A 144,179-nucleotide genomic window follows, 5' to 3' on the forward strand; every position below is an offset into this window, starting at 1 on the left:
TGCCATTTAAGTATTTGCATTGTGTATTTTATATAAATTATTGAAAGACTAAGCGCAGCACGCACAATTACTGCCTGAGACTTGGCCTTATCAGAGTGAGCCAAGAACACAGTCGCGGAAAGGCAGTGTTTAAGATAAGAACCTATGCAATACTCTGCATGCCCGCAAACAGCCAAATAAGATCAATTTATGCCCGTGTCCAAATTTCTGTGAGGACCACTGCTCTATTACAATATAAAGCCTGAAGCAGAGCCTTGAGAATTAATCTATGGTTGTTTTGGGTTCCTCGCTTTCCCTTCCTCCTACTGTATTTATTTGTGTTTCATCAATCACAACACCAATGTTGTGCACAAGGTCTTTAGGGCACTCCTAGAATCCAAATGCGCTTCAAGTTTTGCATATGAATAAGACTCCTGAATAATGCATGCAGCATCCCCCTGAATTCTGGGAATGGCATGTGTGGCCACTGGAGTGGGAAAGAAAGCCTTCTCTAAACTAGCGCCATCACTGTTGTGTTTTCCACTCTGGTAAAGAAATGCTGTTTAAAATGTTTATACTAGTGCGTGTGTTTGGTCTCAAGCTGTTGGGAGTAAGCTTTGCAGGTTGCTTTTATACAGCTAGTCACTGCAAGTAGTAACTGTTAAACATTATGGTTGATCTGTGTACCCAAGATGATAGTAGTAAGAAAAAGTCTGTGTTCAAATTGAGTCGGTGGGCTTATTTGGTAAAGTAAATATGCTGTGTTTTTTTTTGTTTTTTCTTAACTGCAGCAAATGGCGTGAATGGAGCAGTCGCTTCCAATGGAGCAGACTCCCCACGAGCAAGGAAAGAGAAATCATCATAACTTGACGCAACAAATAAACAGATCTCCATCCCTACTATTCCCATTCAGACTTTATCCATTCTATAGAGGAAAAAGTCTTTGACAACCTGTTCTGAATTTACACAAATCATCAAAATGCGTGTTAAACTGTAAAAGCACAGAACTAAAATTAAATTGGTGATAATCTGTACTGTATGTTAAAGTCCAGACTAGTACAAAAAAGGCACCACATTATACAGGAACTGTATTAAAACATTAAACTTTTTGGACCGTGCAAAAGCTGTTACCTTTTTTTTTTTTTAAATTTTATTTCCATTTAATTTCTTGCATGCCTAATCATAAGTGGTTGCTTGGGGAACATGGGTATTGTTGAGGAAGGAGTAAAAAGCCAAGTAGGCAATACAATTGAAATCCTTGTAGTGACATTAGAATGCCCAGTAATTTGTCATCTTTTAGGACCGGAAATGTAATATGTTTCAGAATTTTTCAATGATCAATCTTGCAAGATGTGTTTTATCCTAGCTTTAACATACAGTACATTGTATCAATCTGTCACTAACAACATATATTTTTGGATAAGAGATCTTTTATATTTATACGATTTTGAAGACAACTATCTTTTTAAAGCTATATGCTTGATGATGCTGGGTAAAGAAAAACTAAACCATTAAATGTTAGTCATGAGGGCTTTGCCATTCTTTGTTTTTCTGTTGCCAAATTCTGTGCATTAGCCTAATTTAACATTGTAAAATCTGTAACTTAAAATGCTCCATGTTGTATTTTGTATCCTATTCTGTATGTCTTGTGTGTTAATGATAAGGAGAAGCTTGAATAATGGTGTTCTGCCTGTGAGCGTACCAAGTATTGTGAGAAACATGAGCTACAGAAACATCTGGATATAGTTGTCATTCTGCTCTGTTCTAAAAGGAGGAGTGGGAGGGGGGGATAAAATACATGTTAATGTAGAAGGGTGGGAAGCAAACTAAAGAATCAGACCCTTCAGAGCTGTTCATTTAAACTCTTCACTTGTGCATGTGCCTTTTGTCTATTTTGTTATACTTTTAGTTTGTGCCTTACCTGTTACAATGTTCAAACCATAATCTCAACAATAAAATACAATTTAAAAAAACCTTTTTTCTTGCATTGGGGACTAAATAGTGTTTTGCATATATCTAAAGAACTAGCTGTGCAATTGAGATTAAACTTGCCAAGGACATTCATTAGCAAAGCTTATTCATAGTATTAGAATATGGGGATAAACAGGCTGTGTGTTAGACCAACATTTCTACATAAATCGAAGAAAAACACTTCTCCAGTAATGAAACTTGCTATGGGTCTTTAGCACAGGTTATGGAGTGTATTTGTGTCCATATGTTCTATTACTTTCTTGCATACCGGGATATATAGAGATACACTTCCTGCTCAACTGCAAAAAAAACTTGGTTTGGTCTTATTTATTGAAACTCAGGATGTTGGGATATAATGAGGCACATGTGTTACTTATATTTTTACATGTGTACAGTGGGAGTAGGTCATTGTGATGTACATTTTCATGTTGGCTCTAATTTTTCTGTTGCATTTAACTGGTTTTCACTAAACCTGATTCTGCAAGTTCCATTGTTAAATGGTAAACTGAATTCCCAATTGTGTGAAGTTCTGCAATCTTAACTATCGTAGGACATAACTAGAAAACCTTCTTCAATGTAATTATTCTTAATTGTTTTTTTGGTTTTTCCCCCCAACCCAGTAACTTGTTTGTTAATACATGTTATAGTAATCCCTTTAAAATCGGAGTCCAAGTTCATTGAATCCTCAATGTTTGCATATGTGAGATTCAAAATGTCCCACTCTTTAAATGGGAAATAAAGAAAGCCTTCCCAGACTTCTGATAGGACCTTTATTTAAATAGGTGATCTGCCATTCCACTTGTATTTTTTTTTTTTTTGGGGGGGGGGGGGGGGGGAGGGGAGAGTCAATTCTATTGTGTTGCGGAGTAAGCCTCCCAGACCTTTGAAAAGGCCCTTTCTGTGAACCCACGTGACACAAGTTGTAATGCAGAGAAGAAAGACTGACTGTTCTGGAGGAAGAAATAAGCAACAAATAAACAAAACTACAGACTGTTTTAAGGATGTTATAGGAAAAAAAACAAAACAACACTGAATCAACATGAAAACCGTGGTGGTGGGCTTCAGGGAAGGTAAAATAACAGAGGCCTTGTTCTGAGTATATCAGTTAAATATAAGAGTAAAATTGATGCAGGAGGGAAGAACCTAAACAACTAGTAGAAATATAGTTTATAACTAAAACCTGCAAAGAACTTCCAGAGTAATACAAGTTCTATGACGTGCCGTTACAACCTAACATGTTGGGCATCCAAGCAGGTACTGGTCAACTGGTGATTGGTAAAGAGTCCCGACCGTCCCCCGCGAACTGTGGTGAGGAATATAGGTCATTTTATTAGAAGGATTGTATGTTAAATTGCTATATGAGGAAGACATTGGGAAGGGTCTGATATAAGTATGTTAAAATACATATATAATTTCATGAATGTCAAATATATGAACAGAAATATACAAAATATAATTAAATATATGCAGCACTTTTTGAATCAAGTTTTTTAAGTCAATACACTACCAAGTCAAATCAGTGGCTGACTATTTTATTATGGGTAGTGTAGAAACTTATTTTTAAATCTTTACTTCCAACAAAATAAAATACATGTTTTAAAAGTTTCATGAATGGCATCTTATATATACTGAGAATCAAAATAACCTTATCACTATTATAACACATTTATCTTCGAAAAAAAAATAAGGTATATAAATGATGGACATTGATGAAATGTTTTTAGTTTCTTTTTAATCACTCGATCATTCATCCTTGACCATGACACGCTTGAGTGACTATGACTGAAGCAGATGCACTTAATCACCTAATTAGTGAGACAGTTGATTGGACACTGGATATGGAGTGATTTCAACTGTTGAATTGCAAGCTTAAATAAAAGCAATAAAGAAAATCAAAAACAATATGCCACGTCTGTCAAGAGAGCAGAGCCTTTGTGCAATCGGCATGTTGGAGGCTGGACTAGGGCAGCGTACTGTGGCTCGCCGTCTTGGGTGCTCAGAGCCAGCAATGTCAAACCTGGCGAGATGGTATAACCAGACGCACTCTGTCAATGACAGGCCATGAACTGGGAGACCAAGAGTCACAACACCTGCCCAAGATCGACAGATCATTTTGCAGCATCTTCGTGATGTCAGTTGTTAATCAGCACAATAAAAAGTCACTGCACCTGCATTTTTCGATCACATCTAGTGAAAATATACATTTTTTTTATGCTTAAATATAAGTGATCATTTTCTTTTGATGCTCAGTGTGTGTGTGTGTGTTAAAGAAATGGGCTTGTGACCAGGAGGTCCTTGGTTCAAATCCCACCTCAGCCACTGACTCATTGTGTGACCCTGAACAAGTCACTTAACCTCCTTGTGCTCCGTCTTTTGGGTGAGACGTAATTGTAAGTGACTCTGCAGCTGATGCATAGTTCACACACCCTAGTCTCTGTAAGTCGCCTTGGGTAAAGGTGTCTTCTTAATAAACAAATAATAATAATAATAACAAGACCATGGATGTCCAAGTACTTAAATTACTCTACACTACAATTTATTGATGTCATATACCGTTTTACCTTATGGTATTTGCACTCTAATGCTATCAAAATATTACAAACCCTTATAATTATGGATGTGTTTTAGTACCATAACATTTTTGGCAGCATTTCAGAGTTCTGTTATAAATAGCTTCCATAGGTTTGACATAGTTGTGAAATACTTGTTTTACCCATTTGGTGGTGCTGTAGTGTCAATTAACTTTTCTGTTTTGCATATGAATACTCTCGAACCTATCTGGAAATGTATTTCTGTTAGTTTTAATTATTTCTGATATTTTAAGTGGAGAAAAGAGTAATTTGCAATTATACTGAAGATATATAATCAAGTCACACAACTGGAATGCACTTTTTAATGGCCTAGCAATTAACCAAGGGAAATAACTTTATAAATATTAACTCTTGTGGTCATTTTAAATCTTAGTAATAGATACAAATTGTTGCATGTAAATAAATGGAACTCTTGTTTGATATATGCGACATCCGATATGTAGCGTACATTTAAAAGTTAGATTGTTAACCATGTAAAACCAACAGTTTACACCAGGGATATATATCTGCACATATGGGAAACCAAACACGCGAAACAGATTTGTGGGATATTTTGTATTTAGAGTATGTTATAGTCATAAATTGGACTGCCAATGTTTCATAGGATTTTAGGATTCCGGTTGAGGAGGTAATTGTTGGGACCCAGTCTCTGAAATATGGGGTATCTACTGTTACAAAACATGTTTTTGCTCAAAGGAGCCAACTTCCCAACATTTCAGTATGTTTACATACCTTTGTCAAGGGAAAATGTGTTTGAAAACAAACAGTAGAGGTACTTATAGGCTTTTTCATCATTTTATAATATATATATATATATATATATATTATATATTATATATTGAGGCTCCCTTGAGAAAGATATGTACAACATATCGAAACGTTGGGCAGCTGGCTCTTTGAGCTAATATATATATATATATATATATATATATATATATATATATATATATAGTTTTAAAAAGGAAAACTGCGGTGTACCAAAAGGTGCAAAATCAAAAAGAAAAAGGTAATGCAGGTACACAAAAATGTGAACCTCTTGGAACAAACATTCTATTCTGATGCCATCATGTCATCATAGGTAATACCTCCACTACCCTTAATACCGTAGTCAAGGGTGAAAGGAGTGTCTGATAATGATATAAAGAGGAAGAACTTCACTGAGTCTTAAGCTGACAAGAAGTATGTATCCCACTGAGAGTGAGTCATGATCTAAACCATTGCTTATTAACATCAGTTGAGATGAAAACAAATGTTGATGTCTGTGATATGCAGTACTGTCTATTGATGTTAATAAATCTGTTTACTGCATTGCTACACTCACAGTACTGTTTTTCTGCTTTTGAAATTAACAATTTAGTGTCATTGCCACTCATGATTTCCCACCTGTACTGTGTGTTACTATTTGAGTTTCCCTTTTCCTGTCTGCTATTTCCCTACAGTACTTTGCCCTTATGGACTTCAGTTCCAGCTTGTCACACAGTGTTTGGAGGTAAAAGTAAAATGTAAGCATTTTGGAGTACAGTACCAATAGGTAATCTGTTGCCACATGTTTAGAATAAATTGTATGGAAAAAAAAATCTGTAGTTAATTAAGACTTGTTGAAAACGGCTGTTTTGTCTTCCTGCCAGTCAAGGTTAAGATTATGCCTTGTTGCGTATATACAAAAAAATGTGGTTTAGATAAAGCCTATTTCAGTTTTTCTTTTATTTTTCAGTAGTGTCCAAAACCAAGACCAGTTTGTTGAAAGTATAGACTAACATCAACTAAATGACTGCATGCTTTTTCATCAGTATTCATTTTACACCAGATTTAACAGGTACAGGATATTTAAATCTCTCCCTGAACATGTTTGGAAAATAATAAAGACATTTTTATTGTAAGAATTTACTTGTCAGGAATGCAAAATATACATTTAAAGATATTGAGATCAACAGGTCTCCTGAATTTCATGACACTTTGTACGTATATTTATTACAGTATGTTATTTACCATAAAGTGAATGTAAATCATGGCATGTTCATACATACATTTAGCCATGTCGTGTGAACTGCTCATCAAATAGTGAAGGAATTTGGTGTTGACTTGGCTGTATAGCTTCTGGCTTGTGATTGGTTAAACTAAGTAAGAATATTTTTTTTAACAAATTTTAACAAAATTCATGTTGCCCATTTTTTAATTTTCTTGAATGGAACAAAACAATAATAATAATAATAATAATAATAATAATAATAATAATAATAATAATAATAATAATAATAATAATAATAATAATAATAATAATAATGTGTTTACAGCAATATCTCCAAACCCATTACGACTCAGAGCGACAGACAAACTTCAAAGTCACTCTAAACATGACCCTTTTTATCTGCTCAGTCTCTGCTTCTGTCTGCTTCAGCATTGATTTTTTTCACAACTTGTTTGATGTTTATGGTTAGCTTTGTCTTCAGGGTACTTTTGAACAGTATTACAATGCTGTGTACACTTACCTTTGTTTAATAGATTATAGGCTAGCTCAACATCAATCCTCAATACCCCTACCAGTCCAGGTTTATGTTTCAACTACAAAATAAATATTTGTTTAATTTCCCAGTGAACATAAAAGACTGCACTCTGTGAGACTGTAAATACTGCAGTCTGCATCAGGGATGCTTCTCTCTGTCCATTAGACTATAATACAATTAAAAAAAACAAGAACAGGTTGAAATAAAAACCTGGACTGGTTAACAGTACTAGTTTAGAATTGCTGAGCTAGATTATTCTATACTGCATAATGAATGGAACTTCTTGGGGAAGGATTTCCGGTGTAATAAAATATGTAGATTAATGTTACACAACAACATTTACATTAACCATCAAAACACTTCAACAATGTTCTTTCCCTTTTTTTTGCTGCTAACTCGTTTCATGCATTGCTATCCAACTGACTGTAATTAGTAAGTGGTCTGTGGGTGGATCTTTCATAAAGGAACATTTTATTGGCTTAGATAAATGTAGGTGAACTAAAAATAAATACATGTTTTTTTTTTAATCAACTATACTCATATCATTGTCAATGTAATACAATGCACAAGCGCAGAATTAAATGTACTTAGTTCAGGTTTGTTTTTAAACCCTGTCTTAAAACCTTGTATACATATAGTTTCATAGATGAAACAACATTACTGAATCACATTTCATCCAAGCTAAAGTAAAACCACTACTCAAATCTATAACAGTGAGGCTTAAAGATAAGTAACCTAGTGTGCAACCCCTTTTACTCACTAAAACCAACAAAACAGCAATACAGAAACACTATGTCCATGGAAGTAAAGCACACTTTGCTAATGTTTTGAATTATTTATTTTCATATTACACCCATTCTGACAGTTCGAAGTATAGAATCATGACAATTGTTTGACTAGAAGGCACCACAGTGACTCATTGTTTAAAACCTAACTGAGGATTTATAACTAACATAAATACACCCTCTATATAACCTGCTGGTAATGTAGAGGCATGAGTAATTAAGGTGATTTACATACGCCAATTAAAGTATCTTCATGTGACCCCATTTCACTCATTTCAGAAAACAAAAACATCAATGGTTTCATGAAACTAAGATGACCAATCGTTCCTATTTACAGCAGATAAAACTATTTTATTCAGTCTTCGTGTATCTCTTCAGTAAGTAATTGTGTTGCTTTATTCCATTTCTCAGTTTGTAAACAATAAAAGTTATATGTTATGACCTTTATAACAAAACGGCAGCAATCTTTTCAAATTCAAGGACTAACCGTCTGGGTATTGGTTAACTGTGGGCTCAGACATTAACAAAAAGGTGGAATCATTCATTTTATTTAATTTAAGCAGAATGTGAATAATTCATAAAAAAATAAAAATAAAATCAATTATATCAGGAGGTTTCAGACTACAAGTCACACAGCAGTTTCCCTTATATATATATATATATCTCCCAACAAATTAATGAATGCAGTTAATGATAAAATAAAATGTATCACACAAGGTATTTTGGGGTAAATCATATGATTTCTCAGATCCTGCATGCATGTGGAATAATGTGTTAGTATGTTCTTGGTGTAATGAAAGGCACAGGATATAAAACCATAGAAAACAACTGGATAAGATTTTTTTTTTTCCTGTACAAACTACTATATCTTTTTATGGCACATACTTTCACAATGAGCCATCTATTTTTATGGTCTTGAGTTTTCTGCTGGGAAAATATTAAAGTACACTATAAATATGGGGATTTATGGGTTGTTTTAACCCATAGAGGTGACAAATCCTTTTAAAAAAGTCATCTCTTACTGTTGATCTAAAAAAAAAAAAAAAACGTTTCTTAAAGGTAACTTCCAAGTACACCGCGGTAGCACATTAGAATTGATGGTAAAGGGGTGCATTATCAGGTTAATTATGCATTTCAACGACTACTCTAGACATTTAGAAAGCACACGAATATTTTAAACACACGGTGTCAATATGTACGGCCACCACTGAATGTGACTCTCCTGGTCTCAGTTCATTAAAGCCAGGATACTGAACTGTAACTCATAGGAATATATCTGAACATCTACTATGGCTCTAGAAACAGACTTTTTTTTTATATAGTTTTAATCATAAGAACGACATGTTGTGTTAAATACAAATCTGCTTTTCGGTGCGTTTGCGAAAGAATCTTCTGTTTTAGAAATACGCTCACGTGTTTCCATGTTTTCCAGCATCCCTTTCCCTACTGACGCTTGTGTATCAACACTTTCCTGTTTGCTCGCTGCAAGCTTGCTGTAGTAATGAGTAGATAGTGCCCGTAGTGTGTGGGGGAGGATCTCTTGTGAGATAAACAAGCAGCCAGTCATCATGCATAGAAACATGGCGGCGGCAGACCGAGCTACAGAGCCGTTTTCCAAATGCGAAGGTCAGCGTCGGACATAACATAGAGCGTTTCAACTACGGTAAGTTTGCAAAATAAAGTCCTATTGTGTATCCGATCAACGCTGCGGAGTTTTCTTTTAATTTCCGCTGTGCATGTGTTGTACTGAAATCTTCCAGTGATCCAATCTGGTGTGTGGCCGCGGCGTCTCACGGTGTTTTTCTGTGTCACTTGTCTTTTGGCTGTTCAGTACAGTACTGCTCTGTCAGAATAGTAAAGACGAATTCCGAAATCATACTTGTTCTATAGTGTTTTGGATAGGTTTATTCTGCTAAGATTAGCTGTTGCTATTCTTAATAAAATCGGCGCTGTGGAAAAAATCAGTTTAATTTGGTTATGATTTGAGCGTGATGGTGGTAGTAAATGCTGGGACTGCAGCATTTTTTTTTCTTTTCTTCACATTATCAAAGCTGAGTTTTGAAATGTATGTTAATGATTTAAATTAAGGCAAACACCACTATATATATATATATATATATATATATATATAAAATCTATGCTATCTAATTAAGAGTACGTAACTACGTGAAACCACTTTTTCTTACACTTTTTTATGGTTTTATTAAAAATGCAACTTGCAAAAAGGCATCAACACTTTAGAATTGGTAAACAGTAACGCAATTATAAATGCACCGCGATATAAAGTTATCTTGTTGTCTTAAACTTTAGACAATTTAAATCACATAAAGTTGTCTGCATTTATATGTGACGTGAACCTGTTTTTTAAACGAAACCTGAAATGACAGGAGGAGCTCGTCTGGTGATAGACAGATTTACTGTCCACTCACTGCTGGAGTTGCTGTGCGGTGATGTGTGTGGCGATTCTCATTTCCCTTAGGGCTTGATTCAATTTACCTTTTAATACGAGCGCCAATTGCATTGCTTTGTTAAACGCTTCTTCGATTTATTGAGATATAATCGCATTTGTCTATAAAACACGTGTGGCCTGTGGGAATAAAACAACACGTGAAAGTGTTTTTTTTTTTAAAGGGGGCTTATGTTTTCAGCAGCATGGTGATCAACTTTGGGACCTTTCTGCGTCTTCTAGCTGGCGTAGTTAAAATAATAAGTTGATATTTTTGTTTTGATTAGCACTGCAGTAAAACACAGTATCATCGGGTGTTATGATGTAACAGTTTAGTCCAGGATAAACTGGACCGTTTTTAATTCAAGTCTGCAAGCTGGTAATGGAACGTTAGCACAATTGAAAACTAACCAAGTTAAATTAAATAAATAATAATAATAATAATAATGATAATAATAATAATAATAATAATAATAATAATAATAATAATAATAATAATAATAATAATAAAAATAATAATAAATACATACATACATTAATAAAAATGGTTGTCTATTGTGCACTTATTATCCGTGGTAAGCCAATTAATATATATTAATTACGGTGGCTGACAAAAGTTGTCCTAGCCAACTTTTACTGTACCCATTGACTCGTAACAATGTAAGCATTCACGAACACATTTTTTCGCTGCACACGCTTCTGAATATACATGTTTTTAATTTATGTAGTGCAAATCTATCACTGGTCGGGGACGGCCAAACTCTGACTGTGTACACGTGACTCGTGGCAATGCATTGTAAAGTGTAAACAATAAGCAGCCACCTCTGGATTGTCAATACTGGTATTTGATGATAAATGCATTGGGTTTCCGTTTAGGAAGCTCGAGGTCCTGGAACAACCTAAGTTATTTAGACTGATACAAAATTATTAAGAAACACCATTCTCCCTATAATAACGACAACCATTCTTAAATTGTAACAGCAATCCAAAATTTAACAGATTAAGGACAATCATTTAGTGAACTGTAAGCACTTTCTAATTAAAAAATAAAAAATACACAAATTCTAGTAATTTAACAAACAATCTTTAGAACAGAAACAACAAACTTATTTATGAATGAATATTTAAAGTATTCATTCATAACAAAAGTATTGGCACCCCTGCTTTAGTATTTCGGGTGGCCTCCTTTTGCTTTTATTACGGCTTTGAGATGTTTATGATAATTCTTAACCAGTATGTTACATCTTGTTGGTGAAATCTGGACCGATTCTGTCTTGCATATTTCCTTCAGCTCCCCCAGATTGCATACGCAAAGCCTGGCTACAGCTTTTTTTTTTTTTTAAATTCCAGAGTCGACTTAGCTGTATGCTTTGGGTCGTTGTCATGTTGGAAGATAAATTGTCTGCCAATTAGCCTACAAGCAGATGGTATCATTGTTCTTTGTAAAATATTTTGATGCATGGTTGCATTCATGCAATCTTCAATCACATGAATGTCTCCAGTACCTAAACTGTTAAAACACCACCTTATCATGATTGAACCACCATTTTTTTTTTTTTTTGGGGGGGGGGGGGGGGAATTATGTGTTAGCATCATTGGACCAGAGAATGTTGTTGAAGAATGCTTCAAGTTCCTGTTCCTGTTTCTTGGCAAGTTTGGTCAGTTTCTTTTATGACTTCTTTAAAAGTGGTTTGCAGTGAGATCTATGTGCATACAACTCTGTGTTCATGTGCCTTTGTACAGTTATTTTGTGCTTCGAAATCTTTCTTTAAGTCCTTGCCTGTCCATCTTTGGATTTTTCTTTGCTTCCCGGACGATTCTCCTACATGCTGTACCCGTAATTTTATTTGGATGTCCACTTCTTTCAAGCGGTTCAGTTGAATTTTTTCTGTGGTTCTTGGTTATTGCTCTGATTTTGGTATTCCATATGTCTTTGATACTGTTTTGTAGCCCTTTCCTTTGTTGTCTGCGAGTGCTTTTCTCAAACATGAATCCAACTCCATTGTCTTGACCATCATGTGCCTTCTGCAATGCCAAAACGTTCATCTTCTACCTCTTTTTCTAGCTATTGACTCTATAATGCAGTCAATTACTGTGTAATGGTTTTCAATCAATATATTTAATTAGTTCCAGTACATTTTTACAGACTTTTTTAATGTAAAGGTGCCAATACTTTTGTCATGAACAAATATTTGAAATTGCATAAGTGCCTTTGCTTTTTTTTTTTTGGAAAGATTGTTTGTTAAACTACCAGAAATTGGGTATTTTGAGCTTTGCCGTATTAATTAGTGACTAATGTTCACAAAATGCTTGTATGTAACATGGTTTCTTGAATTCTGATATTAAGAGTTGGATGCCAATATTTTGGGACCTACTAATTTATATACACCTATCCCTCTTTATGTCGCCCCTCGCTACACTGCGGATTCAGATATATCACGCTCCTGGAGTTGGCTCCCCATTTTTACAGTCTTAACTGCACATGCCTTAGCTGCAATATACATAGGCAATTTCACTTTTACTTTTACTGTTTTATTTCATACTGCACACCACAAACAAATATACAAAACAATTTAAAACAAAGCATGAATATCATACTTTTATCATATATGCACGCATTGCACAATAACAAATTAAATATCTACTTGCTGAAGTGGTTTTTATTTTAGCCAACGAGGTGTTGTGGCAGCAATGCACTAGCAAAAGTCACAGGGCAGTGACGTCAGCTCCCTAGCAACAAGCCTCCTATGTTGGGAATGGATTATTTCAATGCAGCGGGTTTGTGCATTTGAGAAAGGAGAGGAAAACCCATTAAATAAATTGGAGACTTTAAGCTGATGAGAAGCAGTTACCCCCTGCACTACGAATTAAAACGGTGTGCTGCTTTTTATATGAAAAATGAGAAAAAGCAGGTTGCGTAGAGGATTTATATTGGATCCTGACGCCCCCGATAAAACGAGGGAGTGGTTGTACAGTATTTGTTAGCCTATTTGTTTTTCTGTGGGTCTCTCGCTATATCACAGCCCTCGATATATAGTGGATTTATATTGGTCCCCGACTCCTGCGATATATCGAGTGGGTGGTGTACAAATATTGGGCCTTGTCGAACTGTGCTTTTGTTGTCTTTTGACTGATTGCAGTGTAGTTACTGTATGTATGTTAATCCATATCAGGGATGAATTGTTTTTTATATTTCCTGCGTTCTTTTTTTGTTACATTTGTAGGTAATGCAAGATCAAAAACTGTTAACCAGATTTAGAATTGTATGACTGTTTCTCACTGTGGGAGTAAAATCTGCAGTTTCACAAGCCGAAATGGTAAGACTACATAATGTTGAGGTTGACGTTTCCTGTTTTTTGGTTATGCTTAACTTTGATCATTTTAGTCATTATTTGTAATGAATGCAAGCTGGCCTTGGAAGGTGAAATTGCTGATGCGTTCTTGAATAAGGACAGAAGGATGCAAATGAGTAAGTTGTTTATAGGTAAGGCCCTGTGAAAATCGCGGAAATTTTCTTTAAAATTCACGGCAGTGTCACAGGTAAAGTATCATATTTCGAGGAATGAGCACGGAACTATCTTAAGTTGTGTACAGATTATTATTATTTTTTAAAACATGAAATATAGAGAAATGCACTGACATCAAAATCAACGTCAAGGTTATTCAAGCACTTTATAATAGCTTGTGAAACGGTGTTGTCATTAACAGCCTGTAGGTAAAGTGTATCTGCAAGGACAGCTTTCAGTTCTAGTACGTCAGGTGCATGTTCACCATTTAGGTCTTGCAAAACAAATACAATGTGTAACCCATACTGACCTTGTGCATCTGTCGACTCTTCCGTGACCACTGACAAGCAACCAGACTGTTTTACCAATTCCATAATCTGCTTGTGATACTCGGCAACTTTAGATACGTATTCATGTCACAACTGGGCTGATAAAGGAATCACTCCACCATTTACTACGCTCAGTCAGAAAATGTGCATGACTTTTGGTTGTCCAATTTTTCAAGAGGGATATTTGTGATTTACATGATCTGCTGCAGACACATTTGTAGCCTTTTTAGAGACATCCATTTTCTTGTTTACAGTGTGTAGTATTATAATGTCCCGTCTAGATTGCATATAGTCACATGACAATCACTGCACAGCACTATGTTCATTGCGAGTACTGTTGTACAGTTTTGTGAATGTGTTTGTTTTTTTTTGTATGAAATACAAATAATTATGAGAATTTATTTTTATTTCTTAAGAATATTGTAAAAAATCGTGGTATTGGGCTAATTTCACGATTTCCGCACAGCCCATGAAATCGCGATTTACACAGGGCCTTATTTATGGCTTTGGGATCTTGTGGTGAAAGACTGCCGTTTTGAACATTGCTAGGATTAGGCTCATAGCTTAAGCTGATTTAGACATACAAGCTTCTTAAACTGATCATTTACTCAGTGTAAAATGGCATGCTTTGAGTCTGCATTGGCTGTGGTGGACTTCAGACTTTAGACTCGGAACACAACTTTAGATGTGGCACTGTGAGAATGCCCTTTCTTTTTTCTTCTTTGTTTAAAACTACTTCATGTTTTACTCAAAATAGAAATATTGATCAACAATAAAGAAGTTCAGATTTCTGTCTTGGCTCTTGTGCAACTGACAGGGTAGAAACTGTCTTGAAATGAAGAAATACTAGAAAGAACAATTAAAACTCTACAAATGTGTTCTTCTAATGTCTCCTGTCTATCTATCAGTCTAATTGGGTTCATCTGAAACAGATCAACAGTGGCCTTCAGTATTGCTACCACAAGAATCTGTGATTGACGTGGCTGTCTAAATTTGTTTTCACTCAAGTGCACAGAGCTCAGCGTTTCTGCAGGATTAGTGATACTGAGATAGCCACTGTGATGTGTTACCTGCTGGTCTCTCGGCAGGAGTGTGACAGGGATGTTAGATAAACTGCCTGTTATTAATGCAAACATTGTATGTATTTTTTTCACAATGCATGGGGCCATATTCACAAAGCCTTTATTACAGTGCTCAACTTGCACCATTTTGAGGGAAAAATAAAAAGCAAACTTGTGTTTCGTGCTGTCAAGAAAAAAAAAGGTCCATGTGGGCTCTTCAGTTATTTATTTGAAGATTTTTTTAACATCATTTTAAGAAGAAACTGCTGTTAAGTTAGTTCAGTTGTAATTGCTTTGTGAATATGGACCATGGTCTGGTGTTAGTCTTTTTTATAGGTTAGCACGGTAAATAGTAAATTATTATTATTGTTATTATTATGATGATGATTATTACTATTATTACTATTATCTTAAATGTAAATTACTAGAAATATAGTAATTTAGCTGCTAGCCAAGAGTGCCTACTTGATTATTAGCTATAGTGTTGGAGATGGGCTTGGACCCTTGCTATATTATAGTTACCCCAGTAGTATCGTAGAGGCTGACGGTTTAAAAAAAAAAAAAAAAAAGTCTATTTAGGCTTGAATTGTCAATGGAAATATAATGTCGCCCATTCTAAAAGGAGAGGCTTAAAAATCACATCAATGTGTATGGATTTCTTCAACTGGAGGCATGCCTAGTTGAACACCGCTACTGTATGCCAGTACATAACATATGGGATTAAGAAAAATAATGCACTTTTTAAACCAAACTACAGTAATCCATCGCGTATCCGCCCGTCACATATCTGCCCTCACCCGTTTATCTGCCATGATCAATCTCTTCAGCAACGTTAGTTTATTATTGAACAGAGAAGATTAGTTCAGATATTGTAGATCCTACCAAAGTTCTCGTACACGGTGTTGTATGTGCTGGTAGTGTCACGTGAGCTGTTCAGTGTGTTGATATGTAAATAAGTCCTGTTCGCCTGCGGGGGCGTATGTGCGTCAATCTCCGTCTCGATCTCCTGCCTGTCACTCAGCAGCGAATGCATGCACCCGCATGGCAGACGGCTACTCTGTCACAAACATTAATACCCTGTATCTTTCTAAACAAGGGATTTAGGGGAGCTCCCAAATAAAAGCAGAATCTCAAAAAAATAATTGTGTGAATGTAGTAATTTTTACAGCTGTGTATAATGGTATTTAAAATAGGATTAATTCATCCGACTTTTTACATGTCTGGTCAAATGAGCCCCTACGTTATCTGGCAACATGAAGTCAATTTTTAAAAGCTGATCTTCAATTGTAAGATAAGCCAGTCTGCCATACGAAAGGGTGGGGGGGTGCAGATAAAACATGGAAAGAGGGCATATGTGTGTGTGGTTACAGCAGTTTGAATCTAGGCCATAGTCAGTTTTTAATAAATAAAAAGCCTTCCAGTTCTCCTTAGTTATTTAAGCACCTCTTGCTCAATCATAGAGTACAGTTACAGTCTAGAATGTCTACTGTATGGATGCAGTACTTTACATACTGAACTTGTGCACATTGTAAATAAAGAAGGTAACTGTATTAAATTTAGTCTTCCATTCTGAAGTTGCAAACAAAAATCACCATCGTATTCACTTCTGCTTTCCTTTCTCCATTAGCTTAGTATTTGCCCAGTCACTTCCTTTGAAAGCATGGAGGAATTTTTTTTTTTTTTAACTTTTTTATGCTTTTACCATGATGGCCTTCAGTAATAAATAAATACATTAGCCTACCTAAGATTAGCTAAGATATCCAATATTAGAGCAGATCTGTAGACCTCCAGTATGAAATAGGTCTAAATAGCTGTGCACAGCACCCTTTGTGCACTGATAAGTGTTAATAACCACAAGATTGGATCTGCTCTTGAGCTTAACTTTGAACTTGTTGACAAACAGGAAATGCAAGGTTGGGTACAGTATTTAGGAGATTCAGTTCAGCTGTGCATATTCAGAACAGATCCAAAGGCTGTGCTGTATCAAAGTTCTGTTGTTTTGAAAGAGGCCCCAATTGTAAACGTCTGTATTTAAAAATAACAATTTTGCTTTCGGTTAATGATTGTAAAACAGTTTGTACACCACAACATGTTTAATACTTTCACTGTGTATGACGGTATTGTTATGAAATGTAGTTCCGTTTATTCAGTAATGTTGGTAAGCAAGTGGTGCTGTTTTGACTTGCAGGGAGTACAGAAGTCTGTGCAGTACTGTACTTAACTTGTATGATGTAACAGGCACCTAAAAATAGCATTCTCCCACCCAAGTTAAGTTTAAACCATGAAAAACTGGGTCAGTTTTAATAGGTAATGAAACTGATGAATACATTAGTGAAACATTATTAGTATTTCAGGTTTTTACTAAAACAATTGTTTTGTTCTAAGAAATGTCATATTGTGTAGATGTGTTTTGTATTACGTTATACAATAACATGTATTTTATTTTCTGTAAAATGTTATCCGTATAAGAAAAGAAACATTTCAGGTTGTATTTACATTCACAATGTAAGGTTGGCTTTTATCTAGGCTTGCTACTTTTCAATATTAATCGGTAAAGCTCGTTAAACGTCGAATTCCCCAAAAATGAGTTCAACTGAAATCAATTTATATAGGATAAACATCTGTAAAACCATTCGCTAATTTTTATTTTCGTACCAAAAATAACAATTTAGAAATCATCTACAGTTTGTTTAGTTTTTATACTTCCTGTCTGTCCCGTCTCCACTCCACTCTGAATGGCTAGAGGTCGCTGTCAATCATCTCAGTGATCTGTTAGTGTAGTTTCATTGTCCCTGTCATTTCACCCAGTTCTGACAGATCTCGTTGACTGAAGCAGTGCCAGAATGACAGTCATTTAAGCAAATGAGAACAATCATCAAGACCAGTACCGACTGTGCACTTTCATTTGCCAGCTCAAGTGCCTGTCCTTCAAAGCGCCTACTTTTGAAATTAGCGGGTTAAGGTGTAGGTAGGCTTTTGCTAGGTATACGGTGACAGTTACTAGTTTGATTTGAAAATGGGGTGCAAGAGGAAAACACTTAATGAGTATTGTGCACAATCCCCTGACCGACGTCTCCGCGGCGGGACGAAGCGGCCCGTCTGCATTACCTTCCAGTGACTCCAGCTGTGCAAGTTAGTTCTGTTCAACTATCTAATGTTTTGTTCTGTGCATATTAAAGGTGTGTAATATGCTTTTATGTGCTGCGTTTTCTATGGTTTATTTGAGTTTGTCTAGGATCTTTATCTTTACAAGGTATAGCTCTGTTGTGACCAAACGTTATTTCAATTAGAATGTTGGTAACCATGGTTTTGTTGTATGTTGAATATGAATATGATAAAGGGGCTTCGCTAAATGAGACGTTTTTCAATGGCATAAAAAGCCTGTGTGTTGTGTTTTTTTTTAAAAAAGCATAAAGGTCGATTTCACCCATTCGCTGCTTGAATTGAAAAGTAAAGATTGAAAAAAAATGGTAAATTCTTTCTAAAATAAACATCTGTTAATCGTCGATTTGGGGGAAAAAAAAAAAGAATAGTAGCAAGCCTACTTGTATAATACAGTATTGTACAACTTCTATTGATGTAAGGTATAGTAACAAAGTATTCCAAGAATAGTGCTAATTGAGGTCTGTGAGACCATTCTGGAATGTAAACCAACTGGTTTGTGAAGTTTTCTGGCGGTGGTTATCTGCACAAGTTGTCAGTCCAGGAACATTCTTGAGACGTCCATGTACATGCTGGTCAGTGTAGCCACAGCATTAAAAGACAATCCTTTTCCTTTCTCATTGTTGTTGCCAAATAGTTGCACTCCACTCTCCCTCCGCTTCTACAGGTGTAGTGCATCACATGAAACGTCATGGGACGACATACATAGCAGACTAGATTCTTTCTTTCTTTTTTTTGTATAAACAGATACCATGGAATTATGTCCATTAACATTGCACTGCTGCTGTTAAGGTGTCTGTGTCCTTTCCTATCCCTGGAAGTCTGAAGAGCAATGACTGTAAAACACGTTTTTCTAGCTGAACCAGATTCGGAGATGATGATCTAAATACTTCCCTCGCTTGGAGGTTTCTACTCACATGACTGGGATGTTCTGTACTGTATGTCTTGTCTTGTCAGATGAGCATAGCTGTATCTTAAACTGCAAAATGACAGGAAATATCATGCTTAATATGCAGGTTTCTATGCTACATTATGTATGTCAGAATAGTGCCAGTAATAACAGCAGGCAATGTGCAATTATATCTTTTTGGGGGGTAATAGTTTGGTTTTGCTTGCATGTGTTTGGGAAGCACCGTGTTGCATAGTGTAATACTCCACTATGATATGTGAATCTACTTGTAGCTGCTGCCAATATACTACTCATCCTAAAAGCTCCACAGTTGATAGACATGAATGCTGTCTTTGGCTCTTGCAAGTTTAATTAGAATTGCATACATTTGTAAGCCAACAAAGAGATGATTTTTCTCTTTTTGCAAGATCTGTGTTATGCTAATATGATAATTATTCAGGGAGGGTTTTGAGGGTGATTCTCATAATTCTTTTTCCTGTATCTTAATATACCAGCTGACCTAAATACACAGTTTAATAGTATGAGAGACGACACCTCCACCCTTTTGTTGTTCATATGTATGTTTTCGTGTTGCCATGCCATGTGGGATTGTCTCTTCCTCTGATTTGTTTGGACTGTGTAGTAGACCTGTAGCTTAAAATTAATATGTATTTTTGTTACTGTAATTATTTTTAAAGCTCAAGGATAATAAAACTAATGAAATAATCCAGTATATCTTGTAATAAGAGTACCATTTGTGTTGCAATACAGTAGGACTCGCGCATTCCAATCAGTGTCTTGCCTGTGAGTCAAAGGGAGTGTAGTGATTGGTTATTGGGAGGAGCAGATGAGGTTCTTAGTTATTTTACTAGACTGGCTTGATGATCTTGCTCTGCGTAGATTTCCACACCATCCAATAAAAATATAACAGACTAAAAGAAAACATTTTTATAAAATTAACCGCTTACATAATAGCTGATTAGTACTGCATGTATGGCCACTTAAACACTCAAAGGAGTTTACTAGAGTCTTAAAAAGCAATCAAACCTTCAATCTGCAACACTTGGGGATAATTTAATTACACCATCTACAGTACATTTAGTAGCTTGGCATTACTCTAAGCCCCCAGATACCAGATAAGGCTAACAGACTTCAGGATTCTGTTGCTATGGCTACATTGAGGACCAGTGTAGCAGCGTTCAGCACTTGCTGTACTGTCATAAATGGTGCGTTTACACAGGACATTTTTAGAAAAACTTGAGGCATAAGCGTCCTGAATATGTATTAACTGTTTGTAATAGTGAGTATTTGTAAATATCTACATTTTATTATTAAGTTGTCCTCAAAAGTGTACATACCCCAAATATCCATACATTGGGTTATCTAAACTTTTGACGATAACTTTTTTGCTTTGTTAAACAGGACGCTGGTGAACGTCAAATAAAGAAAAGTGTAATATTTGAGTATCAGTGAGAATTATTCTTTAAAAAAAAAAATGCTATATGAAAAATAATTATACAAAAACCATGCTGGATTGTGTTTTTCCCAGTTATTTTATTGTTACCACTTAGTTATTGGTTTAGTTTCAAACATGCTTTAACACACTGTCTTTTTGTTGTTCGTTTTTATTGTTATTTAAATAAATATTTAGATTGTACCCATGATTAGCTTAAAAACACGTAATATATATATATATATATATATATATATATATATATATATATATATATATATATAATTATATAATATATATAATATTGCAGGTGTTGAGGACCGCGATATAGCGAGAGATCCATAGAAAAACAAATAGGCTAACAAATACTGTACAACTACTCCCTCGTTTTATCGGGGGTGTCAGGGTCCAATATAACTCCTCTATGCAACCCGCTTTTTCTCATTTTTCATATAAAAAGCAGCACGCCATTTTAATTTGTAGTGCAGGGGGTAATTGCTTCTCATCAACTTAAAGTCATCAAATTAATTTCATGAGTTTTCCTCTCATTTCTCAAATGCATCAACCCGCTGCATTGAAAGAGTCCCATTCCAAACATAGGAGGCTTGTTGCTAGGGAGCTGACGTCACTGCCTTGTGACTTTTGCTAGTGCATTGCTGCCACACGTGAACACCTCGTTGGCTAAAATAAAAACCGCTTCAGCAAGTAGATTTTTTTGTGTTATTGTGCAATGCTTGCATATATGATAACAGTATGATATTAATGCTTTGTTTTTATTTGTTTTGTATATTTTTGTTTGTGATGTGCAGTACAAAATAAAACAAACAGTAATTCTAAGTGCCTATGTAATTTTGCAGCTGGGCATGCGCAGTTAGACAGTAGAAACGGGGAGCCAACTCCCGGACCGTGATATATCCGAATCCGCAGTATAGCGAGGGGCAAAAGGGTCTTTATTATTACAGTAATAAACATCAAATTTACTTATCTTACTCAAGGTGAAATCCTTCACATAACAAATGTGTGTCAAACACTGTCTAAACGAAGAACTGTACAGTAGCAAAACAAGAATATATATATAGATATATTTCAGAGACTGCTCGACAAAAGTTGGTGTCTTTTCTCATAGCAGTTAGCATCGTGACCAATCAGTCAAATGTTCTTTGACTAATTCGAAAGTTTTCAAGAAATTCTTCAGAACTGAAAGTTTTGCATATTACGTCCCCAAAAAACAGATGTTCTTGTGCATGTCCACACAGATCGCTCTCCTGTTGCACCTGTTAAATTCTGCATAGCCGTCAATGTATACAGGAAATATATTGTTGCCTGTGACAGGCTAGCTGTAGGGGTGACATCAGGCCAGAAAGAATCACACAGACAGGCAGTACTCGGTTTGAAACTGAAACGCAATGTCTGCGCTCAGTAGGTTTATTGAAAAATAAAAGGTTTAAACAGAAAACAGGACACGGCACTTGAGGCTAAAATAAATAGACAAACAAAACGGATTAACACTAAACAACCGTGGACGAACAGACAAACAAACACGGTCAGTCTAAACAACTTATATTTACTTTACTTTTTATTAACTCCTTCTCCACACCTGTTCTCCACTCACCGAACACACTCTGTGCATCTATATATACTGTTGTACCGGGATTCAATTACTAATTAATTATTCACTTGAATCCCAACACGTGAACTAAATCTGTGCAACCCCGTGCTCACATATTAAATACTTTAAATGCACGTGAAGTGAAGTGCAATCCCCGTGCCTAAATACAATTATACATTTTAAACACTTGTGCTTATTAGCCACATTATATCCTGTGTACCAACTACAATACACCAACATTTACACACTACATACAACATATAACACACAAATGCACACAGGGGCGGGGCACATTGCCTCATACAGAAAGTTGTGAAAACAAAGTTTACACCACAGCGCAGACCTGCGTTTCTTTTCTATTTGTTGTTGTCGCTTTCTTGTGTTGATAATGTTGACCCAGATTTCTCGTGGACTGTAAGATAAGTATATATATTTAAGATAAGTCCTCGCAATATGAACACGACACTGTATTGTTTGTTTGTAATATCACTCTGCCTCTTCCGCTTTTGTGGTTTGGGGAGGAGTAAACTCGTCATTCTTTTAGTGGTCGTTATGACGTCACCGAGCACATATTGTAATTTAGATGGTATGCGCGCGCGTTCGGGACCTAAGCCGGCTCAGGGCACAACCACAGTGTAAACGCTACGTGAAAAATGACAAGAATCTCCGCAATCAGTCAGATCTGAGTCGGCTTAGGTCTGAGGTGGCAGTGTAAAAGTGAAAGGAGAATAGCATTTTCAGCGTTTCGTTATTAGGCACAGTTCTAACAAACAGTATCAGCCTGGACAGCTCAGAAATGCTGATCAGACCCCCGTATTTTTCGACATGTCAAGCAATACCACAGTTTACAAACTGTGAGAAAAACAGGTGTGAATAATCACGACTGGAAATAAGAAGCAGCACAACTGTAATGCAATCTGCCGCCATATGCGTAATTGAGGTTGTATCTTTGTAAATGCATTTTATTTTATTTATTTTTCCCACAAATTGAGGGTGGGAGGTTTCGGCTGTGCCTTAAATTTGAAAGAATATGGTATGTCTCAATCCTAAAATTCTAGGTGGTGCAAAACATATGGCCATAGCTGTATACACCCTTCTATACTAATCCAATATGTGGAATTCCATGTCCGTTAAATGTACAAAAAGAGACAAATAAAATAAATGTCATGTATTTTTTGTTCACATTTCATACTGGCAGATCTATTATTAAGCTGCCGACATAGGACAGAATAAATGCAGCTGTCTCTGCAAAAAATGTTATGCAGTAAATGCTTAGGACAAGCAAGCATACTAATTTAGTCTTGTCCTTCACAGTATTAAATTAATCCACTTGAACAGGATCATCACAAATCTGATTTGGAATGCTGCAATCAGGATCTTGTTTAGTCTGATTTAGCAGATGATCTACCTGTGATGATTAACTTCTGGTACAATGCATTCGGGATTAGAAGGTGTACTAACTTTAGTCCAATCTAAGTGGACTAAACCTGCTTAATCCACTAGTTAGACACATCATAAGAACATAAGAAAGTTTACAAACGAGAGGAGGCAATTCGGCCCATCTTGCTCGTTTGTTTGGTTGTTAGTAGCTTATTGCTCCAGAATCTCATCAAGCAGCTTTTTGAAGGATCCCAGGCTGTCAGCTTCAACAACATTTACAGGGGAGTTGGTTCCAGACCCTCACAATTCTCTGTGTAAAAAAGTGCCTCCTATTTTCTGTTCTGAATGCCCCTTTATCTAATCTCCATTTGTGACCCATGGTCCTTGTTTCTTTTTTCAGGTTGAAAAAGTCCCTTGGGTCGACATTGTCAATACCTTTTAGAATTTTGAATGCTTGAATCAGATCACCGCGTAGTCTTCTTTGTTCAAGACTGAACGGATTCAATTATTTTAGCCTGTCTGCATACGACATGCCTTTTAAACCCGGGACAATTCTGGTCGCTCTTCTTTGCACTCTTTCTAGAGCAGCAATATCCTTTTTGTAACAAGGTGACCAGAACTGAACACAATATTCTAGATGAGGTCTTACTAATGCATTGTAAAGTTTTAACAAGTGGACTAAATTTGGTATACGCAGTTGACCCTTAGTGACCAGTCAATGTAACGGGCAGTAATTTTTCTTTGCACAAATGCTGCATTAAATAGTATAGAAACTGGAAGAAACATAAATGTGATTTCAGACGGTGAATAATGTGTTTGTCTCTGTTATTAAATTATTCAGAGCAACACATGCATAACAGAGTATGATTTTTAAAAAAATCTACAAACACTGAACGCTGTCTCCTGATACAGCTGTTGGACTGGTACGCAACGTGTAGTTTTAATGTACAATTTTATTTGGTGTGACGTGGTAGAGACCTTTAGCAAGAAATAGGTTTGAAAATTTAAGCATGATAAAAATGGCTTGGAATTCTCCGTTTTAATAAGGAGATACAAAATCATAAAACATTTACTCAGCAAAACAAAGCCATCGCAGATTCATATTTGCTAGACCAGGAGACAAAATGTGCCTTGTTTCTAGTTTTTAAAAATACCTTGCCAAGACTCCAGGAGATGCTACTGCTTTTTATTTGCACCTACAAAAAATTCCCCAAGAAAAGCTACAAGAAGATAACTGGTTTTCAAAGGAACCTATGGGCATACATTTCCTTGGAGGAATGGTGTTGCTTCTGTCTAAGTAAGCAGGACTGCCTGGCCATTCTACAAACCACTCAATAATAAGTATGGTAGTTCACATATGTTGTAATGCCGGTCTTGAAATAATAGCTGTAACAAGGCATAGGTGTGAAAGGAGCCTGAAAAGTTACTGGACAGCTTCCCTTCAAAATCGTAAACAGTGGTGCACTATCCTGGCAGGCAAAAAAGAAAGTGAAACGGCCTGCAATGCTGCAGCTTATAACCACAGCTCATCTGCGCCACCTACAGACCTTACAAGCACAAGCCACCAGCCTTTTAACCTTCAGACCTTTACAATTGATTTAAAATGTGCAATTTAATGTAAATGAATGAATATAATAAGTATCTGATTTAATCATTTTGAATGTTGTGCCATATTATTTGGTTTGTAGGTTTTCTTTTAAAATGTAATAATTTAAATGACAAAAAATAGAATGAATAAATAAATAAGTCTTGTGGGTCTACTTCTGCAAGGAAAAGCATATTGAATAAAATGTATAGTTTTTAATCAAAACATATAATTGTGTTTTATATATATTTGCCTGTTTTTAGAAGACCAGTAATACACTTCAGACCCCCTTGGTGTGTTGATGCACTTGGCCTTAATCCTCATGCCTCTCAACGCACCCAGGGTGTCTGGATATTCACAACTGCTGTACACCCTGGTGTGTGTTCTTGCTTACTTACTAGACTCGACAGATCTAGACTAAAGAGAACACGTAAAAACGATACCAAAAATATACTGCGCTTTATGCTTTCAACGAACACATGAGGCACAGTCAATCAGAATTATGGATGTAAACAAAGTAAACAAAACCTCCCATCCAGGTGGGGGCCTGGATTGAGTCGGCCTATCAGTGATTTATTAACAGCCATGCCCTGCAAGACAGGAAATGCCGACTCACTCATTCGTTTGTCTGTGCCTTTAAAGGTCGTAGTCTAGAGGCACTCTCATTCGCTGTTGTTGGTGTCAGTCACGGTTTCAAGCTGCCCGTCGCAGACGGCCGGCTTCAGTCTCTGCCTGTCACCTAGCTTTTGAAACCGTCTCTGACGGGTATTTACCAATTAACAGAAACACTGGGATACCTGATAGAATTGAAGGCAGACATTTGTTCTTGTGGTTCTGCTGACCTTATAAACAGCTTTAAATACTGCCTTGAATCAGAGTTGCAGGTATCTATTGCTCTAGTTATGAGGAATGTAGGACATACTGTAAAATGTTTGAAACCTACAGCCCAGTCAAGGCTACTCCCAAGTAAACTGGCAAAACTGCTGCAGTCCTGTTAAGTTGAAGTGACTTGTCAACTGCATTAAGTACAACTATGTGTTTTGTTTTTTTTTGCTTCTGTTGAATTGTTGCTATACTATTGTTACAATTTGCTATTTCTCTTCACTTCAGCTGTGACTGGACAAATTAACTACATGTCTTCACTGCTGATTTCCACTCGAGTTTAAACCACAGCTGGGAAGTGCAGTGGAGTCTTCAGTGGATAGAAAAGGAAGAAGAATGTTAACTTCCAGGCAGCTACAGTAAAGAATAAAATGTAATTTCGAATTTGGCCTCTTGCAGCGCTAGCTGAGTTCGTAACCTATGTGTTGGAAGTAGGCCGAGTGTGGGATCCTTGGCAAGGAGAACTGGCTGTTTGAGAAAATAGTATGAAGGGGAAAAAAATAAACCCAAGTGCAAATGCAGACAGGGAGCTCTGGTCTTCACAAGCAGGTTACCGACAGGGTTTAACCAGAGGTTACAGAGTTGAGAAAAGGAAATTATCTATTTCACTGTATTCTATAAATAAACAAAATTAGAATGTGTCCGTTTGCCTGTGAGAGAAAAGAAAGTTGAGCAACTGTTTATTTTGCTGCAATTCTGGCACTACTGTACAATGAAAACCATTTTTTTATATATATATTTAGTCTCTTTTAGTGACCATTTTATACTGTATATTTACAAAGACAAATGTGTATTGGTTTCCACACTGGGAGATGAAGAAGTTAAATCAATAAATAAAAGCTGGGTGTTGTGTGGGAGGTGAAGTGTCAGTACTTTGGGGGTCCTGGAAGAGGAAGGCAGTACAGTAGCCACAGTTCAGTCAGGCATGGTTCCCAGATCATAGGGATCATGCACACAATAACATTCTAGAGGGGAAGGGCTTCGTAACGAACACAGTGCTCTGAAAGCAATTGCAATCAGTAGCTAGCATTTTTAAACAAACCAGAGCAGATGTCAAATTAGGAACGCTTCCAGTTTTAAGGGGCCTGGTTGGAAATTGAATATCTACCCGGGGTAAGTACATGCTGCCCCACATTGGCGATGTGGCCAAACAGAACAATAATGCAATTTCAAGAAAGTGAAAAAAAAAAAAAAAAAACTGGTAATGGCTGTTTTACAGTGGTTCACGGCAGACCAAGGTCACTTGAAAGGGTGTCTCAGCTGTTTGAGAACCCCCTGTACTCCAGCCACTACATATTTAGGCGGTTATCACTAGCCTATTTTTATTTTGAAAGACTGTTTTAGCTGGGCAGACATTTGTAACACAGGATTTTGCTTCTATCCCCCAAAAAAGTCTACTTCTAAACTAGACTTAATACATGTTGGTAATGTTTCTGTACAGTAAATCTGAAAGAATATATTGAGTTTGAGAATGTTTCTGGAACATTGTACCGCACAGGTTTTGTAAATCAAATCTAAATTCAAGGTCCAAGGATAAATTACTTGGTAATCTAAAACAATGGATTAACATTCGACTGCAAAGTTCAGTGTCATGAATATTAAGTGTTGCAGTGACAATAGTTACCTTTGAGACCCCACCCCTTGGGTATTAAAAGTAAGGACCTTCTCTAACTAAGTGGAGATCGTTGATGCCAAGCTTTAATCAATTGAAGGAATGGGTAATTGGATTAATTAACCCAGAAAAGAATGAGTTTGGAACTTATAACAAGCACAGAGAAAGAAATGGACAGTGTTTGTAACTAATGAAAATGATCAGTTTCAAGGGTTGCAAAGTTGTTAGCATCTTGTAGGTGAAAGTCTGATTATTGGATAGAAGTTCAAAGGATTTGTAAAGTTTTGTAGTGTAATGAATTTTCAGTGCAATCAGTTTTTATTGTTAAGTTATTGCAGTACTAAAATAACTCCATAAAATGAGCTGTTCTACAAATTAAAAATCTAGAAGAAAAATAATCAAGTGTGGATGTGGAGCTGACCACAACAAAACAGAAAGCAAATGCTCAGGGTGCAAAGAGGCAAAAAGACACTGCTGCCGATTATTACTGTACTGGCTGAAATATACAGTACATATGTACTAAACTGGGCTAAAGTATAGGCCTAATTTAAAGTGCATGCAATATCTGTGCACAAGGACAGTAGTGGTACTCAATGCTTTGCTTTTCTGTTCACCATGCTTTTAACCTGCTTTGCCAGTCTCATTCTTTTACATGTCTAAATGTCTTCAGTCAGTGACAAACTACTGACGAGATCAGTAAATATTGTTGATTCTTGGCTGCGTCGTTGTTTATTGACCACAGCAAGCATACGCTTTGTCTGAAATGGTTTGTATTAAAAAATTAACGCTTCTAAAATATAGTACAGAAGAGTTAACCTGGAGTCCATATCCTTCCCATTGCTTTAATTATGTAGCAGACGGTGCATTCAACAGATTTCAACAGATTTGACCATTGAATAGATTTCACAGGTTTCTATTTGTGCAAGTGAAACTGTACTGTGGTGCTCTTTATTACGCACTCTATACTGATTAATCATCTCTTGATCACTCGTTTTATCACCAAACCTCAATAATGCGATCCAAGTCATTATTTTATTACTGTAACATCTCAAAAAGCTCTGCAAATGTCGTTGATATTGTTTGAGCGCTGGATGTGGAAGCAGCTATCTTGTTTGTTTATGGCTGTGTTATCTCTGTGGTGCCGGGGCTTCGTGTATTGCTGAGATCCGCCCCTTCCGACTTACAGAGACTAGGGTGTGCAGAGTGCAGAGTCACTTACAATTACGTCTCACCTGAAAGACGGAGCACAAGGAGGTTAAGTGACTTGCTCGGAGTCACACAATGAGGCAGTGGCTGAGGTGGGATTTGAACCGGGGACCTCCTGGTTACAATTGTGTGCCCTTTTGTAAATGAAGCCCTTTATCTCTGAACGCTAGAGCGAGTGTGGCATAATGCAGATTTCATGGGACTAGGTACCAGAATAAAATATATTTCTGGAAACGCTGAGGTTTCCTCACAATGTAAATACCGGTACGTAAGATAAATACAGTTTTGCTATTAAAATGGGGGTGGGTGATCACAACCCGGTATAAACCTCTACATATTTTTTTTTAAATGACTTTACACTGACTTCAAAAGATGCAACGTGTTTCAGTAAATTCAAACAATAAACTTTGCATCCCGCGCAGAGGGAGAACATAAATGTAAAACGTCATTAAGTGGGGTTGGCATTGCAGGGGAGATGAAGGGAGGTTTCAGTTCCGAGTGACTGTTCTGTAAGCATTATGAATGCTTATTCATCACTGCTCCATCCCGTTAGAAAAATTGAAACTAAATGATTTTAGCGTTTTTTTTGCCAAGTTATCATAACTTGCAGGAGGACAGTCAATTCTCATTAAACTTTTGCATTCTACCACTAATTCATATCATGAGTAGCCTATAAACCAAATGCATACTGTCAGTTTTTAAGTTAGTCAGTGTAGTGCTAAATTATGCACAATTACAAACCACCTGCACATTAATAGAATAGGTGTGTTCCCTACCTATATGCTCAGAATGAGCTGGAGGGGTTAGCAGCACATGTGTGCAGTTTATTGCTCCTAACACATTGGGGGAAACAGAAATGTCATAGAAATTTGTTTTCAAGGCTTGTAAGTACACTCTCTGCTTTTAGGGGAAAAATAGGTATTTGGGTGTTCGCCTCAAAAATGCATTGAGCACAACTGGCAACACACGATAAAAAGCGGACTGGGAAATGCCAGCAACAGCTGCCACAGTCCCCTGAAAGGAGCCAGAGGCAGGATAATGCAGGGTGGACAACAATTTGACCACTGCAGGCATAGCATGGCTTCTCTGGGTGACAGGCCCCAGGTCATCTTTTAAATCAGACAGCAGCTCAAGAATGATGTAGCTGCCGAGCCTGTACCTGTGCTTAATTTGGTCTTTTATTTTAATCGAAGAGAGTAATGCGGGTACGAAATATCCTTTCTCTTCTCCTACAAATCACTCGTTCTTTCTGAAGACAATGTCTACTTGCTGCAATCACAGCAGCCATGGTTAGGGGATATTGCCTTTTAAAGGTTTGCTAATTGTGACTGTTTAAAATGTGCTTTCAAAAGTTATTTCAAATTAATGCAATTGTAAGCGTCGCAATTGCCAGCAGCTTAGTACATCTCATTATAATATTTGAGAACCCTCAGTGGAGCAGTGTGGAGTAGTGGTTAGGGCTCTGGACCCTTGACCGGAGGGTTGTGGGTTCAATCCCCAGTGGGGGACACTGCTGTTGTACCTGTGAGCAAGGTACTTTACCTAGATTGCTCCAGTAAACACCCAACTGTATAAATGGGTAATTGTATGTAATGCGAAATAATGTATAATGTGATATCTTGTAACAATTGTAAGTCGCCCTGGATAAGGGCGTCTGCTAAGAAATAAATAATAATAATAATAATAATTTGCACTATGTCCACCCAATTTTTGTGAATTTATGCAGGAACGACCATAATTACACATCTGAGGTTGAACCGCAAAGAAAAACTGCTGTCGCAAAAGCATTGCCTAAAAAGTCATTAACAGCATTGCGCTTGTTTAGTACATTTCTCCCTAGACTTCCTTGGTGGTCTGTCTGCAATAGACAGTACAGTATATCAGTGCCCGTGAAAGGTTTTGCGTTTGTACAGTACGAGTTGTGTGTCGTACAAGTTTTACATTCCAAACAAACTTCAAGCAGACTACACTCGTTAAATAGATTGGACTGGACACATGAAAACAAGTGGACATGAGCGCTTTGGGGGTTATTCTACAGAAAATAATTACAACATGTGTGCTGTGGAGTGCTCTGTGTGTGTGTATAATACATATGATTGTCGAGGGAGGGGACAGGGGTGGTATTAAGTTCATGTCATCTTCACTACAGACCTACTTCTGCTTTTGATGCTTTGTTTTGAAATATTTCATTTCTGTAGGCTATTTTTTCATTTGATAAAAAATGTAATTTAAAAAAATACATTGCAGAATTTGTAAAACATATTGTGGTATTTGTAAAACATATTGTGAGTGTTTACTGATGGGATTAAATCTGTGCAGGAGTCTTCAAAGTAACAGAGCAAGTTAAGAGCATTGTGCTAGAATTACAAATACTCTATCAACCGAGCTGCAAATACCATGCCTTCCGATGTTTGGCAATTATTTTCTAAAGTAAAGAAAGTATTGTTTGGGATACTCCGGTAACACAACTAATCTGCGTGACCATTTAATGAGATGGCACCCTACAAAACTACAAACAAAATCTGCATTTATTCATCTGAACTACCCCGGAGTAAAAATGAAGAAAAACAACCAAGATCATTCCAAAAGAAGTTGTATCTTTGGTCAGAAGTATTAAGCATCCTGGTAACGTCAGTCCCTAGTGAGCAGGTATTCAGTAATGCTGGGCTGATTGTAAGCAAGTGCCAGTCATTGCTTAAATTTAAAACAAAGTATTTCCATTTTAATGCATTTTCTGTGCCATAATCATATGACTGCAAAACAAAAACTGCTTTGAGAGTAGGGAGAAGGCTCATAGAGGAGCTGTTCTGTGATTGGTTATAAGTGAGTGAAAATAATGTAAACTTTTGACCCTGTACTGTAGCAGCAGCAGCAAGCAGCAGCAGCAGTGGCTAATAGAACTGTGTAAAGCACCAACAGATGGCAGGATTTTTAGCTCCCTCCTCCCTCTGGCTTTGCTGCAGTTGTGATCATGTTACAGCAGGCACACATTGGAAGGAGCAATAAGTATTCTATAGTACAGTGTGCCTCAAAGGGGATTGACTTGTACACTTTAATTTGTTGCATATTGAGCGGATTTTTGCTCTTTTAGGAAGTTGAACAACATTTTATTTTTGTTCTTTTCCCAAACAGGGAATAAAAGCAAAGAATCCTAAATTATTGACCATAGAAATTACAGAGCAGAATTGTAAATATGTTTTGCTTAAAAAATATATATATATTATATATTTTTTTTTTTAAACCACTTCAGCTTCAGAACATCAAAAGACTTGCAGTACTACCATGCCATACCTGCATACGTCAAGGTTTGCCATCCATTCTAATGGGGTTTCTTTCAGCCTGGTCTGTCAGTGTGCATGCTGAATACTGTAGGCTGCGTGGATGCTGAGAAATGCTTGATTTGTAGTTGGGGGTTTGTCTCGTGACATTTTTATCCAATCGCATTTCTCTCAAACATCCCTTTCATCTGTGAGTGCATTGAGAAGAATGGAAGATGCAGCAGCAAACCACCGGACATCTATTGGTGTGTGCATAATATAGTATTTAAATTTGGTACAGTTTATTTGCAGTATAACTTGCTTGCTATTATTGCAACCAAAATACATCAACATACAAGATTCAGACACTGGAAGTAAAGAAGAGCTTGATGCGGAATCGGGGTGTTTTGAAAACCGTAACTTTGAAAGAAGGTTTTATTTTGTGAAAAAGATGACGCTGATGAAGAGCTGGAGCCGAAACCATCCTTTTGATTCAAACTGGAGTATACAGCAATAGAGGAATGCACCCCGCTGTTCATCTCTGCATGCGATCAAGGTGTTCACATTCCTCTGTGCACTCACACCAACAACAAGCAAGTGAGTATGTGTCATATGGTAATAATGTGCATGTTATTGTTTACAGAAACTGTGTTTTTATTCAGAAGTCTTGTGCTTTGTATGTATTATACTGCTTTCAAATACATTTGTTAATTTCATTGTCCAATGCATGCATGGGTATGGTATTTACCAGAAACTTTATTTTTGTGTGTGATGTTTGTGGTGGTGTTATTTTACAAAAATAAATATTTTTTATTGTTCATAAAAAAATAAAATACTTATCAAATGTGTGTCTTTTACTGACACACAAGGGCCTGAAGGGTTATGTTTTATATTTTTTTCTTATACTATTTTATAGCAATTTCAGGGGTAAAAATAGCAATTAAAATTATTTCAAAATTTGGTACCTGGCATGTACTGTAATTTTTACAGTTACATTTTTACAGTGCATACAGTATACTGGCTGTTAATATTAAAAGCTGTTGAAAGATAACTAATGTAAGCTCATAACTGGATTTTGTTTCGCATGCTACGGTGAAAGAGACAATGAAAGCTAAATAAAACTTTGGCCACTTTCTTTGCTCTTGCAATGTTTTAAAAAAAAAGTGTATGAATGTGAGCAATAGTACAGTAGGATTTGACAAAAAAAATGGTTCATTTAAAGCAGATGTCGCCCCTACTGTATGTTTTGTAAAGTTTCTGAATACTGTAGTACTGTGGCTTTTCAAACAATTTGTGTTGCATTTTGTTGTCGTTGTTGCACCTTATTCAATTGACTGGCATTGTTCATTTTATACACGCTGCACAGTATGTATTGCTGTGTAGTTTATCTTTATTTGTACTGTAGTCCTGGTGCCTGTTCCCCAGACCTCTGTAAGCTTTCCTGTAAACAGCTCCCCCCAAACAGATGTTAGGAGGCAGAACTTGAAGCTTTTTGGGCACTTCAGTGCCAACACACAAGCTTCCTCATTAGAACACTTCTTCAAAAAATCTCTTTGAAGAAAAAAAGATTCAATGAAGGGACTCTCATCCCCCTGGCTCTTGACAGCAAGCGCTTTCATGCTGCAGATTGTGTTTCTGCTGGCTAGACTAGACTCGTTTTTTTCATTCATGTGTACAGTAAGTCACTCCTGAAAATTGATTTTATGTGTTTTTGTCACTTTTTTTTTTTCTCTGTCTGCCTGTTGCATTGAAGCATTTTAAGTACTTAAAGGTAATTTAAGAAACTGTTAAAAGGGAGTTAATTGCTAGCAAGAATATCTGAGGGTTTAACGTAACTTCAAATGTCAGGAGCACAAAGCAGTAAAGGGATCTTCTTATACCAAAACCAATTATTAGGGTTAGGCTGGTATTATTCTGTCAACATTGAATAACTCAATAACTTTGAAGTACAGTTGTTATTATTATTATTATTATTATTATTATTATTATTATTATTATTAGTAAACCTTTACTAGCAAATCACATTGAAATTGAAACCTATTTTACAAGTGAGACCGAGCCAAGAAATGTAGCAGCAGTACAATAAAACATATTACAATACCAAAATAAAAATACAAAAATAAAATGCATTTAAAACACCAGACAAGTCATACTCAATATAATAAACAATTAGTTAATGACAAACAATTAGTGACAGGTGGAACCAACTACTTCAAACATATGCACAACTCTCAATTAGATCATCGTGCAGTTTACTCTTGAATTGTACTAAAGTTATTTGGGACTGCAAGTTAAGTTTAAATTGCAAGTCATTCTAAGACCATGGAGCAAAATAAGCAAATTGTCTTTTAGCAGCCTCAGTACGCACTTTAGGAACCATAAAATACAAAAATGAGTGCGATCTAAGACTGTAGTTACTACAAGCGACTGTAAAGTATTCATGTATGTATGGAGGAAGCTTACATAGAATAGCCTTGTATAACAAAATATACCAGTGCTTCAACCTTTGCAATGCCAAAGAGGTCCAGCCAACCAAACAATATAGCACACAATGATGAGTACTGTAATTTTGAGTTTGTAATATATCTGCATGATATCTGGGTTCCAGTTTGCTTAATGTTAAGGGCGATGCAAACCTATAAACTGTATCCCCATAATCAATTTGTGGTAGAAATATACAAGCAATTAGAAAAAAAAAAGGCTTAAGTACAGAAAAACAAGTTTTGAGTCAATACAGAAAACCGATCATGAGTTGCGATTTTTTTGCAAGGTGGTCAATATGGGCCTTGAAATTTGAAATTACTATCCAGCCAAATACCCAGATACTTTATAGTTGTCACCTAACTCAATGGCTTTGTTGTCTAAAGTAACTAAAGTTGAATCAACAGTAGCATTTGTCCTTGTAGCAGAGGATATCATAGCTTTGGTCTTACTAGAGTTTAAACAAAACTTTAAATTAATTAAAGCTTGTTGAATGGAGTCAAAATCAGATTGCAAATTTGATTGCCAAAGGAGGAGAGGGATTACATGAATATAAAATGGTATGATCTGCATAGAGATGATACTAACAGTATTTAATGTTACCAATATTATTAATCTATAATATTGGTAACATTAAAACAATAACAGACCAAGAATTGATCCTTGAGGAACACCCTTATTTAACAAAACAGGAACTGACATCAGATCTGCATGTTTAACAATCTGTACTCTATAAGTAAGATAGTTTTGAAACCATCCAGACGCTTGAAATCCAATACCAGCGCTCAATAATCTTTTTTTCAGTAGTGCATGAATCAGCCGTATCAAAAGCCTTGGAGGGATCAATAAACAAAGACATACATGTTGATTACTTATCTAGAGCCATTTTGATGTCATCCATATCTTTCAGTGCTGCAGTCACAGTACTCTGACTTGACCTGCATATTGCTTAAAATTGTATTTGCATCCAAATAACATTTCAATTGATTACTGACCAAGGATTCCAAAATTTTTGCCAAAATTGACAAATTGGAAATTGGTGTGTAATCATTCAAGTCGGATGGGTTTCCATCTTTTCATAGAGCAATAACATAAGCCGACTTCCAGACATTCGGTAGTTCATTGGACTCGATTTGAAAGGTTATAAATACAGTATAAGTAATAGGTTCTGCAATAAATACAGCAGCTGTTTTTAATAAAAGGCAATCGGGACCTGCAGGCTCCCTATAGTCAATAGCTTGTACAGATTTTAAGATACCAGTAACCTGAAAAGAACAAAATTGAAAACTAAAATTAGTATATGGACTGTGTGCAGCAACATGACCACCCCTGGCCTTATAGTGACTTTTTACTCGCATACTATTGGAGTTCATTGCAAATAGACATTTAGAGAGTTACCCTTAAAGTTTTTGACTGGAGAAACCTAAAAAAATAAACATCTGACAAAAATTCTGTTGGAAAGATCGGCTTCTTATCTAAAAAGTAGTGTTCTTTATTTGCAGGAGTTTTTGTTACTGAAGCTGTTAGTTTTGCTGCAGTATAATAAAACTCAATAAAAAAAAAAAATATATATATATATATATATATATATATATATAATCTGAGGGGGTTGAATTTATTAAATAAGCTATATAGATTGCTTTATTACTGTGTATATTGCCACAGTAACTAAACACCGCGATTTCTGGGAATGCATTTTGTAAATTTGAGTCTGATTTTTAGACAAGCTATCATTTCCCTCTCCCTGGCTGTGGACTTTACAGAGATGCTAGAACCAGGTTTGTCATCTAAATGAATGCTTTGCCTCGCAGGCTCAGACATATAGCCTTTATATTCTGCTGCTGCAGATCTAAATGCCGTGATTAGAAGCACATCTGGGTCAACCACTTGACGTCATGAAGCTTCATTTAACTTTGGAAACATTTGGTACTGGATAAAGATGCACACATTTTTATCTCAACCGATAAGTATTTTTCCTTTGTGTAAGCTAAGCAAAGGTCAACTTACTGTGTGTGTGTGTGTGTGTGTTTATATATATATATATATATATATATATAGTAAGACAGCAGGGAGGGGGTTAAATCCTCCCTGCAGAAAAAAACATGTGCGTAGGCACCTTGTGGGTTTGTTTTGTTTAATTGTTTTTGTTAATTGTTTTATTGTTAATTATCACCTGCACCTGGCTATGATTGTGAATTAGAGCCAGGTGCAGGGTTTATAAGGAGAGCAGTCAGTCTGCTCCTGGCTGCTGAAGTGTGTAGAAGCCCGACTGTGCTGGTGTGTGGGTACAGCCGTAATTTAAAAGGAAAAGGTAGTGTAGAGCCTTTTTGTGTGTGCTGTGTTGTTTATTTTGTGTTACAGGTAAACAGCTTAGCTGCCCTGTCTTTTTTAGTTTAGGTTCCTGTTTTGTTTAGTTAGTGCTCAAAAAGAGCTAGGTGTTTGTTTTGTTTATTTTGTTTTTGTATTGTTAATTAAAAATAGCGCAACCGCGCTTTAAAAATCCATTTGTGTGTGTTGGGTCAGTGTTTTTACAGGGGCAACGAACCGCGGAGAGGGGCGATTCTTTTACTATATATATATATATATATATATATATATATATATATATATATATATATATATATATATATATAATGTGTGTGTGTGTGTGTGTGTGTATACATACAGTGCCTTGCGAAAGCATTCGGCCCCCTTGAACTTTGCGACCTTTTGCCACATTTCAGGCTTCAAACATAAAGATATGAAACTGTAATTTTTTGTGAAGAATCAACAAGAAGTGGGACACAATCATGAAGTGGAACGAAATTTATTGGATATTTCAAACTTTTTTTAACAAATAAAAAACTGAAAAATTGGGCGTGCAAAATTATTCAGCCCCCTTAAGTTAATAGTTTGTAGCGCCACCTTTTGCTGCGATTACAGCTGTAAGTCGCTTGGGGTATGTCTCTATCAGTTTTGCACATCGAGAGACTGAAATTTTTGCCCATTCCTCCTTGCAAAACAGCTCGAGCTCAGTGAGGTTGGATGGAGAGCATTTGTGAACAGCAGTTTTCAGTTCTTTCCACAGATTCTCGATTGGATTCAGGTCTGGACTTTGACTTGGCCATTCTAACACCTGGATATGTTTATTTGTGAACCATTCCATTGTAGATTTTGCTTTATGTTTTGGATCATTGTCTTGTTGGAAGACAAATCTCCGTCCCAGTCTCAGGTCTTTTGCAGACTCCATCAGGTTTTCTTCCAGAATGGTCCTGTAGTATTTGGCTCCATCCATCTTCCCATCAATTTTAACCATCTTCCCTGTCCCTGCTGAAGAAAAGCAGGCCCAAACCATGATGCTGCCACCACCATGTTTGACAGTGGGGATGGTGTGTTCAGGGTGATGAGCTGTGTTGCTTTTACGCCAAACATAACGTTTTGCATTGTTGCCAAAAAGTTCGATTTTGGTTTCATCTGACCAGAGCACCTTCTTCCACATGTTTGGTGTGTCTCCCAGGTGGCTTGTGGCAAACTGTAAACGACACTTTTTATGGATATCTTTAAGAAATGGCTTTCTTCTTGCCACTCTTCCATAAAGGCCAGATTTGTGCAGTATACGACTGATTGTTGTCCTATGGACAGAGTCTCCCACCTCAGCTGTAGATCTCTGCAGTTCATCCAGAGTGATCATGGGCCTCTTGGCTGCATCTCTGATCAGTCTTCTCCTTGTATGAGCTGAAAGTTTAGAGGGACGGCCAGGTCTTGGTAGATTTGCAGTGGTCTGATACTCCTTCCATTTCAATATTATCGCTTGCACAGTGCTACTTGGGATGTTTAAAGCTTGGGAAATCTTTTTGTATCCAAATCCGGCTTTAAACTTCTCCACAACAGTATCTCGGACCTGCCTGGTGTGTTCCTTGTTCTTCATGATGCTCTCTGCGCTTTAAACGGACCTCTGAGACTATCACAGTGCAGGTGCATTTATATGGAGACTTGATTACACACAGGTGGATTATATTTATCATCATTAGTCATTTAGGTCAACATTGGATCATTCAGAGATCCTCACTGAACTTCTGGAGAGAGTTTGCTGCACTGAAAGTAAAGGGGCTGAATAATTTTGCACGCCCAATTTTTCAGTTTTTTATTTGTTAAAAAAGTTTGAAATATCCAATAAATTTCGTTCCACTTCATGATTGTGTCCCACTTGTTGTTGATTCTTCACAAAAAATTACAGTTTCATATCTTTATGTTTGAAGCCTGAAATGTGGCAAAAGGTCGCAAAGTTCAAGGGGGCCGAATACTTTCGCAAGGCACTGTATATGTGTATATATATATATATATATATATATATATATATATATATATATATATATATAATTCAGCAATACAGTTAAGTGTATATGAAGTAGTATTGTGTGTTAATCTGTCTTTTTAGACTAGTAACGTTTATTAAATGCAGGCTTTCTGATTATTAGTATTGTACAGTGCTTTCTGGGAAGTTAATCTTGTATTTTGTTTGGTAATATAGGACCTGATTTTGAAGAAACACTGTAAAATGCAAATATTTGGGCAAAGTGCTTTTCACATTCCTTGAAACAATTTCTGTTGTGTGGGGGGGGGAGGGTGCTAGCAGTAAATTGTGCAAGTTTCAAACTAAAATCTTATTCAGGGATATATTTCCATTCAGTAATAAAAATTCTATTAACTAAAAGGCTCAAAACTATAGATTGTGGGTGTCCCTTGTTCGTAGCTGCCAGTCTGTTGTTTTTTATTCAACAGTTTCCTTCGGTTTTCTTAACAATTTTTGTAGGATTCTGTATTTGGTCCGGTATTCGGACGAATCGTTTGAGATGGATTCGGTATTTGGCAGAATCCCAAAAACTTGGATTCGGTTCATCCCTATTTTTTGTCCATAAATACTCTTAAACAAAAACTGGTACTAGTGTAGTACTGTATTTTTACAGTATTACCATTTCAACCAGCTCGTGCATGGTACCAAGGGTACCAGGTGTCCTGGCGTGGCTTACCCTCTGCCTCTTGCTCTTTTTCGACAGGTGTCCCCCACCCTTCCTGTTTTCAATCTACACCCGCTCCCTGGGTCCTCCTCTCCTCCCATGGCTTCTCATATCACTTCTATGCTGATGATGCCCAGATCGTGCTCTACTTCCCACCTCTGACTCCAACAATTTCTCCCGTATCTCTACCTGTCTCTCGACCATCTCCTCCTGGATGCACTTGCATCGTTTCAAACTCAATCTCTCCAAATCAGACCTCCTTTTCTTCCTCCCCCACTGCTGATCTCTCTTTATCTCTATTTTGCTTTAATCCACCACCCTCTCTCCTTCCTCATTCACCAAGAATCTTGGTGTCACCCTCGAACCCTCTCCTACTCTCAGCACATCTCTACTCTGGCACGTTCCTGTCGCTTCTTCACACAGCTCCTAGTTCAGGCTCTGGTACTGTCCTGTTTGATTACTGCAACCCCCTCCTGGCCGGCTTTCCTGCCTCTGCTACCCACCTGCTCCAGCTCATCCAAAACTCTCCTTCTCTTTTCCCTTCCTAGTTTCTCCCACGCTGCTCCGCTGTCTGCACTGGCTCCCTATCACTGTTCGCATCCAATTCAAAACTCTTGTACTCGCCTATCGCTGTCTTGACCTTTCTGCTCCCTCCTATCTCCACACTATCATTTCTCCCTACACCTCTGTCGCCCCCTCCGCTCCTCCACCTCTGGCAGACTAGCTGTACCCCCTGCACTTCCCCGTGTCCACAGCCCGCTCCTTCTCCACCCTTGCCCCTTGGTGCTGGAACGACCTACCCACGGATATCGGGACTGCTCAGTCCCCGACCACCTTTCGGCGCCTCCTCAAGACACACCTGTTTAGACAGCATCTGTAAACATCACAACTCTCGACCATACTGGACTATATGGCACCCAATTGCACTACTTGCATCAGCTTGTACTTGCACTGAACTGCTCCATACCTTGCTCCATTCAACTACTGCTCCTAACTATAACTACATACTATATCTTGTATTTGATTTTACTCTTTTATAGGTAACTGTACTCATGTTGTTTTTTGTAATTTCTCTTATTTGAAATCATTCTCCTCCATTTTTCATACATACTTACGTGTTCTTACTGGACTTTACTCATTTAAGCAAATAAATATATCTCGTTTTCTCCCCAAATAGGAAAGCCCAATTCTCTCTTTTTTTTTTTTTTTTTTTTTTTTTTCCCGGCTCACCGCTGCCACCCCCGCGCTGACTCGGAAGAAACGAAGATAGACACACGCGTCCTCCAAAACGTGCGCAGTCAGCCGTCCGCTTCTTTTCACTCTGCAGGCCCGCCATGCAGCCACTTCAGAGCTACAGCGTCGGAGGACCACGCCAAGTGCCTTTGCCAGATGCGCCACTCAGGAGCCCCTATATAAGGAAATATTTACTACAAGTTTTAACTGCTCTTAGTTGAACAATTTACTGTATTCTTTATTTTGCTCTTACTTAAATGTAATCTTATTGTACTTTCATAACTGCTCTGTAGTATGATATTCTGTAATGTGATAACTTGTAATGTGATATTTTATAATGCGATACTTTGTACTGTGATATTTTGTAACAGTTGTAAGTCGCTCTGGATAAGGGCGTCTGCTAAGAAATAAATAATAATTATAATAATATCAAGGTAACTTGACATTTGTGTGTTTTGTTTTTATTTTATCTTTAATTTATGTTTTTTCATGTAAACAATGCACATATAGTAACTCAATTTAGGTTTAATAGACATAGTTTTAAACTGGCAAAACTTAAGCTTGCCGTTCTCTCCCTTTTTTGATATGACACCTTTTTTATAAAAGGGCGTACTGTACAGTGCAGTCTAGGCCTGTCACTGAATTAATATGCTGGTACAAGCTTTTACCAGAAGCATGGGAAAAATAATTGGCAGATGCTAATTTTATTGATTCATAAATACAGATAACATCTAACAATGTGTGTCTTTCTTTTACAGTGTGAAGTTGATGATGACTATAAAGATTACCAATTATTCTACTTCTGCAGAAATGCCTTAGGGGTGTTTTTTGGAATAAAGCCAAGGTGAGCTTTTTAAAATGTATTTGACCTAAATTGTTGCGCTTAAGGAGGGTTGTCTCTAAACAAATCCAAGTGAATCTTGCTAAAAAATGCAATCATTTTCAAAAGAGAAAGCTTTGAATAGGAAATGAAGCAGACTTTACATTATAGAGATAGGAGAAAAGTCAGCACCGGAACTCTTTGGATTACCATGATGCACTGCATCGGTGGGGATGGAAAAAAGGGGGATTTGACTATCTTGTGTATATAGAAGATCTTTTTTGTGACTGAGACTGTCCATCTGTTGGGTGACTTTGTGCCATATTCCCGCTACAAATTTCACCAACATGCAGCCACTCCTTCCTTTCTATTAGCAATGCAAGGTGCTGGACGTATGCGCTGTTAAATACTCATCGATTGTTCCCCCAATCAACAGCCTGTCCTGTGACCTCTGTGACGTATTTTTGACAGTGATTTCATGCTTCATCCGGCTCGTAATTTTATGAGTTGTGCTCGTAACTTTTTGAATTGTACCTGTAATTACAAGTACAAATTATTTTTACGCATACTAATATTTTTGACAGGGATCTCCCTCCATACACGCTTTCCATCAGTTGCAGTGACTGTTGCCTGCCTGTTCAACTATGTACAATAATTGCACCCCCTCAAAATCTACTGTTAAGATCACATATTAGATAAGTTTGATATTTTCAGATTATAGTTTTACGACCAGACTTCATATTAGATGAGAACTTTTTTTTGCCTCTAGGATTAAAAATAAAAATCATGGCTGCTGCTTCAACCGATTTCATTGAAATGTGCATGTTCCCAAACCGTCTATATTTAAAAGACCAATAAGGAAAGTGTTGAAAAGATCCCTCTTCGGATTATGCTAATTTACACCTGCTGAATGTTCCACGTCTTGTAATTTTATCTTTGTTTACCTGCTAAGGAGCCAATCCTTTCTTAGGTAAGGCCTTCCCTGTCGTAACGCTGTCGTGTTATAAAACACCCTGTGGTGTTTACAAGAATCACCTTACCTTTGCTGTGTCACCCGTATTGCAGCGCAATATTTTGAAACATTGCAGACTCATTTGAACCTGTTAATCACACATCTTGCGCCATAAATCAATTGGAGAATACATTTCACAACATTTGCTCAGGAGCGTTCACCTGAAGAAATACTATTTCTCTTATGAAGATCACGATGTATCCAGATCACGCTCCCCGCTGCAACAATGCTCATTTTCTCTTCCCACACTATGCCACTCATTTCAATCCGAGCACCAGCATTGTTGCAGAGGGAGCATGCTAATCTGGATAGACTGCCGTGCTTGGAAAGAAAAAAAAAACTTTCTTCTGTTGAACGTTCCCAAGGAAAAGTTGAAAAAAAAGAATTCCCTAGTTGATTCACCTATGATATGTGAATAAAAATGATTGTTTAAAAATATATTACTGTGATATGGACAACACGTGATACAGCAAAGAGAATGTGTTTGTTGTAAATACTGCATGGGGTTCTAGAACACTAAAATTACTGACATCTCAATTTATTGAGAGAGTGTACAATCCGTGTTTATGGTATATGGCAAGTTATCAACTAGCTAATCCGTTGTATTTCAGGTTAGTCTGTTAAAACAAACAAGCAAACAAATACACAAAATACAGTTAGATATTAATAAATCTAAAACACTGGCATTCATGAAACTGTTCTAATGGTCTAGAAAGGTTTACTAAATATTTGTGACCTTTGAATCGGTCCCAATGTAACAATGTGGGAGGTGAAAGAAGATGAAAGGCTGCTATTTCTGTATTACAGCATGGGGGGGAGGGGGTATCTTAAGTATTACAGTTGACATCTCTAGGCAACCCAAGGGAATATTTATTTTCAGACCGAGTGCTGTAATTGAGAAATGTGAAACACATTGAGGGGTTACTTCTAGATTCATATTTTTAGACACATTGTTGTAACTTAACATGTGAAACTATAAGGCACATAATGTTCTGTTGATCTTACTACTGTTGTGTAAATTGTTAAAGCCCATCTATTTTTCATACCTGTATTTGTAAATCCAAAATGATATAAAGAAACTCACATGAACTGTTAGCCTACATGTTTGGTTTTTCATAACCGTGGTACGCAAGCAGTCATTTTAATTCTGTAACGTTTTTTACAATTGAGAACCCATTGCGTTTGTAATTTCAAAATCGTTAGACTCTGTAATAAATACCTACATTTACAAAAGCAACTACTCAGTACGACTCAGATGAAGTTAAATGCAGCCGTACATCGCGTGGTGCAGTTAATGGGTGAGCATTAACAAAATGAAACCTGTAAAATGAAAGTCCCCATACTGATATAAAGGACTATCTAGTCTGTTGCTAAGAAGCTTGGCCTTTGTGGCTTCGCTGTCATGTGACTGAAGAACAAGCTATTATCTCAATGAAAAGGAAAACACTTTTCTGAGCAATGCAACAGGAGCGAGAGGAATCTTCGAGTGCTCTGCTGTGCTGGATTTTCCTGGGTGGTGGCGGGGGCTAGGGTGGGGGGTGGGGGGTGGGGTACGGCTATCTGATCAGCAGCTTGAAAAGGATTTGCTTTGAGTTTGTTAGCTGTCATTAGGAGCAGATGACAGAGGAGATAAGCTGCTGTTTGCGCACTTCCTCGCTTAGCATGTGCTTCAGTTTACATCATGACTGTGCTGGCCTGGGCTGTGAGTGAGCTGCTACAGTATGTTAAGAATGATTCCATTATTACTATATGATGGAAATTGGAGTTTATTGGACCCATTGGTATTTGTCATTACTTTCACCATTAGAACACAACAAAGCAGGTAAGGTTAGAAAAAGCTGTGCTATTGGAAACCTGAAGCCAAGTACTATAATCTCATACAATTGATTTACTTTGATAAGATGTATTACTGTAAACATAAATCAGTTTGGTTATCTTAATTTTCCCTTTATTCATGTAATCAAAGAAAATACAATAAGCAAAGATGTTTGCCTTGCATGGAAATAGGCGCTGTATTTTATAATTTTTTTTTTTTTTTTTTTTTTAGCCATGTGTATTTACTATTGAATAGTGGATTGGCAATGTGATATGAAGCATTTTATTTGTACAGTGGTTTGATGTTACACATTTTGCACTGATCAGTAATTATCAAAATTGATTTTGTTTTTTTGGTGACCGCTTGGGAATTGAAAAAATTACAAAATGAACATATGTTCACATAACCACACTTTGCAGCCTGCACTAATGGCACCATTGCTGGAAGCCTCTTAGAGAGGCCTGGGATTGGATAGGCATGGAGTGTGACCTAACCTTTGACCCCCATCAGTGGTTCAATAGCTTGCATTGCAGCTGCCAGTGCTGTCACCTGCTCTGTATGGCAAGCCAAATGATCATTTATCTCAAATTAATTTATAGCAATCTCTAAATATTTCCAGATATCTCTAAATATTTGAAGATATCTTCGAATATTTAGATATCTCTAAATCATTTGAAGATACCTAAAGTACATTTAGAGATATCTCAAAATGATTTACAGATATCTTTAAATGTATTTTCAGATATTTTTAAATAACTTCCTGTTCATTTAAAGATATCTCTAAATAATTTAACGATATCTCAGAATAGCTTCCTGTTCATTTAAAGATATCTCTAAACCATTTAGATCTCTAAAATGTCAACAGAATATTCTCCATTATGTTGTAGATGCCATTCTGCATTAGGCACCCATATGCATAGCTTTTGGCATTGTGACACAATTAAAAACATTTTGGCAATCTATTCACTTGGCTATACAAGATATACTAAATTTAAAATTTGACATGTTACCAATCTTTTATGTCTTTTTTAGGTGCAGATCCAAATTTAGTACTAGACCCTAGTCGTGAAACACTTTAACATTTTTAGCAAAAAAATCCATCCTTTTTCATTGTGTAATTCAGATACAGCTTCCTATCTTAAATTATGGATTTCTCAGGTGTTAAATATTTTTGCCTTTAGAAAAACTAACATATTACGCAAAAAATCTGTTGCTTTCTGGAGTATATGGTCTCCTTTTTGGGGATTACATTGAGAGTGGGAGGGGGGGACAACCTTCAGATCCTGATAATTAAATACACCTTGACTTCTGTGTATTGTGCTTTCCTTTTATTTGTGTTTACCATGGAGAGTGTTTATGCTTCTCATGGTCTTTTTGTGTAATGCAGTGTTTTTTTAAAATTTATTTAGTTACCTATTATTATTATTATTAGTATTATTATTATTATTATTATTATTAGTATTATTAGTATCTTATTGTATTTTATGTATATGCTTTATATTTATTACTTTTATATCATTTTGTATTAATAAAATCCAATAAAAATTTAATTTGAGAAAAAAGATATCTCTAAATGAACAGGAAGTTATTTAAAGGATTTGCTATTATTATTATTTAGTTATTTAGCAGATGATTTTATCCAAAGCAATTTAGAGACTAGGGGGTGAACTATGCATCATAACTGCTGCTGCAGAGTCACTTACAATAGGTTACACCTCGGTTTTATAGCTCATTCAAAGGACGGAGCACAAGGAGGTTAAGTGGCTTGCTCAGGGTTACACACAGTGAGTCAGACTGAGCTGGGATTGAACCAGGAACCTCATGGTAACAAGCCCCTTTCTTTAACCACTGGACCACCAAGCCTACAATACTTTATTTGCCTAATTTCCCTTGTTTAAATGGTGTGGTACTGTATTATATACAGTACAATACCTGTCAAAAATCAGCACAGACACTACATTTAATTGCTATTTACAATCGGTTCCTCAGTGGTTTTGAATGCAGTCAAACTTCCACGGCAAAAAGGTGAGGTCTGTGTGTGTGTTTTGGTACGTATTTGAGTTGCTGAGGTTCAAATGATTGAAATAAAACGGGCGTACATTACGTGTGATTTAGAGCAGTGATCCTCAACCCTGGTCCTGGGGACCCACTGTCCTGGTGGTTTTTGTTCCAACCAAGCTCTCAATTACTTAATTGAACCCTTAATGGAACTAAGAGCTTTTTACTTAAAGAGTTGGAGATTTCAAGTTAAATATAAAATGATATAAGGAACTTGGAATTCTCCAACATTTTGTAAGCTAATCAATTAAAAAAGTCAAATTAAGCAAATTATTAGTTCAATTAAGGTTTCAATAAAGTAATTGAGAGCTCGGTTGGAACAAAAACCAGCAGGACAGTGGGTCCCCAGGACCAGGGTTGAGAACCACTGACTTAGAGGACAGCAAAATGGACTGAAGGACTCGACCTGTGGTCTCATCCCACAATTTCCCAATCCTCAAATCGCACCTAATGTGCACCCCATTATTAAAATATTGAAATTTCAATCATCATTTAGTTTTGTTTTATTTTTACATTTATTGCACTGTACCAGTAACTGTGTTCTGTTATAACATCACAGTTTGAGAAACTTCCATTAATAACTCACAGGGGTCTGTAATACTATTAGCTCCCTTTACATTACCGTCACACACTATCATATCTCTTACTGTGCAGGGTAACTTTACCTTTTTTTTTTTTTTTTTTTCAAAAACGCATAACAATTACGGTTTTGTGTATGTATTGTTAGTCACACTCGCCTGTTATCTTCCCTGGGCTGTTTAGTTTGGAAAGCAGTCTGCCCAGATGTATGTTAATTGACTATAGCACTATTGAATAAACAATACAGTTTACTGTATGTAACTTGTGAAAATTCTGATCCTTCTCTCTCCCTCAGTACCCCTCACCCTTCACTGCAGCTCACTGTTTCCTTAACATGTGTTAGGACCATGTGCTAATTTAATTTATTTGGACTGCTTTTAAAAGGTAAATGGTAAGGAATCTTTGGCTGTTGTCTGTGCTTACAGTATTATTATTAAGATTTATTTCTTAGCAGACGCCCTTATCCAGGGGCGACTTACAGTCGTAAACAAAAATACATTTCAAGAATCACAGTACAGGTATTAATACAATTAAGAACAAGATAAAATACAATGACTTTGGTTCTAGCAAGTACAAGTATATGACAAAATACGATTTTGTACACAGATTTCTCCATAAGACCGAAAATACGATTTTGTACACAGATTTCTCCATAAGACCAGTGCAAAAACCTGTTTGATTTGAGGGCTTTAGCAGGATCGCTTTGGTTTTAAATTGGGAAGATGCAAGCTGAGATGTACACAGCTTTTTAAAGAATTCTAGCCAGTAACATGACATACGGTTGGTGGGTACAGTAAGCAACAGATATTTAACTAGCTTCCTAATCATCTTGTCTTCCACCTGGGTCTTCAAATTAAGAGATGTGCTTTATCCGCTGTTCTGTTAAGACCTGGTTTATTAGGATTAGCTGTTTACAATTAAATAAAATCTTCTCTTTCTGCAGAGACAAGTTCTTCAGCTATTGTTCTGTTAAGTACCCTATGCCGACCATTTGCACCCTAATGTGTTTTATTACGCAGTTCTTCCCAGTGGCATCTTGAAGTGTCTGTCAGCTTAAAAGATTCATGAATGTGATCAGCTTTCGGTGAATGGAAGTTGGCTTTTTGTTTCTGTCCTGATGCTCCCATTTTAAGGCCTTTGCAAGTAATTGTAAAAGGAGCTCATGAAGAAAAAGCCTTCAGCTGGAGCATTTGTTCACCATCTGGGCAGCTCTTCAAGGACAGGCTAATGGTGAAGGGGGGAGCTGGTGGTGGAAACTGCATTTCCAGCACTGCCTTGAAGGTGGCATCGTTATGGTTCATCATCCACAAAGTATTTTAAAAGCAGTAACCATGTGTGTTTGATCATTCCCTGTTTTTCGGTTTTGTTCCAAGCCACCAAAAATTTTAATTTCCAAATTTTAAGGCTATATAAACGACTTCTTGTTTCTTAAATAGTAATAGGATGTTTATCAGCAGTCATTGCATTTATTCAGCTATGAAGTGGTTCAGTGGTCCATTGATTTTAAATGGTAAGCTGGTAAGTGAACATAATTCTAGGATTTTGTGGTATTGTTGTATGTACACATACACACAGCTGTGGCCAAAAGTTTTGAATCACCCTGTAGAATTAACTAATGTTGCTTCATAGTTGAATGAAACCTGCTGAATAATATTGAATTACATACCGCTTTGTAGTTTTCCATATACTTAACGGATAAAAAATTTGATACAGATGAACCCGCTTTATGTCATGATTGCCATGCAGGCATAATTTGTGTTATAAAGTGGGTCATGTAATAAACCGGGTTTCATGACAGCACGTTACGAGTGCGAGAACAAAAGAAAGAAAACTAACAGTGAATTAAAGAGCAGTGTTTTAACACTGTACATTTAGTCGTTCTTTACATTTAAACAAATGGATGTAGTTTACTACAGAACAAATACGTTTTGTATCATTAACTGGAACGAAAAAAAAGGCATGAATTGCCAACTGATGTCAATTAGGCGTTGCTTACTTGGTGTTTTTTTTATTGTGTGCATTTGTATAAGACTGACTGTTAAAGAACATTTTGGTGACATTGGTGTTTTGTAACTGAACTGTATCCCCTTAAGACCGCCCACGCAGCATTTGATAGGCTGCACAAAATGTCAGTTTATCAGCCGAGATGATTATTGGTTATTGGTTGTTAGTTGCATTGGAAATTAATGATATCCTGTGGTTACTTAGTAAAGCCCAGTCGACTTACAATATCATTTTGTAGTTTCGTTTGATGACATTATGTTAAATAAAAGATCTAAATTATGTTCATATAGGTTTTTTTTGTATTGTTTAAAGGCTTTTTTTTTTTTTTTAAATCAATTTACAATTTGTATTTCTAGAGTAAGCAAAAGTCAAATTTTAAAATGGCCAGTTTAGGGATCTGCAAAATAATCACCCATTATTCAGAATACTACTGCAAGTCATGGTTTTGACAGATATTCTGCCATTTTTCTGAAAAATAAGGAATTCCCTGTTGACAGAGTTCTGTGTTTGCAGGTCTGATTAGCATATGTGTGCATGTATATCATTTGTAAACATAGTTGGTTTTTTTGGTACTCCTTTAGTAAATATTTCTGCTGAACACATTTTTTAAAGACCTGTGCGTCTTGAGGCCTTGCCTTGAGTGAATGTTTGAACCCTCACATACTGAAATCCTGAATGTTTTCATGATAACACAATGGCCCTGGAGTTCGCAGTTCCAACACCAATGACCTAACTTTGACCCCAGCATATTTCCTGATACCCTTGCAATGGCAGCTTTAAAAGCAAGAGGAAAAGTCCTCTCTCTGCAAGCCTCTGAAAGTTACTGCTGGAGTCTCCCACTTGCCATTCAGTGAATATGCCTTTTTGTATTTCTGTTCACAGATGAGTTTTCTGTTGTCGCAGTGGCACTGTCCGTGCCTGTACCTGTACTGCTTCCTTGCGCTCCACATGCAGAGCTGGCACCAAAAATACATTATTGCTTTCCAATGCTACTAAACGATGTGTTCTAGTCTTCATACTGTTAACACTGTACTGTTTTACCAGTAAATTGTTCTTGGTTATAAATGCCTTAATTGTGTTCCACAGTGAAGAACTGGCTGGATTCTGCTTAGGTCATCGTTGTGGTTAGCCATTTGAATCTTATGCGAGCTGAGTTTTGCTGGTCTAGCTTGTTCAATAGCAACAATATCAAGCTCAATCTAGGAGTAACCGGTACATCCCGGTCGGGAAACCCGCAGCGTTCACGTGACGAGTGTTGGTCCCCTGTTGGGATTCAGATCTCTCGGCACTGGAGAACGTCCTGAATTCTAAAGAAACTAGACCAAGTGTCTCCTTTCATTCAAGTATATATTAATTTGGCTTGTCCTTGACATTTTGAAGGCAATTTGAGAAACTCAGACTGGATTGTAAGAGAAGCAAGATGGAGGTTCTGCAAGTGGTGGAAATAAACTTTTGCACTTGATCTCCTAAAGTAGATCATTCAGGTCATTTTTTTTTTCTTCAGATAAGAGCTTTTGAGGTACAGGTAGATTTTAACTGCACTAGGTTTGGGCTGGTAAAGGACTTGAGATTTAGCTTTTGAGGGGCCTTCATAAATATTTGATGAAGTATAATTGTCTATCCTGTCAGACTTTTATTTATGCCTGTGTCCCAAAACAGTATATGTTTTGTTTTATTTTAGTTGTTTTTGAATGTGAGGAAAAAACAAGTATATCCTTGAAGTGCAATGTCATGTAACAAGATATTTTGTACTGGACTTTCACTTTGGTACATTTTTAAAAAATGAACCATGTTTTGATAGTGCTGTTTCAACAAGAGGGTGCTTCTGTCTATGGGGAGCATTGTTGCAGTAATGTGTCAAATTGCAGAACTGTTTTACTGTTTATATCCACAGCAGTGGATTCCAATTCATTTTTGTTTTACTACTCCACTCATATTGTAGCTAATCAAAATCACATCATCTGCTGAGGGTCTTCACTGCAAAGGTGAATTGCATTGAAGTAATAATTGAAACATTTTAGAAGTAGGGACAAATTGAGAGTTTCATGCAAACTGCAGATCTTCAAAAAAGATGGCTACTGCAGAATCAATTGAAGTACTAGAATTGTCACTACATTGTGAATTTTGCATGTGACATCTAAACCAACCACACTAGTGCCAAGGACTGACTCATGTAATGGTTCACAGTGCAAACAAACTGTAACGTCACTTCTGGGTCGTGGGATGGTGTCGGGGATGCTAGTGCATGAAGTAAACGGAGGTGGTATCACTTTTAAACCAGTAGCTGTGTTCCGCAGATACAGAGACACTATTACAAAATGTGTGGACATGTGAATGTCTTCCTACCTGGAATGAGATGACTGAGTGTGTGTGTGTGTGTGTGTGTGTGTGTGTGTGTGAGATTGGGGAGGGGGAGTGGTTAAATAGTATACTATTTTTTGTGTGAGCCTAACTTAGAAGTCGGTGGGACTGGTTTTTTTTCTTGTTTGTTTTTTTCTCTCTTGAAGAGCTTTAACTCTTCTTAATGTTTGTGTCAATTTGACCACAGACTTCCATTAACTTGGCAGCAGTAGGTCAGCTTGTTTTGTTCTGTAGTTTTAACATACCATTGCAGCAATTTCATGAAAAAATATAATAAAATAAGAGGTAGTTTATCTTATTACTTCTTTGAACTTGTCTTTCTCTTGTTGGTAGATAGAGGAGGATGTAAAGGAGGATGTTCAGTCACAGTGAAAGCAGAAGACTCTGTTTTTGTTTATGATAAGAAACTGGAAAGGTTTTGGAAAGCCTTCTCTGTGCAGCCTGCGCTGGAGAAAAATCAGTAAATGCAATAGTATGTAATGGGTAAAAGCAATGACTATGGAGTTTCATGCTTTTTGGTTGTTTATTATTTTGTGTTTTGGATGTTTTGGATGATTGTGTTAAATTAGATTAAGGCACCACTGCAAGATTGAAGTTGATTTCTTTGTTTGATTTAATGTTCTGAGATGCATTTTTGTAAAAGGTAATTTAGTAGCATTGGAAAGCAATAATGTATTTTAGTTCTTGACTGTGTTGAGTGGCTTACTTGTATTAGGACATCTGCGGTTAATGTTTTGGTAGATCTAGATACAGTGGATAGATATAGTGATTTTAAATGAACTGTATTCTCATAGAAAGGAAAACCATTCTCTTTTTTGTTCATTCATTCAAGTTCTGGATAGATTACCAGTTGATTTTTTTGGCTGTAGCAATCTTGTTAATGTTTTAGTTTTAAAGACCGCAAAACAGACAGACTTAAGTCTGAATCCCAGCTTAAACACTGCATAATTATGAAAGCTATCTGAATGCAGTGCTTAAATATACCAGACTTGATGATTAGTAACTACTTGTAGTTCTGCTTGTTTGTTTTTTTTCTCTCTGTTCTGTCTTTGCCAATTAGAGAAGTAGTCTAATCCAAAGAAAATGACATGTGGCTAAGCATAGCATAGCAACAAGCTATTTAAACATTTTGCTAATCAGTTTTAAGTGAGCAACCAATTGGTAAAATGTGCCTATCAGTCCTGGAGTACTGTAATTCTCTAATTGCTAAGTTGACCTGTGAACTTCTGTTGGGAGAGGGAACACATTCTAGACAGGATTTTATTGTCTAGAATTGAATTCTGGTAATTGCACTAATCTTCAATTACAAAGCAACCGACAGTGTTTCTTTTTCCTCAGAACATTTGAAGAATTCATATATTGTAATCCAGCCTACAATACTTTATTCCAACACGCATGAGGCAGTGTAGACACCTGTCTGCTCAGATGGGCTCTTCAGTAAAAAATGAGCACCGCTTTTTATGTTTTTAACTGTTAATACTACTGTATTTAAATCTCATGTAGTTCTTGCTAGTAATGTACCAGTCAAAATGTCTGTCTGGTTGCCAGAACACCATTTGCACACTAGGCTTCTGGTAAGGTAGTGTTACTGTGTTCAATGTGTTCAAGACAAGAACCATATTGTGAAGGAAAATGTTTTTTGAAAACTGTGTACTGTTGGTGCTTTATCGAGAAGTTCTCTTGCAATATGGGTGCTATATTGATTTATGTAAACCATGCTGTAGCTTTTGACTATTGTGAACTTTAAAGAAACACTGACAATGGCTAGGAACACAGTTGTCATATGCCTTAAAGCGGTCCATTAGTTAGGCATTGTTGAATTGTGCAAATGTGGGCCTCCTGCTACTATATTAAAAACACCCTTTCAGTTATATCCCTGAAAATTAAAGTATGATTGCACTGGTAACTGTATCACATTCTGAGATGGCGAACCAGGAAAATTGTCTGGATTTGTAGATTTGGCATGGAATGACCACTTACCAAAACATGATGGTAGATCCCATCTCTCTCTTTTATTTTTGTTGGCAAGATTACAGCGACAATTTGCTGAGCACTTCATTGCTGCAGTGCTATGCATTAAATCTCAATGCTTTTTATTGTCTGACGGCAAGTTCACTTGGTCAGCACCTACTGTGCTGTAGTAGGAAACAGGTCAGTCCTGCATGGGACCATTATGGTGCTGCAGTCACACGTCAATTAATGTTAACTCACCCAGTGAATCTACCTGCGTTGACCTGCTGTAAAATATTATATGAAATCAAAGAGTGTTGCTAAACTAGACCAGAAAACAAACCAGATCCCTATAAATTGCTCTAAACATCAACTCCAATGCTTTTGGATTAGGATCCAAAGTCACAGTATCCAGTTGTGTTTTTTTTTTTTTTGGAAGTAGGAGATGTACAGTATGTAGGCTATGCGATGAATTGTGTTTAACTTTTTTTGTATTCATGTATTTATGGATTATTTTAAAAGCACTGGTATATTTTTTTAGTTCTCACACCAGTCGTTAATACCCTTGTTAAATAATGTAATAATCCTACAATTAGTGGCAAAGGTTGTTTTTTCTGCTGCTGTGACATCCTCGTTCTGTTATTGCAGTGCAAGTAGGCCAGCACAATCCAGCACAGATCCCTAATGATGATTCATTCAGTACTCTAGTCTGCTCCACTTGCAGTTGCATAACCAGGTACCTGTCAGAGGATGTCATTGCAGGCTGCCTTCTAGAGCTCTAGGAAGCAGAGTAATTGCAGGGTTGATTCACAGGCTCCTAACATTTTGTCATGGTGATTTGCTACCTGGCGACAGCAATGTCAGTAATGGGGGTTTTCTGTTCATGTGTTCCTGAAACGCACATGCCCAAAATTGTGCTTCCCATGCATCAGATACTAAATGATCAGTTGTTAACACAAAGGCTAGTAAACTCCAGGGATGTGCATTTTGGTACATTTTTATGAACGTTTAAACTCTGTGCTATATCATAGTTTAAACAATCTCTGTCTGTGTATATAGATGTATATATGGTAGGGCAGCAGTGTGGAGTAGTGGTTAGGGCTCTGGACTCTTGACTGGAGGGTCGTGGGTTCAATCCCCAGTGGGGGACACTGCTGCTGTACCCCTGAGCAAGGTACTTTACCTAGATTGCTCCAGTAAAAACCCAACTGTATAAATGGGTAATTGTATGTAAAAATAATGTGATATCTTGTAACAATTGTAAGTCGCCCTGGATAAGGGCGTCTGCTAAGAAATAAATAATAATATGCGTATGAATACAGACACACTTTTCTTTATGCTGTATATACTAACAGTAGGCCGTTCCCATGAGAAGACAGGATTCTAAGCAGTGTTTGTTGCCTTCATCTACTGGTGTGTGTGTGTGTGTGTGTTCATGTTTTTCTGCATTCCAATAACAGCAACAGCATTGCCATGTCTGTGTCTAGCGAAGATTCCTGAAAATCTGTACATCTGCGTGTATGTGCTTTTTTTTGCGCAGCAGCTTTTTCACACACACTACAGTGCATCTTGCTGTCTCGATAAACAAGCCACGGGTACTTCATCTCTCATTCAGAATTATTTGCGTTTTTCTAGTACAGCAGTCTCCGGCTAAGAGAACCTTCCTCGGGAAGCAGACGAAGTGTTCTCTAAGACGGAGTTGACCACCAGACACTATGAATCAATAAATAAATAAATAAATATGTATTACTTGTCATGATGCACGTGCTTCAACATATAAAATGAACTGAATAAGTATGTGAATGTTAATAAACTATAAAGTAAAAGACAAACTAACGTTAAAAAACGAACAAATTGACACACCACCTCTATACACGTTTAAAAAAAGAATATATATGTGTGTATGTGTGTGTGTATGTATGTGTGTATATATATATATATATATATATATATATATATATATATATATATATATATATATATATATATATATATATATATATAGTTTAATGTGCCCCCCCCAATGGCAGTCAAATTTTTATTCCTGCACACGCCTCTGGCCGCAGTAAGCGATGGAAGGTATAAACTCCCACACAATAACCTGACATTCAAAATGTCCCCCAATCACCAGTACAGTAATCAAAACAAACAAGTGTGCATGCGGTTAAAAATCTTTATTAAGACACTCATTACACTAATAAAAAAAGATTATTAAAACCTACAGTACAGTAATCTGTCGCGTATCCGACTGCAATGGGACCAGAGTAAGGGCGGATATGTAAACAGGAGGATAAGTGAGTCCTGTTTTAAATATCACTATACACAGCTGTAACAATTATTATACTATATTATTGAGGAGGCTGTGTGGTCCAGTGGTTAAAGAAACAGGCTTGTAACCAGGAGGTCCCGGTTCAAATCCCAACTCAGCCACTGACTCATTGTGTGACCCTGAGCAAGTCACTCAACCTGCTTGTGCTCCGTCTTTCGGGTGAGACGTAATTGTAAGTGACTCTGCAGCTGATGCATAGTTCATGCACCCTAGTCTCTATAAGTCGCCTTGGATAAAGGCGTCTGCTAAATAAACTAATAATAATTATTGTTTTGAGATTCAGCTTTTATTAGGGAGCTCCCCTAAATCCCTTGTTTACAAAGATACAGGGTATTAATGCTTGTGACAGACTAGCCGTCTGCCGCGTGGATGCGTGCATTCACTGCTGAGTGACAGACAGGAGGTCAAGACGGAGGATGAAGTTGGTACGCCCCACAGACAAACAGGATTTATTTACGTATTGTAGTGCTGAGCTGCAAGGTTTCCAGGATATAATGAGACAGACAACAGTTGCGGTTCAAAACCAGTAGGAAACTGCTGTCTTTTTTTATTTATTTTTTTAGCTTTTAGTGAACAATAGCTCTCATTCCTTTCCTATCACTCACAAACTCAACCTCTCTTAACTCTCTCTCTCTGTTCTCCCACCGCCAGATCCCGCTTCTCTCTTTCAAACTGTCATCTCCACACACACACCCAAGTCCCTCCCCCTTCCTCACTCATTGGTTTAACACTCCCTATCTCTGACTGCTTGTGTCAGACCTGCTCCCACCCACCTCAGTGACGCACTCACACACAGGCTGTCTTTCAGCTGTGTCACACAAGCACCGAAACACACCGATCTGAACAAGAATAACACGGTTTACAAACACATTATTTACAGAGTACTCCCATCCCTGTCCCAAGTCCATAATCGGGTCCATTCCTACGTTGTCCCCAGCTTTTTGAAGCAACGTTGCATTGTTTGCTGACTGACAGAGTTCCAAGCATGCTTTAGCAAGCACAGCATCTAACAGAGACATTTTAGTTGCACTGAATTTTCGCGCTGATCTTCATCGCTTTTCTCTTTTCAGCCATGCTTGCTTGCTGTTGCAGTCAGTGCTGTTTTTTCAAACTGTAATAAACCTGACACTGCGTACAGAGATTAAATAGCCAAGGTACAGTACGGGGTAATCGCTCAGTAACGAGGTACAAACACCTGATTTGATCGATCTGTCAAGCTTTTTTACTACAGTAAAGTGCTGCCTTTTTTATTGAAATGTATGCGAATGGCAAGGTAACAAGGTGAAAACAGCTGACTGGTGGCGAGTTTGCCTGCGCGTATGGAGGAGCGAGACTTTTTGGGGGAGAGAGAGCTCATAAAGAGAGTGGTTTTAACCACTATTAAAACCAGCCCTGGTGTCCTTCCTTTTCTGCACTGCCACTGGAAACCCAGCACACAGTCGCTACATTGTTGTCAGAAGTGGAGGCGAGGCAGCTACCCTGGCACGCACTTGGAAGCTGGCAGAGGAGTGTAGCAATGCAAAACTAGACTCGCCCAAATTAATGGCATGGGCGAACCAGATTCACCCAGCATTGATTTTGAAGCGTTGGACAAAACTAGACTCGCCCGGGCTAGCCCTGAAATTCAGTGAAAACTGTTGAAAAAATGGGTTTCGCCCAGTTGTCTTTTTCAAGTTTGGACGTTGGGGAGTGCAGAAAAAAAAGTGGTAACTTCAGGATTCTGTCAGAAACCCTTGGCAAAACTAGATTGGCCTGGGCAAAACTAGACTCTAAACTTGCACTCAAGGAAATGGCAATGTTAATTCTAATAATGCTTTACAGTAACAGATCTTTAACCATTATCCACATGCCCATAGATAGTCCTTTAATGTAGAGTGTCAATTAGTAAGTCAATTTCCGCTGCATCAATTGATGTATTGTTCATTCAATGCATTAGGTGAACCCAGCAACATAGTTAACATTGCTGTTTCCTTTTAAATGTAATCTGCTCTGTACCATTGGGAATGTCTTGTATGTATTCCCATGTTCATCTGGGAGACCGACTGTATAATTTGATAATTAGGCAAGAGCAAAATAATGAAACAAAAACAAATAGGAAATTGAAGCCATTGTCCCTGTAACACAGACTGTTGGCATGTTCTCATTTAATTTGTCGAACAAGAGACTTGTGTAGGTGTAACATTACTGTCTCACACGACTTGACAGTTGAAGTCTGTATGAAACTTGTAGCTTGACACCTGAGTTTTGATTCTTAATGAGCTTTTCATGAACCAGAGCCCTGGTAAACACACTGCTTTTAATGTCAAGTGTCAGCTGTGACGTTTCAAATTTCTGCATTTTGCGTTCTAAATCTTAAAACATGTCTTGTTTTTGTGTTTCTTGCAGTTGCTGATATGCGTTGAGGATGAGTGGTGTGGGTGAAAATACCTCTGACCCTGCAAGGGCAGAGTCCAAGAAGCGCAAAGAATGTGCCTCTGATCAGCTTGGACCCAGGTATGGGACCTCTCTGAAGCAAAGTATGCAAAATAGCCTTGGTTAGAGCCGAGGATGATCTTAGGTGAATCATTTTACATCAAAGAAGGGGCCCTGTGTGGTCCTGAAAGCGTGTGTTAAAAATGTTATAAGTTTGTAACTAACCCCTGTATCACATTCCGAATTTCTGTCATGACACTCCAGGCATGTAGAGTCATTTTTAAAAACAAACCTACACCCCCACCTCCTTTAGCACATGATATTTATTGGAGGTTTTCCAAACAAGTACCAAGTGCTGTAGACCCAGCTCTTGAGTGCATGATGAGTGCATTTTCAGTTTCTGTTTCATTTAGGTTGTTTATTTTTGCCTGGAGAAAATGTGTGTGTGTGTGTGTGTGTGTGTATATATATATATATATATATATATAATATATATATATATATATATATATATATAAAAAAATGTTAACCTTTTGAAAAGGTGATTGTATTTACAAGTAAAAATGTTCCTTTCCAGTATTGTTTTGTGGTGCAAAACATTTTATTTTCCTCCTTTTACAGCCCTAAACGAAGCACTGAAAAACGCAATCGCGAGCATGAAAATAAATACATCGAGGAACTTGCCGAGCTGATCTTTGCAAACTTCAATGATATCGATAACTTCAATGTTAAGCCTGACAAATGTGCAATCTTGAAAGAAACTGTGAAACAGATTCGGCAGATAAAAGAACAAGGTAAGAAACAAGATCCAGACAAGTGTATGTGTTGGAAGGGTTACACCTCAACCTCAAAACCAAAATGCCTACTTTTTATTTGTCCAGTACAAGGTATCCCACAGACAAGCGTGTGGGTATTGCTGTTTTCATTTTGTTGCTGTCTTTTTGCGGTCTGTTTTTATTGACTGTTACTTGTTTTTCTGTGTAATTGAGTTGTGGGTGTTGTCTTTGGCCTTAAGTGGAACAGATTGAAATGTGTTTGTGCATGTGTGTGGATGCTTGCATGTTGATCTCTGAAAGTAGTTGTTCTTTCATGCTATGCCATGGGAAATATATATAAGTTGTGACAAGCATGTATTTATTAAATTGTGTGATTTATTTTTTCTCCCTGGTACAGTATTTAAAGATCTGTTGCGTTTAGGCAGAGGCGTGCTGATGAGTCATAATGATGATGCAAGTTGTTTGTGATTCACTGGATGTGGTTTATGTAATGTAATGATGAGCACAGAGCTCTTGCTGTTGGGTAGAATGACATTGACAGAAAAACAGATTAAACTATTGAAGGAACCAATGTTAATGTTTCAAATAATGCACGTTTTGCAATAAACTGAGTGTCATAGTGGACTTGTATAGATCATGTGTAGACAGCAGTACAGTATGTACCAAACACAGGTTGTACTCTGTGAAAAACAATTTAAACCCCAACTAATTATTTTGAAGTTTCCAAGGCAACCCTAGAATGAGGTCCCAGAAGAGCATATCGTTATTTATACATACAGTAGTCTTGTAGTAAAAAAAGAAAAAACTAGTTCTCTGTTGGTCTCCTGCCCTGTAAGAAACAGATCTACCATTCAGAGACATTCTTTTATGAGACAGGTCCAGGAATATACAGTAGTGCATGAAAAGCTTCTGTTTGTGTTAGTGAGCCTGACATTCTGTAGCTGGAAAACATCACCACCATGTGGGGCAGTGTTTAATTGTGATTTTTAAAATTGCTGCTTTCTGGCATATAAAAACACTCCATACTTGGACTGTAAAAGCAGGTCATGTTTCCTGGGGAGTTCATTAAATATGTATAGGTTGCTCAGACATTCTACATGTTGTCTGCTTTCACAGACTGCCTGCTATATGGCTGTCTACTGCATGCTGTGTGGCATAATAGTGCTGTCCTAGTAGTGCTGTAGATGCAGTAAATGGACTACTCTGAATCTATTCAATATTCTTTAAGGTTGTCGATCAGCCACCACGGTACTGTTTAATTCCCAATTTTGGATAATTTTGTTTGGTTTTTGTTGGGGGGGTGGGGGGGTGGGGGGGTGGGTCAATACCTTTGTTTTATGCCTTGCCATTCAATTTACAGCTGATGGTTTACCAAAAAAACCATGTGGCAGCCTTAGTTACTATTCACCCTTTACAGACCAAACAGTATTGTAGGTCTGCAAGAGGTTTTTGAGAAACTTTGTAGTGGTGACTCCCCATATATTAAAAAAGAAAAAAAAATAGACTATAGTACCGTTTACAAAAACAACAACTTAGTTTTCTCAATAGGATAAACTAGGAATTTCTGTACATCCAGCCTTTACATTCATGTTGGTGCTGTCAAAAGCACATTACTTCGTTCTCTAATGTAGAGCTGGAGGCAAGAGTCAAAGGGGTGATGTGAGGCTTGTGGGCGCTTTTGAATAATGATTGATATGAAGACCTGCAGTACAGTCGGTAGTTCAGAGTTTTACATCTGCACTTCTCCTAGAAATGTTTTAAAAATAATGACCAGTGGGAAATTGGTCAAAGAATGTGACTCATGTTTGAAACCTGAGCCTTAATTTTAACAAATGGCTGTTTCCTTTAAACACTGAAAGAAAGGTGTGTACTTATTAACTACATGCAGACAGTATAAAAAATATCTTCCACTGCACCATGCAAATCTATTATTAGAGTCAAGACAACTTCCACACAGCGAGTGAAGAATGCTTCTGAAACATACTTGTTTTTTCACTGCTCCACATTTCTAATGCAGTACAAGAGTCTTTTGAAAGAAAACACTGGAGCAGCCCACTCCTCAATGTTACTCCACATTCTTGTTTTTTTGCTTCCTTTATTCTTTACTCCACTTAACAAATGCTGCTTCATCCCTCTTTTACAGTGACTGCGGGACTGGTGAATGACCCTGAACTTAAATATTTCAACTGAAAAGGAGGAGCGATTGTCACTGGTTCCCATTTATTGTGAAGAAAATCTTTTCGTTCTTCCTGTATACATTTGTACATCAATTTGGTATATGCAAATATTTCAAATGCATGCCATAAATTGCTACATCCTGGTACCTGTACAGCAGATCACATGGTCTGATTTGCAGTTAGACCATTGGAGTTTTTGAACTATAAAACCTGCACTGCAGGAGTACCAGGAAGCAATAGCAACCTTTCATCTATAATGTTATAATTGAAATACCTGAATATCCCAAATTAAAGAAGCAAAGGAGATTTTTAACACAAGAAAAGGGCTGGCAGTGATATTTTGCTAGATAAGGAAATGAATTGGGAAGCACTCCTTTTTAAGGGATGTGTTGATATTACTACTGGGACAGGAACTTCGAATTAAGTTAAAAGTAAAAAAGAGTACCAAGTTGGGTTTAAAATCAGTTAATACAAATTTAACATTGTTACATTTTAAAACCAAGCAAGCAAAAACAAATGGTACAGATATTATGTTTTTTGTATGCTTGTGAACTGCAGTATAGCATTAGCCCTGTAATTCATTTCTGAATAGTTACAAATAAAAATAAATAAATCTTTGTTTAAGCTTAGTCATCAGTGGCCAAGAATACTCAATCAATCAAAAACTAGCAGAGGAGCGGTGAAAGGAAAACAGCCTTTCAACATTTCCTTGAGCTGGAACCAAAGCAACCAGGCAGGGCTGAGCTGGGATTGGCTATGTGTGACTCAATCAGCACTTGAGCAAAACCTATTACCTTCACAGAAAGATAGACAAAAACTGAGTGGGAAAGCACACGCACAGTATGTTTAGCAGCCCAGCTATGCTCCTCCTGAGTACCCAGTAAATAATTACACCCTGAAAAAAAAGTGCAGCTGTGCTGTTTTACTGTGCACTGCAGGAGATTTCATCAGCCCAGTAATATATTGAACATTATTGTTAAAAAGCAAACACATTTGGAGAGCACAGGAAGGGCCCTGCTTTTTCTTTGTAGACTGTTCTCTAAGGAATTGGGAATATGCTGCAACCCTAGCTCAGCCATATGGCAGATTTAATAATTTTAGTTGCATGCAGATGTATAATTGGCTTTCTGTGGTTGACCATCTCCCAGAACCCATCCAAGACACTGTGTGCTTCACAGCGTTCTCCGGCATCTTGCGTGTTTCTTATTTTGTAACCAAGTTAAATACAAAAGTCAGTATTTAAGTAATAGTAAGTTAATACAATGAGATGCACAATTTGAATTGCATGTATTCTGCACAGGGTTTGGGGTTTAACAATTTTTTTTCAGGCTAATATTAGCTGCGTGCAAAACAAAAACAAACATCAATGTAAACAAAGTGAAGTAGTTGTAAAATCCTACTGATATTGAAGCCAAGCATATGATTGTGTCAGTCAAGGTGGGTGTCCATATGCTAAAACTGCCTGGCTAGACCCCTGTTTATCCACATGTAGGAGGCTAGGAGGCTGTGTGGTCCAGTGGTTAAAGAAAAGGGCTTGTAACCAGGAGGTCCCCGGTTTCCAATCCCGACTCATTCACTGACTCATTATGTGACCTTAAGCAAGTCACTTTACCTCCTTGTGCTCCGTCTTTTAGGTGAGATGTTGTTGTAAGTGACTTAGCAGCTGATGCATAGTTCACACACCCTATTCTCTGTAAGTCGCCTTGGATAAAGGCATCTGTGAAATAAAAAAAATTTAAAAAATTAAATTGATGCATGAAACATTAACACAAGTTATATATTAAAGATGTTAACCAGCAATTTAAGCATTTAGATGACATTTTGTAGTTGATTGGTTCGAATATAAAGCTCTTTGGTGTTTTGTAGTTTCATTGTGCAGCGCTCTGGGATGCCTTGGCATGAAGAATGTTATGTAAGAGTCATTTGTATTGTATCAGTGCAGAGGGACTGGACTGAAACCCTTTCTTTATTCCAAGTGCACTGTGGGATTCTCACATTAATAATTGGAAAGCTCTCTGCTTCACAGAAACTACACTAAGGAAGCTAATTTGGCACCCATTATATACTTTCAGAATAGAACCTTCAAGTCTTTAAAATAAATTGGGGTCAAACACTACTGTTCACCTTTTTAAGACGTTTTTCTTCTGTGAAACATCAGTAATGTATGAAGTATAATTGTGGCCCTCTCAAGAAGGTGAAAATACTAAAAGTTTATTCCAGTCCAATAGAAAGTTGTGGCGTGGCTGTTTGTTATTTCGTCAGCCATCATTAATTTCGTCTCGCTCAAGCCGAGTCAAACCTTGTCGACCCACATCCTGAGGTGGGTCTCTGGGACCTGGGTTAAACCGGGTAAGACCCAGGCACGTGGTTTCACACTAGGTGGGATTGTGACCCGGGTAGCCAGAACCCGGGTCCGGACCTGGGTAGGAGTGACAGTGTGAAAGGGCCTTAAGACTGTTGTTGGCATTCACAGCGAATGAATAAGTGAGCTGTTGTTTGTTTTTGTTTTTTTGTACAGTGGGCATTAAAATGGTTTAAAAGTGTATAACTGTATCTAACCTGCAGTAGATTTCCATATTGCTGCCAATTATATACCCAGAATTATTAATACATTTTTACCCACCCTGCTAGGTATACCCAGTTGTACCCAGTTTTTCTTCTTTCTTTTTTTTTCCTCCAAATAAAAACATATATGGTACATTTCACTCGACACACATAACTCAGTCCATTCCTATATGTGATATCCCAATTCCTGGTGTGTTGCAGAAAAAGCTGCCGCAGCCAATGAAGAGGAGGTGCAAAAGGCTGACGTGTCGTCGACAGGCCAAAGTGTTATTGACAAAGATGCCCTTGGACCAATGATGCTTGAGGTGAGAGCACGCTTTTGGGATTTACGCTTGTCGTTCCCAGTATTCTTTTTCCAGTTAGCGGCCTCTGTAGTGGTCTTTAATAACCCTTGTAATGTTTTGAGTGTAAATCAAGGGCTTCAGAGCAGCGACTCCACATGAGCAGCATCTATCCACTTCTGAGGGGAATGCATAAATAAATTAGAAGGGTGTTCTTGAAGGGATTTCTGTCTTTTACATAGATGTGACCTACATGTGACCTACATGTGACCTACATGACTTGATGTCATGCATTGACCCCAACTGTGTTAGTAGTCCAGTTTCTTTGTCAGGCATTTTCGAAAAACTTTAAAGGGTAAAGAATGAAAACTGGCAAATTTGCAAATTGGAATCATCTTTTTTCTTTTTCTATTTTTTTATTTTTTATTTTTTAGAAATTGCGTAAAATTGAAAGTATAATAATTGGTGGTTGGAGTGATGCTTAGCATTGCTTGAAACACAACATGTCCAAAGTTATCACTGTAACCCAATAAACATTAAAGCCTTCTTAATATTGTTTACAGTTTTCTCCTGTTTAGTATCTAATCTGTTCTGTGAGTGGATTTTTAGGCTGTGTGGGCAAACGTAACTATACTGACATACAACAACTTCTAAATATACTCTCTGCCGCTTCTAATACGTGAGAGACAAGGGGAGTGCAGTCCCTTCATGCAAAGGCAGTCGTCAGGATAATTTAAAAAAGTGTGAAGTGACAAAGGGCAGCCAAAGTAAACACACTGATTGTTGTTTCCTCCCAGTGGTCATAAACAGTCATGTAGATTACTCTGCATGGCTGTAGAATGAATGGATGCTAAACACTGCCGCCTTGTCAAAATGTTTTTGCTGTTTTACAACACCCTCTGCAAACCATGAAAAGCTTAGTGTTTTAGTGCCCATAGGATTGTTAACACAGCTTTGGATCTCACAGGTACTGTGTAGCAATTTTGTCTGTTAAATTGAGCTTGTTTCTTACCTCGGCTGATGAACTCCACACAGAGTATAGGTGTGTGGAGTTCATCATCCTACGAAGAAACCATATTACAGGTAATCTTTGTTGTCTTCATACTGTAGGTCCTGTCTAAATTTCAGTGGTGTGTTTTTAAGCCAGGGATCTTTGTGCTAAAAGATATTTTATATATTAACTATTATTTAAACTATGCATTGTGGAAGGCAAATCTAAATAGTGGTGAATTTAAATGCTGCCACTTTTGAACTCTGTACTAATCTTATAGTAATCTAAACCAGTGGTGCGCAAAGTATGGGGCGCCCCCTCCAGGGGAGTCAGTAAAGGGGGCGCGACTATGACTAAAGAGGCAGTTCTGTACACATTTAATTTCTTCTTTTTTTTTTTTTTAAGGATAGACATTTTTAAATAAATACATAAATGACAGCTAATTGGTTCAAGTTACTACCTTTCAAATGAGCCATTGACGATCACTCCCTAGAGTTTATAGGCTTATAGAGCTGGAGAATTGATGTTTGAAGTGGTGAGTGTCAGTGAAACTGCAGTGAACAGCCAAAATGTGGCTTCCATGTATAAAATAAAATAATTCTATTTTAAGTGTTTTTCCAGGATTTAATGTAAATCGTGTATTTTTTTTCCCTAGATTTAACCAAAAAGAAGTTATGATATAGCTTAATACATAAATGTTAACAAACACATTCTTAAAAGTTTTGAAAAGTGTACATTATTTTGGCATTGTAGTATGCAGAGGAGGCGGGGAAGCGCAGCATACAATACCAAATCAAACACTTCAGTGGGCGGGGGCTCATTTAGCTTCAGATTTAGCTGGCAAAATATTAATATTTATTTTGTGAGAACACAGATTTATTTTTTCAGATTTAATTGCTGAACAATAGTGTTTTTCAGATGTATCTGTTAGGTAAATGTTGAATTGCTAAGTGTAAAAAAAAGACTTAAGTTGCATGTATTTTTTCACAGATTTATTTGTTGGAAATGTTAGCTAAATGTTGACTCGCCAAGTTTAAAAAAAAAAATAATAATAAAATATTATAGACTTACGATACACATTTTCAACATTTATAAATTACAGACGTGCTCAAATTTGTTGGTACCCTTACAGCTCATTGAAATAATGCTTCATTCCTCCTGGAAAGTGATGAAATTAAAAGCTATTTTATCATGTATACTTGCATGCCTTTGGTATGTCATAGAATAAAGCAAAGAAGCTGTGAAAAGAGATGAATTATTGCTTATTCTACAAAGATATTCTAAAATGGCCTGGACACATTTGTTGGTACCCCTTAGAAAAGATAATAAATAATCGGATTATAGTGATATTTCAAACTAATTAGTTTCTTTAATTAGTATCACACATGTCTCCAATCTTGTAATTAGTCATTCAGCCTATTTAAATGGAGAAAAGTAGTCACTGTGCTGTTTGGTATCATTGTGTGCACCACACTGAACATGGACCAGAGAAAGCAAAGGAGAGAGTTGTCTGAGGAGATCAGAAAGAAAATAATAGACAAGCATGGTAAAGGTAAAGGCTACAAGACCATCTCCAAGCAGCTTGATGTTCCTGTGACAACAGTTGCAAATATTATGAAGAAGTTTAAGGTCCATGGAACTGTAGCCAGCCTCCCTGGGTGCGGCCGCAAGAGGAAAATCGACCCCAGATTGAACAGAAGGATAGTGCGAATGGTAGAAAAAGAACCAAGGATAACTGCCAAAGAGATACAAGCTGAACTCCAAGGTGAAGGTACGTCAGTTTCTGATCTCACCATCCGTCGCTTTTTGAGCGAAAGTGGGCTCCATGGAAGAAGACCCAGGAGGACTCTACTTTTGAAAGAAAAACATAAAAAAGCAGACTGGAATTTGCTAAAATGCATATTGACAAGCCACAATCCTTCTGGGAGAATGTCCTTTGGACAGATGAGTCAAAACTGGAGCTTTTTGGCAAGTCACATCAGCTCTATGTTCACAGACGAAAAAATGAAGCTTTCAAAGAAAAGAACACCTTACCTACAGTGAAACATGGAGGAGGCTTGGTTATGTTTTGGGGCTGCTTTGCTGCGCCTGGCACAGGGTGCCTTGAATCTGTGCATAGCACAATGAAATCTCAAGACTATCAAGGCATTCTGGAGCGAAACGTACTGCCCAGTGTCAGAAAGCTCTGTCTCAGTCGCAGGTCATGGGTCCTCCAACAGGATAATGACCCAAAACACACAGCTAAAAGCACCCAAGAATGGATAAGAACAAAACATTGGACTATTCTGAAGTGGCCTTCTATGAGTCCTGATCTGAATCCTATCGAACATCTATGGAAAGAGCTGAAACTTGCAGTCTGGAGAAGGCACCCATCAAACCTGAGACAGCTGGAGCAGTTTGCTCAGGAAGAGTGGGCCAAACTACCTGTTAACAGGTGCAGAAGTCTCATTGAGAGCTACAGAAAATGTTTGATTGCAGTGATTGCCTCTAAAGGTTGTGCAACAAAATATTAGGTTAGCGGTCCCATCATTTTTGTCCATGCCATTTTCATTTGTTTTCTTATTTACAATATTATGTTGAATAAAAAATCAAAAGCAAAGTCTGATTTCTATTAAATATGGAATAAACAATGGTGGATGCCAATTGCTTTTGTCAGTTTCAAGTTACTTCAGAGAAAATTGTGCATTCTTCGTTTTTTGTGGAGGGGTACCAACAAATTTGAGCACGTCTGTATATCTGAAAGTACAGTTTTCAAAACTTGTAAATGTGTTTAACATTTATGTATTTAGCTAAATCTGCACTTTTTGTGATTTTAAATCTAGGAAAAAAATACGCAATTTTACATTAAATCTGTAAAACAAACACTTGCTAAAATGTAAAGTTAAGTTCTAGTGTTTTAATATGTGTGTCAGCGGAACGGGGCAGGGGGGATGGGGGGATGCAACAAAATGTATGCTGAGTAAGGGGGTGGGGGGAGGTGGCCTATAAAACATTTGCGAGCCACTGCTGTAGACTATACAATAAAAAGACAGTAAAAATATATTTGCAAATAGTTTTTTACACTTGGAGGCATTTATGAAAGGTTAAGACTGCCTGTAAATGGGATTCCTGCTAGAATGGAGTAGTACATGTCAGTTGTGAAAGGATCACAACATGTGTTTTAGCTGTCTTTAGACACTAGCGCTTTAACAACTTATACAATCATTTCATTGTGGGAGGATGTTTTTTGAATTGGTTTGGCCACAACTGCATGTCATGAAACATATGAGGTCATTTATTTTGATTGGAATTTCCACAGGGAATTATGTAATTTGATGAGGTAACTGACACCAACTTCTATGTAATGGCCATATTCATTCAATTATATTGCCCTAGTTTGTACAACCATCTGGTGCTTGTGGCCATGACCTGTCACACAGAGCAGTGCTACTTAAACTATCTGGAATTTACAGATGCAGCTCTCTGATCTGCCATTGGACTAAGAGAGAGAGCAGCTGTTTCAGTTTGCTGTGCTGTCACACAAAAATGTCATTTTGTTTTGGTGTTGCAGTATTTTAATGTTTTTATTTTTTGTAATGGTTTTATTTATTTTTTTATATATATATTTTTTTTTGCAAATGAAGTCCGGGATACACCAGGTTAAACAGAGAGGCTAAATGAAATAAAGGTTAACATGGTTAATAACAGCTCAGTTTTTGTGTGTGTTTCATGTCTTTCTCAAAGCCCCTACTGTGTGTTGAATTGTGAAATCCCCATTTAAAATAATTCCTTACACACACACACACACACACACACACACACACACACACACACACACACACACACACACACACACACCTTTGTAGTCAAAAGTTTACAAACCCCCATGGAAATTTATAATTTATAGAGATTTTTTGAAAACAGACAATTTTAGGAAACATCTTTTGTAGCAAAGGTTTTGCTTTTGTTTGTGGATGAGGAAAAAGTTACAAGAAATAGATGTCTACAATTTCTTTATTTCAGCAATTTTTTGCAAAACTCCAAAAATGCTCATTCAGAAGTATTCATACCCTTTGATGCTATGATAGTATTGTCTATAAGGTGCTAGAAATTTCAATATGATAATGCAGAACCTAATTTTAGAAAACGCTGGATTGTAGGTGAACATTCTTAGAGAGTATAAAAGGGTTAGGCATAGGATGATTGCTGTCATTACCAATAAGTCAATATGGAAAAAAGTAAAGAGCTATCTGAAGACCTTAGGCAGAAAATGATTTATTGTCATAAAGCTTGAGAAGGATACAAGAAGATTTCCAAGCATTTGAGTATCCCAATTTCAACTATTGTTTCTATTAACAAGAAGTACAAGACTCATGGTACTGTCACAATGCTCCCTCGGTCTGGAAGAAAGAAGGTTCTTTCACCAAGAACAAGTAGAAGAATTGTGAGGAAGGTTAATATCAATCCAAGATTGACTGCCAAAGGTATTCAAAGTGAATTGGCTGCAAGTGGAACTGGGGTTTCCATTTCAACCATAGGTCGAGTATTGCATGGTGAAGGTCTTAATGGTCTCAGGTCAAGGAAAAAGCCACTCTTAGGAAAATGTGCTTTAAAAATTGCTTAAAGTTTGCAACATGGCATTTGAATGATGGATATGAGTTCTGATCAAAGGAGTGATGAAACAAAAATCGAGCTATTTGGTCACACTTTTAGTTACGTTTAGAGAAAGTCTGGTGAGGCGTACAAAGAAAAGAACACCATACCTACTGTCAAGCATGGAGGTGGTAATATCCTTCTGTGGCAAAGGTGCGCAACCAAACTATTTTCACGGACTGCATAACCAGAAAACTAGTTTAACCTAATGCGTATAGTGGGCCTAATGCGTATATATAGGCAATTTCTCATAGGATTACTGTTAATTTTATTTCGTACTACACGATACACATCACAAACAAAATATATACAAAACAATTTAAAAAAGCACTAATATCGTACTGTTATACCATATACACACGCATTGCACAATAATACAAAGCAAATTAAATATCTATTTGCTGAAGCGGTTATTATTTTAGCAGAAGGGTTTTTCAGTTGTATCAGGCAGCAATGTAGCAAAAGTCACAGGGCAGTGATGTCACTTCCCTAGCAACAAGCCTCCTATGTTGGGAATGGGTTCTTTCAATGCAGCGGGTTTGTGCATTTAAGAAAGGAGAGGAAGACTCATGAAATTACTTGGAGACAAGGTGATGAGAACCAGTTACCCACTGCAGTACGAATTAAAATGGTGTGCCGTTTTTTTATGAGAAAAATTAGAAAAAGCAAGTCAACAAAGTGTTAAAAATAAATAATAATAATCTTTCCGATATATTCATAAGTGAAATGGAATTAATACACTGGGCCGCAGTCAGACGATAAAAAGGCTGCGGGTTGCGTGTCCCAGTTCTATGGGGCTGTTTCTCCTCTAATGGCACAGGAAATTTAATTCCAATACATGGTAAAATAGATTCCATAGCATACCAAAAGATATTGGCCAATCGTCTGAAACCCTCTGCTAAAAACTTGGTTTAAAGCGCAACTGGACGTTTCAACACAACAACGATTGAAAGCACACCTCAAAATCTACTTCTGAATGGTTAAAGAAGAATAAAATCAAGGTTCTGGAATGGCCTAGTCAAAGTCCCGATCTAAACCCGATTGAGAATCTTTGGTATGAGTTGAAGAAGGCTATGCACAAGAGAAGTCCTCGGAATTTGAATGAACTGGAACAATTTTGCATTGAAGAATGGTCAAAAATCACTAAAGAATCATGCCAAAAGCTCATTGACAAATATCCTAATCGTTTAAAAGAGGTTATTATTGCTATAGGTGCCTCAACTGCTGTCCTTACAAAGGTAACACGAAATTCTCCTGTCAGGACACTGCCCTCTGATTGGCTATCATATTATTGTTACTAAAACAATGAATAATGCTCTCACTACACCGAAACCCGAACCGTAAGGTCAGTATCCTATACTACAGTCATTGCACATCTAAAGTAGTTCATGTTTGACAGTGAATAAGTGTTTTTGTTACTTAAAAAAAAAAAAAAGTGACCGGAATTTGCTGACTTCCTCAGTTGTCCTGACAGGAACATTTCGTGGTAAGCACTGCGCCTCAACTAGCTTTTTTTTCTTTCTTTCTTTCTTTCTTTCTTTCTTTCTCCTCATCCACAAAAGAAACTTTTGCTTCAAAAGATTTTTCCTATAATTTGTTTGAGAAATTTGTTAGAAATTATAAATTTCCATTGGAGTATGTAAACTTTTGACTACAACTGTGTGTGTGTGTGTGTGTGTGTGTGTGTGTGTGTGTGTATATATTATATATAATTATACAGATAGATGGGCTTCAGTGAGTTACTGGAAAAAGAATATTTTTGTAATACATGGATATTAGTATCTGTAATAAAAAAGTCAATAAAAGGGTGTTAAGGTTCAAATTGCAAGTGAATTTAATGAATACAAATAACGTAAATTAAGTTAATCTTAAGTATAATTTTCTTTTTGATAATTCAGGAATGGTGAATCAAACTGGGTAGATAATGAACTGCAAGAAATGTATTTTTAAGGAAAAGGTGTTTCAATGGGGTATGCTTTTTTAAAAAAAGTTCTTAGTCGCTGTCAGTGTTGAAGATTATTTGTGTCGCTTGCTTGTTTGGTGCTTCTGTTGGTGGAGGATGATTGTAAATCTTCACAGAGATAGATTTGTTAAAAGTGCCTAAAAACCACGAATTGTGGGTGTTGTCGAGTGATTTGAAAACGAGACATTTTGTGTTTGAAAGTGGTCTCAGGGTGCACAAGAGTCAAATATGGGTCAAAGGTTAAGTATAATCTTCTAGAGTCTAGAATCTAGACGACTATGTCGTTTTGATGTCACTACTGTGGTATTATGCCTTTTCCAGATGCAAATACAGCCTTCATCCGTGTCTGTTTTTTTTTTTTTTTTTTTTTTTTAATTTAGTTGTCGCCAATTGTTTTATCCCGGTTTTCACCCCAATTTAGCATGCCCAATTATTATCTGTATCCTCGGCTCGCAACCCCCCCGCCGACTCGGGAAACGGAGGCTGGAGCACGCGTCCTCCAAAACGTGCTCCTGCCAAGCCGTCATTTTTCGCACTGGAGATCCACAGCAATGCCACCAGACCTATAGTGCCGGAGGACAACACAGATCTGGCGTCTCCACTGCAGAGCCACAGGGGTCGCTGATGCGCGGTGAGCCGTGGATTCCCCTGCCGACCTAAGCTCTCCCTACCCGGGCAGCGCTCAGCCAATTGTGCGCCGCCCCCTAGGAACTCCCGGTCACGGTCGGCTGTGACACTGCAATCTCCAGGCTATAGGGCACATCCTGCACTCCGCGCGGAGCGCCTTTACTGGATGCGCCACTCAGGAGCCCCATCCATGTCTTTTTAATATAAATTATATATATATATATATATATATAAAAAATGTAGTAGTAGATGAGTTGTATCATAAAGGATGATGGATTCATTCATTTATTTATGTATTTTTATTTCCATCTCGCAGGCCTTAGATGGGTTCTTCTTTGTAGTGAACCTAGAGGGAAACATTGTGTTTGTGTCTGAGAATGTGACCCAGTACCTGAGGTACAACCAGGAGGAGCTCATGAACACCAGTGTGTACAGTGTCCTGCACGTGGGGGATCATGCAGAGTTCATCAAAAACCTGCTGCCTAAATCTCTAGGTAAGGGCTCCAGCACAGCTTTGCAAGACTATATTATACACTATAATTACCTACTTGTTTATTGTTATTGTGTGTGTGTGTGTGTGTCTATATAATATATCCTAAGTGTTTTTGTGGTAGGGTGAAACCTACAGTCATTGCTCTGCAGAACGAATGCAATGCATTCCCTTTCATGCTGTTCTGTGCATAGCTGCTGTCATCTTCTGAATAAAATGAATAGCTCACGGAATGTTACTGCAGTGCCACATTTCAGAAAGTAAATTATTACAGCCAACATTTCATCAGGTGGGGATTGTTTCCTGAGGGTATGAAAAGTGTTGTTTTAGACACCTGTAGGTTGCAAGAAAAAAATTGACACTGTATAGCATGATTTATTAATGCATTTGTTCATGGTTTCTGATTTGCATGCAGCTAGTCTGTGATAAATAGTTGTAAAATGGGTTATTTATTATCTAACTAGCAGGAGAGCACATCCAACTGTATCTTCAAAGGAGAACATTTCTCTAATTTTATTGTGTTAATTTGAAAAACCTAAAATTCATCAGTATATGTGAAAAATACATTTTGCACAGGTTTAAATGCATAAATTTGAGTGAGGTGATGTTATGTTGTCTTGTCTCTATATAATTGTGCCTTGCCATCCTTGTTACTCTCTACTTGGAGGAGTGAGTCTGTCTCTAACTCTCTCTGAATTTGCATCCCCTTTTTTTTCAGTGAATGGGATGCCCTGGCCAAACGAGAACCCGCGGAGGAACAGCCACACGTTTAACTGTCGGATGCTGGTCAAGCCTCCCAGTGACTCAGACGAGGAGGGCCATGACAGCCAGGAAGCGCATCAGAACTACGAAACTATGCAGTGTTTTGCGGTCTCCGAACCAAAGTCCATTAAAGAAGAAGGAGAAGGTAAAACTGCAGACCAAATTAAATGCAATATCAGGATGAAGGCATTAGGCTAAATATTTGTCTACTTTCCTATAAGTTTAAGGCAATTTTGCAAAGCCAGGTTTCAAGCATGGTGCTACAAACAAGCATAGAATTATTATTTCCCTGTAAAGGGCAAATAGTCAACTATTCTACTTTTTCCAGATATTTCATTGTGCACGTAACCCATAGGTATAATTGGACATACTGAAAGTGTCACAGAGTCAAGCACCTTTTTAAGTAATCACATGGTCCAGGGCTCGAGATAAGCACTGTGAGACCGAAGAGCAAAGTGAGCCAAAATGACTTGCCACAGGGTTGCACTTTACATCAGTTGTTTGACGGGTCTAAATGCAGGAACTCTTACTGTAACTGCTGCGCCTCCTTTAAATAAATGCACAATCCTTCACCATGCATTGAAAAGCGGAACTGTTTAACTGCACGGTGTGTTCTTTTTTTTTTTCTCCTCTGTAAATGAGTTTTACAGTTTTTATTTGGCCCGTTTGCAGATCATTTCCTGCTAGATACTCTCCCAGCTTTTCTTTTCAGCTTTGATGCCATTCGTGGCCGTGTGCCAGAAATCCATATAAAGAAAACTCAAGGTGTTATCAGGAAGGGAGCCAGCTGATATCAAAACACTAACGAGAGATTTATCACTGTACAGCGAAGCAGCTGCTAAAATGTAGTTGAGTCAGTAAGAGAAAATAAAGAAATGAATGTTTTTATCAGCAAAATGACAAGATGTGTAGGGTGGGTTACAGGGTGAGTTTATAGGGTGGATTGATTTAAGCAATGATGGCAGAAAGATGACATTGAAGTCACTTAACCCCCTTGAGCTAGTTGTGCTGGTTTTCTGTCAAAAACAAAACAAACAAAAAAAAAAAAACGGATTAATCGACCACTCCAAAATAATGACCTGACCAGTGCAACAAAACAAGAAGTCCTGCTTATAACAGTGTAGTACAATGAGATCAAATGTAAAAGGTATCTTTCCATCATTTTGCCAGTGTACATGTTTTTTCTGTGCTTGAATAAAGTCCTAGATAAAGATTAGATTAGTACCAGCAAAAATAAATACCTGTATTGCTATAGTACAAATTAACCACTGAAAAATGATTATCATGATAAACAGTATAAGCTAGGCTCTTCCAGTGCTGGTCAGTGACTCGTCCATATAGTCCCTGTAATACGATTTGGTTTTCACCATCCTGATTGTGAGCTCTTCTCATCAGCATCTCCGTAACAAGGCCAGTGCTTTCGGAGGATTGTAAGACTTTCCCATGGCAACTGGCAACTGCACATGTTGAACTGTATTAGTAAATGGAGACAGCAATTGGAAATTAATGTAAATGACCTGGTACAATAAAAATGTTCTGTTCCGTTGCAGATTTGCAGTCTTGTTTGATATGTGTTGCGAGACGAGTTCCTATGAAGGAAAGGCCAGTCCTTCCAACTCCTGAGAGCTTTACCACGAGGCAGGATCTACAAGGTAGTCGATATAGATATAGGTTATAAAAACATAAAGGGTAAATTTCATGTATAAAATGTCAATTTTAAATGTATTTATTGGGTTTCAGAGCTAAATTTAATACATAATTCTTTAAATAAAACAAAATCCTTATGTAACTAAGCTTTAATGAATAAGCCGGGTTAATTTTAAGCGCTTTCACATTTACCTTAGTTTCCTTAAAAAGTAAATAAAAGTGCAAACTAAGCAGTGGGATCCATCTTTGTGAATATGGCTCATAATGTCACTATACTATACCTTTATAATTAAGGCATTAGTGACTGACACTGTTATAGGAAGGTATAAGAATCACTGATATACTGTACTCATCCTGGGGGGGTTGGCACTGCAAACAAGAGGGTACGTCAGAATCGGGAAACTTCTATGGAATCTCTTTATTTTTTGGTTCCACTGGGCAGTAACAGTGTCCTTACCAGTCCTGGCAGTGGTCAGTTATTTGTATGTCATTGATAGGAATCTCATGTTTTAAAATGGCTTTGCAAGCATGTATAGTTTATTTGTACTTTGCTTTCGAATCTCTTCCTGACGTTGATGAGAAGTTCCCATCAGGACGTCAGCCCGCTTCCAGACAAAGAACTGATCAAAACAAACGTTTCATGCTACGAAACATGCGTCTCCTCCAGCGAAGTCCCGTGCCCCAGAGATCCTCCGCTGCTTATGGAGTCCTTGTTGTTGTAGTCTCCGGTTGTACCTGATAGAGTATAATCTGCTCATAGGGGATAGTATTTCCTAACTTGCTTCCTCTCTGACACTAGGCAAGATTACATCACTGGATACAAGTTTGTTACGAGCCTCAATGAAACCAGGCTGGGAGGACCTGGTGAGACGATGCATTCAGAGGTTTCACTTGCAGAACGACGGGGAAATGTCATTTGCAAAGAGGCATCATCAAGAAGGTAACAATGCAAAAATCCTGCTTGTTTAGTGATTTCTACATATTTATTTTTAAATATTTCATGAAAAAGGTTGGTTTGTTTTTCTTTGTCAGCAATATACACAATGTACTGTGTCTTCTTTTTTTTATCAAATGTTAAGTAGTTAAACCAAAACAAGGTTTAAAACCCTTAATCAGTGTTACACACATAGAGCCATGCTATCAAAGTGTTTTCTCCAGCCTTTATTAACTCCTATGTTTTCAGAGGTAAAACACCTGTTTATTTTACAAAACTGAAGCCAAACTAAATTATATATCTCAAGTCCTCTTAAGCAATTGAAATGAGATTTGAATCTCATTGTGTAACATTAACATGATTTTTTTAAATTAAAGAATGGAGAAAACGTTTTGAAAGAAAGACACATAATGTAGTAATGCAGGGTTTGTTTCTGAATTTTAATGCAGTGTTAAATGTATTTTTACAGGTGTGTTTTTTTGTTTTGTTTTTTTTTACCAATTTAATGAACTGTTAAATAATAATATTTTATCTTTTATTTTTATTTTTTCAAAATGATACCAAGTTCTGAGGCAAGGACAAGCTTTCAGTCCCACATATCGGTTCTCTCTGTCCGACGGCACCATTGTCACTGCCCACACGAAGAGCAAACTGGTGCGATCTCCAGCTACAAATGAGCCTCAGCTTTATATGTCACTACATGTTCTACAAAGGTAAACTGCACTTTCATGGTGTCTCTGATATCACATTTTGAAATCCAGAAGTTTGAAATAGCATGTTTTTTTTTTGTTTGTTTTTATAAAAGCCACACAGGGCATATCTACTGCATAGCCACACAAAATTTATTTTAAATGTATTTGCAATTTTTTATTTTCTCATTTTGATGTTGCAGAGAGCAGAATGTTTGCGGGATGAACAAGGATATGCCTGGACAAGCCATGGGAAAGCAAATTAATTCTGTCAATTCAATGACCCCACCAACCCAGGGGGGCATGCCTGCTGGAATGCCAGGTCAGGATATGACTGTAAGCAGCAATACAAGCTTCAACGCTGTTGGCGGGCCAAAGGATCAGACTGTTATGGGGCAGATACCGGGCAGTAGGTTTGGGTGCCAGGGAGTAATGAACCATTCCCCTGGCATGCAGGTGGCCACTCCTCAGGGTAGTAACTATGCACTCAAAATGAATAGCCCATCGCAAAACAGCCCTGGCATGAACCATGGGCAGCAAAACTCAATGCTGTCTCCCAGGCACCGCGTCAGCCCTGGCGTGGCGGGCAGCCCACGCATCCCCCCCACTCAGTTCTCCCCTGCAGGAAGCTTGCACTCGCCAGCAGCAATGTGCAGCAGCACAGGAAACAGCCATAGCTACACCAGCAGTTCCCTTAATGCACTTCAGGCCCTCAGTGAAGGCCATGGGGTCACCATCGGGCAGTCTTTAGCATCACCCGACAGGAAATTGGGTAATGCACAGAGTTCTCCCATAAACATCAACCCTCATCCGCTGACCAAGATGAGCAGCTCAGATTTTAAAGAATCCTTTGGGTTGTTTGGGGATCAGATCCCCTCAGAGACGAGTCAACAGGAGGGGCACTGCAATGCCGGAGAGCAGAAGGACAATGGCGAAAATAGTCAATTCAGCGGTGGGGAGAGGACGGAGGCACAAAACCGACTGCATGACGGCAAGGGGCCCACAAAACTCTTGGAGCTGCTAACAACCAAGTCCGATCAAATGGAACCTTCTTCACCATTACCAGGTACTAGCAGAGACTATAATAACAAGGACTCCATGGGCAGTGCCACAGTAGGGGTCAACCAATCGGTTGGAGGATCTCTGGGGCACGGGACTTCACTGAAGGAGAAGCATAAGATTTTGCACAGACTCTTACAGAACAGTAGTTGTTCTGACTTGGTCAAACTTACAGCAGAAGCCACTGGAAAAGACATCAACCAGGAGGGCAACAATGGAAGTCCTGGCTCTGAAATGACAATTAAACAGGAGCCAATGAGCCCCAAGAAGAAAGAGAATGCACTTCTTCGCTATTTACTGGATAAGGATGATACTGGTTTGCAGGAGAAAAACATTAATTTAGAACTAGGGGAGAGCAAGATAGACCCTTGTAGTAGCATTAAAAAGTCAAACATAAAGACCGAGCAACAGGATCCAGGCTATGAGAGATCAGAACAGGTAAGGCCGTCATATCTATATCTCTGAACTTGTTATTGTGCAATTCTGCATGCTTCAGTTTAAAAAGAGTTGTAATGTGACTGCGTGTTGAGTTGCATTGTGTCCTGTTGAATGTGATGTCATTATCAAGGTCACCAGCTTGAAACAGGCATACTGGTTTTACCCGTTTTCTTTTAAGGATGTTTAGGTTTAGTTTGTTTGTTTGTTTCTGTCAAAGCTTGTGGCTGTTAATTTGTGAAGAGCTTGTTTTATTTGAAAACTTGCAGGACTTGAATTTCAGCATGGGATTGCGGGAATCGCACATTTTCCAAGTTGCTCCTGCCTATCTGCAACTTTCAGTGCGGGAAAATCCCACAGATATATTTTAAGACACCAAGCTACTGTATTTTTCACCCACTTTAGAATGCCTGAAACGCTACAACAATCTCTAAGGAAGTGGGTGTCAGTGACGTAAGCACTATGAGCCGCATTCGGAGTAGTTCTGGTTAAAATAAATAAATAAATAAAAGTAGTGCTGGATATTAAGGGCAGCAGTGTGGAGTAGTGGTTAGGGCTCTGGACTCTTGACCGGAGGGTCGTGAGTTCAATCCCCGGTGGGGACACTGCTGCTGTACCCTTGAGCAAGGTACTTTACCTGGAGTGCTCCAGTAAAAACCCAACTGTATAAATGGGTAATTGTATGTAAAGATAATGTGTAAAAAATAATGTAATTGTATGTAAAAATAATGTGATATATTGTAAGTCGCCCTGGATAAGGGCGTCTGCTAAGAAATAAATATTATTATTATTATTATTTTAAGTGCCACGAGACTTTATTCTCTCGTACGTGATTCTCGGCCGCTATCTTTAGGATTATAGAAGCTCAGTATACTGCAGTAAGTAAACAGTTTTGAAATAAACAAAATACAATATTAAGCCGATCTATCTTTGCAAGCGGTGACTTTCACTTTAACTCTTAAAACTCAGCCCCATTCACTTTGGGGGGCCAGCGCACTGAAGGTTACATATTACTTGGGCACCATAAAAGCCACATGGCTTGTTTAAAAGTACAAGCTCAGGGCTTTCCAAAGACGTATTCAGTGTGTGTATGCGGTACTCCTAGCGGAAACTACGATCGCCTGAAGTTAAGCCTCTCATCATGTGATAGAGTTCGCAGCTTTCGTTTTGAGCCTATTGCTAGACAGAAAGGGGTGGTATCGTTGGAAAGCTTAGAAGCTCAGCTTCCCCCCCATGTTAATTTCATATTGAGGTTCAATGGTACAATGTTTTTTTTGTTTGTTTGTTTGTTTGTTTGTTTTTTGAGCCGAGCCATCTATGATTACACTATATATATAGCAATGACCAAACATGATTATTTTGGAAAAACGTTTTTTTTTTATATAGTATGCCTGTTGCAACTTACATAATATGAAAGGAAATTCTGTGGCATTTCATTGGATATGTTACATGCATGCAGTACAAACTATCCAGTAGTTAAACATACATAAATGAAAACAGCGAAAAACAGGCCCAAATATAGGGCTTAGTGTAAAGAGTTAAAAAAAAGAAATGGAGCGCTGGTTAAAAAGAAAGGCACATCCGGTAAAGGCGCTCCGCATGGAGTGCAGGATGCGCTCTATAGCCTGGACGTCGCCGGTTCGAGTCCAGGCTATTCCACAGCCAACCATGGACGGGAGCTCCCAGGGGGCGACGCACAGTTGGCCAAGCGTTGCCCAGGGGGTGGTGGGGGAGGGTTTAGGTCGGCCAGGGAGTCCTCGGCTCACCACGCACCAGTGACCCCTGTAGTCTGGCCGGGCACCTGCGGGCTTGCCTGCATGCTGCCCGAGAACTGCGTTGTCCTCTGACGCTGTAGCTCTTGGGTGGCTGCATGGTGAGTCCGCAGTGTGAAAAAAAGCGGTCGGCTGACGGCACACGCTTCGGAGGACAGCGTGTGCTCGTCTTCACCCTCCCGAGTCAGCGTAGGGGTGGTAGCGGTTAGCTGAGCTTCAAAATAATAATTGGCCAATCCAAATTGGGAGAAAATAATAAAAATAATTGGCAACGACTAAATTAAAAAAGAAAAAAAAAAAGCACCTTTTTTCTTCTGCTGCATGCAAAAACTTCACTTCAGGCAATGGCAAAAGCAATGGAGAGTGCTCTGTCTCACAGTGATGAACAGCTGTAGGTCTCCTGAAAGCAGCTTATTTTAAAGCAACACCAGTGTGAAAGATGATGCAGTAAAATATATATCGTTTTTTTATATGCAAAAGTGCCTTTTGCCATTCCACCCTAAGTTATTGGAATCCCCCCATTGGCTGCAGCATAGGGGGGAAATCCCCCTAGCACACAAAAACGAAATTCAAGCCCTGACTTGTTTACACATTCAAGGTGGGTAAACGAAACATGTACAGTGTATACTGAATCCTGTACATGACCCCTGACTGTTAATACTGAACTACAGAATGAGCACAACCCTTTGCAAGAGAACATTTTGTTGTATTAGGCGAACATCCAGGGTTCTTGTTTTACTCGCTATAATGCCAATTTGCTTTGTAAGAAATCCAATAGATTTGCATTTGTATGTTGCTGTTCCTTTTTTATTAAAAGTATGTCCTCCAAGACACATCTACAGTAAACTTTTGACTGTCTATAATTATTAGATTTAACTAGTAAAGTTAACCCAAACTAGCTGGTCTGTTTCAACTGGCCTTCCTGACACTACCTTTTTAACTGGACACTTACCGTATTACCTCTGTCAGTATTTTGGTAATATTTTACTGTGAATTGATTTACCGGTTTATATTTTTCTCATGTCACCGGGGCAGAGAAAACAATTTGGGTAATTGAATTTGGAACACGACATGTTTTCGAACCATTTTGTAATGAAGAGAGAAAGTAGTGATGAAAGGGTTGCTAAATTATATCTTTGTCATAGTCCCTTGGATTGTAATGTGCTTTTCTTCATGCATTCATGAAAGTACAGTAACCCGTTGCCCATCACATATCCGCCCCAACCATTTATCCGCCATGATCAACCTCTTCAGCAACGTCGGTTTATTATTGAACAGAGAAGATTAGTTCAGAGATTGTAGATCCTACCAAAGTTTTTGTACACTGTGTTGTATGTGCTCCGTGCACTACCATTGCTGGTAGTGTCATGTGAGCTATTCAGTGTGTTGATATGTAAATAAATCATGTTCTCCTGCAGGGCATATTAACTTCAGCCTCCTGCCTGTCACTCAGCAGCGAATGCACGCACCCACACGGCAGACGGCTACCCTGTCACAAGCATTAATACCCTGTTTCTTTCTAAACAAGGGTTTTAGGGGAGCTCCCTAGTAAAAGCTGAATCTCAAAACTAAAATTGTGTGAATATTGGGGCTCCCGAGTGGTGCATCTGGTAAAAGCGCTCCGCGTGGAGTGCAGGAAGTGTCCTATAGCCTGGACGTTGCTGGTTCGAGTCCAGGCTATTCCACTGCCGACCGTGGACGGGAGCTCACAGGGGGTGGTGCACAATTGGCTGAGCGCCACCCGGGCCAGGGTGTCCTCGACTCACCACACACCAGTAACCCCTGTAGTCTGGCTGGGCGCCTGCGGGCTTGCCTGTAAGCTGCCCAGAGCTGCGTTGTCCTCAGACGCTGTAGCTCTGAAGTGGCTGCATGGTGGGTCTGCAGTGTGAGAAGAAGCGGTCGGCTGACGGCACACGCTTCGGAGGACAGCGTGTGTTCGTCTTCGCCGCTCCCGAGTCAGCGCGGGGGTGGTAGCAGTGAGCTGAGCCTAAAAATAATTGGCTGTTCCAAATTGGCAGAAAATGATGAAAAAACAATTGGCGACTACTAAATTTAAAAAATAAATTGTGTGAACAATTAATTGTAACAGCTGTGTATAATGGTTTTTGAAACAGGATTTAATTTATCCACCTTTTTACATATCAGTCTTTACTCTGATCCCACCACAGTCGGATTACTGTATTGCTGTAGATCTAGGGTGCCGTGTGCTAACATTTTGATTTCCACATTTTGGAAGACAGGAGATGCAAGTGGTTTGTGTACTGTAGTTTTACCGAGGGAACAACATTGCATATATGTTTCTTATTCTTTGTAGAATTATTAAGGAACAAGGTGGGTCCTTGGCAAGAATAGTACTGCAGTAAGGATCTGAAATGCAGGAAATGTGTTTACCAGCTTTGGCCTCTTTTAGGTAACATGAGTGACTCTGCAATATTTGGATGAAAAAGCAGGTATCTGGCAATTTTTAAAACAAACCAAAACCGCTTGTACAGTAACTGCAGTTTTTTAACATTCATATATATTTTAAGCAATGTGGGGTGACTGGCAGATATTTGGAAGTACTACAGAATGTTACTCTATTTAGAGTTTTACACACTGTGACCATAATGCCACTACAGTCATATAAAAATCATTAACCATATGGCGACAAAATTCAATTTAACAGGGATTGCAGTTAATGGCAGTCTTGTTGCCCGTGGCTGCCAAAAAGTCCCCTGAGTGCCAAGGCTCCTGGTTGGCTGTCAGGCTTTATTTTCCCTACTTTGGGCCCAATAATACCCTTTTAAAGGCACAGGAATGCATTTACTGGTCTCAACAAAAACACAAATCTACTTGATTGAATTGATTTGAGATGTGAGCTTTGTATGGCTGTAAATGGGTGAAAGAAAGTACTGCTGTGATTAGTGACATTGGTTGCACTATTTGATTTTGAAATTTATTTTTGCATCTTTTTTAAATGCTTCCATGGTACAAATAAATTACTTTAATTAACTAATCAAGTGATTAATGAATAATTTGTTGAAGTTGAAGCAACTTGAGTTACCATAACTTACCTGGAAATTGAACTGATCAGAAAGGAGTCAACTCTCAGTTCAATAGTATGCATTTTATTTTCACTGGTTTGCTTAGATAAGCATTCTTCTTTTTTTTTTGGGCAGCTGTTGTGTTTTCTGGATCCTGCTTTGTCCACACGCTATGCAAGGAAGATGGGTAAAACATTCAAATGGAAAATATCAGCAGTGGCTTCCGTAGTGTTAAGAAGTTTCTTTGTAAAAAGATTGCCCCTAAACTGCACCCACTAATGACCAATTCTTTATTTAAGAAAATGCTTTGCACTGTCTTTCGCAGTATGCTTGCAAACCTAGTTAAAGGCTAAGTTGTAACATTTCCTTGTTTATCTTCAAAAGCAAAACATTTTCTGAAAAGGAAACAGCATGACGTACAGCTACCCTAAAAATAGCATTCATGTAGTAAATCATGAACCACAGGCTGCACTGCTGAATCAGAATGGGTGGAAAGTCTAATGGTGTTGCTGTAATGTAAAACGTAGTGCTCAGCAATGCTCTGCCCCCTTTTTGAAGGTTTTATAATACCATTTTGGCATGAGATCAGCAAGGATGTTCTGTTTATTCATCTTCATAGGTACACACATTACCAACACATTTTTGTATTTTACAATTATTTATTTTAAATTAATTAAGAAAACTAAACTTACACAGGCACATTTGCAGGTAACATAGATATGTGCTGTACATCTGTTTAGTGTCATACTGTAAGTACAAACATTTCTTTGAAAGGTTGTTTTGAAATCCTTTTTGCTGTTCTCGCATGCTCAGTCTCTATTGTATCCGTGCAGTATTACAGAACCAGTCCTTTCTTTACTGTAGCAGACAGCTGTCATTTTAGAGGTCTCATTTGTTAGCCTCATTTCATGTGGCTGTACAATAACTGTGTACAGGGCTGACCTAGTCACTTGGGGTATACAGTATCTACACATGGTGCAGATTAACTAGCCGTCCTTGAGTAATCTGACATGTTTAATTGGTTTCCCCCTCCCTCACCAAATAAGGGACCGTACCACAATGCTGTCATAAATGTTGTTTTAGAAATAGACATTATAAATGTCTGGTTTAATTTGATACAGTGTGCGTTGTTAGAGAATTGTCAGTGTCCTGTTGATCCCATTATTCACAAAAACAAAAAGCTCTGATCTGTAACCCATGTTCCATGAGCAGAGACTGTGGTTCTCTATCGGCAGCCGACAGTTTCTCACTTATCTTATCACTCGCCCGTCTCACTCCTGTAAGGGACGTTTCTCACTGCCTGAAAGGCTAAGTAACAGTTGAGAGAATGCTGATTACTGTCCCTGTCTCCAGTACGAGCAACAGCGTGGCAGTTTTGCATACCCCAAGGGCACGAGAGACAAGTCATTTCTATGCCAGTACTTTGCAGACACACTTGTCGGCCTGCTTTTGATGTAAAAGGCCTTTTGTCAATTGTGTACCTTTTGTTAAGGCAAACTGTCTGCATACTGTACTAAAAGCCTTTATTGTGCCACGCTGGGAATGCATACCAGGCATATAGTGAAGCTACTCTAATGTAGAAAAGTGCATATAAAACAGAGATCTTTGAAAACTGCTTATCCAGTTGTCATGAAACTTATTGTTTTGCATAGGTTTCTGTTGGTGTCAGAATGTAGGGATATAATGAGGTGCCTGTTAATAGTGTTTTCATTGATGTCTGTGTTACATTTCTGTATACTGTATCAGAACTGCTTACCCAATTGTGAAGAACTTTGGTAAGGACATTCTTTTGCACAGTATCAGAATATGGGGATTCAGTATACAATGACACCTGTCAAGTTTTTCCATCAGTCTGTACGCACATATTTGTATCCCAATTACATACAGTGCAAGTCATTGTTTCAACTTTTTCATGAAAGTGAGTGTTTTTTTTTTTTTTGCATATATATTTATATATAAATATGCATTCAAATTTGACTTGGTAACAATCTGAAATTGCATCCATGCCAATATTCAATATATGTACATTTCAACAGTTTATAGCAACTTGGCAACAAAAAACAAAATATTGCACGGCCAATTTTAGAAAACCAGGCTTCAAAGGTTACTAGCAGAGGGGAAAGGGAAGTTCAGTACTGGCATACATAAAACTGCAGTTTATTAAAGCTACCACAGAATCTTAGTATAGTGCCCTCTTCTTGTGTTTATAAGCAAGACTGCATGATATTAGTGTCAAGTACAAAATAGCTACAGTAGCTACATATTTAAAATGAAGAAGGCTTGATTTTTCTGTAGTCTTGTTCAGACCCTTGCAAAATTGGTTGAAAAGTATAGCAAATGGAGGCTTAATGGGTTTTTAATCGTGTACTGTGTTTAATTGCTTAATTTATGTATTATTTGATTTGGGCTAGAGAGTTTTGAAAATGTTGGTAAAGTTACAGACATTAGTGTAATTGTAATTAAATGTTTGTTGTTTTTTGCAGTTAAGTGAATTGGATGACATTCTAGATGACCTGCAGAATAGCCAGCCCCAGCTTTTCTCTGACACCCGGCCTGTTTCTGTATCTGCGCCGGTGGACAAACAAGCCATCATCAATGACATCCTTCAGATCACCGGGGAAAACAGCCCTGCTACATCCCTGGGTCCACAGAAACAATTTCCTGGCATGCCTCAAAGCAGTAAGTGACATTTAATGTATTTCCGTATTAAAAAGATTGTATGGTTGCATGATTTAAAACATTTTTATACAGTACTTTCAAAGACTGCAATCCATGAGGTATTTATTTTAAAATCTTCTATTTATTTTTGTCAGTGTACCTGTGCTTTTAAATGCTGATGCATTTAGTTTCAGTAATCGTAATGTTCTTTCCTATCATCAATTAAATGCACTGATTTACTTTGACCTATTTTCTTTTCTTATATGGAGTAAAAACAACTATAATGACATCGCAGTGTTTCTTGATAAACAGCCACTGTAGTGCAACTGCAGACCCACAAGCCCAGTGGTACATCATGTTTTTTTTCTTGCTTTTACATTTATTTTGGTTCAATTTGTAATGTTTGTGAAATTGTGGTTCTCTCTGATGCTGAGTGAATGTAGCTTTGACCTAGAATGTTCCATACAGTAGTAATTAATTTTAGGCCAGTTGTACCACTGTTTGTTTAATGTAGCGCTAGTTACAGTACTATAAAATGAGACTTGCGTACACACACACAGGCTAAATGGTGTTGAGTTCACCTTTTGCTCTTGATACGGTTTGTATACACACACAGTTCGGTTACAAAGGGCAGCGACAACCGCACTAGTTAATGCTGTTCGGAACAAGTATTGAGTGCAGTTATTAATTCAGTTTGGTTAGTTAATGCGCACTAACTCTGTGTGTGTTACAACCGCACTAACACAACTGCAATTGGTGCTCAGTGGTTTTCTGCGCAACTAATGATGTCATTGTTTATCAGACATTTCCGTTTGATAAACATGGCAAAAAATATATATATATATAGGTGCCTGATGAGCCAAGTTGATTTTGTAGTATTGATGACTAGTAAATTTATAACAATGGTGAGTAGCACATATATATTGTAGTGATCTCGGTTAACGCAGACAGGCGCATCACACAGGGCGAGGCAATCCACACAAAGGCGGAGGGCGGGCGTGAACCCGGGACCTCTCGCATTAAAGCATAGCGCCGATACCGCTGTACAAAAGAGCCGGCTCCATTGTAAGGAGTGTATATCGAGCTTATGTCTTCGTTTGTGTGATTGCATCACCTACCAGCCCTGCTGCTGCCTTCCCCTGTGCACGCTACAATATAATATACTTTTTTTTATTTAATCAAAGTACAGTTGTAGAATATTTTGTTGTATGAAACACTTCTTCTTTTTTTTTTTGGTTTTGCATCTTCAATAAAACAATATGGAACCATTCGTATACCCAAAAGCCACAGTGTGACCGCAACTTGTTTTTCCAGCTATACCGAACATCTCATTTGTGTGTTTTGGCACTCCAGAAAATGTCTCGGTAAATGACAAAGACGCATATACGACTCCTTAGATATGCGTACATTTTTAATCCAGTCATTCGGAAACCACTCAAGTCGTTCCCACCAGCCTTTTGGTCGGAAGATTGCCCAAATGTTTCGATGTACCATCATGGTACTGCAGATCATCGCCACTGTATTTAGCAGTGCAGAAAAAGTAAAACGTCGTCTCCGCTGGTTTGTGTAGAAAAGAGCATAGCTGTGCTCGACGAGCTCTCGATCGAGTACATAGAGTACTTTCTTACAAAAGCATAAACAGAAACACAGCCTCCATGTTGTCACACAAAACCTCACGATCAGCATGTAATGATGGCCCGAGTTCAGTGGTTTGTTTAAACAGGGAGTCACTCACTTCAGCAATGAAGGGTGTGTGTGTACAACAAACAATCGCGGCGAGTGCCGTTTGTAAATACGGTTGTCGAGCCAACTGCAGTGTGTGTGTACGTAGCCTTAATAGTGGAACGACATTTTCAAGTTTGTTCTATACCAGTGCTGTGCTTTAAAAATACTTGTATTGCACATTTTGTATAATTTATTTTAAGAATAAGAACGATGTTGACAAAGTGCAGCCTGCTCTCGTTGTGAACTGGCACAATTACTGCCTGTTTTTTCTCATTCATGATGCTATTTGGGACAGAGAATGTTCACACAGATTTTTTTCTGAAATGACGCCCCTGCAGCAGAGGCTTTGAAAATAGATGTGTGTGCTTGGTACAGTAAAAACTCATGAATCACCAAATCACTTTCATCTCAGTCCCAAACTATTTCTTCCTTTTAATAAACTGTACTTTGTTTCAAGGGCTACATACTGGTACAGTTGGGTTTCTAGTAACAGTGTCTGTAACTACTATTGGTCTGAACCAAAAATATTCATTTATTTATTACAGTTGCCTCCTCCTGTGTACAATGAGTTGTTATATATAATATATAAAGTACACACACACAGCACTTGGGCTTGGTGAAAAAGCTTTGTGTGTCATTTATGTTGCAGCCTTCAGTAACCCCAGGGCAGGCCAGCCTAGCAGAGGCCCACCTGTCCACATCGTGTCTCTGGACGTGAATGTGCAGACTCGAGCCTCTTCAGGACCTTTTCAGAGCATGAGAAACAACAGTCCTTATTCGGTCATGTCCCAGCAGGGAATAATGGGAAATCAGGGGATGATGTCAAGCCAGGCAAATTTAGTAAATGCAGGTTGGTATTGTCATATTGCTTTTTTAGTAAACCCAGATGCATTCATTTTTTAATAAGACTCCCTGCTTACAGTTGCCGCCTCCTGTGTGCAGTGAATTGTTGAAAATATTTGACGTGTAACCACATGCCCTAGGTCATTAAGCTTATTATTAGTAAAATATACAAAAGCTTTCAAGATACTGACCTTAACAAAACAAAGTTTAGCATACCGTAGATCTATTCGGGACATTTGGCCAAATAAAATTACTGTATATTTAACATGAAAGCGTGTTGTATTAGAGACCCGTTTTAATGAATAAAAAATTCAAACTGACATTTTATTAGTATAGATTATCCATTTAGAGGGAGTCTTCAAGGTAGCAAGACCATAGGGAAGTTAATGTAGTCTGGTTCCTAAAGTAGGGCTTTTTATTTGCACTGTCTGCTATTTAAATACAGCGCTGCCTCAGCATTTCAGGAACTTATTTATCCAAAGTAGCCAAATTGATCATTTAAATGAATTTGCAATAAGTTGAGTTTTCTCTATTCTATATTTGTATAATGCTGCAGATTTGAATAGTAACCTTATGTGGCATCCCCATTTGATTTAGGTTTTTACAGAATACTGAAATGATAAAATATTACATTCGTGTCAGAGATGATGGATGGTACATTTTGTAGACTGAAGAGAATGCAGTAAAGTGCAGTAGATGCACATTTATCATGCATGCAGTAAATACTATAATTTCCCCCATTTGTTTTTTATTATTATTTTGTATTTTGTCCTTACATTTTTGCTTTTATTGTTGTGTGCTATATAAAGAAAAATACTTGACATAAAATGTATTACAAAAACATTATTCTTTTTTTTTTTTTTAATATAACAGTTCCTGTTAACTGTAATTTCTTAGCGGAGGCTTTCTCCTTCAGTGGAAGGAGAAAGGATTTCCCCAGGCTGAGGCTCACCTGAAATAAATGAACATCGGAAACTTCCTGTCTGTAATTTCCCTCTCTTGTTAATGTAATGGCTTATTAAAGTCACCCTGGTTCCCTGCATTTCAGAAAAAAAAGAAGTCCTTTAGTCTGCTTTTGCATCTTTAGTCTCATGGTAGAACACTACAAAGATGATTTAAAATCGGGATCTATAATATAATATGGGCGTTTTGTTTTAAAACAAGTTCAATGATTGCTGTTATATTCCGAGGGTTTCTTACCTTGTTTGGAAAGTAAAGACATTGATGTAGAATACAGCAAAAGTGATTCACTTCCTGAGGAAGGAAGCAAAGGGTTACCCGCACACGACCTGACCCTCCCCTTTCACAGGAACCACATAACATACACCTCTTTGTCAACAAGTTTGCAGTGCGTTCAAGCAGACGGCTGAAGCTGCACCACTGTGATGCTTGCACGGACTCCTACCACCTTACTGTACATGCACATGTACATGGATTGACAGAAATGGAGCCAAGTCAAAAAAGCAACTGAAGTGTATCAGTTCATCTCAAACCCAATTTAGAGGATGGTTTTGCTGCTGTGGGCTGGATTTCAGTTGTGTTGCTTCTTGTATAGGGATGTTCGGTGGTAACCCTCCGAGAGCCAACATGCCGTCGGGAGAGTGGGGCCCCCAGGGCGCTGCCGTCAACAGCACCAACTCAGCAGTGTCCGGCACCATCAACAGACCAATGCAGCCGGTAGCTAGAGGCATGGTCCGAAACACAGCGCCAGGGGTCTCGATGAGACCCAACAGCCAGCCTGGCCTAAGACAGATGCTACCATCTCAGATAATGGATATGGGTAAGCTGAAACCACTCATGAACTACTGTTGTTGTTGTTTGTTTTTTTGGTTTTTTTTAATTCAGACTTACTGTATGAATTAAGATACTGTGCAAGGTTTTGAAGAGGCATTACAGGCAGCATTCAAATAAAGCTTTTCAAACAAATGCATCTGTGAATACATTGGGTACATTACAGTGTTAGTTAGAAGACTGAAACGTGTTCTGGTAGTGGTTTTTCTTATAGTAGGTTATAAGGCACTGAAAGACAATAACACCAAATCATAGCGATTTCACTTAATTTGATATGTACATTAATATACACACTTAAAACATAACCCAGCATATGATTTTGATGCAACTAGGGTCTGCGATGCCTTATCTGCAAAATAATGTTCAAATGATAAACTATATTGTGTTGCAGTAATCCCGGCTAAGCTTCTGCAATGGAAATCCAGTATATTGCTTAAGTTGCATTGTGTAAAATTTTAGGATGCCAAAGAAGTTTATTTACAGTACTATTCCTTTTAACATCATGTATGTGTTGTGTCTGAGTTCACTTTTTGTGTAATGAATAGCATGTTTTGGAATCTGATACCAGTCTTTATTATCCTCTAAAACTAGCCCAGCCTGATCTGGGAATGTCAGGTCCCCAGTTTACCCAGCAGCAGGTACCGCCCAATCAGACAGCACCTTGGCCAGACAGCATGCTGCCCATTGAGCAGGGGCCCTTCGGCAATCAAAACAGGTAATGCATAACATAAGGGATGGATCAAAAGGCAGTTAGGATACCCAAGAACCAGGGTGATCCAAGTGCCTCAGAGTGTGAAAGCATGCAAATCTGAGAAGGAGTGAATACATGTTTCTCTTCTGTATTTTGTTACATATATGTGCACATGGTAATGTGTTTTTCAGTAAGAAAATAAAAACAATTGAAATAAGTAGTTATTTTGCTATTACCTTTCTACATAGATCGTGCTAAAAGAGTTAACTTGACATTTAACCCAGTTTTACCAAGTTAAAGATAAGCGGTCACATTGTTATAGATGGCAGGCAACACAGTGTTGCAACATTAGGTTTACATCTAACACTGGCAATTGGCATACTCATAATCTGAAATGTTAAAGCAATTAAATGAACTTAGTCATTTTGTTGACAGCCATGCAGAAGTTTAATTACATTCCAGCCACAGGGTGAAGACATCTTATAATGTATTCTCGTACAGTATTCAGATATTATTTATACAATAACAATTTCATGGCCCTCTGGTATAATAAATATATAAAAAAAACATGTCTCATTGTTGTAAAACAATGCTAGGATTCTGATAAGTGTCACAATTTATAGAAAACAAATACCTCTTGGGATCCTTGAATTGCCTTGGGTCTGTAAAGTAAACAGCGGTATTGCCAGCTTGTTTGGCCCCTCCCCCTGACTCCTTGTTCCTGTTAATTATTATTTTTTCTTTTTTTAAATTAATTCAAAATTAATTTAATTTGATGGGTACATTTGAGCCAGCTTTAAACTCCATTTACAAGCTTACTAAACTTAGCTCTATATGTCTACAGGCAGAAACTTTTGACATGTTTTACATTAAAAAAATGTCTACATCAAGTGCTTTGCAAAGCCGGTGAACTTGTTCTCTTCAAGAGACTTTTACAAGTTCAAAGGGGGGAACTTGCACCAGGCAAATGTAGCTTTCTCTCTTTGTTTTTATTTATTTATTTATTTATCTATTTATTTATTTAATTAATTAATTAATCAATTAATTAATTTAACGCACAGTGATTCTGCTTTAATTCTCAGAACATAATGTTATTAGTCTTGTTTGCGGAGGTGGATAGTTGGAGGAAAGTTATGTAGGTAGCTCAATCTAACACTCCCACCCCCGTGTCTTGTTTGTTCCTCCAGACAAGCCTATAACAGCTCCCAGGATGATTTGCTGTGCACGCCTGCTACCACAGAAGCCCTGACAGAGGAAGGCACTCTGCTCAATCAGCTCTACTCGGTACTAAAGGACTTTGACGGCCTGGAGGAAATAGACCGGGCTTTGGGGATACCTGCGTTGGTCAGCCAGGTAATCTTTAAACCTGGGCTTGTATGTTCACATGAAATCCGGAGTGATTTTAAGTTAATTTATGGAGCCAATTTACCAAAAATCTGTTGACATTAATTAAATAGCATAATAAGCACAATATGTAATTTTTAATTGGCTTTTAATTCCAGATTCTGTATGGTGATTTGAATTTATTTATTTATTTATTTATTTATTTATTTATTTATTTATTTATTTCGTTGGTTTGATGTGAAAGCGTGACCTGATACAGTGTTTGCTGATGTCACTCCACAGAGCCAGGCAGTGGACACTGAACAGTTTCCAAGCCAGGACCCCAGTATGATGCTAGAACAGAAGCCTCCTATTTACAGCCAGCAGTATTCTGCTCCACCTCCCATGCCCCAGGGAAATTACCCTCCCATGCAGGATGCCAGTTTTCACCCCCTGGCCAATCAGATGGGCCAGAGACCTGGCTACTCAATGTTACGCATCCAGACCAGGCCTGGGCTGCGGCCCACCGGCATGGTGCCTAACCAGCCCAACCAGCTGAGGCTTCAGCTTCAACACAGACTGCAAGCACAGCAGGTAGTGGACGGTTCTGATTCTGGATCTCTTTATTGTGTCCTCCTGAACCCGCAGGGATCCAGGTCTTCTGCAAGCAGATAGTTCAGGCAGTCGTATTGTTTTCATTTATTGTTTATCTGACAACACAGGGTACTAGGCTCCAACAACCTAGAATTTATTCTAACATGGCAGGTAATACATAAATAAACTGACACAAAAAAAAACTGTACACCTGAAGTCCCCAGAGCAGGATAGACAGGTTTAGTGTGTAGCAGCACTGTGGGAACATAGTCTTGATCACCCTCTGCTGGTGCAAGGAAGTATAACCAGGAGTTTAGGAGTAGTGCATTCCATATTTTAAATTCTAAGGGAAATAAAATAATATATGTTTTGTGTAAATACATTAGATGGGACATCGTTCTATATATCATACTGATTAAATATTAAGATATTTACTTTTAATATATTATACAGGCCAATCATTCAAGCAGCTGGTAAAAAGAACTTTTGTCAGAGATACTGTTTGATTTCTTTTAAACTATTAAAATAATTCGATTTTTATGGTTTAAATATATTTACATCTGGCATAATGTCTTAAGTATGGTAATAAGCAGCATGAGATTTCTGATTTTTTTTTTCTCAATTCTATTTATTCAAATACGGTAGACATAACATCCAATTACAATTACAAATTATGTGAACATGTCTAGATATTAAAAAATATTTTGTATTATTATTTTAAGAACCGTCAGCCACTGATGGGTCAGATCAACAATGTCTCCAACATGAATCTACCTCTAAGACAGAACGTGCCACCCCAGGTTAGTATGACACCCTGTTTAGAACATTTTTATGTGTTTTGCAGTATTCTGTATAGCTCTAGAAAGCAATTCAAGTTTAATCAATTAAACGGGTGGCAGTTGAGAGAGTACTTCAATCTCTGTGTAACCTGCAGAGGCGGTTTTTAAGTAACAGATGTGATTCCAGTTTATCATCGATGCATGTCCTCAAGGAACCAGCCTAAGAGCATGACAATACATTTCTTACAGGCAATTTGAAGAACCAAACATGTGTGACTAGTGGAAAGTAACTGTACCTGGGACCCAAGCTAATAAGGGGGAATATTTTCAAAGCATTTACTGTTTTAAATTAAAAAAATTTTTTTATAATTTTGAAAGGCAAAAAAGCCTGTTTGTTGTACAAAACTAGCATTCAGGTTTTCGTCCATTATTTGTAACATTAGTGTGGAATTGTTTTATTAAAAAAAAAAAAAAAGTGTTTTGTGCATCCTAGTGTGTAATATTATTTTAGTAAATGAATACAGTGTGATTTACCTCTTACTTATTTATTTACCCTCTCTCAGGGAACCATCAATGCTCAGATGTTGGCTCAGAGACAGAGGGAGCTCTTGAGCCAGCACCTGCGCCAGCGCCAACTCGAGCAGCAGCGGCAGCAGCAGCAGAGAACCATGATGATGCGGGCACAGGGCCTCAACATCCCACCTAGCATGGCAGCAGCAGCCCCTGGTGGTATGCCGGGCACCATGAGCAACCCGCGGATCCCTCAGGCAAACCCACAGCAATTCCCATTCCCTCCAAACTACGGTACTGGACTTAAATCCCCACCACCCTCCACCAGCCCTTTCTCCCCAGTGTCTCCCAGCCACCCTGGGTCACAGCTCCTCTCACTCAGCTCCTTGCATGGCTCCCAGATGAGTCTGGCTAACCAGGGAATGATGGGAAACATGGGAGGACAGTTTGGGCCTGTAATGAGTCCCCAAATGCAGCACAATGCCTTCCAGTTTCCCAGCTCAGGTACTACCTTTTCTGAGTGCTTTTCTTTGATGACTTGCATCCACAGTTTGCAGGAAACAGGACATTGGTGTTAAGTGAATTCATATTATAAAAAGTAATTTACAATAAGTGACTGCTAAATTTTAAATCTGCACCTGTAGTAAAATTCATACTACTTGTGCCCCGCGTGAAGCCGTCGGCTATTGTCACCCCTTCTCAGGGATCAAGTAACTTGAGCCAGCTAACTTGTGCTCTCCTTACAGACTGCTTAGCTCCGGACGGAGTTAAAATAAAAGTTTAATTTTTTTTTTAAACTTTTATTATTATTTGAATTGTAATATTGTTATTACTGTTTCCTGTTAGAGTTTTTCTCTTGTGTATGTCTCGTTGATACGAGGTACGTGCTGTGGATTAGACTGCTTGTAGTCTGTACCACAGTATCTCGCTGCCGTCTTGGTGTCTGCTTGCAGAACCATTACGAAGGCTACTGGGGCTCTGACAGCAGGCTTCCCTCAGTCTTGTATGCGTTCAGACTGTTTGGGTTTGCCTGAAGCTATATAGGTGGGCATCCGTATATACTGCTTCTTGCAGTAACGCAAACCGTGTAGACCTGTAGGTCACCGACCCGCTCCATTCCCGACCCAGCACCCGCTGAACAGGGAACGAGGTTACCACACTGGTACCGTACCAACCCGGTGCAAGTCACCACACGTGTACTGTACCGAGGGTACCGTACCGTACCGAGGGTTCTGTATCGGCCGGCACTAAGGCACCGAACCGGTACTTTCTCGTTACCATCTCAGTTACATACCGATCCAACTCGGTGCAAAGACACCGACCCAGTTCCCACCAACACTGGTTCAGTACCAGAGGACTTGGTTCAAGTTTTGAACAGCCTGTTACAGTTTTTTATAGTACTGTACACTGCGCTGTTACATACAGTACTGTACATTATGTTACATTACTGTGCAGCGGCATTGCTGCTTGAGTAGACTGAGGCAGCAGTTTTTTACACTGCATTGCTGTTTGCATAATGCCAGGGTCTTATCCCTGTGACATGTGCAAGGCCAGTCTTCCAGTGGAGGATAAGCACGGCAGGTGCTCTTCCTGTCTGGGACCAGAGCATGCAAAACAGGCACAAAACGCACGCTGGGGAAATGGGTGTCTCACAGCTCTGCGCACTCCATGTCCATACCACTTGGGCAGGGCTCTCTCCCATCATCTGTTAAAGATGTGGCTGCATCCTCTCCAGATGGCTCTGTGTCAAGGGAGAAGGGCCCACGTAAGAAGCCATCTTTATGGCCTTCTTCATCATCCTCTGCCTCTCCTTCTTCTCTTTCTCCTCATCCTTCTCCAAGGAAGAGAAGGAGTCACTGGTCTAAGAGATCGGCAGACTCCGAACAAATTGAGAAAAACGTGCATGATGCGGAGAAGCTGGTTTTGGCCCAATTTCCTCCTGTAGATGCCGCTATTACCTCTCTGATGCAGGTGCCTAAACTAGCGTTTCTGGCCAAAGACGCTACCTGCCTTAACAAACAGTTCAGGGACTCAGAAGTCATTTTGAAGAAGGCTTACTCAGCCAGTGCGTTCGCCACAATGCTGGGTAACTACAACAGTAAGCCTACCAGACCCCGTTTGTTGCAGGCTCTTTCTGAGAGTCATAGACCCACACCGCAGAAGCTGGAGGAGCTGTGGTCAGGGCCGGATTAATGCGGGGGATTTAGGGGCTGCAGCACAGGGCGTCAGATTTTGAGGGGCCCCCAAAAATATATATAATTTAGAATAAAATATCTAAAATACATTAGCAGCATGTGAATGTATGGATCGGAACATTAGGTCTCTTTTACCAAGCCGTATTGCTTTGGAGGACAAGCGACTGCCTGATCATATGACTTGACCTGCGATCAAGTCACGTGCTACCTTTATCAGTTGTGCCACCGTTGGCAGCGTATCCCCTAGAAAGTGTCCTTGGGGCATCAGATGATTCTAGGGCATTTGCCATTTACTCCCACCTTTCACTTCCAGAGCTAGACAACTCGACGAAATCAACCAACCCCGACCCTAACCCAACCCCAACCCTAACCTTAAGCAACCTCTGCACTAAAACCTAACCACAAACCCAATACCTAACCATTAAAAATCATCTGATGCCCTCAGGACGCTTTTCTAGGGGATATTCCTGTGTGCTGCGCCGCAGCGCGAACGTGACAGGTTAACCTGTTTCTGAGTCGACGGAGGTTAAAAATGTTGACCATGCAACAGCTTTTGCAGTCGATCAGGCCAGACGACTGGTTCACCACGGTGGACCTAAAGGACGCGTATTTTCACATCCCCATAAGACCAGGGCACAGGACGTACCTGCGGTTCACTTTTCAAGGAACAGCGTACGAGTTCCGTGTATAGCCATTCAGTCTCCCCAGGAGCTCGCTTCCCAGCAATTTTTTCTTCAGCCGCCTATGAAGGATAGTGTTCCTTGCTGGAGGCTTAACATGGTGCTTGAAGCGCTCATGAAGCCTCCGTTTGAGCTCTTGCATTCAGCTGAGCTGAAATTGTTATCACTCAAAGTGGTGAGATGCAAGCGTTTTCGATTTGCAAAAGTCTGCTTCATTTTTGCAGAAGCCAGGACAAAGGTTACGCTTCGTACCAATCCTACTTTTTTGCCGAAAACTATCTCGGCATTTCATTTCAACCAGTCTGTGGAAATGGAGGCTTTCCATTCGCCCCATTTCAAGTCTGACAGGGAGCGACATCTCCATACGCTTTGCCCTGCGTGGGCACTAGTGTATTATGTTGATAGAACACAGAGTTGGAGGCAGTCTGAACAGTTTTTTGTCTGTTATGGGGCAAAGTCCCATGGTCAAGCCCTGTGTAAGCAGAAGCTATCTAAATGGATAAGAGACAGTCAGGGCTGCCTGTGAGTGAGCCAACTTGCCCCCTGCAGATAAGCTCACTGCCTATACCAACAGGGGCATGGCAACTTCGTGGGCTTTATTCTAGGGTGAGATCTGTCAAGGATGGTGGCAATGCAGCAGTGTGGGTTACTCTCCATACCTTTTACAAGGTTCTATCGACTGAATATCATGTATTGAGGGCGGCTTCAAAGTTGACCCTTACAACATAACTTAGAGGTGCATTTCTCCCTCAATTTTTTAGCTCTACCTATTTCTTACTTGGGTTCCGTATGGTAACACTCAAGGTAGCCTTTGGCTTAGCCTTGTAGCATTCCAGTCATTATGCAATATTGCCCTTGCGACGGCTTTGGTACACTCACCCATACAGTTACATTTCGTACTTGATAGGGAACGTTAGGTTATTATCATAACTCTGGTTCTCTGAAATAAATGTAACCGTTAACCTTCAAGGTCTCTTCGTCAATGACTGCAGCATTCTTGAAGGAAAGTTGATGCTGGCATCTGCGTGCAGTCGTCTTATGCCCTTGGGGGGCGGGCATGACTGCGTCACAGGCGCTGGCGTGCAGCTTTGGTATAATCTATTCATGTTCGGGGTTTTCAGTAGGTAAACACCCAAATGGTAATGGTTATATTTCTATTTCAGAGAGCCAAGGTTATGATGATAACCTAACATTTTACTTTTATCTTATGGCAAACGACTGTGCCTGGTGGTACCACAAACACCAGCGACCCTCTTTAGCTCTGGGGGCGATAGCGGGGCTTCTTCCTCTGGTTCTGGAGACAGCAAGGTGTCTCCTTTGGGCTCTGGACATGGGCATCCGTGCCACCTGTGCCCAAACCTTTCACAGCATCCACACCAGCCTGGCAGGACATCGGGCAGTCTCTCCAGCGGTGTGCCTGTTTCCCACTGACAACTCTGGTTCTGGAACTGGCAACTCTGGTTCCGGAGTACACAACTCTGGTTTTGGTGCAGGCAACTCCCCTGCTTCTGTTTCTGGCGCTGGAAGCAGTTCAGGGTACTGGGAGAGCCAGGCCTCCAAAGTTGCAATTAGACAGCAAGACCGCTGATGCGTAACCTAGGCTTGCTTTTGGAGGGGCTAAAAAAGTCCAACAGCATCCCCACACCTACGCGGATGCAGGGAACACACAGTGGGCCCAGTTACATTTTCTTCTCTATTTTTATATAATTTCTTTTTTTTTTTTTTTCTTCAGTTCCGTGTAAGGTCAGGAGGGGCCCTGTCCCACCACTGCCACCATATCTCTCACCCACACACAAACCCGTGTACCCAAATCTATATAGCAAAAATACAACCACAAAAAAGTGGCATGAAATCTCCTGCTGCAGCAGGTAGTGGCACGAGTTCACACTGTTGAACAGGAAGTGGCAACAGGAAGTTTATGAAAGGATTGTAAACAAACTGGCAAGTTCTGGTTTCTGAAGTAGAACTGTAGAAAGCATACAATAATAAAATATTCACTAGGAATAATATGTTACTGAAAAATGCAACATGATTGTGGGATGCTACAAGTTAGCCCTGTGGAATGACCACCTGATGATAAGTAAAGTTTGGCGACCGTGAATATATTTGGACAAACAAACAAAAGTGTTAAATGTTAAATTCCACATTGGCACTTCACATACAAAACAGTTCCATACAAAGTTTGCCTGCAAATCAAAAAAAAAAAAAAAATTGCTCCTGTATTTGCCATTGTTGAGTGCGTTTTTAATGTTTTATATTCAAAGAGCAGTGCAAGTCATGTAATCACTTCCGATATGACAAAACAAGGGTCAGCTAGACTCAGCTTTGTTGGTTTCCTTTTCATGAGAATCAAATCCAGAACTTCATGGTGCTACGGTTTGATACTTCACCACACTATACCTGGTACTGTGTTACATCGTGACTATTAGTAGACGGTGGTTTGGAGTCACCAGCAATTTTTTTTTTTTTAAATCAAAAGAAAACATGATGTTGCTGTTAAAATCTTCTTTCCAGATGCACTTTTAAGACTCCCTTTGTGTGTAGTTGAATTTTGGTATGTTACTCTTTTGCTATAGATCTCTCTTCACTTGTGTCATCACTTGTGTGCAGCAGTGTGGAGTAGTGGTTAGGGCTCTGGACTCTTGACCGGAGGGTCGTGGGTTCAATCCCCAGTGGGGGACACAGCTGTTGTACCCTTGAGCAAGGTACTTTACCTAGATTGCTCCAGTAAAAACCCAACTGTATAAATGGGTAATTGTATGTAAAATAATGTGGTATCTGTATAATGTGAAATAATGTATAATGTGATATCTTATAACAGTTGTAAGTCGCCCTGGATAAGGGCGTCTGCTAAGAAATTAATAATAATAATCATTTATTGGAGAACCCCTTTGCTTTTGTTACTCCTGATTATGAGCTAGGTTCTTGTTACGTATAATTGAAAAACAAAGTGCAGATGGGAGCATAATCTTGTTACAGTTAATACTGTACTACACATGGCTGTTTGAGTGAAATACAGTAGCCTTCTTTTTAGTATCATCAATGACACGTTAAATAAGGGGGTGCTCTAACAGTGTGCACAATTTCCTGTCAACAGCGGTGGTATACCTGTATATGATAAACAGTCCTCAACACCAGAGATAGTCATTAATGTTGGGTCCCCAGTAGACTGCGTTAATGGTACAGTAAATGTAAATGCACAACTGATGGGATTTAAGGAATTTATTTTGTTAGCTAAAACCACTGTAACACTGTGCTGATTTTGAATTAATGCGTTTGCCTCATTAGTTATTTAATTTATCTTCCAATCACTCCTAGGGCAAAAAGATTTTACTGCCACTTTGTTTTTGACCAGTGTGCTGCTCAACCCTAGCACCATAACTAGTGTAAAGTTCAGTCTCTAAATATGATAAACCTGTGGGTTGTAGAGCATGAGCTGGTTTATCCAAGCCTTGCAGAGGGCTCACAGGCTCTTTGTTTGTTTCCAGGAATGAATCAGCAAGCTGACGCAGGATTTGGTGGAGCTGCTGCCCCCCAGAGCACCCTGATGTCGCCCAGGATGAGTCACACTCAGAGTCCCATGATGCAACAGCCCCAGGCTAACGCAACCTTCCAGTCATCGTCTGAGATGAATGGCTGGCCACAGGGGAATATGAGTGGAAACAGGTAAATCCCTCTGTGACTGAAACAAGCAACATGAATGCTCTCCATGTCTGCACTAATACTTGAAGGGCTTTTAATATATTACTGTTGCCATGTGTTATAATAGTCACCATTTCACTGGCCTTCAGATGAAAGGATATTGTATGTTATTATCCATGTAACAAGGATATAGTGGAGGGTCCTGCATGCATGTGTGTCCATATGGATCTACATATTAAATTAACTGCAGAGAATACATGTGTTTCAACAACAAAGAAAATTATCACAGTTACAATTATTTTAAGAAAAATGCAGTATAACAGTGTGTCCCATTTGGGGTCCAGTACAAATCCACTACATATCGAGGGCCACAATATAGCGAGAGACCCACAGAAAAACAAATATGCTAACAAATAAATACTGTACAACCACTTTTCGTATACAAAGCAGCACACCGTTTTAATTCATACTGCGGAGGGTAACTGCTTCTCATCAACTTAAGTCTCCAATTAATTTCATGAATCTTCCTCTGCTTTCTCAAATGCCCAAACCGCTGCATTGAAAGAATCCATTCCCACAGTAGAGGCTTGTTGCTAGGGAGCTGACGTCACTGCCCTGTGACTTTCGCTAGTGCATTGCTTAAAAAACCGCTGCAGCACGTAGATATTTCATTTGCTTTGTGTTATTGTGCAATGTGTGTGTATATGATAACAGCACGATATTAATGCTTTGTTTTTAATGGTTCTGTATATTTTAGTTTTGTGATGTGCAGTACAAAATAAAACGAACAGTAATTCTAAGTGAAATTGTCCATGTATAGTGCAGCTTAGACATGCGCAGTTAGACTGTAAAAATGTAGAGCCAACTCCAGGACCGCGATATATCCGAATCCACAGTATAGCGATATAACGAGGTGTGTGTATACACACACACACACACACACACACACACACACACACATTTTTTTAAATTAAAAATGTAACGAAAATACAGTCGAGCAGTGAAAAAACTGTGATACAAAACATCAAAAGCATTTTTAAATAAAGATATGACATCTAGTGGTAGACCACGGCAACAATGCCCAAACATAAGTCACACAAACCACATAAAACCATAAACAAAGTACCATAAACTGAACACACAAACGCATTGTAATTAATATACTGGCGGAAATGGGCTTCCATACACAGTATCAAAATAGTTAATAATAGAAAGATAGCGCAAATAGCAAAGTCACAATCCACATACAATCTTTCAAAGAGAACAAGTTTAGTGCATGTCACATCACCATATGTTTCAAAACAATCAATTTATGTAAAGATGACTGATAATTGAATTCCCAGTATTTTACATTTACTATGGACTTTGACAGTAAATTACTATTTTATGGCAAAAAAGATTAAAGCTGTCAGTTTAACAGTTGTCTTACCTTTACTTGTAAATAAAGTCTACCCTTCTCTCCTGAGATGTGAAATGGTCAATCATATGATCATGCCAGCAGGGATTCTTCTCCAGTGCCTTCATGATTCCCTTCTCAATAGAATGGCCAAGTTCTTTAGTTGTTCTTTTCACATTGTGTTTCTGGTATAACTTTTGAGTTTCTTTAGACATGAGAAGCTCCTTTCCACACCAACTAAAGTTGCACCTCAGAATTGATGTGCTCCTTTGATTTGGCGTGCCGTTTCACTGTGCGGCCAAGTTTTTAAAATCTGCAATTGTTCAGTTAATTGTTCTTTTCTGTTCAAGTTCAGTTATGTTTTCTTTCTTATTTTGTTAGCATGTTTTCGCAACAGTCATCGCCTCAGTTTGGGCAACAGTCAAATGCCAGCATGTACAACAATAATATGAACATCAATGTGTCCTTGGCAACAAACTCCAGCAGTATGAACAACATGAACCAGATGTCGGGGCAGATTAACATGGCCTCAATGACCTCTGTGCCTACATCAGGGTTGTCCTCCATGGGTCCTGAGCAGGTAAGAGATGCAGCCTTAACTAACATGGGCCACCTCTAAAAATGACTATCTGACTCTCTCTCTTACAATGCATATATTGGGCCTGTTATTCAAGTTTTAAATATTGTATGCAATCTCTTATAACTCTCTATAAAAGGAGACAAATTGGATAAGTAAATACTGACCAGTCAATTAGACATAGACTGTGAAATCTATATATTGTCCTGCATTGTCGTCTTTTTCTTTTTTTTTAATATGATGGTTTACACTACATTTATTACAGGTGACTGAGCCTACTATGAGGGGAGGAAACCTCTTTCCAAACCAGTTGCCTGGAATGGATATGATTAAGAAGGAGGGCGATGGGTCTCGGGTGAGAAATGTGAATAACACTAACTAAGGGAAAAAGAAGAGTTATAACTCCATTCCATCTTGGCCATCCCCTATTTTCTTGTGATTTTATGTACTACAATTCTTTGCTAAACTAATTACAAGTTGAAGACTTTCTAAGTGTTTGCCTACACTTTATTGTGCTGTACTTAGGACAACAAGGTTGTGAATAATTTAACATGATGACTTTTTGTAATTCAAGAGTAATGATGCTAGGCTGGCTTAACGTAAATCTTAAAATGGTGCTGTAATTAGTAGTGTGCACTTAGTGCAAGTCTGGTTTTGCACTTGGAGGACAAATGCTTTCAGACTTCAGGACTGTATACCTGTATACTGAAACTGTGCAACTTATATGATACTTATGTATTGATTTTTCCGCCTGGTTCACAGTGGGCTAAGTAACTCTTTGGGACCTAAAGTATTTGCAATGCCATATACTTAACGAAAAACTGACAACAATTGAAAAACGTGACATTTCGAAATCGAAAATTGTAGTTTTATTGATTACATGATGTTAAATAAAAGATCTAAATTATGGTCATACAGGTTTATATATATATATATATATATATATATATATATATATATATATATATATATATATATATATATATATATATAGTGTCAATCCTAAAATTCTAGGTGATGCAAAACTTTTGTCCAAAGCTGTAGGTCTAATTTAATCATCTATGTTGTACAAGAAAAATAAACCCTTTTGTTGCAGTTATTTGTAAAGCTGCCACTGCCATGCAGTCGTGAGACCTTTGGACTTCATACCTGCAGGTCTATAAATGTGTTGGTGACCAGGGCCAGGGCCACGAGTTGAAAGAAATTCACTTCAAGAATAAAATACAAAATCTAATAGTGGATTAAGAGTTCTATAATAACCTTACCAGTTGGAAATAATAGTACTTGATTTATATGCTGAGAGTGCTGTTGTAAATAACTGAACTAAATAATTGAGTGTCTGGCCATTAGTGAAGCTTCATTTATATTAACAATCAGAACAGGGAGGGATAAATTTAAATAAACTGGATGAAATGTAATCCTGATGACAACATCTTATACCACTATACTGTTGACACCTCTATATGCATTTAATATTGTGCAAATCTGAATCTTTCAATTGAGAAGCATTTAGTAGGAATGTTTTGGAATATTACTGTTATAAAATTAGCAATATTATTGTAATACCAAATTGTCCTGCATCTAAATATTTAGTTATTTATAAAATGCTTACTTTAAATGTATTTGTTATAACTTAACTAAATTTATATTCTGTATTTCATCTACAGAAATACTGTTGACCAACACCACTGCTGGGCCCTCAAAACATTTCCTGACAATTCAGTGCACTGTCAGTATTTAAGAAGTTGACATTTATGACAACCAACCAACTAACCAACTGGCTGCTGAATAGATTTGCCAGGTTCAGCAATCAAAAGGATCTGAGGATTAATGGGATAAAACAAGAACAAAAAAAAAAAACCTTGTTACAACACTTCTGAAAGTAGCAACCTCCGCTTGCTCGGTCTCAAGTAAGCAAACAGAAAGCCAGTCAGTGTGTTCATCGCATTCACCATAGTGTGACTTAGGTCTCCCCTGAACAACAAACTGATAGTGGCAACAGAATCCTTGTCAGATGAATGTATTCCTTGCTGGGGAAAATGACCATTATCTTGTTCTATTTTATGATGTACACGGTTTGCTTCTCTCTCTCTCTCTCTCTCTCTCTCTCTCTCTCCTCTCTCTGACTTTCTCGATCTCTTTTCTCTCTTCTATTTCTCTTGTTCTAATCGGGTGAGGCGGCTTCTTGTCAGAATTCTTCACCATATTTGAGACTTAAGCCTTTTGCTTGACAGGGTTTGTTGTGTGAAAAATAAGAAACTGTATAAGCTGTAGGGGTTAATAAATTAATTTAAGAGGTTATAAAATAAAATGAATGGTTTGAAGAATATATACAATTTTGTTTATTATAAAGCCAGACTTGCGTAGTCAACAGAAAAGCTGATAATATATATCATTTTTTTTTTTTTTTTTTTTTTAAATCCAATACTAGGTTTAAAAAAATAAACCAGCTGGTCAGGTTTGTATCTAGATTAAATGCCTGAAAGGGGCACTTCTGTTTTTTTTTTTTGTTTGTTTTTTTTTGCAGTAAGATGCCAGAATGTCTAAAATTGCCCTCATAGATTGGCAGAAATTCAGTCCTGCTTTAGAGTAGTTATGAATATTATTCAAACCTTTAAGATCCTGCTTTTTTTTTCAAGTGAGGATATTTATACAGTTAGTGTGTGTGTGTATGTGTGTATATATGTATAATATATTTATCTACACATACATTTACAGTTTTAATCCTCCCCTAATACCTGGTCTTACAATTGCAATGTTGTGTACATTTGTTGGGAATGGCATCCAGCACGTAGAGATTATGTTTCAGATTGTGCCGAGGAGGGCCATCACATACATCAAAGAGGCTCAATTTCTATTGGCACATTTTGAGGGAGGAGGGGGGAGGGGGGGGAATATACATAGGTTACCACTTGCTGTGGTGTTGTGAATAGCATAAATGGGGGAGGGGGGAGATGACAGCCATAACTCAAATGTATTTGTGTGTGTGTGTGCTTATTTTTTTTTTCCCCAAACTGTCATTGGAGTGGAGTGTTTAGAAAGAAACTATTAGGTACACAACTTTTACTGTTCTGGTGTATGTAACCAAGCAATAACTACTACTTGAGAATCTTTGTTTTACAATTTTGTAAATTTTTCTTTAGGCAAAATTTGCTCTGCAGTTCACCCAGAAAGCAAGGTACTTCAGTATTAATTGTAGCCCCCTTTTATCTCCGTGTATCAAATCGAAAGTCAGATTAATGGTGTTCTTGAATAATCATTGTCTGCAGTACTACTTTGTTCATTTTAGATTATTTTCTAGAAATTCGCACCCCCCCCCCCTTTTTTTTAACAAGCCATGAATAAATGACTTCCCCTTTTCTTTTCTATTCTTTTTTCATTTAGTCCAGTCCTGCTGGGCTAGCCAGAGGTCAGAAGTATATATGCCTTTTTAGTGTGAAGATACTATGTGAATAGTGTAGGAGGTAGTATCCTACAAACCAATATTGTTTGAAATGTGTTCTCAAGCTATATAGATTTTGTAATTTATTTCATTTTTTTCTTCTTTTTAGAGGTGTGCTCAAGTGAATGTATAAGCCAGAATTATCTGATTTTAAAGTGATATCAAGACTTTTGAGAAATAAACTTCAGCTGATTTGCTCACTGAGCCCATTTATTTCCCTAATTCTCCTTTTCTGGCTATATATATTTATATTTTGTATTTTGTTTTATTTTAAATGAAAAGGGTGCTTGTTTGAATTTAAGGACACCTATGAGTTGGTTAATCCCTATTTTTAGCTAGGTCATTATAGTTGTGATATTTGGCCCGTAGCTTTTCATAAGAGAATAAAAAATAGCTTGTCATTGACAATTTTATCTGGCGATTTGTATGGTGTCATAGTTCATCAAATATGAACTAACTTTATAAAAGGCAGTATATATTTTAGCTGCCTGGGCAACTAATCCACATACACATTAGCTGCAATTCTTTAGGTGGTTCCATTTCCATATATACCAGTATGTTGGTGGTATAAGTTTAGCCATTCCATTGTAAAACTATAATTTTATATTTCTTATTGTTGTGGAAATATACCTACCATTAGTGGTATGTGGCTTTATTACATTTTCCTTTTCACTTTTGAAGTCCCAGTGTGGTAGGGGCTTGTTGTCCCTCCTGTAACATCTGGAAGAAGAAAAAAAAAAGAATACTGTAGTTTATACCGTAGGTCCTCACACTGTACAGTGCATTGTAAACACAAAATTGGTATATGCATAGACTCCAGCTGTGTGTTGTTCAATATATTAACAAAACAGCTGTGTTTTTTTTTGGTGTTTATTTGTAATATTTGGAGATATTCATCTTTTACTAAATTCACCGTGTAAAACATTAAGAAAAAAAACTATTTTAGAATAGTCCATTTTAGCATATGAACTGAGTTTTACAGCTCTGTTTGCCGAATCCAAAGATGACACTGTCAGTTTTAAACCATAAGCCATGAAGTGTTGTGGTTTAAAAACCTTTTTATAGTATTTGTACAGGGACAGTTTTGACTGGGAGCAAGTACCTTCTTTGCACACTAAAAAAAAAATATGATTTCATTTTTTTTTTTTTTTTTACATCAAACAGGCTTTGATTGATTGATTAAATTGACAAACTTTTGTCTCTACTTTTTGTTTTCTTTCGGATTTTGGGAAATTATTTGTTTTATATAGTCTGCCAATTTCATAGAACAGGTAGAAGCTCAATGTAAGAACCTCAAAATGCTAAACCTAGCATAATGCCTTAGATCTGGTTTTATGATTTGTATATTCCTACAAAGCTGTCTGTTGTATTATATTTGTATAGTGAATTGTGTACAATATTGAATGAATTCATCATCAATTTATATGTTTTTGTTGCTGGATACAGACTACAGCCCTCTTGGCATATTCAGACAATTTTTGCTGTTAATTTTCCATGTTTTGTCTGTGATCAGTTGTGGGTTATATTATTTGTACAATTGTTTCTCATTTAATGTCTGTATGAAAAGATGAGGCAAGGTTAAATCTAAGCAATATGTAAAATATATGGTTTTTCTGGAGAAAGCTTAGTGTTGCAGGCTCAGAGATGTATTTTTCCAGTTGAGTTCACACTAAACATCACCTTATTCACCTGCATTGATGTTTGTAATCCTAGTGTGAGCATTTTATGCAAAGTTAGGTATATTGAGAGAAATTTAAACACATTTATGCAAGTTGTTGACTAATGCTTCGCTGATGCTATTTGCTATTTGCTATTTGATGTTAAATAATGCCATTGTAAATAAAGAATTCTGTTATTGCAACATTTAATAAAATGTTTTGACTTTGGGTTTTGCCTGGGTTTGGGGGTATTTCTCCACATTTTCCTACACAATACAAATTTAATGAAGAATCATCAGGGGTCGGTTTTTCAAAATTTGTAATCTGGATAAAAGTGATCCGAATTTTGTGATTGAGATTACTTTCAAGTGGATTGTTTTAATGCGGTTTTTCAGAAAATGTCACTGCTGGATTACATTTATACAGATTACAAATAAATATGAATTAAAAAACAGATTTTGTAATTTATTTTATTTTATTTAAGTAATCTCGATCACAAAATATAGGATTGCAAAATCCGGATCACTTTTATCCAGATTACAAGTTTTGAAAAACCGGCCTCAGGACATCTGTATACTTAAAACACTGCTTCTGGGAATCGGAACAGTAATACTATTTAATAGTAGACGCTAGTTATATGGCAATGGTCTGTCAACTAATTTGCTTAATGTCCCCTTTTCCCAGGTAATGTGTATGACGTCATCGTTGGAAGCTGAAAGTAATGTCCCGATACAGCATTAAAGTAAATCCGAGGAGGGAAAAGTACTTTTTTTTTTTTTTCTTCTTCATGAATGAATACAAAGCCTTAAATTTTAAAATAATTTAGTTAAAATGAATAGGCCTTTTAATTTGCCCAATGCTTACCAAATCAGTCTGTAATTTAATTGGTTGGGTTTTACATTTTAATAAATAGTTTCTCAAATTTTATTGACACTTTTTAGTGACTTTTTTTTCTAGTGAGCATTACATTTACACATGAATACAGTATTAAACGACTCCGCAGTACTGTACCTAATATATATATATTGGGTCGGTGGCAAATATGCTTGTAACGCTATGTTCTTGTACAGTATATATCTGTATATCTATCCCCAATTATCTGTGTAATTGTTCATTTGAAACTAACCCTTTCAGCCTATTTCTCTTGCTGGTAAGAAACAGAAAAAGGTGGCATTCCATCATTTAGGGTAGCTGTTGTACGACCCTACGTTTGCCATTAATGTGGTCCTGTATATTGAGTTTCAATATCTTTTCTCCACCCTTTATTCTACATTGACTCTACATTTTATTATTAAAAAAAACATTCCCCTACCTTCCTTTTTATGAAATGTTGTATATTTTTCAAGCTTTCAAATTCTGAGATGGGTTACAGTGACTAGTTATCTTGTAATTAGCTGTTGTAAACAAGCTAATTATAGTTCATATGGCCTTTTTCCAATAAAAATGTAAATATAATGTCTTCGCTTTAGTATTCTTTTTTCTGCATCAAATGCTCTGCAATATTCCCCTGAATGATGCATTTTTTTTTTTTAAACCTGCTTCTAATCCTGGATCTTTTTGTTAGTACTAACTCCTTCAATAGATTAAAACATGTAATCTATATTTGAATCTGAATAAAATCACAGCACCTGCTTTTGGGGGTACTTTTATTATTATTATTATTATTTATTTCTTAGCAGACGCCCTTATCCAGGGCGACTTACAATTGTTACAAGATATCACATTATTTTTACATACAATTACCCATTTATACAGTTGGGTTATTACTGGAGCAATTTAGGTAAAGTACCTTGCTCAAGGGTACAGCAGCAGTGTCCCCTACCAGGGATTGAACCCACAACCCTCCAGTCAAGAGTCCAGAGCCCTAACCACTACGCCACACTGCTGAAGAATGGTTAATCATCAGTATACTTAAAACACTAATCCTGGTAATCTTAACACTAATTTTATAGTAGACCCTAGTAATATGGCAACAGCCTGTCAACTAATTTGCTTTAAAAACAAATTATCTGTAATTTGTATTACTGTGGGCATGGACATCCATCCCCTCATCTGTTTATCTTTTTCTGCTGAAGTTCCCATCTACTGGCAGCTCTTACACTACCAAGGTGTACCTCACTTGAGTGCTCTTTCTATATTTGTGGTTGTTGACTTGAGACTTTCCAAGAGGATCATCCATCTTAAATCAACATTCATGTATAATAACTAGGTTGCAAAATGTTAATTGCTTATCTATACATACAGTACAGTAGACGCGTCTCCCAGATCATGTTTTAAAAATATAAGTAACAAAAAAAAAAAAAATCATTATTGTTACTACATCAATGTTCCTGATGTGAAACACATGTTTCCATGAAATGCTAAAAACTAATTCTAGTTTCAGTCCATTCATTCAAATCATATTTAAAGAATGCAGTTATGTTAGTTTAATTTTTCTGTTAGGTCTTTTATATATTCTGAGCTCTTAAATCTAGTACCGTTGGTGCTAATCATGACATCTGTCCAGTTGAGCTCATTCAAATCTGAAACCTTCATCTAATTTTAAGTGTTTTTAAAATTATGATAACATGTAAATAAGGCAGTGTAGTTCCTGAAAGGAATGTGACCCTATTGGAACGACTTTTAGCCCCCAAAAATGATAGTCTTTGAGGGTCCTATAGTGTGTTCATATTAGCTCCTGTGCCTGCTAGAATTTTGTGTATCCTTTTTAAATTCGCAGCTTGCAGGCCTATTGTAAATGAGTTTGATATAGTCAAAACACACAAACACTAAGAAAACAAACTGTTCACAAAATGAATTGCCTGAATAGCAATACCGTTTAAAACATTTTTTGTTGACGACATAGCCGATTATTTGTAATCGTCCTTGATAAAAGCAGGTGCAGTTCGGCACAGACTATTTAGTCTTTATAGTGCCATGTTTAAAGAAACATAATTGTGACTGTTGTCTTGCACACTACACTGTAAACTCAGAACTGCCAGCCCTCGATACACAAAAAGGCAAATTAATATTTGCTTTTGGATTAACAGAGACGTTTTTACTTAATTATACAAACAAAATAGTGTTCTTAATGAAATTATCAACCCAATTAACTTCATTGAAAATATATATTTTTTAATATTTGCTACAATGTACTAACTCAACATACGCATTAAAAGAAGAATGAAAACATGACTTTATGATGTTTATTTAATGAAACAGTGGAAGCAGAATCTCCCCCATTAATTCACGATTTGTAAAACTGTTCAATTTATCAGGACTAAGTGCAGAGATGGCGGTCAGCTTAATAGCTTATACTCTTCAAATTATTTTTAAGAGCCCGGTGTGATTTCTGTGCCCATTTAAACAAAATTACAACGCCGGTTTATGGTCGTTTTAAATCACTTATTTCGCTTGCAGGCATTTAACACAAAAACTATTAGTATAAATGACTTTTGAGAGAGAGAGAGAGAGAGAGAGAGAACCCTTTAGTGCGTCTTTCGATTGAAATACTGAAACACAGACAGACCTCTTTCCTTCAGTACCAACATATCCAGTCTGAAATGTTTTAGCCGGCCCTTTTAAATATACTATTTATGTATTTGTTTGTTTGTTTTATTTATGTTGGTGCCTTCTTTTTTTGTTGTTTTGTTTGTTTATTTTGTTCACATAATTACATTTACATTTAGGCATCAATTATTGCAATTCATGTTTACACAATCTAAATACAAAATTCAGTATTTAAAATGAATACCAGACTTTTGACAATCATAGGTCCTTCTTAAATTATATGGGGATATATTCTCAAAGCATTTACCACCATGTTAGGTTAGCATTAGTTGTTATTTTTTTTATAAAAAGAAAACCTGTGCATGTTAAAAGGCTAACCTTTGCTGGAAGATATGAACTGCAGACTTACAACTTACTTTATTTAATTTTTTTTTATGTTTAACACCATTATTTATAGTTTAGTTATAATAATAATAATAATAATAATAATAATAATAATAATAATAATAATAATAATAATGCATTGTTTTGTGAAAAGGTTTTTTTTTTTTAAATCAGGTATAGGGTTGGGTATATATATATATATAGAACACTCCTGGAACATTCATCAGCAATAGGAACAAATGCACATATTGCCCAGTAAAGGCACAATCAATAATTAAGCACTGACAAAGAACAGGCTGTGTTTTTATTTACAAGTCACCAATTTGCGTAACTGCTGCAATCTATATTCGAGTCTGTTTTAATTATTTATACTTGTATTGTTAGGAACTATTGAAAAATATTGAACTTTATATATGCAGTCCATTTGATATAGTGGCAGAGTAAAAGTGCATGGGATTGTGTCAATGATGGGAAAAAAAATTAAGAATTTACTATGGAAATTGTTCTAAATAATGGAATTACAGGAGGCCTATATATATATATATATATATAATTTGCAGAAATGAACTTTGTCTAGGAACGTTGTTATTCCATGTGTGTATCAAAACCAAAGATCTATTTTGCAATTTTGCTTATTTTGTTCTGATTGTTTAAACATAGCGCTCACACAAAGAAAAATGGATGCAGCGTTGGAGAAATACCTTATCATGAGCAAAATTGCACATTTGGGTATACATTTGATTGGATACACATGGGAAACAGTTGAATGCGGCAACAGACATATATTTCTGTAAATATACCCCATATTGTATTCATTAAAGGTGAAGCAACTTCCATAGTTGCGTAAATATTTCATTTTTGGCCGTCGCCTGTACGCAGAATGCTAGACCCTTGTCCTTTTGCTTTGCATTCAAATATTTAAATTCCAAGCCACACTCATTATGCTGTTTGTTTCGGTTTACTGCTTTATAATAACCACACTTTTTTTATTTCACCACATTTTAACTTATTTTTTATTTAATAAAATCATATTTGAATTGTATTTATTTTATTGTTTTAATTTTCACAATATTAGTGCAGTACTATATGTTTCTACTACTACTTAATAATGAAAGAAAACATGCAATTGTTTACAATTACATATTTTAGTGGTGGTAGTATGGGATTGACTATCAGCACAAGCCTTTATGGATACAGAAAATGCCTTACTGAAATTACCCAATGGATAAATGAAATGCATTCAACTAAACTGTATAGATCTGACTTGTATTTGTGATTTCTATGTTGCACTAAGCTGACTCTATTTTGTATTGTGGTTATAGTAGGCCTATTTATTTTTTACTCAAATGTTGCTGTTTTATAGAAATTATCAGAGATGTAAATTAAGCAGAACACTTTCAAGCAGTGATGTCCTCAAAAAGGAAGTAGGGGCCTAGTTTCTCTCTTGGCAGGGCGTCTTTCGGTAGCTTATAGGCCTATATCAAATTAAATAAAAACGAAATGAAGCTCGATGTTTAACACTTGAACTTGAACTCGAGGCAGTGCCTGCGCTAGGATTTACTGGGCCCTGGTGTAATAAATAAATAAATAAATACAATAAAAATACAATCATCAGCAAAATCTGAATCGGTCAAAAACGTATGCTTTTTTATTATTATTATTTTCCAACAAAACATATTCTAACGTTATTTTAAGATGAATGTGAACAAGACAGTAATCAGTCAAGTAACAATATATTCAAACATTGTAATAAATCAAGTGTGTAAAAAGATTAATCAATTTGATTAATAACTCGATTTAGTTAATATTGAAACATATTAATAGCTTCAAAATAGTCACAAAACGCATTCATCATAGGCATCAATTGGATTTTTAAAGTAATGTTATCAAGTACAAAACAAAAGTTTGTATGAGAACGTTTCTATATATATATATATAAAAAAAAGTCTATCTCAAAATGTAGCCCACAATACAAATGCATTCGTTGCAACTCATAAGCAAAAACATAATTCTATGAACACACATAAATTAATATCCCAAAAGCATGTCTCTTTTTTTTGTAACTGAATTTTGACCATCCGTTAGTTAAGGAAGGATTTCGTGACGCGAACAGACTCGAACACATTCAGCTTTTTCGATGTGGAAATGGGACAGGTTTTTAGCTTTTTCGCTAAATCATTTAGTTCATTTAGCGATCTGGAGACGCTTTTCGTGCATTGTGATGGTTCTTTTCAGACAAAGTTCCAACATCATAACATTAATATTACTGGTCAGATATATAAAAGAAAATCTCGCTGTACAGACCATCGTAAATCGAGGCTATGTTTACTGTATTTTGCCAGTATTGCATGTTGTGTAATTTACCTAGAATACAGTGAATTAGCAGTACAGCTATGTCAAAATATTTTGCATCTCCCTATATAAACAATTTTGCTTTATAGTCAAAAGAAGCCTGCTGAATAATGTTACGTTAACATATTGAATTACATACCGCTTTGTAGTTTTCCATACTTAACGAAAAACGGACAATTAAAAAAAATGTGACATTTAAAAATCCAACATGAAATAATATACTGCCTTCTGGTACACTTTTGTGGCATCGTTCTGTAGTTTATTTGATTACATGATGTAAAACAAAACATGTAAATGATGTTAATCTATTTTTGTTTGTTTTAATTGTCTCAATCCAACAAAAAGAAAATGTAGGTGATGCAAAACTTTTGGCCATAGCTGTACCTGCGGGGCTTCACCGTGTGCAGACCGGACTGACCAATGTTCCACGGCAGGAAAGTGGAACAGTTTCGCCAAATCAGGTTGTTCAATTCTGTTCAGTATCACGAAATTACGCCTTTAGGATCACATCTCCCAACAGAGCAATCACTTCATCACAGACCTAGAGCTTGCTGCGTCTCGCTCCTAAACAATCAGTCAGCTGCGATTTGAGAATTTGAGTTTTGATATTGACAGTCCACCAATGCAACTTTGGTATGGTTTCTTTTTCTAATCGCAGTAGATTAGACAGTACCTCTCTGTTTTTTATGCCTAGTCATTAAATTGGGCTCAGAAAAATAAAAATAATAATAATTGACTCGGAAGGCTGGGCCCGGGTGCAGAACGCTGCTGTGGTGAACTTGCCAAAAAGTTCTGAACATTAACAGCCAGACACGCAACCGGGCTCGTTTCCCAAAAACACAGAAGCTGCTGCGGAAGGTGATCCCAATGGAAAACCATCCGGGTCAAAAACGCATTATTTAGTACGCGTTTCAAATATTTACTACACGTTGTAATTTGTCTATGTGTTTTAATTCTAATTATTATGGAAGGCCACCTGGGTCAAAAACGTGTACGGTTTAGTACACGTTTCAAATATTTTCTACAAGTACTCATTTGGACCAATCAGAGCACAGTATGTCATCTGGGTCAAAAACGTGTGCTGTTAGTAGGCTACACGTTTCAAATAAATTACTACGCGTAGTACTGCGATACACTACCTGTTCTATTTTGTTAACTACACATACTAGTTTTACTACACTACAAATTTGGGCAATTCGTTCTTTATGCCTTTACTTTACATATTATGTTTTTTATTATTTCTGTCACCGTTAAACTTCCAATAATCGCTGGGTCTTTCTTAAACGGCGAGGACCCCCGTGATGTACAGGTGGCGAGGACGCTGATTGGACGGGGGTAAAAATCTGCCAACAGGTCTCCTACAACCCGGATCTAAGAAGCGAGAGGGGACGGGCCAGTATCTAAAAGCGTCGGGAATGACGCGAGAAGGTAGAGAGGGAAACGACAGCCGAGCTGGTAGGAGTGGAGAGATAAGAGAGCGAGAGAACCACCCACCATTACTACTGTCAGCCATGCGATGGGGCCCTACAACCGCGCCCCCCCACCCATCTTTGCTGAGGGACGTGAGGAAAAGAGGAAAAGAATGGGCAACATGTAGGGACAAGGGAGGAGGTGACAGAGAGAAGGAGCCGGAGTAGCTACGGCAGCGGAGCAGCTTGTGTGTATGTGTGTGTGTGTGTGTTTATTATGTAACATCACTGATATCTTCGGCTACTTCAGATGCTATCACTGAGAACCCTTGTACCATGCAACCATACCATTCACATAACTAAATTGCAACATTCCAGCAACATCGTTAAAAGGTTGTGTCAGTGGGTATTCAGTAACAGTTTTATTTTATAACAGAATTGACACTGTATTGTACACCCCCAAAGAATGGAAGGATATGCAAAACGTTAGAAAATTAATAAGAACGAATCTGCATTGAAAAACGGAACTGCATCTACCACCGTTAATAATAATAATAATAATAATAAAAACAATGCAATCCACTAAAAAGACCACATCCAGTATATGACGCGCATTGTATTATTATTCACAACTCGCCGTTTTTAAAAAGACCCGGCGATTACTGGAAGTTTTACGCTGGCAGAAATAAAATAAAACAAAATAAAAAATAAAAATAAAAAAATACAGAAAAGTATTAAAAAAAAATTGTACAAACAGAAGTTAAAAAATTGGAAAAGTAGGTTTTGAGATGGCTTTTAAAAATATTCAAAGGCTCAGATTCCCTGATCATTTTTGAAAGAGCATGGAAAATGTGAGGCGATTTCTCATTGGATCATTTAGTACACGATCTTTGGTTCAGGTCCATTAAGCCCGGAACACACGACCGTCGCATCTCAATAGAGGAGGTAGCGTCACAAAAACAAATCTTTGCGAGCGGGCATCACCCATCATTTTAAAAACGAAAACCGGTGTACCTGCAAAATCAAGAAGAAAAAGCTAATGTAGGTACACAAATGTGAATAATTGAGATTATATATATATATATATATATATATATATATATATATATATATATATATATATATATAATCAGGACGTTTCGGACTACGACCTTCATCAGCTTGATTTTTGTTATTATTATTTTTATCAATTATTCATATTTGTGTGTATCTACATTACCTTTTTCTTTGGTTATATATACTTTATATAACACACACTAGGCATTTCATTGGTTTGTATTACAATGTCCGTGCCGATATCCTCTGAAAACAACACAGCCCCCATAAGCATTGTACTTTTTAACTATTAGACGAAATATTTACATAATACTTAAAAACTGCTGCTAGAATCATACTTGATGTATTATTACTAGTGTTTCAATGAAATGATACCAAATTACGTGTTTATTTACAATGAAGGGAAAGTGTTTGGTATGCAGAGATACATTGGTTATCATTTCATTTTCAGCGATCTGATTGGCCAATTAGTACGCATAGTATTAGAATTGCAACACGTAAACTAAATGAGAACGTGTAAAATTTGAAACGCGTACTAAACAACGCGTGTTTGTTTTTGTTTTTTTACCCGGATGGCCTTCCATATAGTCTGTCAACGTGCAAGTAGTGTGTGATCTGTGATGCCAACAACTGCATCACAAATGTGTATGCAAACTATTGTTGCTCCTTTTGTGACTTGTTTATCCTCCTAATTCGCAGGTGGCAGCTGCGTTTCAGCAAGATGACAGTCTGAGAGGTTGGTTGATAGGGGACAACGGGTATCCACTGAAGCGGTGGCTACTAACACCGCTGCTCAACCCCACGACAACTGTCGAACAGAGGTGTAACCGTACCTTTAAATTGCTCGTCCTGTAATTGAGCGAACATTTGGAATCCTCAAAATGTGATTCCGATGTTTGGATGTCTCTGGGGAACACTCCATTACACTCCTCAGAAGGTTAGCAACAATATAATCCTGGCTTCTTGTGTTTTACACAACATAACTATCCGTAATGGATGTTGAATTTACAGAGGTAAGATTACAGAGTTTGAGGGAAACAGATGCTGAATTTGAAGCATCAGTGTTGGGGGTTGCAGATGCTGCAAGTGTCAGGCAGGTCAGACAAAGCCTAACATACAGGGGTTTACATAACTGGTACGCAGGTACGCATGCGGACCAATACAAAAAATGCGGACTTAGTTATTGTTGTAGACCCAGATGCTTACGGTCAGTATATTTTATCAGGAAAGCATTTATAATAAAGACAGCGACGGTGCTCACGGTCCGAAGGTGAGCTATGCCTAACTTAAGGAAAACTGATTCTAAATTTTTCAAGACTTTATGAAAATGACGTAATTGCCGTGTGCTGCATCCTATCGTATTCATGTTGGCAAGTTACTGAACAGTTTTCTTTATGTACCAGTATCTGAAATAACGACAGCACTGTCAAAATAAGCTGGTCATAATGGTTTAATTATATAAAAATAGTTTAATACGAGGCGCTTTCCTTTAACTGTATCTAGCTTTAAAGTATAAGAAGGTGACAAATCGTTTGTGATACGGTATACATATATCAAGCTTTTGTACTAAGGACAATCACCGAAAATATCGTTATATATATATATATATATATATATATATATATATATATATATATATATATATATATATATATATATAATTGGTATATGATTTTACAAAAAAAGTTACTAACAGAATACAACTGTAATATGTATATATAGTCGGGGTATTGATGCTTTGAACTGCTGTTAAATTGGTTGTTTACATACAAATGAATATAAAAACGCGTTCATCTGGTGTGCTTAAATAACACCTGTTAATCTGCTTTACATGTCTGTTAAAGTTCAATGTAATTCAAACAGGCTTCTGGCATATAGGGTGTCTTTTTACCACAACAGTTATAATCAGGTTGCAAAGTACACACACACAAATAATTAAAAAAAAAGTTATTATTGTCGTTCAAATCTCTCCCAAAACCAGATCTGTTGTATGAGAACGATCTACGACGCACACATTAACAATATGCCTACCAGTAATAACACCCTGGTTTAGATTCTATCAAAATGATGGCACCATAATTGGTTTCAAGACACACAGTGTAAATAAATACAATCATTTTGTATGAAAGGTATGTGAAAAAGCTCATTAAAGTTGCAAACAAAAAGCTTCAAAAGTGTCCCCTTAGGGGCTGTAAGAAGAAATGATTGGACTATTGGTTGCAGTATTACAATTGTATTCATTGCAGTAAGATGTGATATTTTGAAGGGGGAAATTATTACGAGGGGATAATTCGATTATAATTACAACTTTGTTATACCATTATAGCAGTAAATTGAATAGAAAAATGCTCATAATGAGCCAGGGATGAATCAACGCTTTTTAAATGATTCCCCTTTAATTTGTGAGAATTCCTTTAACAGTTAACAATTCATTAGTTAATATGCATTAATATAATACAAAATCCTGTCCTTATTCAAACATTTATTTAAACATATCGTATACGCTGCCTCGAAACCAAATGTTTATGAATAAACATAAACCGTATGCTACTAATTTTAAACTCATTTTAGTGTTTATTTTAGGGTTTTATGTGCGTATATTCTCAATAATAATAATAATAATAATAAAAACTCTTGCATAGAATTTAGTTCAATTCTTAAACACTTGAATTACAATGCATCTAAATATATAAATACTACATTATATTTAAAGGAAAAACGAATTAATTACATTTATAAAATTATAAGTCTATCAGTCATTTGTCAATATTTCAATTAGCACCAAGGAGCTACAGATCATGAGATGGGTGACAGTTATGATTTTCGATATGTTAGCATATACTGCTATACTACGACTACGACTACTACTACTACTAATAATAATAATAAATTAAATTTATAAAGTACAAAAATGATTTTGAAATCCACTAGTTTCTCAGTTAATTGTGTATAGTATATAGCAGTTGTAAACCAATACATTACAAAATAACACGTCCTAAATAAAGAAAACATTCGATAAAGAAAAATGCAAAAGAAATGGTGGTATGTTGCCCCAAAAGACCAAGACAACAACAGAATTGCACAATACATTGTTGAGTAGCACGAGCAGCCCTTTTGTAACACAAACCGAGTAACCCTGTGCTGCTGAATCGAGTTTGAAAGAGGTTGGTACTTCGGAAATGCGATGTTGCGATATGTGGTAGGATGACTTACGGTAATAAATAAAGCCTGCATGGGACCAGTGGAAAGCAGGTTAGTAATAGTGTTAAAGCGCTGTCCCCGGGGACACACAGAGACAAGCTGGATGAGCTGATTTCTGACCAATTGCTGCAAGGAGGGAGGGGATGCATCTTCCCTGGTCCCCATCTCTCTCTACACGTTCTTCTTTAACACCATCTGCCTTCTACATGGAACAGGACACATAGCAACTCCTAGAAACAGCGCCCTGCAGTGTCACCAGCACTGAGGCAGAGCTTAGAGATAGGCTACTTACAATCTAAGTGAAAAAATATATAAAAAGGCCAGTGCGAATGGAAAAGCGCTCAATGAAGGGCAGCTTAATCAAATAAGCCAATCGGGAGTGTTTTAACAATCTACAAACATAGTTTTCTGAGAGTTTGAAGAAAAGGGTAAGTGATGCTCTAAATTATTATAGTATTTATCTAGGTATATTGCCTGGACTACCCATTAGTCTTAAAGGAGTTTCCCTACTTTTTTTCAATTACACTCTAATATGTTTTTTTAAACTTGTTTCGGTTTAATTATATATATATATATATATATATATATATATATATATATATATATATATATATATATATATATATATATATATATATATATTACTTGTATTGTAACACTTGAATGTATTTGTATTTGCTTGCGATTGTAAGTCGCCCTGGATAAGCGCGTCTGCTAAGAAATAAATAATAATAATAATAATAATAATAATAATAATAATAATAAAATAATAATAATAATAATAATAATAATAATAATAATAATAATAATAATAATAATAATAATAATAATAATAATAATAATAATAATAATAATAATAATAATAATAATAATAATAGGGCAGCAGTGTGGAGTAGTGGTTAGGGCTCTGGACTCTTGACCGGAGGGTTGTGGGTTCAATCCCCAGTGGGGGACACTGCTGTTGTACCCGTGAGCAAGGTACTTTACCTAGATTGCTCCAGTAAAAACCCAACTGTATAAATGGGTAATTGTATGTAAAAATAATGTGATATCTGTATAATGTATAATGTGATATCTTGTAACAATTGTAAGTCGCCCTGGATAAGGGCGTCTGCTAAGAAATAAATAATAATAATAATTCGTTTTTTTTGCCTCTGGCGTTATACGATGATATTTTAGATAAAGAAGTAAACCATTAAAAATGTGTACGCTTCTAAGTTTTGTAGCCTGTAAAATCAATGCATGTGTCGGAAGGTATTTAACTCAACGAGGTCCCACTGCTTACCCAATGCTTACTGAAGGAGTTCAGATGTCTTTATTATTGGTGACCTTTCCGATTGACCCGATGTTATTTAATTTAAGTGTCACGACCCTGCTTTGTTTAGATTATTGGCCGCTATTGATCTGGGTGATAATATCACAATTATTAGCAATTAAAGTGAATTTAGTATGCTTTGTTTATTTCCACCCTCAAGTTACAATTCAAGGATTGTGATATCCTGGAACGTTGCTAACCCATAGCAATGAAATGGAAAAGGTGCCTTGGTGAAAATAGCCAATTGAATTTTTTTTTAAAACAATACGCATAGATTAAACGACAAAGATGTATACAAGACACACGTCATTATTTATAACAGTTATAATAACAAATAGCTTATATGAGCCTACAAAACGAAACAAATTAATTTAAGAAAGTAATAATTTATACTTTGATATTGTGGTCAAGCTACTGAAAACTAATTTAAACAGACTCAATTATACAGTATTTAAAAAAGATTGACACATTAAAATGTATTTTCTAATGTTAAAAAATCGGGGTGTTTAAACTTTTGAATAATGCTTCAGATCGTCAAGCTAAACAATGAAGACCATCTTGCTAAATCCTAATGTTTTTATAAAGCACTGTTTTCCCACAGATGTTAAAGTCCCTGATTGTTTAAGTGTTCCAGTGTCTTCTGCACCCTGGAGCACTTTAGCACCCAATTGGGTTGGATTCTAGTTGTACTGGTTTCCTGGTGTGGTTATCCTATGGTTACTGAGTGCAGATTCCGCAGTACATTGAGGTGGATGTGTTTTTCTTTTGTTTGTGCCCTTGACTGTTTCAGTAAAATAGCTGCGGGCTGTTATTTTATCGAGCTTGTTAATTGCTTTTTTTTTTTTTTTTTTTTTTTTTTGAGATGCCACAACAGGAACGTATTGTTATGTCCTTACAGACCTAGATTTCAGATTGCTAATTCATAAATTAGCAAGTTACTAAGGTTTGAGTCGTTTGAAATGCATTCCACAGATTCGAGTTATGCTGCTCTACTATGGTTATTGTTGAGAAGTGTGCTTAAACAACCCCCTAATAATTAAACTATCTGAAGTACGCATTTTAAAATGAATTGCAGACTATATATTTAATCGTCATGTAGGCCTAAACTGGTCACATTAAATTAACAGCGTTAAGACTAAACACAAAATTATCCCGATTAAAGTATTAAACTATACATTATATATATATATATATATATATATATATATATATATATATATATATATAATATTATAATAATTATAATAATAATAATAATAATAATACTGTGGATTTTTTATTTTTACAGATATCTGAGGTGACTTCAAATTGCACACAACCCATTGTTTCTCTTGGATACCCCTCCCGTTGCGCTCTTCTAGGGATGTCTTTGTCAATTTCAAGCAATCCTACATTGAAGGATAAGAGTTACCATTTAGAAACTCTTCAAGGCAGCCCAGGCAGAATACCTGGTTACTCTTCCACAGTGTTGCCCGGCTCGCAATACATGGATCTCTTCAGGAGCACTCAGAACACCTTCCACCCTCTAAAATCGTTAGGACAGCTCGTTACTGACACCAGTTCAGGTATGCCTTTTAATTTCAATGGAATCCCATCCTTCCTCAACCACCACCCGACCCCAACTCTGCAAGAGCAGATCTACAACATGTTACCATCAAGGCTGCCAGTCCATAACAAGCTACAGTCCGGTATCCACAACCACATCTACGCAAAAAATGAAGATGCCTCCCTGAGGATCACAGCGCATCCTGTATGTTCTTCATCTGAATTCAGTAGTCATCTGAGTATGAAGTCTTTGGCATACTCTTCGTCTCCCTCAAGCAAAGAAAAGGTTTTCCATCTGCACGACCAGAGCCCGAGAGTCGAGAAAGCGCACACTTTCAATTTCAGCGAGAAAGACCTCTTTACTGTTTTGTATGGTTATTCCAAAGCGGACAGAGAACAGTCCGTTGGTCATGCAATCTCTGGGCTCAGGTTTCCCGAAAACACAGGTATAGCTTCTAGGCCTATTGCACGTTTATACTTGATTAACTACTGGTGCCAATTAAATGGATGAAATATAGATATATATCTGTCTGCTCTGAAAATATAAAATATAAGTTGTGCCATTAGAAATACAGGTATTAAATACTGATACGTGTTTTCTACGGCAGTGAATAGATACAATCGAGAATAGATATTTAATAACTTCTGAGTCTTATTATATATATGACATCTTAGACATCCTAGATAGTTTCGTTAAACAAAACATTTCCTATTTATTCCAGTTTTGGACTCCCAGTGTCACCTGGGTGGAGAATCTCTCGAGCTTCCAGATGGTGAGTAGATAAACATAACTTAAACGTAAACATACACACACACACGCACACACACACACACTATATATATATATATATATATATATATATATATATATATATATATATATATAATATATATATATATATTATTACTACATTGGTGTCAGAAGTGGACGCAGGTACCCGGACTGTAGCCTGGTGAGCAAGTTGAGGCTGGCAGGGGAGAGTGTAGCGTGCACTGGGGAAGGCAGCAGCAGGGCTGGTAGTTGACGTAATCACACACAAAGACATAAGCTTCTTGCAAAGGAGCCGGCACTTTTGTACAGCGGTATCGCGCTATGCTTTAGTGCTAGAGGTGACGGGTTTGCGCCCGCCCTCCGCCTGTGTGTGGATTGGCTCGTCCTGTGTGATGCGCCTGTCTGTTCGCTACTATATATATACACTACCGGTCAAAAGTTTTAGAACACCCCCATTTTTCCAGTTTCTATTGAAATTTAAGCAGTTCAAGTCCAGTGAATAACCTGAAATGGTACAAAGGTAAGTGGTAAACTGCCAGAGGTTAAAAAAAAAAGTTTAGGTTACCAAAAACTGAAAAATAATGTACATTTCAGAGTTATACAAAAAGGCCTTTTTCAGGGAACAAGTAATGGGTTAACAACTTACAGCTGTTCTGCAGCAATGGAAGTAAATTAAGCCTTGAAAGTTGATGCTAACAATTCCTACAGGTATCCCAACTTTTGTTGATTACTTACAAACCCTCTGTCTGTATAAAAGCAGTGTTGGAACAGACTGTGTTACTACACCCTCTTAAGCATTATTTGGACAGTATTGTACTGCAGGAAGTAGTATATTGCTCTCATAATGGCGAGAAAAAGGCAATTAACAAAGGAAGACAGACAGACCATTATAACCCTTAAAAGTGTAGGTCTTTCCTTTAGAGAAATTGCAAAGAAAGCCAAGGTGTCAGTGAGTACAGTTTCCTACACCATCAAAAGGCACTTGGAAACTGGAGGAAACTCTGACAGGCAGAGGTCTGGCAGACCCAAAACCACAACAGAATCAGAAGACAAGTTTCTGAGAGTCAACAGCTTGCGTGATAGGCGGCTCACAGGACAACAGCTTCAAGCACAGCTTAACACTGGTCGAAGTAAGCAAGTCTCAGTTTCAGCTGTGAAGAGAAGACTTCGAGCTGCAGGTTTGACAGGTTGGGTGGCAGTAAGAAAGCCATTGCTAAGATGGCAAAATAAGAAAAAGAGGCTTGCCTGGGCCATGAAGCACCACCAGTGGACTACTGAAGACTGGAAGAAGGTCTTATGGACCGATGAATCAAAATTTGAAATCTTCGGTTCATCACGCAGGGTTTTTGTACGCCGTCGAGTAGGCGAAAGGATGGTTCCTCGGTGTGTGACACCAACTGTCAAACATGGAGGAGGAAGCGTGATGGTCTGGGGTTCTTTTGCTGGATCCAGAGTTAGCGACTTGCACAGAGTGAGTGGCACCCTGAACCAAAACTGCTACCACAGCATTTTGCAGCGCCATGCAATACCCTCTGGTATACGCCTAGTTGGTCAGGGGTTCATCCTACAGCAAGATAATGACCCAAAACATACCTCCAGGCTATGTCAGAACTACCTTAGAAGAAAAGAACAAGACGGTAGGCTTCAAATCATGGAATGGCCAGCACAGTTGCCAGACTTAAACCCCATCGAGCTGGTTTGGGATGAACTGGACAGAAGGGTGAAAGCAAAGCAACCTACAAGTGCAACACATTTGTGGGAACTTCTGCAACAGTGTTGGGAAGAACTTTCTGAACAATATTTGATTTCCATTGTAGAAAGAATGCCACGAGTGTGTTCGGCTGTTATATCTGCAAAAGGTGGCTACTTTGATGAGTCAAAAATTTAGATTAAATTTTGTTAAACAAAACGATTCCATGATTTCTTTTTTATCTCCAATTGTTTATTTGTTCTATGCTTTAATTTCAGAGTACATTGAGACATTAAACTGCGTAAATTTCAATAAAAACTGGAAAAATTGAGGTGTTCTAAAACTTTTGACCGATATATATATATATATATATATATATATATATATATATATATATATATATATATATATATATATATATATATAGGCCTATATATACCGGTACCTTAATTTAAATTAACATTATATTAATTCACGTTGTTTCTCTGGCAGGTTTGTCAGTTCTTCAGACGGCATATGGAGGAGTCCAACAGTACAGTGTTTTCTCCACTACAAAAGTAATTCCAAAGGGGTTCCGGTTCGGACCATTCCAGGGCAAGGTGGTCAACACCAGTGAAATCAAAACATATGACGACAATACTCTCATGTGGGAAGTAAGTCAAAATAATTCAAAAGATAAAACAACTCGCTGATAAGACAGTAGGACCAGTTGCTAGTATAGGCTAGATGTAAACAAACCCTGTACACCTAAATAAATCTATATTTTAATTAGGGTTGGAGTTCTGTAATGTTACCTGAATCAAGTGAATGTTTTTGCATAACGGTAAAGACAACTGTAAATAGTATTTGCCATCAAATCTATAAGCAGAAAGGTAGGATACCCATGATAAGTGTACTAACGTAGCCTATATATACAATGTGCTTACCTTTATTTTACTAGGTAAGCACATTGAGATTAAAATTTCTTTTACAAGTGCGACCTAGATACAAAAATAAAATACAAATCATAATAATACAATCAACAATCAGTGAAACAATCACTAATCAAATAGTAACAAACAGTAACAAGTCTGCTCAACTACTTAAAACATGCACAGCTCTCAAGTAGATAATCGTGCAGCTTACTCTTAAATTGTACTAAAGTTGTTCGGGACTGCAACTTAAGTTTAGATTGTAAATCGTTCCAAGACCAAGGAGCAAAATAGGCAAATGATCTTTTAGCAGCCTCTGTACGCACTTTAGGAAACGTGAAATTAAAAATAATGTATGCCATCTAATACTGTAGTTACAAAAAGTGACCATAAAGTATTCATTTATATATGGAGGTAATTTACAAAGAATAGCCTTATATAACAGAATCAGCCTTTGCAAAGCCAAGGAGGTCCAGCCAACCAAACTGTATAACACACAATGATGAGTACTGTAACTTGAATTCGTAATATATCTCAACGCTGCATGATATATAGGATCCAGTTTGCTTAATGTTAAGGGCCATGTAAACCTATAGACTGTGTTCCCATAATCAATTTGTGTTAAGAATATACAAGCATATATTATCTTATTTTGTTTGGCTTCAAACATAGTAATTTCTTGTCACATCTTTCTCAACTAATGTGACTTGTTGGCAGAACTGGAAAAACAATAATTTAGCCCTGCATCAAATACTATATCTTGGTTGTCAGGGTACTTAAACATGTCCCCTCATGCTACCCAGTAATATTATTGCCACCAGCATGCTGAGTTTGGAATGGATCTCGGAAGGTCAAGCTGATAACCCAGTTCCATAACGCAGATCTGTGTACAATTCAAAATGCTTCAAATACCTTGTAATAACCCTATTGTGTATTGCATATTCAAATGATTTTTCTTTTAGATTTTTGAGAATGGTCTACTGAGCCATTTCATAGATGGCAGAGGCTCATTGGGGAATTGGATGTCTTTGGTGAAATGTGCCAGATTTCCAGGAGAACAAAACCTCGTAGCGGTCCAAAGCCAGAGTCAGATTTTTTACGAGACGTGCAAGGAAATTCACCCAAAGCAGGAGCTGCTGGTCTGGTACGACGATTGTTACCTACAGTTTCTGGGAATCCCGCTAACATTAAAGGAAATGGCAGATGGAAAGAGCGCACAGCACTCGACTGAAGGTTACATCACTTAAATGATTTTTTAAAAATATGTAGATAACTAAACTAGTGGGGTTTTAGCTAGGAATTTGTTGTGTCAGAACGCCATTACCTGGCTGAGGGGTTGCTAAAAGGGTCTCTAGCCAAAGTGACTCATGTAACCTGAAGAGACTTATTAGTAGACAGCAAAGACTCTTTTCTTTAAAAAAAAAAAAAAAAAAAAAAAAAAAAAAAAAGAATCTGGGATTATGCTTTACTATATATATATATATATTAAAATTGATGTATTATAATTGTAAAATTGCGTATGATTGATATGTTATAAGTTCATCTGGCTGTTTTTCCTATTTCCTACATGTAATGAAACATGTTATTAAGCATTAATAACCATTATTGTTGCAGCGTTACTTGTACCTACTACACACTGAAAAATATAATTCATTGCATGACATGGACTTGTTTCCTTTTAATTTATTGTATCTCTTTATGTTTTGTAGATTCTGGGGAAGGTTTTAAGTGTGAGCGATGTGGCAAGGTGTTCGCCTACAGGTATTACAGAGATAAGCATTTGAAATACACCCGCTGTGTGGACCAAGGAGACAGAAAATTCCCCTGTAATCTCTGTAACAGATCCTTTGAAAAGAGAGACCGACTCAGAATTCACATTCTACATGTACACGAGAAACATAGGCCACACAAGGTAAGTTACTGTGTTATGCAATTACAGTATGTTGAAAATACCATGTGCAACATGCTGTTGCACAGCTCACATTACGAAATAGGGTTACCATGGAACCTAATAAAATTGGGGTACCAGATCCCAATCTCAACAATAACTTTTTTCTATGGCTAAAATCAAGTGAGGCTTCCAGTGTCATGTGAAATAGTGTCTCCACGAAATACTCTTTCACACTGGCACTCCTACCCAGGTCCTGACCTGGGTTCTGGCTACCTGGGTCACAATGAGTTGACCTGGGTCAACACACTTGGACCCAGGTTGAGCGAGAAAATATGCATGATGGCCGTTTGTAAGCCAACGATCGACAAACAGCCACATCTATGTGAAGGTTTCATTTCCGCAAGGAACGTTTCTATTTATTCTGTTTAGCCATATTTTTGTTGCTTGAGACACCCCATGAGCCAGGTTCCAGCGGGGATGAAAAAATATTTGCTCTAATCAACATTTGGGCCAGCGGTTCAATCCAGAGAAGCTTGGATGGAAGTGTCCATAACAAGCTGCTTCCGGGGTATTGATATGCGCGTTGTGTACTTGTGTCTCTCCCAGATCAACCTTATCAAAAGCAGTGTGAAATCGCATAGCCAACTCACATGACACCGGGTCCTGACCTGGGTAGGTTCCGACCCGGGTAGAGAATGCCAGTGTGAAAGGGGCTCTAGCCACATGAAATACTGCTTGTAGTGTCCGGAGGAAACAGGCACTTGAATCTGTATTCAGCGTTTTCAGCGTTTTATTCATTCTCACAGTATTATCACCTGAAATTTGGATACAATTTACCCAAAAAATCAGAACCCCATAATTAATATCCTAACCAAACCGACAACCTGTTACTTCTCCGGCTCAGCTAAATCTTAACTACAACAAAACAAACAAACAAAAATAGAGAAAGTAACTTGTTTGTAATAAAAGTTTTCCTTGTAGTAACAGTAATATTATCCTGAGTACTGTAAAGCCATAAATATTTGAGACCATAATTTTTTTGGCGAATCACACCCATAAAACCTATTTTGCTCCAGAAATGTTGGGGACCTGTTGCAATATACAAAGTATGTATTGTTAGTGGAATTAGACATTTGTGCCAAAAATGTTTGCTTTATTTGTTTCATACACAAAAAATGCATAATAAAAGGCTCACAAATATTCATGGCTTTACAATATTTCACGAAAAAACAGGGCCGTGGCAAATAGGCTGGTGGTGTGACGTCACTATACCATCCGACCAATCAGGATGAATTCTGACACCAGAATTAGAGGAGATGGAAGGACACATTTTTTTAAAACTTCTAACAGTACCAATATTGTATTTTTTCCTGCAGTGCTCTGTGTGTGAGAAGAGTTTCTCTCAGTCCTCAAGCCTGAACAAACACATGCGTGTGCACTCGGGAGAACGTCCCTACAAATGTGTTTATTGTAACAAGGTAATTATTGCAATATCCAGCAGTTCAAGGTGTCTTCATTAGAATAATGGATGTTGTTTAGCAATGCACTTACATTCCAAAGAAAGTAGCATCTATGTGCCATATCCTAATTCCCACATGCTGGCAACATATAGCCCACAGGTATTTAAATACAAGTTTATTTTAATCATTTTTTTATGTCAATCCACCAACTGAATAAAGTTAATTTGAGCATTCTCTTGTTTCACATTTTGAAGGCTTTCACAGCTTCGAGTATCCTGCGCACTCATATTCGACAGCACTCGGGTGAGAAGCCGTTTAAATGCAAGCATTGTGGCAAAGCCTTCGCCTCGCACGCAGCGCACGACAGTCACGTGAGGCGCACCCATGCCAAAGACAAGCCCTGCACGTGTGATGTGTGTGGGAAGAACTTTCTGGAAGTGCAGGAGCTCAAATACCACATGAAGCTGCATACAGGTTTGTTTTTAACAAAATACGAATTCAGGAATTAATTACAGGTCATTACAATTTATGAAAGTGTAATAAGAATATTCTGCTGACATATTTTGAAGGAGCAGTAGTTAGTTTTTTTCAGTTTTTGTTTTTAGAGATACATAATGAAGTACATATTTATACATTGCTTGTTGGGAGTTTTTCAGTTTGGATCACGCGTGAATTAATTTCTTATTCATTGTTTTACTATTTGCATGTGGTGGACACAACATTTAATTTGAAAGTATCTTTTTTTGAGTGGAGCAACCCACAATTTGAGAAAGTTACTTAGCTAATAAATAAGCATTTTAAATAATGTTGGTTACACACTCGTTGGATGGTATAAAATACATATCAACACTTCTGAATATTATTACGGTAGATATTCATATTTTAATTTATTCTTTTACTTGCATAATGTGCAGATAGACCACTGGTAGATTCATCCATCACACCAGACTTGAACAACACATCAACATCTACAAACAAATCTATGGATGGAGTTGATCTTTACACCGTAAACCAAGACAGCAGGAATGAACAAAATGCATGTTTAAAAGAAGATAACTACACCAGCAGATCAAATGCTGGCATTACAGCACTTCACCCAGAGGGCTACAGGCCCTGGAATTAAATATCACAACTCTGTTGATTTTTTTCAGAAGCTTCTATCATATATGCTTTTACAAAGAATAACATTTCATATTAAAACTGTAAATGTAAAAAGAATCCTGAATGTATTATGTTTTGTATTTTATTTTTCGTCTGTTTTTAATTAATTTATTTTTTTGTTTGTTTTTTTGGTAAAAAATATTTATTTAATATTGTAAATATTAGACGTGTTTCCAGAAGCAGTGGCCTGCATGTCTGTTTCATAGTTTAGCTCCTAGCAGGAACTGTATTCATTTTGCACATAGTTTTACTTACTTGTTTTAATATCAGATTTTGTAAAACTACAAAATGCATTTGCACAAATAAGATTTTAACCGGATTTCTTAATGCACATGAACAAATGGACTACTGTGTTGTGAATGTTTAGTCATTTGTAAAACAAATATGTCTTTTGTATTTTTAAAGTGTATGTTATGCATTAGCATAGAACAATACTCACATAATGCTCATAGCACATGGCTAACAGATAACCTCAGGGCACCATGCAATCACTCACTACCTTAATTCAATTGTGTGCTCCATGTACACACCTTTAAATGCATTTCGATCATTGTTTTCTTGTTCTTTGTGTGTAAATGTAAAGTTCATATGTCCATTACAAACTACAGTCACTTAAAAACGGACAGTTTGATATATTGCAAGGGGATGTAAATATTCATTTTATAGATATGTATTAAATCAAACCATAAGGCATGAATAAATTATTATATCTGCAATGTTTTTTTTTTTATTATTGTAAAAAGCAGGTAACACAAATTACAATATATATCGTATTCTATTTATAATTTTCTGTACATTTGAAAAATGGCAACATTTTAGCTTGTAAATGAACATTTTATTTGTTCTATACTGATGGTAGAAATATGCTTTGAACAATTCTCAGTAATAATAAATGCTTATTTAAGTGCAGCCTGACCACTGCTTGTTTAATTTAAAGGTGCATTAATATTTTGAATGTGCCAAGGAACACATGACTGTGTCTATATGTATTTTTGAAATGTTTAATAATAAACTACGTCATGTCATCATACACACATTTTATAACTGGAGGCAATTTATGGTAGTGTAATAGTTTCAGTATATAGTACTTTACAAGTGGTGGGACTTGACTTGCATAGGTAGCAAATCTAATCCCTAACCATTAATTTAACATTTGTGAAGTGGAAAAAATCTGAGAAAAACTACCTATTTGGGAATGGTGTGGTATGGCTTACAAAAGAGACTAAATAAGAAGCGGTCAAAAAATTGTTCTGCAACCTGATTAATGTCACTAAATCTATGTACGCGCGTGTGTGTGTGTGTGTGTGTATTTTGAATGGATGTCAAACTGTTTTCTGTTCCCCTTTTATCTTGCTTTTCAATTATTTTTTAATCCTTTTAAAAATCATTGTGTAAAGCCTGTCAGGGTTGGAACCCACTATTTATTTGTTTTGATGCCTCAGGGGTTAGCCAGCCAGAATCATTACCATCTCCTGAAGATTTCATAAATCAGCTCATTTGCCTGTTGCTCTTAGGACACCACAGTGACAGCTAGGAACAATGTAGTTTCTGCGTAAAACCACGCTGTATAACAGAAATGCCCTAGGAAATCCAGCTCAGTATGCAAGATTTCTTACCAGCATTAAACTCATTGGAACTATGTAAGACCAACAATATTAGCTTCTTTGAATTAGCAGAGCAGTAACAGATCCAACAGCTGTATTTCACTGTTTTATGATCAAGTATATTAGAACACTTCATACTGATACATCTTTTTTTTTATTACATGTGACAAAAGAAAAAAAACACTTCTCTGATTGATAATTAAAAAAATCAAAACCTTGCAATCTCAAATGCAAATACAACATTTACTTTATTCATTCCCTTTATGCATACACATTTTTTTAGTACTGCGCGAAAGTCAACATTATTAAACCCTACATTCTCTCAATATCAAGACACAGCTTGTCTGCAGTTTTTAACCCTATAGTCTTCAGATCGATACATAGTTACACTAGATAGATGGATAGATTTTACATAAGTGCACTAAATAAAAACACAGAAATATAGAAACAAATAAAAATAAATTGCAAAAATTGAACCAATACAGTAGAAGCAAAACAAACCATGTCATTAGTTCTGTTAATTTGAAACTCCTCACAATAAGTTTGTAGTGAGGAATGTAGCAGCAAGTGTAGAGCAGCGGTGAAGGTTTGTTGTGTTTCCCCTCACTTGACGGGTGATCGTGTTTGCTCAATATCTTTAAACACTCTGTTGTCATGCTGCTCCAGGGTGAAGAGAGGCCAAAATCAAATGAGAAGAGGGCTAGAGAGCTGCTGCATTTTCTTTAAACATTCATCTGGCACACTCCCCAAAGGATTACTGTAAATGTGAAAAGCAACTTACATTAAAGGCAGTCTGAGCTGTTTGTCAATTAAAGCAGGAATATTCATGAAACTGCGTACTGTAAAGAAGGGGGATGTATTTCCACAGGGATTGCTTCAGCTGTTTTGGCCAAGTCAATCTACTATGCCCATTATGTTACATGTTATAATGAGAGGGCGTACAGAGCCCGGGAGGGGACATATGTATATATATATCTTGTGCGCACGTCTTACTATCTCGTGGCCCGGGCTCCGTAGGGGCCACACACCCCTGTGATAAAAAGTTGTTTTGCAAAACAGAACAGTAAAATGATTGTTTCTTCAGGTCTGCTTTATTCTTTACAGATGGTCATTCAGCACATAATTGGAACATGAGTTTAGAGTTTGCTGAATAAGGATTGTCTTTACTGAATAAAGTTTTATCGGTTTAAACACAACAATAAATTAACACTCAAGAACACCACTAAGAACCAATCAAAGAGGAAATTTGACCAGCTGCCTTTTTTTGTTTTAGGCAGACCAATTCGCTTTTTAGAATAGTCCGATAAAACGTTAATTCATACTGGTGTGTTTACCCCTGTTTATTCATTTGTCATTACTTTTATCTAATTTCACCATGTCTGTGTATATACACAGAACATGTAATAAAAAACAGTTATATGGTGTATAGCCTATACTAAGCATCGCATTGCTACTGGTGAAAAAACGTATGCTAAAGTAGTTTGGGAATTGATCACATTATATAGAAAGCATTATACACTATTGTTACATAGTTACAAAAAACGACTCAAAATGTAATAGGTCATATTCACAAAGCCTTAACCACATTGTTAATGTAACACCACGGGCAGTGCTTTTCAAAAACAGGAAACAAAATGTTGATGTTAAAAGCTTCATAAAATAATCTCTAACATGCGCCTTACAAAATACGTTTTCTTGCAAGTTCTGTAACACTTGAAGTAAAAAAAAAAAAAAAAAACATGGTGCAAACTAAGCACAATGGAAATGGTTTGTGCATATGGACATCTAGGATAAAAAAAACCATTCCCAAGCCACAGGGTAAATTATACATTTAAAGAGAAGGTCTTGATAATCAGCCCTTAAACTGAAACCACCAGCCCTTAACCACTAACGTAAAACAGACAATGGGGATCAGAATGAGAAGGAATGAGGCTAGCCATTTATTTAATGCACAACAGCACTGCAAATGTTGCCATGTCTTCAAAGGAGGGGAGAAGCCAACATGAGGAAGAGTGAAAATTAACAATGCACAGAACCAAATTAATGACAATAGACTGAGGACAACAAGGTGGTCCTGCAGCAAAGAATGGCGAGAGCTCAAAAACAAAGGCTGTCCTGGTGACATCTGCTGCCCTTTGATTGTTCCATCATGTTACCAAATGTCCGAATTTGTTTTTCAGAGGTCCTGGGCAGCCCTTCGTGGCCCTGCATGGCAAAAGTAGTGACAGAGGAGGCAGCTAAAAAGATCATCTGGGCTTACCTGACTCATGAACAAGTTAAAGCATATGACCTAGTCTACATCCACAGCAGTGTTATGAATGACAGGTGAGGGTACATGGCAAAAACCAAATAATTAATTTTTTTAAGCCTCTATTTATAAAACTTAAACTCACACTTTATTGCAAGGCATTTATAACCATGTTTGCCAATGTTCTCTAAGGTTAGAGTATGTTTTTAATAATCTCCAAAGCCCCATAGAAACACTTTATCTATTAAAAATAGGCCTAAAAATCATTTAAATAATACAAGATATATATATTTTTTAATTTTGGCAAGTGGCTCAAAAACAAAGACCTTAAATCCATGTGTATCTTATGTATGTGAAATTAGAGGATTTCCCTAAAGAGGAAACAATACCTTATGCAAAGGGTGCTGAAAGGTGCACACGTTTAAATGTTTCTTTAAGCACTGAAAAAGCGCTTGTTCTTGATTAAGGCATTTTGATGAATATGTGTGGACTCTGTCATGTGCCATTTAAAACTTCGGTCATGATTTTTTATATGTAGTGACAACCAATGAGGACAGAGCCAGTATGTTTAAATTCACCTAAATTCATTCAGCGGGTATAGGGATACTTACATAATTACAGTGAAACTGATGGCCCTTGTTATAAAGGTCTACCATAAAGGAGTGAGTTGAAATTAACTTGATATAGATATCATAACATGGTCTTCTATCAGTTCTATGTTATATATATATATATATATATTACTATGAAGCCTATTCTTTATATGGTGAAATATACCACCATACAATTAAAAACGTATTGATAACAACACACAATTTGGACACACTTAAATAGGGGCATATTGGTGTATTATAATTGATCAGAGTGTAATATGGTTCCTGTGGAATGTGTCTTGGATTCATAGAAATTCAATATGTGTACATAACATCAATAATGTGTACAAAACTACTATTGAATTACTGACACTTATTATGAAGTGTAATCCATAAATCATAAACCTTCTAGGGATGCAAAATAAAAACAAAGATCTTGAAGATCAAAGTAGACACTGTAATGTGCTAAACCAGTACATGACAACTTTCCTGAGAAGAGCAGGAAAGGACTGCGGTACGACTCTCGTCATGCAAAGTTAATATTCACAATGACTGGTTTAACACAATAGTAATGGAAGATAGTCAAGGGGGAAGTAATGAAGGGGTCAGAGGTTGCCATTCATCTGACTATTTATTGCACCCTACAGTCCAAATGCAAGAAATATATGATCTTAAACTGTGTGCCTAAATCAGCAATCGATGGTTGTCCCTCCCTAATATATTGCAATTTAATACACACAAAAAATTACTGAAGGGTGGTATCGTGATATAATGGTTTTATAAAGATAACTGTTTAGCTTTAGTTTGAAAAAATCCCACCATCTGTCAATAGGAAATGCATACGCTAAACACAGTGGCATGGTAAAACCAGTTCTACCAGCACCCTGTCTGATTAGTTGATTTAGACCCCACCTTTGTTGGCACTATCCAAAGTTTTATACTTGAGTTTACAGACATTGATTTCTCAGTTATAATCCCAAGTTTCAAGTTTCACCCATAGCTGCGCTCAGGAGATCAATGTTTTGTGTGTGAGTGTGTGTGTGTGTGCGTGCGTGCGTGTGCGTGTGCGTGCGTGCGTGTGTGTGTGTGTGTGTGTGCGTGTGCGTGTGTGTGTGTTTATTTTATGAATGATAACTAATGATGCTTTGAAACCATTACATGTAGTAGAAATCATGCAGTTTAGAAAGGGGAAAATACAATGTGATTATGAAAATGAAATGTTGGTACAAAATATAAAAAAGACTTTGTTCTGATCAAAAATACACCTTATAGACCCAGCTAGCTTATTGTCTGGTATATATTATGCAGTTCAGAGGAGTTTAACTCTTATATAACTCAGAAGGTGTGCAATTAATACAATACATTGAGGTAATAAGGTTCAATAACTACTTTAAAAATAATAGTGTTTATTGTGATTAATTTACCAAACTAGTAGTCCAATTTATTCTGTGTGTTTAATACGTTTTTGAAAAGATTTAATCTCTCTCTCTCTCTCTCTCTCTCTCTCTCTCTCAAAGCAGATTTTTCTAAATGAGAATTTCTCTTGTGTGGGTTTTTGGACTTCCTGTCTGCACTCACTGTATCATGGTCACTTCAATAGCAGTGCTGACATGAGTATGCTGATCCTCCCAGGAGAAGCTCCACTTTTCAATGTGTTTGACCCACAGACTCTCTAAGTGGCTACCTGTCAGCCGTACCTCAGTATGTACAGGAGTGCTGACCACTGCCTGATATATTACCTGTATCGATCCCCTAATAGCTGTCAGCATAAAGAGACAGACTATTCTAATACAGCCTTTAGGCTCTTAGCTGAGCGGGATCATAAATCCCCCCATTAAAGGTCCTGCATTCAATAATACATTTTTGTTTTTCTTTCTAAAACAATCAAAAGAGTGAAATGTTGATAGTACACATTCTACACCCAACACCCATTGTCTTTACAGTACTGTATGTAACCACAGTCATTTAAGTCCCCAAACATGGCTTAATTTTAAAATTCACAAATCTTATATGAACCCAATTTATCTCACACACGCACTTACTAGACAGAAAAAGTTAAACAGGCTGACTAATTAAAGCTGGGATCTTCAGCATGTTTGTTTTTGAAACAGAACAGCAGCATTGATACAGAAATAATATTATGCACCCTTAGGAGATCCACATTACACACTGAAAGAGATTGTTTACTGGATAAACAGAAGATCAAACAGAATCTTATGCATATTGCTTACAGGAAAGAGGGCCAGATGACTGGAGTCCGAGGGCAGATGGCGAGTGGCTGGCCACTGGATTCCTTGATTAAATCCTGGGATTACATCCCAATGGGGCAACTTACCTTCACACATCTTGAGCACAGACCAAGGTAAGGATTTTGAAGGATGCTTTTGCTAATCCATCCTGTAAACCAATTACAGCAAAACCAAACACTGATTCTGTTTTCTCTTGTTCCATTTGCACATCTTGATTATTCTTCTACCTGTAACCCTTCCTTTACCAATACTGTAGATCTGTTGTTGATGTTTATGCTATGTTCTCACAACAAGTACACATTACAACATTAAATATATACTTCATGTACATTATTTATTGAAATATAATAAAACCTATTTTTGCCATATATATATTTTATGAACATGGGAAGAGTATGTTGTATGGATATAGTAACTTGATAATTAAAAATACAATTAATAAAGTAAATTATTTATTAGAACATTAAATCAGTACCACAAAAAGTGTTGGAGATAAAAAAAAAAAAAAATCAGACTAGTATGTTGTCAGGTGCAAGTATGTATTTATTTATTTGTGCAATTATCTATTCCAGTAAACAATTTACACTATTATTTATAATATACAAATAACATGTATGATACTGGAATCCAGTGGCATGCAACTTAATGATATAACTGGGTAGAAAAGAAAAAAGCCCCAAATTGAAAAAAATATATAAAATAAATAGAGCACACACTGTCTTCTGTGTTATAATGACCAACAGTCACCATAAGGTAGAACTAGGGCATTTAAACCACAGGCTAAGCAAATGTAAATGTGACATAAACAGAGGTGCATCATTTATAAGGTACCAGAGGCTATCAAATTTAAAATTGGTTTTACAGATTTTACTTTTGGGGGCTCAGCAGGCTAACTTAAAAAAGGGAGGACTTTTTTTTTTTATCAGTTCTTAATGACAACCAAGTGCTTTTTATTATGAATTGTTTTGACCTCCAGTGTTATTGTGGAGAGTTTACTCACCTTCCAAAATGAAATTCACAGATTGCTTAGTGATAGACCTACCAACCTGGCCCCAAAAGTTGTGCACATTGTTTGGTTGATAGGTTCTCTTAAATCTATGGTAGTGTATGATGTAAGTACTTCTGTCAGCTTTGGTCCCAAAAGCAGAAACCAACATAAACCAGATAGAAGATGGCAAAGCAGTGCAGAGGGTTTCCTGGTTGCTGGTGGAATCACAACAGGGTCTCCAATTGCTTCCAAAGCTCTAGATCCTGCAAGGTGGATTTAGGTCTGGAACCAACCTAGCCGACCACGATTTGGCTACTAACTATCGTTTTGGCTCTTAAAAGAAAAACTGAATGTTTAACTGTGAGCATAATGTGTATTTTCTCTTCATACATGGTTTATCATTGGTATGAACCTAGTCAGTTGTTGCTTATGGCATTTATTATTATTATTTTTTTGGCTTTGAAATTCTACTTTTTTTTCTAATCTCAAAAGGACAACGCTTCTTTACATTTGTGAATAAAAACCTTTGCAAGCGCATCTGTGTGTTTTATGCACAACATTCTTTTTGGAAAGAAGCTACAGGGGCATTAAGTGAAGCACACTGAATGTATTTTTAGAGTTAGAGACAATACTTATCCCCACTGTGACTGTCTATACAATAGGCATCTTTTTTTTTTTTTTTTTTTAAAGAACCAGCTCCTTTCTCTAGCTGATTTGGAGATCCCCACAAAGAGACCATCACTTGAGTTCACGCATCACTACTTTGGTTCTGAATGTACATATCAATTGCAGTGCAAGTCCTCTCACCGTGTTAAATCTGCTGCTGTAAATGCTTTCTATTTTCATGTGAATTCAGCTGATGTCAGATCTTTCACTTTGACAGTGAGCAAAGCAATAGCTAAGACATTAGGTTATCCAGCCCACATACTGCTGGCTTAAAACAATAGACAACACCACTGAGTGGCTCCACTCCCCATGCAGCTAAGATGGTTTTACATATGAACTGTTCCCAAACATTTTCTTACTTGTAATACTAGTCCTAAACGACCCCTTTTTAATGTGACTGGCAGTTATCAAAACATGGAAAGTTTATTTTCGCGTTGTTAACCATACATCATATTTACTTATAAGCTCATCAGGAACCCCCTGTAACATACAGTGTGTGCAAGTATACAAAAATGGAATCAACACATAGAATAAATAATTTAGCAATGTACAGTACAATAAATATTTTAAGATGTTTAATGTTTTTTTTTTGTATATATATTTTTTACATGAACTCAGTTGAAATAAACCTGTATTTTTTGTTCTATCTTAGATTATTTTGTCTGAATTTGTCTGTCCTAATATATACAACTATATACAAAAGTTTTGTATCACCTAGTATTTTAGGATTGAGACATAAAAAATAAAAATTAAACTATATGAGCATAATTTAGATATTTCATTTAACATTATGTAACTAAAGAAACTGCAAAAGGATATCGCAAAAGTCTACCGGAAGCCATAATAGTAGTGCAGTATTTCATGTTAGATTTCAAAATGTCATATTTGTCAGTTTTTCGTTAAGTATATGGAAAACTACAAAGCGGTGTGTAATTCAGCAGGTTTCACACGACTTTATGAAGCTAATTTTGTTAATCCTATAGGGTGATGCAACACTTTTGGCCATAGCTGTAGGTGAAGCAAGAAGTACAGTTCATTTCAAGTTATTTTTTTTATTTTCGTTTGTATTCTTTTTGTATTTGTGTTCTTTAGTTTATGTGCCCTGTTTTTTTTTTTTTTTTTACTGATTACAGTATTTTCACCTTTTGGTAATATAATTTCCATAATTCTACTGGAAGGAAATTCTTGATACAGACCATAGCATTAAACATAAATCAGTGTGCTGTAGTGAATGTTTCACAATAAGCCCTAAGTAAAGAAATCCTTATGGTCCAAAGCATTTAAGAGTAAAATGCATCCCCATGCTCCAATGACATGACATGGTTCTAGAAGACTCTAACCCACATTATCCTTCATAATCTCTCTATCTTTACATTTAAATACATAGCAATTGGAATCTTCAAAACCTGGGGCAAAGGACCTGATTGCCCTTCCTTTCTCTTAACACTTAGAATATTTTATAAAAGTGGTTGATTTACCAAGGCCCGTTTTGAGGGTTAGCAGTCCAGAGGACTGAACTGGATTAGCTAATAAGCACTTAGGTCTCTCCACCTCTGATACCATTACTGCAAGAGCAGAAGGCTAATAATCAATCCCCCAAGGCCCAATCCCCCGATAAGAGCTTGCATATGATCAGGTATTACACTGCAGCTTATTACCATTGGCACTGGCCACAGTAGTGTAGTCCAGCTGATGGATGGAAAAGGGGTTGGCAAGCAATGAGCTCATCAATAACTGTCACTCAGATTTAACAAAGCTTACTCAAATGCAGTCAGAAGGCCGGCGAGTTTATCTATTTATTAGTCCCCTCCCCCTTCTCCTACTTTTGGCACATTCTGCTACTGCTACTACTACTAATTACTACTTCAGGTCCAGATAGTTAACCCAATTTATATCAGATACAGTTTGACTGCAATAAAACCATGTACTGTGTTGGGGTACATATGCAGTCCATTCTAGCCACACAGTATAAAATATGACACCTTTTTATAAAGTGTATATAGAGGTGAAAATAGTACCGTGTCTAGTATTCAATTAGATTACATGTATTACATCTAATACTAAAGCGATAGTGCCTGTCGATGATGGCTCTACCGTGTGATAGTTGACCGCGACAGGAGTTATGCATCCTGAGCCCGTAGGCGAGAGCGCTAATGAAAGTCAAAGTCAATTATCACACTGCAGAGCATCGAGAGGGCACGATCGCAATTAATAAATCATTTTTACCACTGTTTTCTTTTTAAAAAAACACCTTAAAACCTAGATTTACCTTAAACTTGTACTGATTCGTCAGGTACCTTTCCACTGAGTAAAGACGTTCTAAGACAATAGTACCATAAGGATCACATACATATAAAGAGAAAAACAATGAGTTTTTATTTAGTAAATCGATTTTTGTTTTTTGTTAACTTGTTAGGGTTTTAAACCCCTATTTATAATCTGGACATTGCCTGGAGTCTGAACTACGAATACAATCTCTCATTAAATACCACTCTAAAAGGTCTCCTAACTCACCATGTTTCTACCTTCAGCTAAAGCCTTTCTGTCCTGAATCTATATATGAATGGAGCAATATTACCAAACTGTCCACGTCTCACTTTGTTGTTGTTGAAAGATGCCGTGTCTTTGCTCCAGTCGAGCTGACCGTCTGTGATTGGCTGTTGGCAGTTGCAGGTACAGGATTGGTTGCTTTCGTTGATGTAAAGTATTGATTGGCTGGTTTTAAATTAATTTGGACCAACTGTGTCTTTGTTTAGTATTTACTGACCAATAGATGTGAACTACGCTTAAAAATACAGCAAGTCAAAAAGAAAAAGCCAGCACTTGCGCAGATTGATTTTAAATTCGATTCACGGTTGGTGCCGAGATGTTCCAGCGGGCATCTAGCGTCTATTAGAGCCGCTAGAAGTGGAAGCTGATTGGTTGTTGGTATTGAACCGTCTTTATTTCAATGAAGTTGACATTTAGTGAAACACTTTATAAAATGCCCCACCCCTATAGGCCCCCACTTTAGAGTATTTTAACTATTTGCAACTTACTGAAGCTGTGCCCGACATTACAAAACACATTCTATTAATTTAAATATGCAATATTCTAAATGACACTGTACATGTAAAATAAGGATATTATGGTAACATACATAAGCATTTAATTGATATGCAATTATCAATTTATTGAATAGATATGAAACAAGGAAATGCAAGCCATTTAAAGAGACAATATCAGTATTATTACAGACCTTAATAGCCAATAATTTACACAGCTGTCACTTTAAGTTGAAGCAGCAAATTACCATGTGGCGGAATGTCCCGCCCCTATTTATTATTATTTGTATTTGTTTGCGGCGCGTCTTTTGTTATTGTTTTTTATATTTATATTTAAAAATCCTGTGAGGATGCATGACTGATCAGCTACTGATTATTTAACTAGCTGACAGTCATGCATCCTTACCAAACGCGTGCAGACTGTGGCCGAGGGGTAATAAGATAATTAACAGCTAGTTAACCCCTCGGCCAGAGTATAAGAGCCTGCAGCTGTCCGTGTTGCTGGGTTGGGGTGTACAGAGAGGAGGTACGGGGAGATAGAGAGGAGACAGAATATAAAAACAATTGCTAAAACGTGCTGGATTAGCCAGCACGACACTTATTTGTTTGTCTGTTTATTCGTTTGGCCCTCGTGCCCTTTGGTTTTTGTTTATTTTTGTTTTGTTTATTAATAAAATCAGCTGAATGCCGTTGCGTTCAGTTTCACCCGCCCATCCATTGTTGTGATTCAGTTACTTCCTGGTCCGTGACGTCACCACACCTCACCACTGCGAGCCATCCTGCCACATACCAATATAAGTTTTAATAAACTAAACATACTGTAGAAATGTAGTACACAAAAAAATGGGAAGACATTTAGTTTAAATAGCATAAAACATAATATAAGCTCACTATTGTCATCCACAAATCATTAAAACACAGAAAGATTTTAAGCAACACTATACTTATTCTGATTTTTATCTATAGTATGGGTGGTGTTGTATTATTCCCTTGGAAATGCAATTAATCTCCTCATAACAGTCAAACCAAGCTGACCAGGGTCAGTCCAGCTCTATTTCATTTGCAATGTCCTTGTTCTGAACAGTAATAATCTTGCAGTTTCCTGGCAAAGAAACACAGCTGTAAGGAAGCAAATGCAAAAGAGAATCTGTATTTGATAAACGGATTAAAACACAAGGATAAACGTTTATCTTCTCAGTGTCCCAGCACAAATGTAACAGCCTGGGAACTAGAAGTGCTTTCGACTTGTGTAGCAGATCAATGTTCATGAAATGGAGACCGCTTTTTATTCACAGGTTTCACACCCATGGTTTAGAACATCATTTTAACAGCGTGCTTCCCATAAGAAAAGCTCAGGTCACATTCTGAACAAACTTATTAAGGGGAAAATTTGGGTTTTCCAGAGCGGGAGTCATTACACATTTCTAAATGGATTCCCGGGTGAGTCAGGTGTCTTTTGTAAATGTTGTTTCATTTTTGTTTTTATAAATATATTCAAAGCTGATGTTTTTTTTCTTTGCTTCACTACCTAAATTTGTATTTATGTCTCGATATATGTAGCAATACAAGTATCTTCGTTGTTTTAGACACAAGGGAAAAAAGACACGGCACAGGAGATATGTGTGGGTGGCAGGATTCACTGACTGAAATTGCCTGAAATATATTCGTGCAATAACTGTTAGGCTTGTTCATAGACACACACTGCAAAAATATTTTTGGGAGCTTTAGGGATTATTAATGTTTTAAAACAAGAAAAGAACAATGTTTTACAAAACAGATTCTTACTATTGTAAACCAAATGTAAACAAAATTTTAAAAAACCAAAACAAAATCAAACAACATATTGTTGCCCACTGCTGATGTATGTTTTGATATTAAAACTTTAAATATCTCAAAACTGCACTTTCTATTAGTCATGATTAATATTCACATTAATAACTTCTATTAGTGGCTTAACAAAAAACGAGACAGTGGAGCTGGGGACTAGGAGCAATGAGATTTGGGGTTTAAGCCCCAGTACTGACGAATGCTATGATGCTTGGATAAGTTACCTGACCTTATTGCTCAGTCCCACAGAGCTGTCAAAGGGGACCCCACAGTAAAGGAGATGTTACACATTTATTAAGTTGCCCAGGGTAACTAATTCCACTTAAAATGTGTGTGTTTATAGACCACGTTTTGCTAATCACTTGTTTTTGCCTTGACCATTTACTTATATGAAATTGCTTTTTTTTTTTTGTCCTTGCAGTGTTCGCCATGGATGCTCTATTGATTGGAATTAGGAAGTTAATAAGGTTTAGGCTAATTAATCAGATGGGTAGAGACTGGAACTGCAATGCAAGGCTTAATCAAACCATCAAAGCTCTCAAGCCATGAAAAAGGTAATTAAAGGAAAAGGCTGCATGTTAGATAGTAACAGGGGTCTAGGAGAGGACAAGACTAAGATAGAGAACTTCCATTTTCTTTTCCACAAATGCCTAATATATATTGGAAGGAAAGACCAGAAAACAGCATTGCACTGACTCTTGATGAATTAACCTGAGTCAGAGTTCATCAACCAGCAGT

At 37.4% G+C, this 144,179-nt stretch overlaps 3 protein-coding genes across 6 annotated transcripts in view; all 3 read left to right on the forward strand.

The window, feature by feature from the left end:
• The window catches only part of tram1 (translocation associated membrane protein 1), a 16,931-nt gene extending 14,226 nt beyond the window's left edge, over positions 1-2,705 (forward strand). The window contains exon 11 of the mRNA XM_033998400.3: positions 771-2,705. Within this exon, the coding sequence (XP_033854291.1) occupies positions 771-844 (74 nt within the window). The 3' untranslated portion in view covers positions 845-2,705. The remainder of the gene's footprint in view (positions 1-770) is intronic.
• Positions 2,706-9,255: 6,550 nt separating this feature from the next.
• On the forward strand, positions 9,256-109,111 carry LOC117400234 (nuclear receptor coactivator 2-like). Of its 4 annotated transcripts, XR_009328437.1 has the most exons (24): positions 9,256-9,493; positions 41,677-41,762; positions 58,233-58,340; positions 58,881-59,053; positions 63,979-64,082; positions 72,588-72,765; positions 73,480-73,668; positions 75,074-75,175; positions 75,970-76,110; positions 76,670-76,817; positions 76,997-78,290; positions 85,566-85,761; positions 88,115-88,315; positions 89,864-90,088; positions 90,691-90,814; positions 91,978-92,143; positions 92,417-92,707; positions 93,430-93,507; positions 94,050-94,500; positions 100,360-100,537; positions 102,291-102,489; positions 102,752-102,841; positions 104,154-104,396; positions 108,271-109,111. XR_009328437.1 is itself a non-coding variant. In XM_059022225.1 (23 exons), exons 3-23 carry the CDS (start codon positions 58,252-58,254, stop codon positions 104,163-104,165), a joined length of 4,629 nt encoding a protein of 1,542 aa, XP_058878208.1. In that variant the 5' UTR covers positions 9,256-9,493; positions 41,677-41,762; positions 58,233-58,251; the 3' UTR covers positions 104,166-107,815. The 4 variants fall into 4 exon arrangements, 3 of the variants coding, with proteins under 3 accessions (XP_058878208.1, XP_033855744.2, XP_034776452.1); XM_059022225.1 differs by lacking the exon at positions 108,271-109,111 and having other exon boundaries at positions 104,154-107,815; XM_034920561.2 differs by lacking the exon at positions 108,271-109,111 and having other exon boundaries at positions 9,257-9,493; positions 94,050-94,290; positions 104,154-107,815.
• Positions 109,112-122,155: 13,044 nt separating this feature from the next.
• Positions 122,156-130,184, forward strand: LOC117399994 (PR domain zinc finger protein 14-like). Its single transcript, XM_033999456.3, has 8 exons — positions 122,156-122,783; positions 123,060-123,110; positions 125,292-125,452; positions 126,673-126,943; positions 127,420-127,622; positions 128,978-129,079; positions 129,316-129,535; positions 129,976-130,184. The coding sequence occupies exons 1-8, from the start codon at positions 122,156-122,158 to the stop codon at positions 130,182-130,184; spliced, it is 1,845 nt and encodes a 614-aa protein (XP_033855347.3).
• Positions 130,185-144,179: the final 13,995 nt, after the last annotated feature.

The sequence above is a fragment of the Acipenser ruthenus genome, chromosome 4 (genome assembly GCF_902713425.1).
Source record: "Acipenser ruthenus chromosome 4, fAciRut3.2 maternal haplotype, whole genome shotgun sequence".
Lineage (NCBI taxonomy): Eukaryota > Metazoa > Chordata > Actinopteri > Acipenseriformes > Acipenseridae > Acipenser > Acipenser ruthenus.

What these genes read in the sequence shown, in the direction of transcription:
- LOC117400234 (XM_059022225.1), top strand. Translation starts at nt 58,252, where the DNA reads ATGAGTGGTGTGGGTGAAAATACCTCTGACCCTGCAAGGGCAGAGTCC. An exon ending in CATTAAAGAAGAAGGAGAAG is followed by an intron (nt 73,669 to 75,073) that starts GTAAAACTGCAG and finishes GTTCCGTTGCAG; the next exon opens with ATTTGCAGTCTTGTTTGATA. An exon ending in TCACTACATGTTCTACAAAG is followed by an intron (nt 76,818 to 76,996) that starts GTAAACTGCACT and finishes TTGATGTTGCAG; the next exon opens with AGAGCAGAATGTTTGCGGGA.
- LOC117399994 (XM_033999456.3), top strand. Translation starts at nt 122,156, where the DNA reads ATGTCTTTGTCAATTTCAAGCAATCCTACATTGAAGGATAAGAGTTAC. An exon ending in AGAAACATAGGCCACACAAG is followed by an intron (nt 127,623 to 128,977) that starts GTAAGTTACTGT and finishes TTTTTCCTGCAG; the next exon opens with TGCTCTGTGTGTGAGAAGAG. An exon ending in AATGTGTTTATTGTAACAAG is followed by an intron (nt 129,080 to 129,315) that starts GTAATTATTGCA and finishes CACATTTTGAAG; the next exon opens with GCTTTCACAGCTTCGAGTAT.